The sequence below is a fragment of the Crassostrea angulata genome, chromosome 1 (assembly GCF_025612915.1).
Source record: "Crassostrea angulata isolate pt1a10 chromosome 1, ASM2561291v2, whole genome shotgun sequence".
Classification (NCBI taxonomy): domain Eukaryota; kingdom Metazoa; phylum Mollusca; class Bivalvia; order Ostreida; family Ostreidae; genus Magallana; species Magallana angulata.
Window position 1 is genome coordinate 51,563,646 of NC_069111.1, and position 144,179 is coordinate 51,707,824.

The 144,179-nt window shown below is 36.4% G+C and overlaps 5 protein-coding genes and 2 long non-coding RNA genes across 17 annotated transcripts in view; 2 read left to right on the forward strand and 5 right to left on the reverse strand.

Moving 5' to 3' along the window:
• Positions 1-7,648: 7,648 nt before the first annotated feature.
• LOC128155664 (uncharacterized) lies at positions 7,649-15,512 on the forward strand. The gene is made up of 2 exons (XM_052817484.1): positions 7,649-8,074; positions 13,543-15,512. The coding sequence occupies exon 2, from the start codon at positions 13,567-13,569 to the stop codon at positions 15,475-15,477; it is 1,911 nt and encodes a 636-aa protein (XP_052673444.1). The 5' UTR covers positions 7,649-8,074; positions 13,543-13,566; the 3' UTR covers positions 15,478-15,512.
• A 9,696-nt stretch (positions 15,513-25,208) lies between these two features.
• Positions 25,209-44,564, reverse strand: LOC128175771 (multiple epidermal growth factor-like domains protein 10). The gene is made up of 13 exons (XM_052841613.1): positions 44,362-44,564; positions 43,143-43,244; positions 42,952-43,058; positions 42,730-42,864; positions 31,611-31,742; positions 31,072-31,200; positions 30,738-30,866; positions 30,478-30,573; positions 30,146-30,268; positions 29,949-30,047; positions 29,626-29,733; positions 26,298-26,436; positions 25,209-25,984 (listed from the first exon to the last, which is right to left on the reverse strand). The coding sequence occupies exons 1-13, from the start codon at positions 44,469-44,471 to the stop codon at positions 25,591-25,593; spliced, it is 1,803 nt and encodes a 600-aa protein (XP_052697573.1). The 5' UTR covers positions 44,472-44,564; the 3' UTR covers positions 25,209-25,590.
• On the forward strand, positions 42,297-43,694 carry LOC128175780 (uncharacterized). The gene is made up of 3 exons (XR_008242719.1): positions 42,297-42,388; positions 43,152-43,270; positions 43,559-43,694. It is a non-coding gene; the product is annotated as an uncharacterized LOC128175780 (long non-coding RNA).
• LOC128175757 (uncharacterized) lies at positions 43,601-64,689 on the reverse strand. Of its 2 annotated transcripts, XM_052841602.1 has the most exons (12): positions 64,587-64,689; positions 64,227-64,416; positions 61,784-63,273; positions 60,075-61,682; positions 58,235-59,842; positions 53,731-55,350; positions 53,461-53,610; positions 49,187-49,291; positions 48,871-48,977; positions 48,644-48,778; positions 46,984-47,093; positions 43,601-43,702 (listed from the first exon to the last, which is right to left on the reverse strand). In XM_052841602.1, exons 3-12 carry the CDS (start codon positions 63,262-63,264, stop codon positions 43,616-43,618), a joined length of 7,011 nt encoding a protein of 2,336 aa, XP_052697562.1. In that variant the 5' UTR covers positions 63,265-63,273; positions 64,227-64,416; positions 64,587-64,689; the 3' UTR covers positions 43,601-43,615. The 2 variants fall into 2 exon arrangements, with proteins under 2 accessions (XP_052697562.1, XP_052697559.1); XM_052841599.1 differs by lacking the exons at positions 43,601-43,702; positions 46,984-47,093; positions 48,644-48,778; ... (1 more) ...; positions 49,187-49,291; positions 64,227-64,416 and having other exon boundaries at positions 52,050-53,610; positions 64,587-64,624.
• A 642-nt stretch (positions 64,690-65,331) lies between these two features.
• On the reverse strand, positions 65,332-70,200 carry LOC128159369 (uncharacterized). The gene is made up of 2 exons (XR_008240137.1): positions 70,080-70,200; positions 65,332-68,372 (listed from the first exon to the last, which is right to left on the reverse strand). It is a non-coding gene; the product is annotated as an uncharacterized LOC128159369 (long non-coding RNA).
• A 1,842-nt stretch (positions 70,201-72,042) lies between these two features.
• Positions 72,043-92,829, reverse strand: LOC128181884 (phosphatidate phosphatase LPIN2-like). Of its 5 annotated transcripts, none has more exons than XM_052850465.1 (18): positions 92,642-92,829; positions 88,579-88,940; positions 88,234-88,335; positions 87,760-88,068; positions 87,253-87,488; positions 86,639-86,826; positions 85,781-85,928; positions 82,601-82,918; positions 82,402-82,471; positions 79,924-80,079; positions 79,354-79,439; positions 78,335-78,509; positions 78,049-78,197; positions 77,673-77,912; positions 77,161-77,272; positions 76,916-77,019; positions 73,574-75,199; positions 72,043-73,485 (listed from the first exon to the last, which is right to left on the reverse strand). In XM_052850465.1, exons 2-17 carry the CDS (start codon positions 88,765-88,767, stop codon positions 75,034-75,036), a joined length of 2,748 nt encoding a protein of 915 aa, XP_052706425.1. In that variant the 5' UTR covers positions 88,768-88,940; positions 92,642-92,829; the 3' UTR covers positions 72,043-73,485; positions 73,574-75,033. The 5 variants fall into 5 exon arrangements, with proteins under 5 accessions (XP_052706425.1, XP_052706419.1, XP_052706411.1 ...); XM_052850459.1 differs by lacking the exon at positions 92,642-92,829 and adding an exon at positions 91,130-91,271; XM_052850451.1 differs by lacking the exon at positions 92,642-92,829 and adding an exon at positions 91,109-91,263.
• Positions 92,830-96,063: 3,234 nt separating this feature from the next.
• LOC128155130 (nuclear receptor coactivator 2-like) overlaps positions 96,064-144,179 on the reverse strand; it is a 56,401-nt gene continuing 8,285 nt past the window's right edge. For 2 of the 6 annotated variants that reach the window (XM_052837430.1, XM_052844124.1), the window contains exons 4-24: positions 122,010-122,179; positions 118,758-118,852; positions 117,301-117,390; positions 114,452-114,539; positions 113,252-113,332; positions 110,782-110,898; positions 110,333-110,462; positions 108,651-108,757; positions 107,173-108,021; positions 106,049-106,623; positions 105,745-105,876; positions 104,171-105,581; positions 103,746-103,954; positions 103,513-103,599; positions 102,752-102,964; positions 102,003-102,192; positions 101,519-101,750; positions 100,991-101,223; positions 100,728-100,871; positions 100,352-100,503; positions 96,064-99,303 (exon numbers count right to left, since the gene is read on the reverse strand). In XM_052837430.1, coding sequence (XP_052693390.1) covers positions 99,232-99,303; positions 100,352-100,503; positions 100,728-100,871; positions 100,991-101,223; positions 101,519-101,750; positions 102,003-102,192; positions 102,752-102,964; positions 103,513-103,599; positions 103,746-103,954; positions 104,171-105,581; positions 105,745-105,876; positions 106,049-106,623; positions 107,173-108,021; positions 108,651-108,757; positions 110,333-110,462; positions 110,782-110,898; positions 113,252-113,332; positions 114,452-114,539; positions 117,301-117,390; positions 118,758-118,852; positions 122,010-122,179 — 5,377 coding nt within the window. In that variant the 3' untranslated portion in view covers positions 96,064-99,231. Of the gene's footprint in view, positions 99,304-100,351; positions 100,504-100,727; positions 100,872-100,990; positions 101,224-101,518; positions 101,751-102,002; positions 102,193-102,751; positions 102,965-103,512; positions 103,600-103,745; positions 103,955-104,170; positions 105,582-105,744; positions 105,877-106,048; positions 106,624-107,172; positions 108,022-108,650; positions 108,758-110,332; positions 110,463-110,781; positions 110,899-113,251; positions 113,333-114,451; positions 114,540-117,300; positions 117,391-118,757; positions 118,853-122,009; positions 122,180-126,762; positions 126,962-128,776; positions 129,229-138,327; positions 138,739-144,179 lie in introns of those variants that run through there. The other 4 variants (XM_052824002.1, XM_052816693.1, XM_052851566.1 and 1 more) reach the window with 4 other exon arrangements.

Here is a 144,179-nt window from a genome sequence, read left to right on the forward strand (position 1 = left end):
TAATGGAATTCAATTTATTTTGTAATCAGAGATCCACGAGGAGTATAATAAAACACAGATAGGATTTTAGACAAAACAAAGACATCAGTTACATTGAAAAATGCAATGTATAGTAGTAACGATGACCAAGTGCGGTGATAAAGGTAATGAATGATTTATATCACTGACACAGAAACCTACTCAAGGCATTACAATTCAAATTGATAAGTAAAAATAAATTATTTTTATGTTGGTATGTTTATCTACGGAAGGAGTCAATGGATGGTGCACTAGGATTTGTTTGTCTCAGCAGGTGCAAACAGTCGGGACAGCTTTCCTCCTGGCATCAAATGTAGATCAAATGTAGATCAGCAACTCAATAATGATAATATAAAAATTGTAGACTTTTTGGTTTCCAGTCAACGGGAGACATCTAGGGACAGTGCTCTAGAAAATGCTCATCTTTATTTTAAGAACACTTGTGATTTGCTTAGAGGGCAGCTTTTTTGTTCCACTAAATATCCAAATATTTCTACTTAAGTCATATCGCGCCTTCAAGACTTACAAAAACTCCTTACTTATAAAAATGTGAATTGATTTTTTGATATGTCAAGTTTTCGCTGCTGTAAGAATGTGGTCGTTCTCTAGTAATACTTAGTATTATGTTTGATCTCAATTTTTTTGAATTTCTGATGGATATTGACCATATCACATTTCCATATTCTGTCCCTGGAAGGTATTAATGCAGTACATTTTCTTAAATTAATCGATATTTATAATGCCTCATGGTTCAAACGTTGTTCATTCGAAATTATAAAAATCACAAGATTTCTCCTTTAAAGCTTGCCAGGATTTAATACGATTATGGCTAAAAATAGAAAGCGTAACAGGGATTCGCATTTCAACACGAAAAGTACCCGGATGATAACGTTAAACAATTGTGCGAGGTATTCCGAGTAACTTCCCAATGGAGAAAATATGTTGATATTTCACATTATAAATCTCCGTAAAAATCTGTTTTTGATCTTACGAATTTGTCTGGATGAAAAATTATAATGTGTTAATGATGATGTATTGGCCATTTTCAATTTCATCTAATTCAACTGCCTGCTTTCACGGGCGTGTGTATTTTTATTAACATCCGCCCAAATATGCTGCATAAATATTTTCGGACAGACAATAGGGATATGTAAGAAAGATATTGTTACTACATGTACTGTATCGCGGTCACCTGGAGATCGATCACATTATAAACCATACAAAGCACAAAATAAAGTTAGCTCCAATTGAGTTTTGACTCTTTATTAGTCCCCTACCGGTTTCACCGGAGGGGACTATAGCTTTCCTCTGCGTCCGTCAGTCCGTCCGTCCGTCCGTCCGTCTGTCTGTCCGTCCGTCCGTCCGTCCGTCTGTCTGTCCCACTTCAGTTTTCCACGCTTTTTTTCTTTATGCAATTAAGGAATAATATGAAACTTGCTGAACAGTTTCAAAATGTCAAACTACAGATTAAGTTTACACTTTTGTAGCGTCTGATTGACATATTTTCGAGAAAATTATTTTTTTATATTCCAATTTTTTAATGTTCGGGTTCGTTATCGGGTTCGGTGTGTATTGAATAAACGAGGCCAGTATGTAGTCAGTAATAATATCGTGCGTTACTTGTACCATTCCTTTTCCTGTACCATTTCTTTTTTCATTTCTAACAAACAAATAAATTCTGTAAAATAGTGTCAAGCATTGTGTTGTAAATTTAATCGGCATGGATTTTGGTAGTAAAGTTACAATCGGGTTCGTTGTCGGGTTGGGCTGTTTAACTGTTTGGTTTGATTCGGGGTACAGAAGACGGTAAGAAATGATATTGTGCATAACAGTGCATTGTTTTCACAAATTTTTACCAGCGAATACAGAATAGACTTGGCGAAATTACAGCAGATGAAATAAAGAGTATTATTTTACCTATTTTGTATTTAATTTCTATATCAACTTTATAGTTTTAATATCCTCTGTTCTTTTATCTCTGATTAAAGCATGACATCTCGTTTACAATAGCTCTGAAATAGTTGTGTGCTTGGGAGCTTTCATAGAATAATACAAACCGGTAGGGGACGTGTATTGCTTATGCAATACTCTCAGAATGCTTGTTTGGTGAGTGTTACAATAGGACATATTGTTAATTCTGATCTTGCACCTACTTAGTATGTTAAAACTTTGATCATCTAAATCTTGTATATACACTCGACCAGTAAATTAACATATGACGATATGATAATCTCCATAGAAGTTTTGTTAAAGAAAAATAACCCAGCAGTTACTTGTATCTTTTTGTTTAAAAATTAATTTCCTAACACTTGTAATTTTATTATTTCCCAAATTAATGTTCATGCATATACTCTTTCCTGAAAGTTACTGTATGAAGTATAGATATCGGTATTTTCTTACGCGTAGACTCAATTCATGTGTTCTACGCGTGCCTTCCAACAGACGGGGTCACGTAAAAATTTAATTTGAACATATTTTATTTTGTAAATATATTACATAAATGGATCAGACAACAGGCAATGTCTATGTAAACCTTCACCATAAGGTACCACAAGGTACAAATAATCTAATTCAATGCAGCTTTTAATTTGGTGCTTATCTAATAAACAGATGTAAGATGGCATAATAATGCTCAATATGATCGTAAAGTAGATGAAAATATGAATAATGGGTAGCGGATAAAATAAGCAAACAAACAAAACAATGGTAAATAGGTCAGAAGAGAAAGAATAAACAAGCAAAACCCATATACAGATACATCATTGGACTTACTGATTATTTTTTAATCTTTTAGTTTTTGCAATATATTCATATACAAAATTAAGGCAGTGTTTTCAGCATAAGAAATATCATTGTCTCCAGACAGCAATTAATAAGTCTCGAGTTATAGGTTTTACGATGCCCATATTTGATATGCAATAAAATAGACTTTTTCTTTCTATAACATTTTTAGGACATTGAACGAAAAAAATGCATTTTCAATATGAAACCCACAATTATTGGAAAAAAAATATCTAATATAAAATCTTTATAAAGGTCAGCATTTAAACTTCTAGCACTGTTCTCTAATTGACAATGGATGATATTTCACTTTTTCGCTTATTTGACATATGTACAGTTTATTTATCATTATATTTTTCATAATCAGATAGTTAACTGTTAATTTGAATGACTTTTTTCAGGTGTGTTATTCCACGTGCACCTTAAGGGATAAGTAGTTTCAGGAAGAAGGTTGGGCTTTAAGGGACCTATTAGATATTCATTGTAGGTGCCAGTCCATACACTATCTTGTGAAATAATGTTAATTTATGTACTTTTGGACATAGAGACATCAATTCTTATACTGTTCTAGTACACTTGAAAACAAATAACCTATATTCTTTAAACTGCAAAAAAAAAATCTGACAGTAAAAACTAATAATTAGCCTGTACTTGGTGACCTTAAACTTCTTTCTCGCGAGGAAAATCAATTCTAGGTAAAAATAAAAATGCTTGCCCGAGTCGCCCGTCCCATCCAGATGGAAAAGGGTCATCTTCTGAGTTTTATTTACATAGTACAATGAATAGATATCAAATTTTCAGTTCTATACTTAATGACTGCAATAAGACAAATCAACCTTTAAAAAAAATCAACCATGTCCATATACAATGTATGTAACGGACAATAATCAATACAAATACAAATACAATTACAATAATCACAGTTTTAAAACTGAAGCTTTCAATTATAAACATTACATTCAAGTTGACTGAAGTTGGAGTCAATTTTCAACAGGGTCAATTTTCAACCTGTCGAGGTATTCAGAATTTAGAATATTCTTTTTTAAACTCTTGAAAAATGACCCCGGGTATAAATTTCACGACTTTTGGTCTCAATTTTTAACGTTAAAAAATGACCCCCGGGTTATTATTCAACGTTGAAAAAAGATTCCCGGGTCAATTTTCTTCGTTACGCCGGCATGGACTATACATGTACACGGTCCAGTTTCACAATGAATATCAATTTTAACAACAACATGTATAGACTTAAATGCAAGTTAAATGACTAAGTGCCACGAGTTAACAGGGTAACTTGAGTATAAATAATTAATTCAATTATAGGTGACATCATTTTGTGAAGTTTGGGGATTTGGTAATATAGCACTGGTTTTAAAGTTACATCTGAAATTTTGTAAACATATCTTAAACCTAAAGTTTTCAAAACCAAATTATATGGTTTATGGGGAACTTGGACGATACCCACTAATAATTAATGTTAAAGTCCGCATAATAGCATTTGGGAGAAAACTTGTCTTTTCACAAAAAAATAAAGTTTCGTCAAAACTAAAATATGCAATGGGTAAAATGAACAGACCCTGGTTTAAATTCATTGTTAAAATATTGAATGATTGTGGTCTATCTTTTATTTTGTACCAACAAAATGTGAATATCCAGTGGCTTAAGAAAACTGTTTTTCATATACTTCTAAACCAATTCAAGCAGTCATGGAATAGTGAAATGTATAATTTATCAAAAGGTATTAACTATAAAAATTTTTAAACCACATTATCCTTGGAAAAATACTTATTAGATCTACCTTCCAAATATCAGAAATCTTTTTGGACTTTTAGAAGAAGTAATGCTAAATTGCCTATAGAACGAGATAGATGGTATGATATACCTCGTGAAAACCGTATATATTGAGATATAGGAGATGATTTCATTATTTATTTCTTGTACAGATACTAGTAAAACAATTAAAGATAAGAGAGTTTTATACATACTTCATACTTCTACATACAACCAAATGTTTACAAATTTCAACAACTCTTTAATACTTATAATAAAAAATTGTTGATTAATCTGCGTAAATTCATTAAAGTTATATTTGAGAGAGTTAGCTCTCTAGGTTAATTCCTAATCAAACTTTTTTCCTTTTTTTCACTTTGTATTGTCACTCTCCAATGCATGCAATGTATGTATTAAAATGTATTATCGGTCTCGAAATGTTGTTTGAAATATAAAAGCCTCGGCTAACGCCTCGGCTTTTATATTTCAAAACGACATTTCTCGACCTCGGAGGTTATTCTGCAACATTAAAAAAAACCCGTACTTTATTTCTTAAACAATTCCTGGATATTTGCATGGATAAACATTAGGCTGCAAATCCTTATCGGATTTTAATGGGAGTCGCCCGGGATTGGAGAGTATAATGGACCTACGTATGTGAAAAAAGCGAATATGGGACAATTCTTAAAAAACTTTTGAGATCAACCATGGCTATTTAAATAATTTTTTATGTAAGTTGTACAGTTTTTACTCCGCAATGTCTGAAATGAGTCCTGATCATGTCTCCCCTAAATGTAAACCAGTTGAAACAAATTTAAAAAATCCACTGAAAAAAAAACCCCAGAAATACAACCAGTATCTGCTTCACCTTTCCTCCACAGATAGAAACAATTTAATTTCAATTTTTTAAATTTATTGTGAATAAATATCTAGCATTTCAGCAAAGAGTGAAGAAATAAATAATTAGACATAACTATGAAAAAAATGAATTTCAAATTACAAAGCGACGTGTAAAATATGGTGTATATTACTAATTTTCGATTCATTATTAATCACTATAACTGTCATAAAAACAAAAGACAGGGCTGTCCCGGGGCCCCATCCTCACCAAATATGAAGGCCCAAATATGGGATACATGGTGTTCGCCAGCCCCTTGAGAGAAATCCCATTATAACTGTTTTATACGAAATGTCCCGTTTTCGCCAGGCTAGCTAAGCCTCTTACTTGTCGTGTAAACCTAATTCCTTTTGAGGGTCGACCGGGCTGTCCCGGGGTCCCATCCTCACCAAATATGAAGGCCCAAATATGGGATACAGGGTGTTAGCCAGCCCTTGGAAGAAATCCCATTATAACTGTATTATATGAAATGTCCCGTTTTCGCCAGGCTAGCTAAGCCTCTTACTGGTCGTGTAAATTATGTCAATCTTCAGGTCAGGTCAGCAAGTAATTATTTGTACTATATAACTTGGGGTTTTTTTTTCAATGAAAAAGGGAAGTTTATATGGAAATTTGAATTAACATTTATTAGTGTGTTTACTGCAATTTTGAATAGCGAACCGACCACAGAATTCTGTTCGCTATTCGAATAGTGAATAGCGAAAAACTTCTGAATGCCAAGTATTTTACATGTCTTTATGCAATTCGTATTTTCTACAAAGCTACTAAAATGCCAAGATACATTATTATATAATATATAAGTTTAGTGGGTTTTTTTTAAAGAAGAAGATGCGCAAAAGTAATATTATATGCTATCACTTTTCTAATATGAAAAAAATATCAATGAAACCATTTCTTACTCTTAGAAGGGTGTTCAAAGATGAAAATTTTTTGCTAGCTACTCTCGTCGCCTTTTCATCGATGAATACGATTTCTTAAAACGCCTGCATGGGCAGATTTATGTTCATTATTCATTTTTTGATTACATAATATCCTTTCACACACGAGTGATCCGAGTCAATGACACAGGTAAACTAACGAAGCCACTGCTCCAGACACACGTGTATCTGGGGTATGTATACACATGGTACACGAGTCTGGTGAACAAAGAAACATACATTTTAGATTATTAAACCATTTTAAATTAGTAAATCAAGAAAGATAATTCGAAACACGTCAGGAACGTATACTTTTACTATACAAAATATTAGTCTAAAATGTTGGTCCTAGAGGGCACAACTGTAGAAACAATTGCAGTAGTACAACCCCCCCCCCCCCCCTTTTTGGCAAGTAATTTTCCACCAATATTTAAATATATTTATGGTTTTCCTCTCCGTTTGAAAAATATGAGTAATATGTTTGTACTGAGGTCACCGAACCATACTTGTACATTTTAATTCAAATACATGTCAACTTTCTTTATCATTGATGTGTCCAAAACTATACAATACACTTTTTTTTCAATGGGTGGCACTGTAGCTCCCAGGTCGTCCATCCGAATTTTTTCAGACCGGGAAGTACAGACCTGCAGCCAACGCGCTCCCCCCTCCCAGCTGCAGGTCGACAGGTCGTCCATCCGAATTTTTTTTAGACCGGGAGCTACAGACCTACAGCTACCCAACCCCCGACCCCCCAAACCTGTTTAATTTGCGCGGGAAAAACAGGTACGTAGCATCAGGGGGGCCTGCCCCCCCCCCCCACTTTTACTCGCAGCAACAAATTTGTTTTAATGTACATATAAAAAATTGAATTATCATGAAGTTGCCCCCCCCCCACACTTTTTTGTGAGTATGTAAAAAATTGATATGGAAATGAGGAGTGAAATTGAAGTTATATACTGCTGCCCCCACCCCCCCCCCCCTCCTGTTTAGGAATTTGAAGATTTAGGGAACCTTTAAATTTTCCTTTTCTTTTTTTTTTGCTTGTCAAGATTTTTTTTTTTGGATGAGTCTGCCCCCCCCCCCCCCCCCCCACTTTCAAAAACGATGCTACGTGCCTGAAAAAGATGCTACATGTAAAGAAATTCAGGTATATTTAATTACAAATATAATACTTGGATACCAAGGAAGCGGGGTTGCCAATCCCAGCAAAACTAAGGAGTAGATTAAGCACACACGTGTTTTCAAAGTACACATTTCTGTGAGAAATCGGTGTCAGGAACGAGTCATATCGCTGTCGTCTTCAACTGGAACTGGGAAAGACAGACAAGTCTCGCAGAATCTCGTTGACCTGAGTTGTTTGGCGAGACGGTCAGGTGATCAAGGTAATCTAAAGCGATAATCCATCATTGTTGTGGTTGTCCATTCTATAAATAGTGCGCGGGGTTCACACCGCCTAACTACATGTGTAAGTCATTGTGTGTCGATCTACACGACGTAACATTCTTTATCTATTGATTCCGTGCATGCGAAGACCGGGAGCTGAATTTTGAAATCCTTTCTATAGTGCGTGTAGGCCGAAACCCAACACCACGGCCATGCCAGCACAGGGATATTTCGTGGATCCGGAAAGACGTAAGGACAGTAACTACTGAAAGGAGACCACTATTAAGAAGACAAGAGCGGGTTATAGGTAAGGGCACGGGGGATCACAACGATTACATAACAATTGCTGCATTTTACGCTTGAATCAATATCATGTAAATTTGAAGACTGGAAGGAAGGAATTCATTGATTTTTAAGAATTGCTACATTTTACTGTTGCTAAGAGTAAATGTCTTGAAAGTTTGAATGACTGGAAGGAATTCATTGATAAACGAGTTTATTCGTTACACAACACCGTCGGTTCTCACGGATCTCGAGGTCCATTGTTTACCTTATTAACCGACCGTTTACACATGTGACGACACGCCTCACCCAGATTGATGTCTTCACACTTAGCCTAAATTTTAAAATACAGGTATATATCTGTGTTGGCTATGTGGGAATGGGGTGCAGAAAAATTTAATTACGGTACAATGAAGCGTATTGAAGTGGTAAAATTGTTCGTTCGAATGGAATGTTCTAAACTTTGTATCGAACGTCATTTGTTACATAAGACTCGTCCATTTCATTTGAAACGAGGAAAACAGTATTCGTCACAATGCTTTCTTCTAAACACTGTAGCTCCCGGTCGGAAAAAAATCGGATGGACGACCTGGGAGCTACAGTGCCTACCATAGGAAAAATCTGCAATTTACGGCGCACAAAAATGCGCTAGTTTTGGACTTATTAACCTTATTTTCACACAAATTCTGCAAAAAGAATTTATTTGTACCATTTAATTCTTCAGCCAATTTACTACTGATATTGTCACTTTACTTGCCTCAGACTTTCTCTTACAAATGATAACCGACCTCGGAAAATGAAGTATGTTAATTTACGTCGAGATCGAGAGTCGCCATTTTAAAATGTAAACAAACTTGCACCACTTTAATTTACAGGGCTGCTGATGGTGTTTAAAAGAATATCAGAGGCAAGTGAAGTGGCGATATCTGTAGTAAAATGTCCGAGGAATTTGGGATCAGAATATTTGTACAGAATAAGATCGTGAATGAGATTAATCGGTCCAAAACTAGCGCATTTTTTGTTCGCAGTATGGGAGGCACTGTAGCTCCCAGGTCGTCCATCCGAATTTTTTCAGACCGGGAGCTACTGTCCTGCAGCTACTAAACAGCTCAAGCAGGAATTTCACACACGTGCATTATACACAGAAACACACTTTTTTATGAGTCAAGAATATTTTTAGTAACAAATTTATTTGTGTTTTGAATTGCCTGTTACATGTACTGTATTTTAAATAAAGAAAAGGTTTTTTTCACAACATATATGCACATGTTTCAGTTTTTCGTTTTAGAGGGGTAAGCTACGTTCTTCGTCTTCTTCTGCAATTTTTGCTGTGCTTGCAGCATGGTGATGGGACTGAGGATAAGCACGGGGCACGGATAACATATATATATCGGGATTCAGCTTCTGTCCACATATTCAGGGTCCGCAGCCCTGCCTGTGTTGTTTAGAAGATGAGCGGTTCCGAAAGCATTATTACGAATACTGTTTTCCTCGTTATAAAAGAAATGGGCGTGTCTTATGTAACAATTGACGTTTGATACAAAGTGTAGGACATTCCATTCAAACGAAAACTTTTACCACTTCAATGCGCTTCATTGTATAGTCTGTTTTCAGATAAAAGAGTGAGTAATAAGATATTGGTTTGCCCAAACAGGCACGTAGCATCAAGGGGGGGGGGGGGGGGGGGGGGCAGAGAGGGCTGCAAAGATATTTTTTAAATTTAAGCACAAAAATTGAATTAACATGGAGTTGCCCCTCCCACACTTTTAAGGGACCATTTAAAAAAATTGAATTGAAAATAAGTAAACGAACAGTGAAATTGAAGTGAAAGGTATACCTTGCGCCCATGTAAATGTAAAAATCCTCTTTAATTATAGATATGAATCATATGGGTCCACAGTTGTCAATTCTTTTCTTCATTAATTTTCTATTGGTTTCTTTAGTTACGTCAAACATTTCTAATCTACAGAATATGAAATAAACAAAACACAAACAAGCTTGAATAAAGTACTTATAATCTTTAAGCTGCATTCTTCACATTTAATGAGATCGATTATATATATTATATATATGATGATGAAGAATGGTGGAGAAAACTTACTTAAGAGAAAACGTACCCAATTCCTAGGATGCTTTTTCTTCAAGGAACGTTTTCTCCAAGAGAAAATGTACCCTAGGAAAATCATAATTATTTTTTTTTTATTTAATAGTTTTAATTATTATTCTGGGATGCAACAAAAAAATTATACAACAAACATTTGTATTATTTGTTGCTGGTTTTTTTAAAATACATAATCACGTACATTAATTAATTCGACAATAAGTCCACATGCAGAAACATCCCCTGAACATCACCTGGGTAGTTTAATTTGTCTGCAATAAATCCATCAGATAGGAAATCGTAAGAAAGAATAGTTTTGATTGCAATTTAATTTGGAGTATTTAAAGATGAGAATCTCAAGAGAAGTCCATAGCGCGGTTTTTTGGTACAAGAGATTAATGCATTAAAGTATGCATTAAAGTAGTACAATGTATTTAAAACTATTTAATATGTTCAAATACTTTAAATATTGACCCGACTCATATAAAAAATGCTGTTATTAAATTAATATAAATATGTAAAAATTTATATACACCTCTATATTTATGCTGTAAAATAGTATTTAAAACTATTTGACATTTTTTTAATGATTTTCTTTGGGTACGTTTTCTCCAAGAGAGAACGTACCAAGGAGAAAACGTTCCTAGGTACTTACGTTCTTGGGAACTTGCGTTCCTGGGTACTTTCGTTCTTGGAGAAAACGTACCCTGGGAATTGGGTACGTTTTCTTCTGATACCATGATGAATACATAATTAGAATAGACGACACAACATAAACACTGTTTGCAAATATTTACAACCTATCAATCATTTTCACTCGGAGTGAACTTAATGCGTTATGGTTTATCGTTTTTAAAAATGCTATTGTTAATTTGTTTTCATCAAACTTTTCTCAGGTAAATGATAACAAATACATTTACATGTGAAAACAGACTATAGCTTCATGATCACTCGGGAGTGAAAATCAAAATGTTGGGCAGGTGGGAATTGTAATGGTGAGTTGTAAAGCTCAAGGACAATGTATTGAATAAAATTGAATTGAGAATTTAAGTATGTTCGCTTAGTGGGTTAAAACAATTGCAAAACGATATCGGTAGCTTACCTACTTAGATCGGTTCTGTGAAGGGTAAATTATAGACCGAATCTATGGCGACCTACATGTATTTAGACAGTTCGTTTTGCTCGGTGGAGCTTTTCTGATGAAGTCATTCGCATTTCCTTATATTTTTTCTCGATATAAAACGGCAATTCTTATAAAAAACTTATGAATATTAAATGGTCTTGTTAGAACATTTATTTACTACACATACCAGATATTATAACAACACCAAACAACCATCGATTATATAAGGTCCAGATTTTGTAAATAAAAAGAGTGCACAATTTTATGACACTTGATATGCATCAATTCCTCTATTGATACCTAACAGTCTTTTTTTTTATTTATCAAATATCAATGTTTAAGTTACAAATTAAAAACCTATAACTTTAAATTTGTTGTTATTTGGAGATGATGACATATCATATGATGAAAATATTTTACTATTTAAATTAGTTCATAACTGCATTGTAAAATCTAAGAGATTTAGCTAAAATTATCATAACTAGTGTATAGCTAAATATATCTTATACATGTATGTACACAAAAGTAGTATACTTCTGCTTTATTTGTACTCTTTAAATTTTTGATATTTTTTTTCTCTTTCTTTTATCCACAAACAGGTTTTTGCCAACCTTGTTTTTTGCCCGTCTGAATATATTTTTTTATGCTTCGTCATACTATTGTACATGTATAAATAAGAGAATTATTTAATTTGTCATTTATATTGCACTTAATATGTACATGTATTAACTTGCACCTTATGGAGAAGGCTTACAAAGGCATTGCATGCTTCCTAATCCATTTATGTAAATATATATTAGCATAATAAAATATGTTCAAATCAAATCAAATTAATGATAACTAATATCAGTTGCTAGGCCAAATAAGGCGTATTTTTGACCTGGTATTTTAAGTATTAAAATCGATGAAAATTGGTGTTTTAAATTATAAATTGTCATATTCAATGAAATATGGGGGATATCAGTAACTTATCTCAAAGTTAATTCGTTGTCTGACGAATAAAACAAACCCAGAACTCTTGAGATAACAATTTTTGTAAACATGGTATGTTATATGTTCTTTACATCTTCTTTAAAAATGATAATTTAAAAAGAAAAAAAAAAGTTCAAATTACTTTTCACATCACCAGCCCTTTTAATTGTCTACATAATTTCCATGTAACAGAAAAATGCGGGAAAATAGTTAAAATCAAATTAATTATAGGCCATTTTATCTAAATGCCCACGACTGATGATGCTACAAATGCATAGCCAGAGTGTGACATATATACAGAGTCACTGTACGGTTCAGTGCGTCACTCGCCAAAATTTAGACAGGAAGGATAGCTCAATCACCAGACATTGAGTATTCTCTCCCATCCTTCTCTCCATCCTATCTTTTTCCGGTCTGATTTGTTCGTACATTGGATAAACATGAGGCAATTATATATAGTTGATCAGAGATCAAGGGCTGGAGAGTGGGTCTAGAATCTTTGTTGTTGATGCATGGTACAAGCATCCGGGTTGTAAGTCGCATCTTAAACATGTCCTCTAATTATTTGATTAATACCAATAAAATGTGCGTATACGAAGAGGTGAGTTAAAGTGTTACGGATTTATAAATTGTGTGAAAACTTTAGGCATGCATATTCTGAGTTATTCGAGGAATAATTTAATATTATATGATAACTAAGAGGATGATTATAATTTTTCATTGGCTTTATTGTTTTGTGAGAGGGGAGAACAACGACGCATTATGTAAGTTTTAGAGGACGACCGAACAAAAAAGGGACGTACAATGTTGAATGGAAGATGAATTTAATGCAACACTATATTATGTCATGTACTCGATCTTGTATTATTTACACACCGTTCATGGTTGGTGACTGAAAACACAGACTGAACTGTGTATTTTATAAAACGTCAAGTTCTAAGAACACGTTTTTTCCAATTTGGTTTATTTACACGAGTTTGCTTTATATAAAACGTACACAACCCCAAAAACATTCAAAGTCTTTAATGCGAGATTATTGGAAATAAAACAATACGAAGCGATTACAATGTACAATTACTATTAAGAGGCATACATACATACGATTACCTCGTCCTGCAGGTCTGTAACTCCCTGTCTGGAAAATTTCGAATGGACAACCTGGGTCGTACAACCGCATTTTTTTTTTTCAGACCGGTAGCTACAGATTTGAAGCTAACTTCTTTCTACATCAATCAAATCTAAATCCTAGATGACACAGCCTCGGTAATAATGACCTTCCTTGTATTCTGTTTTGTAGGGTGGTGATCAGAAAGTAGCAGGAATGGTCCAGCGACGGCGACTGAAGAGATACTTACGGAACTTGCTGCTGTTTGTGGTAGTTGCATCAGCGGTCGTCTATTTCAACATTCAGTACAACTGGCCCGTGTTTCACGTTTTCCGGAACAAAAACATCCTTGCACCCTGTATTATACCTAAATATGACCTGGAGGATCCACAACTCGACCGGTTCTTCTGGAGTCAGGTTCCATTAAAATGTGACACATGGGAAAACCTTGTGTTCATCGATTCCGCGGGAATCCTTCACATCAACGAAACCGCCATAAGACGCGGTGGACACGATCATGTGACCTGTAAGTACGGGAAAATTCAGCTGCACGGTGATTACAAAGTAACCATTGCAGATCTGACCGAATTCAAACAGCCTGAATACATAGACACAGACTTCGTGAATGTGCAGTGTTTCAGTGATGACCAGAAACAAATATACAATAACCTTCATATGCATGTTGATATCAAAAGTATAAAGAAACAGAGAGAAATTGCAACAGAGAGCAAAGATCAACTAAGCGTGTACTTGTTTGGAATTGACTCCATGTCGAGGTTAATTACCGAAAGGAAACTAAAAAAGACTATGAGGTATCTCCGCGAAGAACTGGATGCGTACGTTCTGAAAGGATACACAAAAGTCGCAGACAATTCTTTCCCTAATCTACTTCCGGTGTTCACAGGTTTAAAGGCATACACTAAGGAAGTTCCTCCCGGAATCGATAACATTCCATTTATTTGGAAGAACTTTTCCCGGAAAGGCTACATCGATCATTTGTCGGAAGACCACCCTGGGCTCGCCTCATTCCAAGGGTTCAACTCTCCTCCCGTCACGCATTATTTACGTCCCTTCTTCATGGCTATGGAGAAAATCGTCAGTCCGCGAAGTGTCCTGAACAACGCCTATATGTTCGTTCAGCACCGAAACTTCCTACAAAACAACGTCTCACCCATGTGTTTTGGAAATCAGTTGAAACATAAGTACGTTATGGACTTCACGCGCCGTTTCGTGGAGACTTACGGCTCGCACTTAAAGTTCTCTTTCACTTGGATCAATGAAATCACTCATGACTTCATCAATATTGTAGAACTTGCAGATGAAGAAATTCTAAATTATTTCAAGTGGTTGAAAGATAGCAAGAGACTGGACAATGCTGTGTTGATATTCTTCAGTGACCACGGCCCTCGATACAGTGAAATACAGAACACTGCGGTCGGAAGGATCTCAAACCTTCTTCCCCTTTTTACCATGGTGCTACCTGATCATATAAAATCTCGTTTCCCTCATATACATCGGAACCTTAAGAAAAACATCGAGAGACTATCAACTCATTATGACTTCTTTGAAACAATGAAAGACATTTTGAACTCAGATTTCGCGGAAAAACCCCCCATTGATAGCACTGCCATTCCAAGAGGAATAAGTTTATTTCAAGAAATCCCATCCTCTCGGAGTTGTAAAACAGCTGACATTTCGGAGCATTATTGTCCCTGTTACTCATCTAAGCAGCTCTCTCCGAATGACGAAAGAGTTCGCGCCATTTCACTCTTTATAGTTGACAGAATTAATGCCATTCTGGGGGAGATTCCCGGCAGGTGCGCAAAGCTTTCACTAGACTCCGTGGAACAGGCCTCTTTTGTGTATGCTGATATGGAGAGAGACCAAAATGCGGAGAGTTACTTCTCGTTTAGAAGTTATCTGTGGAAAATCGAGGAGAAGACCCGACTCCTTGTGAGCCTTAAGACTTCCCCCGGGGGTGCTCAGTTTGAGACAACTGTTGAATACCGTGGTAAAAGAAACATCAAACTTCTTGGTGATATAAATAGAACGAACAAGTATGGAGATCAGGCCAAATGTATCAAATTTGAAGAAAAGTTTTATAGATTATACTGTCTATGTCTCTAGCTCTTTGTGTATTAGGATTAAAAAATGTAAATCTTTATATGTTTGTGCTACTATTGAAATTGATTTCTTAGACATGTACATAAATTTTTGAAATATTTTAAAGTTAATATTCAAAATAGATACCACAAGAAAATATGTCCAACCAAAGATTGTGTTGCCAAAGGTAACAATGGTTGTCACAATCAGTGTTTCTAAGCACATGTACTTTTCAGTCATTACTTTACCATTGGTTACATGTACATTTTAATCGGCCATTAAATTACCTTTATTAACCCTTTCGCTGCCACGTCAAAAAAGACGTTATTACGCTTCAGTGCCAAGCATGACGTTATCAAATTCATGTTTTGACGTAACAATCTGACACAACGCGCCATACCATTTTTTTAGCGTTGCGGGATGCATTTTGTGTTTAATTGATAATTTCTAATGTTATTATCGAAAACAATGGCTTTTTATCTTTTTCTCTGTCTTTTCAAATAAGACGTTACGGCATTCTTTTTTTTTTCTTTTTTTAGCGTCGCCAAATGAAAAAGAAATGTAAAGAAAACCACGTCTTTCAAAAATATGAATTACTTCATTAATGATGCATGTTCCCAAGCTTTAACAAATACGTGCAGTTTTTAAAATAATCACTTTCTTATCCTGTCATTCCTTTATTATAATCCACGCATACATGTGACTTTTTTATCATTGAAATTGTAATTAATTCTATAAGATCTTACGCATATATCTCTTATTTCTTTGTTTGCATATATATGAGACATAAATTTCACGATAAAAAAAATCTTTCTTATTAGAGAGAGAGAGAGAGAGAGAGAGAGAGAGAGAGAGAGAGAGAGAGAGAGAGAGAGAGTAATTAAGTAGGTTTACATAAAAAAAAATTCATATATTATCGGATTTCTATTTTGCTAACCTTATGACATGCAATGCAAACTTAATCATGTTTTTCACACCAGAGTTTCCCTCAAATTGTGAAAAAAAGGAACTAAAAACCTTCAGTTGATGGGGCGGGATTATTAAATAGTTATCACGAAAGTATATGGTCTAAATAGCAATAACTAAGTTTTCCCCCGAATTTTTTAAAACATCTTCATTCGGTCTCGCACCGTATGGGATCTACTGACCATGTACAAACCATATTAGATCAACAGTAAACTATATGTGTAATTAAGCAAAACACCAAATGTTTTAAAGCGATTTTATATAACCAACTTACATTGTTTTAGAGCCTGTATGCATCATTAATATTTTTGTAACAATCATTGTCATTAATTGCGGATAATTTTCAAAAACTAATTAAGTAGTATAACGCAAATATGTTAGTGGTCAAGAAGCGGGTATTGCTGGCTGCAGCTGTAAACTTAAGATTTATTATGATGCAGTTTAAGAAATTCGCAAAAGGAATTGATTTTTAATGTGTGTTAGATACGCAGACAGACAGACAGACAAAGAATGACTGTGCTAGATTTGTAAGCAATTCCTTGTTCGTTTTAATAATCATTTCTATGAGATCGCGCAAGCATAAACGCCCATCCAAGTTTATGCTCGTACAGTCATTTGGGGTATTTCGGATCACCCCGCGTTCCGTGTTTTAGAAAGTTTGATGTATCGCTCTGCAATGTACAAAACATGAACAAATGAAACTCTCCAACAGTCACCACCTGCTATGTTATTAACATAGGCGTCGGTTGGAACCGGGAGGGGGGGGGGGAGGAAGTGGGGCTAAGCCCCACTTTTTTTGCAAAGTTAGACCAAACCATTAGGCACATAGCATCATATAGGGTTCAGCCCCCCCCCCCCCCCCCCCCACTTTTTCTCGCAGGAAACACAATTGTTCCTAAATTTACCTTGAAATGATTAAAACATTGAGAAGTTGGAGTCATATGCATACTAGTCCCCCCCCCCCCCCCCCCCCCCCCCCCCCCGATTAGGAATTTCATGATGTGGGGAAAAAATTCTATTTGGTAGGTAAGAATATTATGGAAGTATAGGTATACTACTACACCCCCCCCCCCCAGATTAGGAATATCATGATTGAATTTGGAAGGTAAGAATTGATTCTTTTTTTTTTGTTGGAAGTGTACATATCCACCCCTCCCCACATGGATTAGGATTTTCCTGATTTTGGGAATTAGTTTTTTCTTTTTCTTTTGCTTGTCAATATTTCGGAGGATTAGTTTAAAGAACAAATGACATACATTAATAAATTATTTTGTGATTAAAATCTTCTCGCTAACATCAGTAATGGGAATTTGTGTGATGAAAACGCTGTTCAACATTCATTTCCCATTACATTGTATGTTATTGCTTTATTAAGCGAAAAAATTGATACAGTGTATGTTTGTTACTGCATGCGCGCATCCAGAAAACATTTCCAGGGGTTGTCCGAGGGATAATTTTGTTTTCCAAGGTTGGATAGGGGGTTTTAGGCCTATTTCGGGAATTTTGCTATGTAATCTTATTAATTTGAATTTTCCAAGAGGTGGAAGGAATAGTCTATGCACCCCCTTCTAGGTCCGCACATAAACGAGTATGATCTTTCTGTTGGACCAAAACAACGAACGTTTATACACATATTTTACAATCAAGTTGAACAAAAAGTGTTATTCAATATACCCCCAAATGACTGTATTAATGATTTCGTAAATAGAATAATATATAGGCTTATCGTGAAATTTTAAAAGCTGCTATGCCCGATTTCATTTTAAATTTTGTGTTCGCTTTTATACGATGGCTATGCTATGTATGTGTATCTTAATAGACATTGCAGTAGTTTTCCAGGTCAATTAGGCCATATTTTAATGAAAAAGTGATGTACACAATTTATTTACAAAAACAAATGACATAAATTGTATTGATTTCTTTCGTCTCGTAATAAAATTCGCTGCTGGGGTCAAGACGGGTATGGTTGTATTACGACTTTGAAAAAAATTCAAATAAAAAATAACCGTCGGTACATTTTATTCACTAATATTTGGAGAAGTGCATGTTTTGTATACAATCGATACATCACATGCGGGTTGAATAAACCCAATCATTCGGGAACGAAACCAAACGGTTTCCGTTTCTAAACATTCCCAAGATGGAGTTGGTTTGTTTGTTTTGTTTTTTTGTGTTCTCATGCAGAAATTTTTTATGTACTTTAAAAAATTCAAACTTTGAAAGGAGACGGATTTTGCTTGTGTAAATAGTCATATTTCTAACAGATTTGGTCTGTATGGAAAAATATTTGATACTCTCATAGCCAAAAAAATCGGACTATGTAGCTTTAAATTATTTGAATGTTTTAGAATCTTCCTTTTCTCGGACAGGTGAACACTATCTTAATTTTTACATTTTATTCCATACAAAGTAAAAACTTTTACCACATCATACGTGTAATATTGACAATAACGATCGTCATTTTTAAACGTTTGACCTCTCGGAAAAAGATGTATAATTTTGTTCTTAATGTTCTCTAATATCTTATCTTATTTATTGATACAACTACGATTGTGATTTATATTATAGTTCTAATATTCAAAGAATCAAAAAAACAATATAGACCTAAGAAAGTTAACGATTACACATAGTTCATCATCATACGATGAAATATAACTGTTTACGATTCTAGATCTATATCTCGATTCGAGCTAAGGAGGGTTTTTTTTTACCAACTTGTGGTCTTACAGTTTGTTTTAGTGATTAAATCCGCTTGACCAACTGAGTTGTCTAAAATATGATAATGATAAAATTTTGTGATTAAAACATTGATATATTTTATATACTAAAATTATACATAAACTGAAAGAATAAAAAAGTATTTTCATAAAGTATATTACACTCCTAGAAATCTTTCCTTCGTTTACCACTATATTTGCGCCTGTACACACAGTAGATGCTCTTTGTGAACTTAAAACAGGTAATGACTTGAAAGTCCGTGCAGTCAGAACCATCCATATGAAAATTAAATGTCTATGATGTGTGGTGTCCAATTTTAGAGACACGGTTGAAAGTTAGTTTCAAGAAAGAATGTCTCTGACAGAAGATACGAAAAAGGTATCAATAGGACTTGAAGCGCGCACGCGGGAGGTGGGGGTGTGCACTGAAGTCTTGATCTCGAACACGGTCGAAGAAGCATCACCATTATCTCCAAATATGTTATTACATGCATTTCTTGTTTTTCTGTCCAAAGATTCAGTTTTGTTCTTTCACATGCATGAAAACTACAGTAAAATGTCACCAGATGGAATTTAATGTTGATCATCTGGCTAAAATTTTGTTCTAGGATCATATCAAAGTAATTTGTTCAGTGCCCCATTACTCCTTATTTGGCATATCGCAGTTTATATTGCCGTTCATTAATTAACTCTGAATGAAAAAAAATATATATAAAGTACATGCTTCCTTTGGTGCTCTGTCAATATTTCAATTCTAAGTAAAAAAAAAGACACACTGTCTCCTTGATGCGATTCATATTCTCTCGATTTCTTGCATATTATACAATACCAGAGATCGATGCTGTATGTAGTAGCTTTTTATCCGATTTATGTTTTAAATTAAAAAAAAACCGCATGGTTATTACCGATGTGTTTTATTTGATTTTATTAATCAGCACTAACGGCAGCATGAAAATAGAAAAAGTCGCGCATACTCGAATTATATTTGTCCTTCGGTGGTGGACTAAAGTATTAGTTTCGCCATGTTAAAGTTGGACTTAAGACCTGCATTTTGACAGTTTGTAAGATTATCCTATGATATGACAATTTTATGAGCTATGATGTGATCTTACAAAAAATGTTTGGTCCTAAGATAGATTTTGGTTAAAAGTCAGTTTTGTTAAACGAGCCCCAGGTTCATATGGCAGAGTAGGAAAAAGTAAGATTGGTCTTGCTCTTGTGGGGGAGGGGGCATTTCCTTTGGTCCAGGTTGTGCACTAGGACAGATATTATTTTCCGATTATGACGGAAAAGTCCTGGGGATCTATTCACAAAAACCATACGCCAGCCATGGTAAAACGCAGACAACGTGTTGGCGCTGTTTGACGTAGTGACGTTATTATTATGATGTCATTTTTTACGTTGTAAAGTTATCAGCAGTATTTCACTAAACACATAGATCAAACGATGTATATTGATACAAATTTAAAAAATCAATAATGAAAAACAGAACCTGAATATATTTAATTTTTTTTTATTTTAATGTATATTTTTTCAAATTGCCATAGGCCCAAATAGGCCCTGTGGCACTTAACGTAGATATTCAAATAGGCCCAAATAGGCCCTGTGGCACAGAAATGGTTAATATTCTGTTCATGAAAACTATGCATAGCATAATGGCACCTTTTGAAATGACAGAATGCTCCACTGAAAAAAAACCAATCAGGAGGAAACATTTTGTGTGTATTAATACTGTTAATTAGACACTGTAGCTACCCGGTCCGATTTTAAAGCAAATTTAAGGTCTATTTTTGAACGATGGATTTGCCTAGTAAGTGTATAGTAATAAGCATTGCAGTAGTTTTCCCAGTCAATCAAACGATATTTCCTTGGACAATTGATATACAAAAGGGGTATAGCGCACGTAATACACGATTTGGCCTCTAATATAGCCTTTTGCAAAAATCGGACATTTTCAATATTATACAATATTTAGTTTCAATATAACCAAAGAAACGCAAATTACACAATTACCATGCTCTAAGAGTATAAGGTAATGATCCATACGTCACAAAACAACGTCTGACGTAATTCACGCGTTATTACGTCTTTTCCGTGCCCGATCTAATCGAGACCTAACGCTAAAAGGTGTACATGTGTTTCAAAACAAAAATATCAAGCTGACCTAGAAATTAATTCAAAACAAATCTATTAAAAATCCTGAAAACTGCAATCAATTATAGCCTATTACTCAGCGAAATGAAAAATTGACTGGGTTGTGTCGATTGAGTACTCGTTTTGAAAATACAGACCGCTTACTTTTGTCCTGCATAAACATCAATTCATAACAAGGTTGAACTTAATCCAATTCTTTGAACGTTAATCCCTGAAAGTGCATAAACATCCTGACCGAGATCTATATTCCAGTGCATAAGGGAGATAAAGACACAAGGGGAAATAATTTGACTTATTTCATCTATATCCTATATTCGCTTAGCAACGAGCATAGATATATTTTCCACAAAAAATGTTTTTAGAATTAAAATCATGCGCTTAAGAAAAGTTATTTCATTTTAAGAACAGTCTTTAAAACCAGTAAAAAAAGGTTGAATAGAGGTTTTGTCTTACAGGCATATATCAGGTAGTTAGCATTATCCACGCGTGGGACTGCAATTTCTAAATACCGATCTCGATCCATAATACTTACCGATATCCAAAGATACAATCTTTTGCGGATTAGATAATACAAATTGATCAACAGTTTGTTTAAATCATCTTTTCTATTTAACAATAATCTAAACATATTTTTTAGAGTGATGAAATAATAAACCTATGCACAATTCAATTTTTACGGATCTTTTTTCAAAATATATATTTTAATGATTTTTACCCAAAATACGCCCATTGTGATCCTGAAAAGGCCGGTCCTTTGGGTAATTTTATTTCCAATTGATTAAGGGCGTTAATGTGTAAATAATATCAAAATTTTAGAGAATTCTGTACGTAAATAAAATTATAAGAGCTTAAATTCTCTTTGAAAATTTATTTCATTTTATCTCATTTGTATGCAGATTTATCTATTTTTGATAAATAAGCAAGTGTAACATAAAAAATTTTGTTTTGAAATAATAATTCCTTTTTTTTACATAGGATATAAGTCAAAAAATTATTTTGTGAAATTCTAATTTCAGGCTTATGCTTATATTCTTTATGTATGAAAAAGCGCCATTTTCCGCAATCGGTTCTATTTTTAGCAATGACCCTAGCTTTTATAATACCGATGGACCACCCAACAGGGTAAAATTAGATGAGAACATATCCTCAGATACATGTTTAAAAAATATGAAAAAATTCTGTACGCATTTTATTTATCTAGTGGGGTATGGACCATTACCTTAATTATCTTACACGACATCATTAAAATATTCAGGTTTAGTTAGTAATGTATAGAAAAGTAGTTAGTATAAGGTAAAAAATTGGATATTTGACTATTTGAACCACTCTAAATCAAAGACATCGGATTAGAATTATGTTCTACAGGTATTGTAGTAAACGTTTACATTGAATTAATTTTGATTGAACGTGGTCTTCGTTCTGAAAATTAGCAAATTTTTCAATTAGTGTCTTTTCTAATACAACCATGTATATAGCCATGTATATAAAAATGCATTTGCTGAAAGTGTTAGATGCGTGTCCTAGTGTTAATGCGGAGGTCTTTTTGTTTTTGTGGTCGCTGGATCGAATCCCCTACGTACTGCAGTAGTATTTTTTTCACTTAAATTGAAACATTAACAGAATAAAGAGGTTAAGTAACATGTATCTATTCTTCTGGGTTTTTTTAAAATTATGTTGTTTAATTCAAACTGAGTATGAGCACACACAATACTAATATATAGATCTCTTTATTAACACTATATATGTACTATATTACTACTTATTAGGTTAGTTACTGACTCACTACGGAAATATATTGGATTGATCAATTTCATAGATGGCGAGGCGAAGCCGAGCATTCTATGAGATTGATCAACCCAATGTATTTCCGTAGTGAGTCAGTAACTAACCTAATAAGTGTTTTGTTTTCTCGAGGACTATCAAGCGACATATTTGTTCACAAATAGCGATGATCTACGCAAAGCTATGTACAAGATGCCTAACATCTCGTCCAATTTAACTCATTTAAACTCTTTAAAATATTCAATCTCACCTTTCAAATACTCTTTCAAAATCTTTGCTTCACCAATGTTTACTTACAATGTTTTATTGCTATTCAATTTTAAATGTTTTCTGATTCTCCCTTTCCTCTGCAGAGATTTGAGCTTTCGACGCTGCCATTTTGTTCTGCTCCAGACAAAACAATGTGACGACAATATTCTAATGGCAACTACTCCAATTTTAAAGAATTTCAAACGGCGACTTCTCCAAATACTTTAAGAACTTACGGCATGCAATTAATGTATAAAATACTATGAAATGTCAAAACGACCAATGACGGCCATATTGTCTGATATTATTTCTCACTAAACAAATATAGAGATATATGAGGCTATCACGTTGTGTTATGTTTAAACCAATGAAAATGTGACATTTAAGTCCAAGGGAAAACTATTACACTTGGATCCATTGCATTTTGCTTGAACTTATCAGGATGAGAATATCAACTACTGTTATACACAGAGTTTCCCGAATTTATGACAAATCAGTTGTTACAGACACCATTATAACACCAGTACAGTATATCCAGGTTTCGAAAATCAAATTGCGACAGTTACATGTAGGTACCTGAAGCTATTTTTAGTAACAGGTACTTTCCGTCCAAACACAGGTGTAGGCGAAATAATGGGAAAAGGCTCTATACCTCTTTGTTTGAAAAAGACCCCAAACTTTACATACAAGGGTACTGCGTTATTTCACCCCCTATGAAGATCCTCCCCTACCTCCAGACAAGTAGGATCGTTTTACGACTGTAACAGTCGCTATAATCAAAGGAAATAAGATTTCAAATATGTTTAGGCAAATAAAAAATTAACATGAATATTTTTCCACTAATATTATTGAAGTTTGTTTTGTTTACAATCGATGCATAATATTCGGGTTGAGTTAACCCAATTAATCTGGAGACGAAACCAAAGTTTGGTGAAACGGCTCCCTTGTCTAAATAATTTGTGTTCCCATACTGAAATTATTTGTATTTACTTTGAATATACATGTGTGGGCAGATTTAAAATTTACAATATCTAATTATTAATCAAGTTACGCTTGTTCTTGTGCGCAGGTGGATTGAGTTGGTGAACTCTTTCTTTACTTTTTTATTGACCGTTGTTCCCATTGGCTAGTATTATCGAATCAGATCATTTCTATTATTATAAAACCCGGTCACTTTTGATTTTGTTTCACTGTGGGTCCGGCGATTTTGTACACCAACACCTCGCACAAGGTATTTATTGTATTAATTTATATAACATAACTTTTCTTAGTGTCTACATAAAGTAAACTAAGATTATAATAAAGTTTAAAGGTTTATTTAAACCGTAACGAATTACTGTGTATAAATTGTATAAATATTTATATGTGTTTATATTTATTTACAGAATCACCTTTTTGTACATATAAAACATCCTGAACACAGAACCTTGTCTTTATTATTTATTCGGTCACACATGTATGTGTCTTTGAAAGGGGATCGATTTTGCTGAAATTAATAGGTGAAAGGCTATACCTTTATAGGATAATTGGTTTGCGTGGAAAATAAGTTGATCCTTTGATGACCAAAAAATTCGGTCCAATCGCAAAATAATTTTAATGATGAGTTTCGAGCAAATGTTCCATCTGATGTGACAGTTTTAAAATAAATCCAAGATGGCGGCTATGTGTATCTTATGTATTATTTGGTAGAGGGTAAATATTTTGTATTAACAGACAAAAATATAACGTCAGGTGCCTGTGTATCTCAGTAATCAATTGTTAAGAGAATGTAATCTATCCACCATGACATGTACACGATCAAGAAAACAAAAAGTGGGCACCACGACCAGAATACAGTGCAAAGGCCTGGATGCTGTCATACTGGTATTGCATAGATCATGTGCTATGGCCAAAACACATTCATAATTTATTTGGTGCCATGACCAGGATGCATTAGAAACAAAAAATATATATAGTACCTTGTTCGTACATAGTCATGACATAGTTTCTGGTGCCATGACCAGGATACAGACATAATGACATAGCTATGGTGTCAAGATTAAAACACAATTATGATGTCAAATATTTGGTGCCACGATCAGAATTCCATAATAATGACATAGATTTAATACCACATCTAGTACACATTCATCATGACTTTGCATTTGCATTTGTTGCATTAATCCGTATGTGTTCATTTAGAAATATTGCATACGAAATGATCAAGTTTGTGTATATTAAGAATTTATCACACAGGCGTAAGATCACAGAGATATAGTAACAAACTGCATTAGAAAATCACAGAACTATTGTCACCGCTGTACACATTCTCGTCCACTTGCACCTTAGTTCTTTGTAAAGTATCATAAATACTGTTTGTTGCTTGTTCATTTCCTTTGATATGACTGTACTCATCTTCCGATGTAACTATACTGGAACCACGCGGGAGAGCTGTGGTACCGTATTCATCCCCAGTCTCACTTGTTCTGTTGTAGGTCGGGTCAAAGTCTATCTGGAGCTCGGATTTGGCCTGACCTGGTCTGGACAAGTGGTCGTAGTCGCTGTCAGAGGTTACCCAGCTCAAATCCTCTTGTAGCTCTGTGTATCTTCTAGTAATTGATGCTCTCTTGTTATGAGGTTTGAAACACTCACAGCATGACATGTCTTTACAAGGCGAGTGGTTTCTGAAATGCAAGATTTTGTAGAAAAAATTCTTTATATCCTTTATGTATGCTTTATATTGTTTGTACTGATATATGGATGGTAAATGCGTGGTGATATATTGCGATGTTCAGATTAACCAAAGGGGTTTTTTAATTGACTTCACGTAAACAGTTAAAGTCAGTGGCTAGTTATTATTTTAAGTTTGAGTTAACGTTTGTGCTGTCTCCTACACGTAATACAGCGGACACTACAAAATAGCAAATGTTTACTTCAAACGAACTATTCACGTTTACTGAATTAAAAATCAGGCGAAATTGAGATGTCGTGTCTGACCTGGTGACTTTCGGGATGGGGCGGAGTCTCCTCAAATAAATGGCAAGTCCTGTTGTCAAGGCAACGAGTAGAACAAAAATAATCCCGCAAAAAATCCAGAAAATGTATCCTTTCCTCGGGTAGGCTGATATCTGAGCTTCTGTAAGAAGTGTAATTTCATTGGTTGATCAGGTCATAAATCTGTTGCTGTTGCTCTAAGGAAAAATTCGGGTTGACATAAAGTACATACAAGTTGCTGTCCTTTAAAAAAGGACTACTATACGTGGACCATTTGCATGTGATTCCAACGAAAACGTGAAAGCCTTGAGATTATCAGAGATTCCGCCGGCTCTAGCCCCCACTAAATTTGTACGTTGTATTAAGTATACATGTATGTATAGCCCTGACTTTTTATCTCAGAATTGAAAGAGTTCATACTTCTAAAATAATTATGATCTATCTATGAATGAAAATTGCATGTATAGTATCAGGCATTCGGCGAATTCTACTATTTGCGCACACATTACGATTCGCACTACTTTGTTAACTATGCAGTGACAGCTTTGTGTAAATTAAACATTTCATATTTTGATGCATTTTTCTTGAGATTTTACTTTTTACACAGTGACATAATTATTCAATCATACTTAAATGCTTAAAAAATTTTAATCGGGAAGTACTCTAGCCTCGCCTACTATAAAAGTAAAGTTAAGTTACATGTGTATTCGGAAAACAACAAAACATTGCAAATTATGCTATTTGATGCATGTTGTAGTTTCGGCATAACATTAACTTATTTCATAATACTGATAGTTCATATCACATGCCAATCATTTCTGTACTGTTTACCGACAACATTACAATTACAGCGCCTTTGAACTTATGCACATATATGGCAAGGAATCCTGATCCCGATTCAGATAAACGTATGCTAACCTGGTTCCCTGAGCTACCCATTACGCACAGGAACCAGGCTAGCTCATGCGCAGGCTGAATTTTCCCCATAGCATCCGGTTTAACCTCGCTTATATATTTTCTGCGTGGACCTCAGGGTCCACGCAACAAAAATCATGTCAACCGGAATTTTCCCGTATAGTACAGACCTATGGCTTTTCTTTTTAACAATTTTGGATTTTTTAGGCTAATAAACTTATGATGCAGAAAGCAGAGAAGCATGTAATATATAATAGTAGTATATTTTAAATATTTACACGAAGAATCATTGTTTTGCCTCGGACTGGAATGTCTCGACGTCATTGGATGAATAGCGTCACGTGATTGCCTTATAAATTTCTTTACACGGCGAGCGTCAAAATTTATACGGCAACATGGCGGACGTAACGTTATTTAAGCTGATTTTTTACACAAATGTTCAACCATACCTTTGATTTTAAGCCCCAAAATATTTAGAGTAAAACCCTTTGCTCGTGACGTAATATTATGATCCTACAATATGGCATCCAGGTTTGCACAGACGACTGACGAGAAAGGTAAAAAAATATAGAATTAAGCTATGAATTTTGATATTATGTATTATCTTCTGTTTGTTTACATATCAAACTTTAGGTCATCGACAAAACAAAACACTTATTAGGTTTGTTACCGACTGTGTAAAGAAATTTTTGGGATCGGTAAAGTCCATAGAAGGCTCGGCTCCGCCTCGCCTTCTATGGACTTTACCGACGGTACTGTCGGTACACTTAATATTTACAAGATAAGAAGAAGCAAAAAAAAAAAAGAACAAAAAAAACTCCCTTTTTTCAAATAAACCAGTGTTCGGATAGGCCAGTGTATATTTTTCCTTTGCTGTACTCAAAACCCTGAATTTGATGGGGGTAAAATGCTAAAATGGCACTTAGGCGTTATCGTTTCCCAGTATTTTAAACTATGCATAAAGCCAGTTAAAGTTATTTTTTTTTATAAGCCAATATATGTCACAATATGTCTATCTATATGAGAAAAAATTAACTTCGATATTATCCCTGGACCAAACCATAAGGTAAACATTTGTCACCATTTTGTGACTTTTTACAATAGTTTTCATACCTTTAAAAGAAATTCCTAGGGTAGAAATTCAAAACATATGGGGAAAACTTTAAAAGTTGCACTTTTTCCACAAATTCGCATAGAGTCCTATACTCAAACGTTTACACTTTCGAGACGACCCCGTAGGAAATTCGGGTGGTATATAAATTTGATCTTACAATAATGGAAATACAAATTAATAAAGATGTAAGAAATTCCCTCAAAATATCTAAGGTAGAAATAATTAGACTCAGCCACATTTTTGGAAAGGTAAAAATTATTTTTAAAAAATCGAGTGGAATTCGAACTCAGTCAGGTTTGCAGATTCGAAGTCAACGCTCTAATCAATTGCGCTACGTTGTTAGCTAACAATATTTGGTAGTTATACTTGATTTTTAACCGGGTTTTACAACGAAAAAATCCGATTATTGAAATGGTGAAAATGGCGGGCAGACGGGCAGGCGGGGGCGGATGGAGGGGGGGGGGGGGGGCTGCTACGAGAGTACCCTCATTGTACGGATAACTCCTCCTACAGTTTTCATGATAGGAAATTGTTGTTTTGCATTATTACGTTTACATATATTAGAGGTGTGCATTTTGCTAGGATTTCGATTTCTGATAGTTAATGAAAAAACCCCAGCTTTTGAACTTAGTCATTTTTTGGCCAAAATATTGCATATAAGGTATTCTTATTGCACAGATAACTCATCCTACAGTTTTCAAGATCGGAAGTTGTTAATTTGCAGATCAATTGTACATATATTAGAGATGTGCATATTGCTAGGAATTGATTTCTGATAATCTATGAAAAAAATACCAGCTTTTGAACTTAGTTATCTTTGGCTAAATATTGCATATAGGGTACCCTCATTGTACGGATAACTCCTCCTACAGTTTTCAAGATAGGAAATTTTTCTTTTGCAGATCAATTGTACATAAATCAGAGGTGTCCACATTGCTAGAATTTTGATTTCTGATAACTAATGAATTAATGAAAAATACCAGCTTTAAAACTTAAGTCATTTTTTGGCAAAATATTGCATATAGGGTACTTCATTTCACTGATACGGTAGGTAGTATTTATCAATTCAGGGTTGACATGGGTAATTGATAAAGTTCACATAAAGGAAAACCCGGTTTGCTGTCACATTGACAGCTTTTCACTTGTATCATTTATTTCGGTAGGGAATATGTGACAACATGGAGATGTCCTATACCACCTTAAATACCCGAATAACCAAAAGTTATCATATATCCTAAAGAAGTAAGTGTAATTTGTATCTAACCATGCGTGTGTTTGTGCGTGTGTGCGTAAAATAAATACCTGCCGTATCAAGAGAAATACAATTTCCGCTCACGTGGTGACACAGTTCGTCTGCTGAACAATTGCAGATGCCATAACATTTTCTCCCAAAAGTTCCTTGTGGACATGCTAATAAACAAACAAAATAAAAAAGAATCTACTGAATTGGTTAGTGATTTATCAAAATAAAATTGTTTCGGGGGAACCACTGTTAAGAGAAAATGTAAAAGAAAAATGAGACTGACAGAATTGTGTAGGTAGTAACACGTGACACTCCTCTATGACGTTTGTATCCTGTATTTTTTTACCGAATACACTTTGACCTCAAGATCAAGGACATTTACCTGTGGAGCACTTCCGGCCGGTCCAGCCATCCTTACATTGGCACATGGACGAGTTCGAAACACAACAAGTATCAGTTGGGGAAGAACATTCACATACATCTGCAGGGTTCAAAGACATTTAAAAATATCAAAACTTGATCAATGAGGCTTCATATGTACTTGCTACAATAGCTCAAATCACAAGATGTTATATTTACCTCTGCATCTTTCTTTAAGAAATACATTTTCATCATGACAAGTGTGGTTGTGATAAGGCAAACATCTGCAGGAATCATACAGGGAGTTGCAGTTAGCTGTACCCTCTTCATGGCACACACAACCTTGAAGCCGAGAAATAATATACTAACAATAAGGAAAGAACTTTTCTTCGATTTTGTATCTATATTATTCCAGACGTGGGCAAAATCAACTTTCTAACCCCCCCCCCCTTTTTGCTTGTTTATTTTTTTTTTAATTGAAGTTTAAGGAACACTTTCTTCCTTCATCTCCCAATGGAACAACCCAGCCTTGGATCAATAATTGTACTCACGTGAGATGCACTCGCCCGTGTCGGGTTCGCAGACCTCGGCCCCCGTACAGTTACAGGTCTGGTTACATCTCGCGCCGTATGTACCAGAACTACAGACTGAAAGTCATCAAACTACCGTCAAGTCTCAGAATGTCCTTATATATATACAACCGTCTCATAAGAAGAAATATGACTATCTCAAACATTAATTTTATTTAAATTCGAGGGAACATGTACGGCAGATAAACAACAGAATAGTATCTAATGTACTGAGATAATACCTTCATTGCATTGCTCTCCTGTGTATCCAACATCACAGATACACTTTCCCGTTACTGCGTCACATCCAGTTGAATGTGCACATGAACAGGAATTGGTGCAGTTTGGTCCAAATCTGTATGCAGGACAATCTGCAATAACATTCTACCAAAATTAATATTCCATGTCATCATACATATAATTTTACTCACTTGAAAATATTAAAAAACGTTTCCACAATGAAGATAATTATGGAAAATCACTGTAGTTATCTCACAAATATTTTAGATGATATCGATTCCGAACAAGATGGGTGTTGCTGAGATAGTTCACTGCACATGTCATTTATGTACTTACCCTCAGAGCAGTTCACTCCTGTTTTGCCCGCAATGCACGCGCAGAGACCATCAAACCGACTACACGTTTCATTGACACCACACGTGCAATTTTCTTGGCAGTTTCTACCAAAACGTGTTGAGTTGCATTCTAAAATAAAATATATCAATTAATTTGAAATTTGAAAGAGACAAAGCGATAATGAGAGAAAGAGACAGACGGACAGATCGACAGACAGACAGAGAGATCGGCATACGGACAAACAGACTGACAGACAGACAGCTAGAGACTCACGTGTCATTACTTCTGCACTAACTGTATATGGTTGTTAAACGTTTTTACTTACACGCCTAGGGGACACTTTCACAAAGTCCTTAATGTTAAGATAAATCAATAAACCTTTTTATCTCGTAATAACGACTTTAGCTCGTTTTAACGTCTATTTATCTAGTATTTATAACATTTTTTGAATTTCGATTTGGCCTCAGTAGGCTTTCGAACTTTCACATTGTCGCTAGAAACGTTTTGAATTAATTTTAAATCAATAACTCTGTGCACACCTTCCTGACAGAACTGGCCAGTCCACCCTGGGGTAGTACAGTTACATGCGCCACCTATCGGGCTGCAGGTGGCGTTATTTTTACACAGGCATTCGCTGCTGCAGTTTGAACCAAACCATCCCTTGGGACAGACTGAAAAATATAGACACGGTTCCATCAAGTCTGCCAAATTACTGCATGAAACATTCTGATAATATTTTACAGCTGTAACAGCAGCTTTTCTTCTAACGGACACACTTCACGCTTTTGTATCAAACAAAAAAGAAAAATTGCCGGGCATTAGCAAGGGATCAAACCTCTGTAAAATATTAGTTCAAATGCTACATGTACATACCTGTTGGGTAACTATTTTACATATAAACTACATGTAGATTCATTTAGCTGCAAAATGTAGCCCTCTCCGATTTTTTTTTATATCTGACGTTTACTGAAGAGGGCTACAATTCCATAAGATCTCCGTATTAATGGTACAAAACTAAATTTTTTCATGCGGCTGACTTCGGTCTGAAAAGATATTTTTTATATTTGACTACCTTTAGATAAAATGATTTTTTAATTCAGGTTGAACAAACTAACCGTATATAAATCAAAACCAGATAAAACACATCAGCATGTAATACCAGTCGTCTTTTTCAACAGACATGACAGTTCTCGCGTGATTTTATGGGATTTACGCTTGAAGTTTTGATGGGCTTGATAACTTGAATGTCAGTGTAAATAAATTATTTTACCTTGTTCAAACACTAAAACATCATTTTAGGAAATGGTATATAATGGAAAATTCATATTTACCGCGTTAATATGAAAGGGGAATTCCTATAATCAGTTCAAGATCCGCTCCTGAATTCTCATTGGTTATCCCAAAATAAATCCGACCAAGGTCAGTAAACATGGCGGACAAATTCAACCTGCGTTGTGAGGTATAGAATAGGGCACTTTTTATATCCTATAACCAGGCACTATAACCAGGATGTGCGCATGCGTGAACCAACTTTCCATCGGGATAGGTAAACGATTGGGAGGAAATTCGAAAGCTATTTGGAGGAACTTCGAACTGATATATGTGCAATTTAAAAATGCGATTTTTATATGAAAAATATGATCAGAAGTGATAAAAATGTTATGTACATTAGATTTTACACCAAAAAATTAAATAAACAATTGAGAGAACAATCAAAATCAATGTTACAGGAAAACAACAGGCACTTAGCATCGGAGGGGGGTTGGGGGTTGGAATGGGGGCAGGGACAGGGGGACGGGACTGCCCCCCTCCAGCACACGTTTTCTCGCAGCAAATATTCTTTTTGAATTAACTTATAAAAAAGTAAATTAACATACAGTTGCACCCCCCCCCCCCCCCCCCCCGAATATTTTTGGGACCATATAAAATTTGAAATGAAAGAGAGGAAATAAACTGTGAAATTGAAGTTAAAGGTACACTTAGCCCCCTACTCCCACGGATTAGGATTTTCAATTATTTAAAAAGTATTTTTGAGTTGGGGTTTTTTTCAAGGCAAGATTGGATGAGTCTGCCCTCAACCCACTTTGCTACGATGCTAGGTGCCTGAACAAAATATCATGGTTTCATTACATACATGTATGCTAGTATAAAGACTTTATGTAAACCAATATTATCTCGTGCATTGTTCCTTTCACCAGGTTCTACAAACACCTTAGTCCAAAATAAATAAAAAAATCCAAGACTAGGAGGGGAAAAAAGGAGAAATCTATTTTCCTTTTTTTTTTTTACTCAGGACCTATTTTGCTGGGGGGGGGGATTTGGGGTGAACAGGTCACTGACCCCTTGTAGATCTACCCATGACCTATCACCAGGGTCTGTATACACATAACCAGGGTCAGTATACCCATCACCATGGTCTCCAGGGTCAGAGTACGTATCACCAGAGTCTGTGTGCCCATCACCAGAGTCTGTACACCCATAACCAGGGTCAGTATACCCATCACCAGGGTCTCCATACCTATCACCAGGGTCAGAGTACGTATCACCAGAGTCTGTGTGCCCATCACCAGAGTCTGTACACCCATAACCAGGGTCAGTATACCCATCACCAGGGTCTCCATACCTATCACCAGGGTCAGAGTACGTATCACCAGAGTCTGTGTGCCCATCACCAGAGTCTGAACACCCATAACCAGGGCCAGTATACCCATCACCAGGGTCTCCATACCTATCACCAGGGTCAGAGTACGTATCACCAGAGTTTGTGTGCCCATCACCATTGTCTGTTTACCCATAACCAGGGCCAGTATACCCATCACCAGGGTCTCCATACCTATCACCAGGGTCAGAGAACGTATCACCAGAATCTGTGTGCCCATCACCAGAGTCTGTACACCCATAACCAGGGCCAGTATACCCTTCACCAGGGTCTCTATACCTATCACCAGGGTCAGAGTACGTCTCACCAGAATCTATGTACCCATCACCAGAGTCTGTACACCAATAACCAGGGTCAGTATACCCATCACCAGGGTTACTATACCTATCACCAGGGTCAGAGTACGTATCACCAGAGTTTGTGTGCCCATCACCAGGGTCTGTATACTCATCACCAGGGTCTCCATACCTATCACCAGGGTCAGAGTACGTCTCACCAAAATCTGTGTACCCATCACCAGAGTCTGTACACCAATAACCAGGGTCAGTATACCCATCACCAGGGTCTCCATACCTATCACCAGCGTCAGAGTACGTATCACCAGAGTCTGTGTGCCCATCACCAGAGTCTGTACACCCATAACCAGGGTCAGTATACCCATCACCAGGGTCTCCATACCTATCACCAGGGTCGGAGTACGTATCACCAGAGTTTGTGTGCCCATCACCAGGGTCTGTATACTCATAATCAGGGCCAGTACACTCATCACCAGGGTCTCCATACCTATCACCAGGACCAGAGTACGTATCACCAGAGTCTGTGTGCCCATCACAGGGGCTGTACACCCGTAATCAGGGCCAGTATACCCATCATCAGGGTCTCCATACCTATCACCAGGGTCAGAGTACGTATCACCAGAGTTTGTGAGCCCATAACCAGGGTCTGTATACTCATAATCAGGGCCAGTATGCCCATCACCTGGGTCTCCATACCTATCACCAGGGTCAGAGTACGTATCACCAGAATCAGCGTGCCCATCACCAGGGTCTGTACACCCATAACCAGGGCCAGTATACCCATCACCAGGGTCTTCATTGCTATCACCAGGGTCAGAGTACGTATCACCAGAGTCTGTGTGCCTATCACCAGAGTCTGTACACCCATAACCAGGGTCTGTATACTCATAATCAGGGCCAGTATGCCCATCACCAGGGTCTTCATACCTATCACCAGGGTCAGAGTACGTCTCAACAGAATCTGTGTGCCTATCACCAGGGTCTGTACACCCATGACCAGGGTCAGTATACCCATCACCAGGGTCTCGAGGGTCAATGTACGTATCACCAGAGTCCGTGTGTCAGTCACCAGAGTCTGTACACTCATGACCAGGGTTAGTATACCCATCATCAGGGTCTCCATAGCTATCACCAGGGTCAGAGTGCGTATCACCAGAGTCTGTGTGCCCATCACCAGGGTCCGTACTCCAATAAGCAGGGTCAGTATACCCATCACGAGGGTCTCCATACCTATCACCAGGGTCAGAGTACGTATCACCAGAGTCTGTGTGCCCATCACCAGGGTCTGTACTCCAATAACCAGGGTCAGTATACCTATCACCAGGGTCTCCATACCTATCACCAGGGTCAGAGTACGTATCACCAGAGTCTGTGTGCCTATCACCAGGGTCTGTACACCCATAACCAGGGCCAGTATACCCATCACCAGGGTCTCCATACCTATCAGCAGGGTCATTATATCCATCACTAGAGTTTTTGTGCCCAACAACGGGGTCTGTACACCCATCACCAGGTTCAGTATACCAATCACTCGGGTCTGTACACCCATAACCAGAGTCAGTATACCCATCACCAGGGTCTTCATATCTATCACCAGGATCAGAGTGCGTATCACCAGAGTCTGTACACTCATAACCAGGGTCAGTATACCAATCACCAGGGTCTGTACGCCCATAACCAGGGTCAGTATACCCATCACCAGGGTCTCCATACCTATCACCAGGGTCAGCGTGCGTATCACCAGAGTCTGTGTGCCCATCACCAGGGTCTGTACACCCATAACCAGGGTCAATATACCCACCACCAGGGTCTCCATACCTTTCACCAGGGTCAGAGTGCGTATCACCAGAGTCTGTGTGCCCATCACCAGGGTCTGTACGCCCATAACCAGGGTCAGTATACCCATCACCAGGGTCTCCATACCTATCACCAGGGTCAGCGTGCGTATCACCAGAGTCTGTGTGCCCATCACCAGGGTCTGTACACCCATAACCAGGGTTAGTATACCCATCACGAGGGTCTCCATACCTATCACCAGGGTCAGAGTGCGTATCACCAGAATCAGCGTGCCCATCACCAGGGTCTGTACGCCAATAACCAGGGTCAGTATACCCATCACGAGGGTCTCCATACCTATCACCAGGGTCAGTATACCCATCACCAGGGTCTTCATATCTATCACCAGGATCAGAGTGCGTATCACCAGAGTCTGTACACCCATAACCAGGGTCAGTATACCCATCACCAGGGTATGTACACCCGTAACCAGGGTCAGCATACCCATCACCAGGGTCTCAATATCTATCACCAGGGTCAGAGTACGTATCACCAGAGTCTGTGTGCTCATGACCAGGGTCTGTACATCCGTAGCCAAAGTCAGTATACCCATCACCAGGGTCTCAATACCTATCACCAGGGTCATAATGCCTATCACCAGAGTCAGAGTACGTATCACCAGAACTGTAAACATATCACCTGGGTCATTATTCCTTTTAGTAGGGTCAGTGTTCGTAGTACTAGGGTCTGTGTGCCCATCATCATGGTCTGTATATTCATAACAAAGGTCAGTTTACCCTTCACCAGGGTCTTAATACTTTTCACCAGGATAGTGTACGCATCAATAGGGTCTGTGTGCCCATCACCAGGGTCAGTATACCTAACACAACAGTCAGTGCACTTATTAGGGTTTGTATATCCATTACCTGAGTCAGGTAATACTGACCCTGTTGATAAGTTGAGTGACCCTGGTGATAGGTATACTGATCCTGGTGAAGATTACACATACCTTGGTGATACGGACACTCATGACCCTTGTGATAGGTATACTGCCTCAGGTGATGGTTATACTTACCCTGGTTATAGATTTTGAGATTCTGGTGTTACGTATGCTGACCCTTAGAATATCTACACGTTTTTGTATACCGACTCTGGTGATGGATACATACTGACCCCTGTGATTGGCTACAGACCCTTGTGATACGTACACTGACTCTGTCGATAGGTATACTGACCCTGGTGATAGAGAATGTGATAGATATACTGGTGATAAATGTACTGACTCTTGTGATAGGTATACTGACCTTGGAGATGGGCCCTCAGACCCACGGATGCGTACACTGACACGGCCGTTAGGTAAACTAACTCTGGTGATAGGTAATAGGTACAGTTATCCTGGTGAAAGTCTACTGATCAAAGTAATGGATGTACAAACCCTGATGATAAGTGCACTGACTGTTGTGATAGATATACTGACCCTAATGATGGGCACACAGACCCTATTGATTCGTAAACTATTCCTGGTGATAAGTATTTAGACCCTGGTGATGGGCATACTGGCCCTGGTTATGGGTGTACTGACTCTGGTGATGGGCACACAGACTCTGGTGATACGTACTCTGACCCTGGTGATTGGTATGATGACCCTGGTGATGGGTATACTGGCCCTGGTTATAGGTGTACAGACTCTGGTGAAGGGCACACAGACTCTGGTGATACGTACTCTGACCCTGGTGATAGGTATGGAGACCCTGGTGATGGGTATACTGACCCTGGTTATGGGTGTACAGACTCTGGTGACAGACACACAGACTCTGGTGATACGTACTCTGACCCTGGAGACCCTGGTGATGTGTAACTGACCCTGGTAATGTGTATACAGACCCTGGTGATAGGTCATGGATAGATCTATTATGGGTCAGTGACATGTTCACCCATTATACCCCCCCCCCCAAACAAAATAGCTCCTGAGTAAAAGAAAAAAATATAGATTTCACCCTCTCCCCCTCCTTGTCTTGGATTTTTTATTGTTGGTTATGTGTATACTGACACTTGTGATGGGCACACAGACTCTGGTGATACGTACACTGAACCTGGTGATAGCTATGGAGACCCTGATGATGGGTATTCTAACCCTGGTCATGAGTGTACAGACTCTGGTGACTGACACACAGACTCTGGTGATACGTACTCTGACATTGGAGACCCTGGTGATGGGTATACTGACCCTGGTCATGGGTGTACAGACCCTGGTGATAGGCACACAGACTCTGGTGATACGTACTCCGACCCTGGTGATAGGTATGGAGACCCTGGTGATGGGTATACTGAACCTGGTTATTGGTGTACAGACTCTGGTGATGGGCAACACAGACTCTGGTGATACGTACTCTGACCCTGGTGATAGGTATGGAGACCCTGGTGATGGGTATACTGGCCCTGGTTATGGGTATCCAGACCCTGGTGATGGGCACACAAACTCTGGTGACACGTACTCTGACCCTTGTGATAGGTATGAAGACCCTGGTGATGGGTATACTGGCCCTGGTTATGGGTGTACAGACTCTGGTGAAGGGCACACAGACTCTGGTGATACGTACTCTGACCCTGGTGATAGGTATGGAGACCCTGGTGATGGGTATACTGACCCTGGTTATGGGTATCCAGACCCTGGTGATGGGCACACAAACTCTGGTGACACGTACTCTGACCCTGGTGATAGGTATGGAGACCCTGGTGATGGGTATACTGGCCCTGGTTATGGGTGTACAGACTATGGTGATGGGCACACAGACTCTGGTGATACGTACTCTGACCCTGGTGATAGGTATGGAGACCCTGGTGATGGGTATACTGGCCCTGTTATGGGTATACAGACCCTGGTGATGGGCACACAGACTCTGGTGATACGTACTCTGACCCTGGTGATAGGTATGAAGACCCTGGTAATGTGTATACAGACCCTGGTGATAGGTCATGGATAGATCTATTATGGGTCAGTGACATGTTCACCCATTATACCCCCCCCCCCCCAAACAAAATAGCTCCTGAGTAAAAGAAAAAAATATAGATTTCACCCTCTCCCCCTCCTTGTCTTGGATTTTTTATTGTTGGTTATGTGTATACTGACACTTGTGATGGGCACACAGACTCTGGTGATACGTACACTGAACCTGGTGATAGCTATGGAGACCCTGATGATGGGTATTCTAACCCTGGTCATGAGTGTACAGACTCTGGTGACTGACACACAGACTCTGGTGATACGTACTCTGACATTGGAGACCCTGGTGATGGGTATACTGACCCTGGTCATGGGTGTACAGACCCTGGTGATAGGCACACAGACTCTGGTGATACGTACTCCGACCCTGGTGATAGGTATGGAGACCCTGGTGATGGGTATACTGAACCTGGTTATTGGTGTACAGACTCTGGTGATGGGCAACACAGACTCTGGTGATACGTACTCTGACCCTGGTGATAGGTATGGAGACCCTGGTGATGGGTATACTGGCCCTGGTTATGGGTATCCAGACCCTGGTGATGGGCACACAAACTCTGGTGACACGTACTCTGACCCTTGTGATAGGTATGAAGACCCTGGTGATGGGTATACTGGCCCTGGTTATGGGTGTACAGACTCTGGTGAAGGGCACACAGACTCTGGTGATACGTACTCTGACCCTGGTGATAGGTATTGAGACCCTGGTGATGGGTATACTGACCCTGGTTATGGGTATCCAGACCCTGGTGATGGGCACACAAACTCTGGTGACACGTACTCTGACCCTGGTGATAGGTATGGAGACCCTGGTGATGGGTATACTGGCCCTGGTTATGGGTGTACAGACTATGGTGATGGGCACACAGACTCTGGTGATACGTACTCTGACCCTGGTGATAGGTATGGAGACCCTGGTGATGGGTATACTGGCCCTGTTATGGGTATACAGACCCTGGTGATGGGCACACAGACTCTGGTGATACGTACTCTGACCCTGGTGATAGGTATGAAGACCCTGGTGATGGGTATACTGGCCCTGGTTATGGGTGTACAGACTCTAGTGAAGGGCACACAGACTCTGGTGATACGTACTCTGACCCTGGTGATAGGTATGGAGACCCTGTGATGGGTATACTGACCCTGGTTATGGGTATCCAGACCCTGGTGATGGGCACACAAACTCTGGTGACACGTACTCTGACCCTGGTGATAGGTATGGAGACCCTGGTGATGGGTATACTGGCCCTGGTTATGGGTGTACAGACTCTGGTGATACGTACTCTGACCCTGGTGATAGGTATGGAGACCCTGGTGATGGGTATACTGGCCCTGTTATGGGTATACAGACCCTGGTGATGGGCACACAGACTCTGGTGACACGTACTCTGACCCTGGTGATAGGTATGGAGACCCTGGTGATGGGTATACTGGCCCTGGTTATGGGTGTACAGACTCTGGTGATGGGCACACAGACTCTGGTGATACGTACTCTGGTCCTGGTGATAGGTATGGAGACCCTGGTGATGAGTATACTGGCCCTGATTATGAGTACACAGACCCTGGTGATGGGCACACAAACTCTGGTGATACGTACTCCGACCCTGGTGATAGGTATGGAGACCCTGGTGATGGGTATACTGACCCTGGTTATGGGTGTACAGACTCTGGTGATGGGCACACAGACTCTGGTGATACGTACTCTGACGCTGGTGATAGGTATGGAGACCCTGGTGATGGGTATACTGACCCTGGTTATGGGTGTACAGACTCTGGTGATGGGTACACAGATTCTGGTGAGACGTACTCTGACCCTGGTGATAGGTATGGAGACCCTGGTGATGAGTATACAGACCCTGGTGATGGGTACACAAACTCTGGTGATACGTACTCTGACCCTGGTGATAGGTATGGTAACCCTGGTGATGGGTATACTGACCCTGGTTATTGGTGTACAGACTCTGGTGATGGGTACACAGATTCTGGTGAGACGTACTCTGACCCTGGTGATAGGTATAGAGACCCTGGTGAAGGGTATACTGGCCCTGGTTATGGGTGTACAGACTCTGGTGATGGGCACACAGATTCTGGTGATACGTTCTCTGACCCTGGTGATAGGTATGGAGACCCTGGTGATGGGTATACTGGCTGTGGTTATGGGTAAACAGACAATGGTGATGGGCACACAAACTCTGGTGATACGTACTCTGACCCTGGTGATAGGTATGGAGACCCTGGTGATGGGTATACTGGCCCTGGTTATGGGTGTACAGACTCTGGTGATGGGCACACAGACTCTGGTGATACGTACTCTGACCCTGGTGATAGGTATGGAGACCCTGGTGATGGGTATACTGACCCTGGTTATGGGTGTACAGACTCTGGTGATGGGCACACAGACTCTGGTGATACGTACTCTGACCCTGGTGATAGGTATGGAGACCCTGGTGATGGGTATACTGACCCTGGTTATGGGTGTACAGACTCTGGTGATGGGCACACAGACTCTGGTGATACGTACTCTGACCCTGGAGACCATGGTGATGGGTATACTGACCCTGGTTATGTGTATACAGACCCTGGTGATAGGTCATGGGTAGATCTACAAGGGGTCAGTGACCTGTTCACCCCAAATCCCCCCACCCCCCCCCCCCCCCCCCCCAGCAAAATAGGTCCTGAGTAAAAAAAAAAGGAAAATAGATTTCTCCTTTTTTCCCCTCCTAGTCTTGGATTTTTTTATATTTATTTTGGACTAAGGTGTTTGTAGAACCTGGTGAAAGGAACAATGCACGAGATAATATTGGTTTACATAAAGTCTTTATACTAGCATACATGTATGTAATGAAACCATGATATTTTGTTCAGGCACCTAGCATCGTAGCAAAGTGGGTTGAGGGCAGACTCATCCAATCTTGCCTTGAAAAAACCCCCAACTCAAAAATACTTTTTAAATAATTGAAAATCCTAATCCGTGGGAGTAGGGGGCTAAGTGTACCTTTAACTTCAATTTCACAGTTTATTTCCTCTCTTTCATTTCAAATCTTATATGGTCCCAAAAATATTGGGGGGGGGTGCAACTGTATGTTAATTTACTTTTTTATAAGTTAATTCAAAAAGAATATTTGCTGCGAGAAAACGTGTGCTGGAGGGGGGCAGTCCCGTCCCCCTGTCCCTGCCCCCATTCCAACCCCCAACCCCCCTCCGATGCTAAGTGCCTGTTGTTTTCCTGTAACATTGATTTTGATTGTTCTCTCAATTGTTTATTTAATTTTTTGGTGTAAAATCTAATGTACATAACATTTTTATCACTTCTGATCATATTTTTCATATAAAAATCGCATTTTTAAATTGCACATATATCAGTTCGAAGTTCCTCCAAATAGCTTTCGAATTTCCTCCCAATCGTTTACCTATCCCGATGGAAAGTTGGTTCACGCATGCGCACATCCTGGTTATAGTGCCTGGTTATAGGATATAAAAAGTACCCTATACCTCCGTTGTTGACATACACGAAAAAACCCTATATATGGACTATACTCCATATTTTTGGATTATTTAAACAACTACAATGTTTGAGTTCAGGTAAGAAATGCAAATGTTATTGTCATTTATATACGATTTGAGACGAAATCATTGCGGGATTGAATCACTCCCGCACTTGCACCATTACGGAGATCCTATAGCCCCCCCCCCCCCCCAAAAAAAAAATAGAGAAGGGGCTACATTATTGCAGCTAGATTCATTGTCATAGAGATGACCTAGCTGTTCGCATAGGAGCATGCTGCTATCAAGTTGTCAAAGTTGAATCTTCAATCTCTTGTTTGATAATACAAGTGCATACAAAAGGAAACAATCGTTTGTTTTGTCCATTATATAGGCTGTGTTTTTGGATCACCTGAAAAGTAATGTAGGTATTTATGTACCTTTATTACAATCACTTCCTGTCCAGCCTGGAAAACACGTGCAGTTTCCGGTGTCTATGTCACACCCAGGGTAGGCGTGGCCTTGACAATTACAATCTCTTTCACACTCAGTCCCGTATTTACCCTCCGCGCAGCCTAGGAAAGAAAAATTTATAATCATATCAACAAAGTTCCTCTATTTCTGTGATTCTGAGTAGGAGGATTTACAAAAAATTCACATACCTCTTAGGCAAGTTCCGTTGTTCAGTTCTATGTAACCAGGGCAACAGACATCAAAATATTGGTAAGCGAAATCCACCCGCGACATTTTCTTGACACACCGATAATATCTTAGCAAAAAAAGAGATTAATAACCTGTTAGGTAGGGAAAGCAAAAGACGAATAATGATTGCATGTAAATGATATTGTCTTACTTTGTATAGGTGGTGCATCTTCTCCCCAAGAACCACCCATTGCAGACTTGCTCATTGTAAGGGCAGGCTGCATAACTGTCATACTGAAAGATGTACGAATACCTGTCGAAGACAGAATACATCAAAAGGTAGGGTAAACCATATGGCTTCAATTATAAATGAAACGGTCAAAACATAATTTACACCCAACCCTTTTCCTTGTATGTCTCAAGAGATCTCTTTTGTAATCCGTACGCAAATTGACAAGACTGAGATCTTCGCAATCCAGTAAATCGATGTGTAACCATGAACAAAGGTATTCCTGGAATCCTAGTCTTATCAAACGCTCGCAAATGCATTGCTGAGCTAATTAAATATCAACTTAAATTCAAATAGCTATAATTGATAATTTATACAACGTCCTTTTTTGTTTACAGACTTAAATTGCACGCTATCTAAGGTACTTTCTTTGTACGACATCAGACTTGAAATAGTCAGAGCGGATCAAAGATTTCATTTTCAAAGTAGATGTTGTTGTAAACAGGGTAACCTTTACATAGATGGATTACTTTTCCTTTTGTCTACATAATAAAATTACGTCTTTAATTATCTTTTAAGTATCATTGATTGAATGATTCAGAGATTGGTGTGAATATATAGACAGTAAAATGCTTTCTTTAGTGTTTCATTTGGGTCGCGGAGGAAGCGATAATTTCAAACTACATACACGGGTTATGTATTTTTTTCTACAATGCGAGCTACATTCATAGCAGCATGAATCACAAAAGCAAGCATCTTATTGTTTAACTGAATCTTTCTTGCGTCTTTTATATATAGAGTAGATGATTCCTCATAAAATGTCGTAGAATCGAGAAGCATGATCTATTGGTGGAAAAACTATTTATTACAAATTTGACTTTTGACACTTAATACAATTTAATATTGTTTTTACTTGATTTTGATAAGTTTTAATCGGATATATCTGTTAAATAAAAAGTTAATTATGCTTTATTATGCTTTAATATCTTTCAGCAATAACTAAACTGGTGTTCAACAATTTTTTACAGAATGACATATTTTTACAGTACATTAATTTATTAATAAAATGTGTGTGTGTTGCAACTAATTCGGTAGACATTTATTTGTCAAAAGGGGTACTTCTTTTGGGAGTACTCTGATATAACAGCAACTTGATAGTTCGTATTGTAAACTTATGAGTATATTAAATTAATATACTCACTTATAAGACGATTGACAGTTCTTAGAAGCCAATTCACTCCAAGCGAAACAGATCAAATTTATCCCGTAAATTCCACAGACAAACGAACCAACCAACCGGCGGAAACCCATCTATGAATATCAGCATGTAAGAGAGCGAGAGACTTACTTACATCAGTCTGTTGTCTATTTTAAATCAAATCAAAACCGTCCTTATGACTGAGTGTTTCCTGTTTCCTGATGACCAGATTGTTATTGGTTTAAGTATTTACAAACAATCCTTTATTCTAGTGACTTTCCTTAAGGGTCAGTTAAGTAAACTCAGCTTGCTGTCACCGGAAGCCTGTACTAGCTGAATGAAGTACGACACTTACTTATTACATGTACATATATTGAACTGTGACCGCTCCAATGTGTTCACTGCTTCTCTTCGGCTGATGATGATAAAAATGACGCGGTTTTAAGAAAATATGCAACGATTGCGTGGTTTAAGCTCAAAAGCCAGACAAATCTTCTTGATTTCAAAGTGCAAAAATTTTGCTGAGTGGCTAGCAATGAAATAGACAGGCCTACGTCACATTACTGTTTGACACAACTACCCAAAGTCTAAGCTCTTGCTAAAATGGTTCTTATACTTTGGACCCTGAACGGTTAACACAGATTGGACAATATTAACAACAGAATAAAAGTTTAGGCAATATCTGTAAGAATAAGAGTTTAGGCAATATCTGTAAACTTTGTTAATATTTTCTTATCTACAGAAGATTTTACCCATTCTTTGTTTTAAATAAATGGAAAATAAAGAGAATGTTACTATGCTATTTATTCAAGCGTTTTCTAAAATAATGTTTATCATGGGCAACTTAAAGGGACTTGGACACGATTTGAGAAAAAAAAATTCATTTTTATTTGTTATGTATAAAATGATTTACTAGTGCATTTTAAATGATGGACCAAAATATTAAATGTTTAAGTCAAGTTACAAGCGAGATACAGAGGTAGGAATTGATTGTTATGTAAACAAAGCTCGAGTCTTATAGTTGTTTACAAAAAATGTAATGTAGAGAATTACCATTTCTTTGACAAAATGATTTGTAAAAACAATTTAAACTAATTCAGTATCTTCATAAATACTATTATCAATAAAAGAAAGATACATTTGATTGAAACTTGCACCGATATAACACATATGTAAAAATGACAACATTCGGGCTTTGTTTACAAAACAAAGAATTATGAACTCTGTATCTTGCTTATGACTTAATATTTGACTTTCAAATTTTGACAAAGCATTATAAACTTCTATATTTATCAGTATAAATATTGAAAATGGAAAAAAAAATTCTTAAAATTTTAAGTCAAATCGTGTCCGAGTCCCTTTAAAATGTATTAAGTGTATCTTTGTATCAAACTTTGCTAAGCGAGTTGGAAGACTATACCCATTTTCTTCACTCCTCATGCACTGCTGTTAAAACGCGACCACAGGACCAAACTGTTTGATGTTTACCAGGGTAAAAAATGAAGACAATAATTTTAGTTTTGGCCATTGAAGAAAACGTAACCAACGGAATCGTTCTAAATATGACAACTAGTAAGATGTCTGTATCCAAATTTGAATTTTCAATGTTGATATAAATTTCAATACAAATATATAAGTCGTTATATTGCGATGTTTGTTAACCTCCTATCCTTAGATACTTTTCACAGAAATCAAACCTGGAATTTCAACTGCGATTTTTTTATTCGCCTGAGTCAAAAATAAGTATTCGTCTTCTGTCTATTCACTGTTTATTTGCATCTCAAAAATACATGTACCCAATACTTAAAGAAAAGTCCAAATATTTTAGCTTTAAATTCTATCATTTTTCTATATCTTTATACACACCTCTTCTTCGTTAGGAGATCAAAATACTCTAAAATTGGCCACAACCATCGAGCCTTCTTAATATTCAAAAACTAAACCTCATCAATTCATTTGATTTTTTTATATGAAAAAGGCAATTTTGTTGAATGATATGGGTCTCTTATAACTATGAAATTTTTTTTTACAATACTCTAAAGATAATTTTTGCCGTAAACACACGGTCAAGAGTAGGTACTTAACTGATGGGATTTGACGACAAACTTGTGTGTTAGAAACATGTTTTTCGGTTTTTTTTTATTTAAGTAGATTAATAAAAATGGCCCTTTATCTTTATAATTATTTCTAATTAATTCGTTAATTAACAAGTTTAATACTTCGTTCAGCCAGACACTTATAATATCAGTTGCGACTGCGCAAATAACCCCACACACCTTAATTCAGAGAATAACACAAAAATTAGGTCATCGTACAGTAACTATTTATTTAAATTAAACCAAAATCAGAACAATTTCAAGAAAACATTTTAACTTTTTGATAAAAAAGATATTTTGAAAAATCCAGTAACTGTATCCATTTTCTTAGACTTCTCGTTATAGATATTTTCCTAGAATATTGATGAAAGTTTCTTTAGTTCTGTTAGGACGTAACTTCTCTTCTGTTGGTGCTACATCTTGATCTACTACAAAGTAGATAAAGTAATTTAAATATGTATTTAAGAACATACATGACGTTAATTCGTATAAAAACATTCCAACAGTTGACAGTACACGAGTATATTACCTTCAACGGCACAACAGAGACACAATTTCCGTCAGCAGAATCGCACGACTCATTATCTGCGCATGAGCAAGTGTTTTTACAGTCCTGTCCAAAAGTACCAGATGGACACACTTAGGAAAAGAGAAGAAAACCATACCGCAATAAAATACCGGATAATAATATATTACAAAAAGATCTACACAAAATGACGATTTTAAAATACAGCTTCAATATTATTATCCCACTAAGTTTATTACCAGTTTAAGAAGAAAATTTTAGCTATAAACTTATTGAAAAGTGAAAACACACAAATAATTGGATTTGAAAAATACAGTTTACCCTGCAATAATTAATATTCCTGAATCAGTGATTTACACATTATGAATCCTTATTCTCAAATTTATATACTTCATTGAATAGTGAAAAGCCTTAAAATAATTTGAATGTATATCAGACCATCTAAATAGTGAATTGTTATTTGCTAATTTTCTTCAAATGTGAATAGTTTTAGAAGAATTAAACTCAGTTTTCAACATTTTTTGTCAAAATGACCTTTTTGCACTTAAAATCATGTTGGTTTTTGATGAGTGATCAATATTGCTTTCATCATAAAGCATTCCCTTTTATAAAGATATTAGTATGTTCATTTATTAAAATATAGTCAATACTTGTGAACTTTGTCACTCTCTGTCCTTATACATCTTATACGTGGAAAAACTTGATTTTCAATGTAAAAAATGGGTAATTTTGTGCAACTGCTTCTACGAGACCGATGCTGTTCCCACTGAATTTATTTTTATTTCTCAAAATTTAATTTCTCAGGGTTGTAAAGAGGCCTCATTTTGTTCTTTCAGGAAAATGTATTGGATTTTATTGAAATTTCAAATTTACATTAGAATACCAGAATTTTTTTTTCAAAAATATGCACCAACTTTGATAAGGCATATATTTTTGTTTGAAATATATTTATACTTTAAAAGCAGTCTAAATGAAAGTATTAAGTGTGTTTAAACTATGTATTGTAATTTTTAAAAAGTTTTATAGAATTAAGAAGTTTTACAGCTTATCAATCTTCACAACATTTTTACAACTTCTGAGGCCTTTTTGCACTAAACATGTTCCAAATTCAAAAATAGACATTTTTCTGCCTAGTAAGGCATACAATGAACTTTCTCTTTCACATATATTACAATCATGTTAAAATGAAGTGACACACAAAAATTTATTGAAATCCAAGACAGCGTGTGCAAAGTCCTGCCTCAATTTTGCTTGAACAGCCTCTTAAAATCCGAGATTGCTAGTTCTTAGTCTACCAGCCTTAGATCTTGATGGTGCACGCTCTAGCTTATCACGTTGGCTCATCAACAGACGTTATCATTGGACTATCTCGAACTTATATCCATGCCATAATGGCATTGATATTTAAGAAATGAAACAATTTAAGTATCGGCTAGACAACTTGTATGTCTCTTCTGTGGTATATTTTAGGGTATATCGTTGAATTTAATTACTTTTAACTCATGATATCTCAATAGATTGTCACGTTAAAATGTTGAAGTTATCAAGTTTTATAAAAAAAAAAAAAAAAAAAGGGGGGGTTGTCATGGACGCCTATGTAATATATTCGAGGTTATTTTCTGAGCCTGCCGTAAAGGCCTAAGAGGTTGAGATTGAATCATACCTATATTGCAGTCACTGCCTTGCCAGCCAGGATAACACGTGCAACTTCCGTCTGTGACGTCACACGACGGATTCGCATTTGTAGGACAAGCGCAGCTCTTCTGGCACTGGAAACCATATTTGTCGTCGTGACAGTCTGAAAAAGTGTCAACCAACAACTTAAGATGATTCTAAAATCAAATGTATTTATTTCTCAACATCAAGAGGCCAATAAGAGTGTCGGTTTACCTTGGGCACATCTACCGTCGGCTGTTTCCGTGTAACCAGTGCAACAGGCTGGGACATCTTTGTTTTTGAAAACGGTTCTAGTTAATATTTTCGAACAAAGTCCAATCCTATAATTCACATATTAATCATTTTAATAATTCGATGAATGTAGTTTAATAATTTACTGTTCAAACTTGATTGATTTCTCAACCGCAGTATAGAAAACTTGCATAGACATGTATGTGCTTGTAAATGATATCCTAAAAGTGTTACATATTAAAAGTACATGTATGTTAATAAATATGGGCTTGTAAGCAGTATTGTATAAAAGTCTGACCTTCGTTCTGTGGTACAGACCCGCTGGCCCATCCAGTTCGTCCTACATCTCCTCACGTAGTAAGGACACTCCACCAGAGTCCTGTAGGTCTCAAGAGCACTGTACCTGTGGAAATTTACAGTACCCCAATCTCCGTAAACGTCAAAAGTTGTCCATTAAGATTAATTCGCTGGGTTAACTAATCTTCGTTAACCCCAACAGTTTCTCCGTTTGTATAGGAAGTAGATTTGTTAATATTAGATAAATGATTTACCTGACGCTCTCTAGACACTTTTTGGTTGTGTAGTGAGTCCTTGACTCGCACAACACGAACACAGAAACCAAACATACAGACGCCCAAACCAATGGTCTACACTCCATCTGTAACAAAAAATAACAGGTACACATAGCAGAGAGAGAGAGAGAGAGAGAGAGAAAGAGAGAGAGAGAGAGAGATGGGTGACCATAGCATACACTTACTATTTCAGTATGGTAATAGCAAATCAGTATATCGTGTAAATAGTTTTACAGGAACAGCCATTGTAGATTTCTCGCATGTTAAGAACAGTTTTAAATACGTATCCACGTACATATTTATATCTCTGTAAAAATAGATGAAGTAAAGGATGTCGCAGCACGGACACTGTACTAGTCTCAAGGAACTGTAGTACATGTAGTGGCCATTTTTAGTTATTATGATATGTACATGTAAAACCATGTATTCATTAACATTTTGATTGCGAGTATCTTCATTTTTGTGTATCTAAATTTGAAAGAAATTTCAATTTAATGTTTCTTTTTAACTATGTTGATTAGAAAATGAGACTTTTCTTAAATTTTTCTTATACTCAGTAAAACACGCCTATGTCGAAGTGACAGAGAAGGTTGATTTTGCTTCGTTATAATCGTAATTCGTTTTATCAGTCAAGTTTACCATGTTTACAACCTGTTATTAGGTGACGTGGAATGGAAATCATCGCGATGTAAGCGTCGATTTATTATACGCGTGTTCGCTATAACCGTGTTTTACTGTCCTGATAAATAGACAAAAATTTCAATTACATCCTTTCTCAAAACGTAATGACATTATCTAAGCTGAGGTGCCAAAATAAAGGAAAAGCATTGTTGTCACATTCCTTAAAACAACATACAAATTTTAAAACACAGGGATTTTAAGCTGAGCTGAATTTCAAAATAAATCAACTCTAACCAGCTGTGGTGAACATGCAGTTCTCGTTGGAGTGTTTTGTAACGAAGTATTGCAAACATGTACTTTTTTTCTTTCATTCACAATGAGCAGCGATTTTTATCAGTTATTTATGAAAAAGTCAATTAAAAGAGGAAAACTATTTCATATACTAGTACTAGATAAAATTCGAATAAAAAAATTATCCCGGTAAATAAAAATAAGACCTTTAACGGAGGCCAGAATTGTATTAGCTCGGAAAGAGAAAACAAAAACTACTTTTAAGAGATTTGTTTGTTATTTTTAAATAAGATCGAAAAATGAAAATTAAAAGGATAAAAAAAATTCCATTTCTTGAAGAGAGTTTAAAACACAAACTATATATAATGAACGGAAACCATACAATCAAAGCCAATGCTAAATAACGACTGTATACACCTACCTTGGTTATTTGTCCTGGCTGTTTGAACGTCCAATCCGAATCTGTTTGGTATTGAATCTTTCTTTTTTTTTCTTCTTTTTTTTTTTTTTATAAAACATACGTTTACAAATGTACAGCGAAGCATTAATTTAACCCTAACGATCGGTCAGCTACAACGGCCGTAGGCTGCCGGAACCAAGTACCTTCTTCCTCTCTATTGGACACAGGACATTAAACTATGGGTATTCCTTTGGGGGTAAAAACAATATTATTCTGAGATGAGTTTTTTGACACATCATGAAAAATATTCCTTTATCTGATTTATCATTAATCAGCCTCCACCTACTTAGAAATAATAGATACAAAACATATTTCAACACCTAGGGTATGTATTGTACGGAATAGTATGATTGCCAAAATTAAGGTCACGATTGGAGAGACTGTAGGCATTCTAGATATATCTTATTAGTCAAAAATGAACAAAACTCCGAGATTTGTTACTTTTATCCTTCATATTTCATAGAAAATGGTTGTTTAAAACATGACTTTTCATTGTGTTTATCAAACATTAAATCCCTGGTACATCTTATCAAACAAATGCATTGTTATGAAGCATCATTGAAAGAATTATTTTGAATTTCATAAACCTGTAGGCACCTCTTGACCTTAATATTTTATTTTACTTTGTATTTGGTACATGTTGCTTACTCGTATACGAGATTATATGCCGTATGTACGAGATAATTAGTTATAATAAAGAGAAAGTAGGTATTAAGATGACATCATCTAAATCGTACGTGTGCGGCCTACCGGTATGTCGTTCTAACGGGATAAAAAAAATCGAGAAACTAATTCGCAATTACGAGATACCAAGTCGTACGATCAAGAAACTAAGTACGGAAACGTATAACCGCCTGTAAGAGATAATAAGTCGTACGGATGAAAAATACTTAGATTTATAAGTCGAAATGAGGAGGTAGTCGTACATGTGGGATAGTAAATCATAATATTAAATACATAAACCAAGTATTAGTGTGTTTGGGGTGATATAACGTCCATACGATTTATTATTTCGTTATAACGACTTATCATCTCGTATATGTATACGATACATTTTCTTGTATGTACGTCTTAATCATGTCGGTTGTACGACTTAGGTCGTTATAACGACTTTTCATCTCGTACATACGACCTGTAATCTCATACCTGCGGCATATTATCTCATGATGAGACGACTTAAAATCTTGTTCATACGACTTTGTAAAAATAATATTGATTGGCAAAATTACACTTCCGTAATTCAGTCTTCTATAGTATTTGTGTTATAGCGTTTTGATAAAGTCTCCTATAGCATTTGTGTTAAAACGTTTTGATGAAGTCTCCTTCGAAACTGTTATATCAGCCATGTTCACAGTCTTACTCCTTTTTTTCCCTTCCATTTAAAAGGGGACGTGTAATGACAACAAATTACATACTTAATATTGTATTTTCTTCGTAGAGATATAAACTATAATTCATACCAATTCATGAGTGACAAAATCTTTAACAGAAAATTGAAGACTTTTTTTCATTTCAAAAACAACGTTAATATATTACATGTATCACACGATATATTAAAATAGATATATATCAGCCTTGCATGCATCTCTTCCTAATAATAAACACAATTAAAAAAATCTATTATATTCCAAAACGTAAACTTCAGCTATGCAAATCAATAAAATATGATTTTTAAAAAGGCTCGTTTCTAATACAAACAACAAATGGCTATTTCAATGGACAAGAACAAGACTTACTCTATCATTCAAAATGTTAATAAAATCAACATTCATTTTCGTTTCATTTCATTTCTTCTTTGACTATTCAATCGACTTGATATTCGTAATATTCTCATTCATGTTTTATTGTGAACTACAATCTCCTCAGGAGAAATATCATTAAGTTATAACGTTTTGTCTGATGTTCCTATCCTTTCATATAATTATTTGTATGCAACAAGTATACCCATGCACGAAATAAATTGATTACAAACCTTAAAAATTATAGTTACTCAAATAGCATTGTTGATTGTCGTTCGATTTTTTGTAGTTGGGGGGAACTCATTAATTTTTAAAGTCAACCATTGCATCCTAATGGAGATTTTGACATTACTCCTATTATTACTGGCTAGATCTAAATTCCGATAAAACTGTTAGTATACATCCTTATGTCTATCTACGTACATGGCGATGCTGATAAACTGGTAGTTAAATAGTTACATGTACTTATGGCGAGAACCTAGTAAGTTGACAGAACTTGAGTTCTATACAATAACAGATCTTCAAACCAAAACATATATGCATGGTCTAATGATACTTAATTTATGTTAATTATTAAAAGTAAAAAAAACCCCATTAAAGACATCAATTCATGTAATAGGGAATGAAAAGTCAAGTCTCAATCGAGACTCTCAAATTAAAGCTCTAATCACTGAGGCCTGATATATTGACTGACAGTCACACACTTCTCAACGCGATGTATCTATATGAATGTAGATTTTGAAAACCAATTTCTTTTACTGATTTTTAAATCGTTAACACTATCAAACATTGAAGAAAAACATATAGACCAAAATATATAGATCTGTGACCTAGCATTGCCGCTCCATCTTTAACATAAGGGTTTATGGGCGTTGTTGTCGGTTTGTACGCAAGTTTGTCGGGAAGCTCCTCCAACCAGAACCTCACCCTAGAGTCTGCGTACTTCATATCAGATTTGGTGCCGCTGTCCAGGATTATGTAGCCTCTAGTTTGATTGTTGTATACAGGCCATCTTTCCAGGGAGTTGTCATTTGGGTCGCTGTAAAATACAAAATGGACATTAACTAATTTATTACACTTGGATTTACAAGACATCACTTAAGAAGAAATGAGGATTTGCTTCTAGTAAGTTATTCACAATCTCGTGGAAAGTTCTCACCCCTTCTTTGCGAAGTTGCTCCAGAAAGCAATCATCTTATCAGATACAGCTAGATAATTCTTTATATTGTCTGTGGGAGGAATAAAAAACTGAAAGATAAAACCAACGTCGTCTGCGTGACTAGGACCTTCATACCAGCCTGGTAATGTATAGTACGAGTATGGGTATTCCTCCGTCACTAGGTACTGGAACGTCCTCGCGTGTACATTGTTTGTGCTGTGAACATCCAGAACCTTTACCAATGGAATTGTAAAAATTAAGTCAGCCGCGAAATCAAAAGCATATGTCGCCTGTTTTGCCTCTGACCTGGTGTCTCGGTACTTGTCGCAGGCAGATGACTTTATCAGTTGCTGATTTCCAGGAATATGGATGTAGTCGAGGAAGGCGGGGATGAAATAGTTGCAGACAAACACAGTTGGAATTCCGGCTGCTAGGTCAAAATTGTACTTTTTCTGGATTTCAGCATTAAGAATTTCAAAAAGAACCGATCCCTCTTGTCTCATAACTCCTGACATTAGATCGAGCGAGGCGAAGAACTGGAACTCTTTAGATGACATGTTTCTGATGATTTCGGTGGGCGTTTGATTGAACAGCTCGTTGTCAACATTTGGCATAAAGTCAACTACTGGAGCCAAGCGTTTCGTATTTCTGCTTACAAATGCTAAGTAATTGTTTGATATTTCTTCCACGGTCTTATTACGCATGCACTCAATGAAATTATCGCTAGCATTGTAATTACACTGCAATAAATTGGCAATTTCTATTGTAGCTGGACGCGAATCACCAAACGCCAACGGACTTAGAGCTGTCCCACTCTGTGCTATAACTCGGTGAAAGAGTCCCTGGTTTTGTGGAATTAGAGAAAGAAGTGAAACGCTGAAACCTCCAGCAGATTCTCCAAAAATCGTAATGGAGTCGGGGTTTCCACCGAAAGACATGATGTTATTTTTTACCCATTTTAAAGCAAGGATCTGATCCCATATCCCATAGTTTCCGCGTGATGCGTCATTATTGAGACTAAAGAAACCAAACACACCAAGACGATAGTTTACCGTCACTACAATGACGTCACCTTTGGTCGCCAAAATTGATCCGTCAGTTTGAATGGCTGAACCAAGAGCATATCCACCCCCATGAATCCAAACCATTACTGATTTTTTGTTCGAGGTTGATATGTTGTTTGGAACATATACATTTAGCTGTAAACAGTCCTCACTGTAATGTTTTATATCAGGAAAGACTGGAGGTTGTAAACATGCGCTTCCCATCTTTGTGGCATCGAAGGTGTCATTGAATTTTCCATACGGTTGCGGTTTGGCGAATCTCAATTCCCCGACCGGCGGTTTAGCAAATGGAATCCCGTAGAAGACATAGACTTTTTCGCTGGGAGACGTATGAGGAACGGCTCTCTTCACCCCACGGATGTTGCCCAAAGGAGTTTGAACCTCCACGTCAGAGAAGCCTGCATCCATCATGGCCCGCGGGATGTCGTCCACCCACGTTTTTACTCTGTCTTTCTCGTACTTCATTCCTGCAGTAATATTGTCGCCAAACGTTAGATGGGCTTGTTTTGATGCATCGTAAGTAGGCCAGAACGGCAGCGAGGGGTCATTTGGGTCCCTAAAGCGGAGAAAGAAACAAGAACAATTCATAAAAAAATTGTGAATGTGTCGCGTTGTAAAGAAGATGGGTGAATAAGGCGTGTAAAATGCCCATATGGGGAATGATTAGATACTACAAAATTAAAATATCATTAAATCTAATAATTTTTTTAAAAATAATTAAAACGATGTATATTTAAAGTTGCATCGGTTTGTAACCCTGAAATATTTTAAATACTTTTAATAGGTTGATTTAAACTGGCGTATGCGTGTCAAAACATCCAAATAGTGTCATTTTTATAACTTAATTTCCTTTTTGGGAGTTGATTTTAATCAACTCTCCTATGCAGTCACTCAGACAAACCGAAAGTGAAACAGTGTTTGGACCTAAGCCCAATCAACACCGCTGACAACATTTAGTTCTAATCAATAATTTCGATGTAATGAGTTCTTAAGCATTGTTCTTCAAGGAAACTTATTTATAGATACCTTGTAAATAGTCAGATTTTAAATGGTACAAACAATTTAGATATTTTTTGAAGACGTACATTTTATGTATTCCTACTCCAGAGTTTAATACAGTCTCGTTCAACCAGACGCTTGGCAGTCTCCGTAAATCTCCGACAAGCTTAGAGTCCCTCTTGCTTGTCGGAGATTAACGGATACAGCTGGGAGTCTGGTTGAACGAGAGTAGAGTTCAATTTTGCTTGGATCCATACAATTTCTCATAACTATTTCGATTACTAATACGTAGTTTGATGGAATAATTCTTTGAATATTACACAACATGATTGATATTAGCTGCAGAACTGTAGCTCTCCGGGAAAAAATATTGACAGACCGGAGAGCTACAGGACCACCCATTGAAAAAATTGTATATTTATTGCGCAGAAAAACGTGCGCTAGTTTTCGACTGATTTACCTTATTTATACGCAAATTCTGTGAAAACAATTAGTACCATTAAATTCTTCATGCAATTTACTACTGATATCGCCTCTTTATTTGCCTCAGACTTTCTCCGAAACACGCTACCGACCTCGAAAAATCAATTATGTTGAATTTACATCGAGATCGAGAGTCGCCATTTTTACATGTAAACAAAGTGCACCACATGAATTTACGGGACTGGTGAGGGTGTTTAATAGACTATCTGAGGCAAGTGAAGAGACTTTAAAAGAATTTAATGGTACTAATTGGGATTTTTTTTAAGAATTTGCATATAAATAAGGTAAATCAGTCGAAACTAGCGCACATTTTTCTGCGCAATAAATATACAATTTTTTCAATGGGTGGCCCTGTAGCTCTCCGGTCTGTCAATATTTTTTTCCCGGAGAGCTACAGTTCTGCAGCTAGATTGATATTGGATTTTCACGAAATTCCTGTAGGATTCATATTATAAAAATGTGCGTAATTTAAATACTTATAGGAATTTACTTGCCATGCAAAATGACATATCGTTGATTTTAAAATAAATAACAATCGATAAAATCAACTCCCGTCAGTTCTTCAGTACTTTGATTTTATAGAGTGGGTCCGAGCTCCATATTTTTGTTATAGTCTAAATGCGGTTTTATGGAATTTAAACCGATTTCAATCAACAAAAATATGGAGAGATGACCCACTACACTTTCAAAATGTCATTTTGTAGCCCAACAACTGAACGTTAAAGAAAAATAATACAAGTCCGTAAATTCGTGGCCAACGTCTCATAAAGCATTTAAACAACACACTTTGTTGTGAATGGGATGGCTCAGTAGTTAGAACACCAGTAATAAGGTATCCTTATAGAATTTAGATCTTTTAAAAGTTCGATACCACCAAAACTTAAGTATTTGTAATTTTTTTCCCATCTTTTTTTTTTAACATTTCCAACTGAATATAGTTAGAAATTACCCTCTTGTAAACTTGTATTACTGTATATCATATCAAATATATTTATTTGAAAAAATAATAAATTTGAAATTGTATTTTACGACTAAACCAAATGGGCAGTTGCGCCATCTTATTCCCCCATCTTCTTTAATGAAAATCTCAATTTCCAATATAGTTCTTTTTTTCTCTAATTTTAAATATTTGTTTATTGAAAACATTTACTTCAGATCCCCCCAGGGCCAGGGACAAAGTAAAGAGAACATGTATATGTGTTGTTTGTTTTCCTTAAGATTAGTGTCATTCCTCCCATCAAAGTGAGAGCATTATAATTCCTTAATTGTGTTCATTGAATGTTTGACTGAAAGGTGCGCGTTGTGTGAAAAAGTCATGGAGATTCCCAGACGTGATTTAGATGTACTTGACTTTCTGTCATCAAAGAAATAATTCAGTCTATTAACTCTGGACAGTTCCGAGTAACAAAACTAGTGCTTATTGTAAAAAGAGGGGAAATATTCACTACCTCTGTTTTTAATTAGGCCATTCAACGAAATTAAACACTTTTTATGTTCGATTTAATATTGCGCTAAAGTCATGTTCCGACCATATGGTCCAGAAAAAATGCTTCAGGTTCAAAACTAATATTATCCTAGATTATCAAATATATATTACTCGGAAAGTAAAAACAATAATTTTACAAAATGATATTATATTAATCCAATCTAAAACTACAAACTTTTTTTTAACAAATTGGTTTAAAGCTCTTGTGCATTTCACTGATTTATCATTATCAAAACCTGCTATTCAGTCATTTTTAGTGAATATTTGGAGAACAAAAAATGTTTCTTTAAAACAAATTACTGAGAATATTCTTGTTTCATTATTGTGTAGCAAGGTAAGAACTATTTGAGACATAGACCGCATTTACTGTGGGAGATTGGTCCTATCAAAGAAGCAGTTTTTTTCATTTCAGTACTTCTTCCGCAGAAAAAACAATTATAATAAGTTACCCCTTTAAAAAAATTAAAATTACCCGTATTTTGCAAAGTTTGCCCAGTATGACATCATGACTTTAGAATATTGGAGGTCTACAGGGGACGTAAGTCCGAAGGATTGGGGAAACAGGTAATACAAGTCTTCGGTGTGTCCCGGTGGGCGGTACCAAGGTGGGTAGTAACTCAGTGTCCAGTCAAAGGTCACCCTCTGTCTTTCAAGGACATACTGGAAAGATTTGGACCGCACGTTTTGAAGACTGTGTGACTGAAGCTGAATGAAAGATGGCGCCACAAAAAGGAAGTCTGTAAATATGTCCAGCATTCTTCGTCCTTGTTCAGTCATGTTGTTCTGTACGGTGTATTTTTCACAGATGAGCTCCTTAACTCGATTGTTTCCATCGAAAAAGTCTGACACGAGTGTTTTCGTAAAGTTATCACACATAAACTCAGTTGATATGCCCGCGGTTATATTGATGTTGAATTTCTCTTGGACAGCTGGCTGGCTGATAATGCCTGCTAGCTCGGAACCTTCCGTTGTAACAGTCCCACTGATGAGGTCAAGGGACATCAGAAACTCGTGCTCCGGTAAGGAGGAATTCGACAGAATTTTTAAAGGCGTATGATGAAACAATTCATCATCAATATAAGGAGTGAATTCAAGTAATTGGCGAATAGTAGAGGGATCTCGCTGGAGATAAGCGAAAGTATAGTCATTTAAGGTACTAGCGTTTACCTTGCGTAAACAATCTATATAAAGCTGAGAACTTAATTGCCTGGAACATCCTAACATGTCTCCAACAGACCTAGTGGCTGGTTCCGAGCTTCCAAAGGCCCATCGTGAGGCTGCCACGCCACTCTGTGATATTACACGGTGAAACAGGCCCCGGTTTGAGGGAATCAGGGAGAGAAGGGAAACACTGAACCCCCCGGCAGATTCTCCAAAAATAGAAACAGAGGACGGGTCTCCCCCGAACGCAGCAATGTTTCGTTGGACCCACTGGAGGGCAAGGATTTGGTCCCAAAGTCCGTAATTTCCTTTTCCAACGGGATCGTTTAATGACAAAAATCCGAAAATGCCAAGTCGGTAGTTTATTGTCACAACGATGACGTCACCTTGGTGGGCAATGTCACTGCCATCATAGATTAATGATGAGCCGACAAGGAAGCCACCACCATGAATCCAAACCATCACGGTCTTCTTAGAGGATGGGGATGGAACACCTGGTACAAATACGTTCAGCTGGAGGCAGTCTTCACTTTTTGGAAAGGTGGACACCTCAGCCTGCATACACTCGGGGCCGTATTGCGTGGCATCGCGTGTACCTGACCAGTTACCGAAAGGTTTTGGTTTGCTGAATCGCAGTTCTCCGATAGGTGGTGCTGCATACGGAATATTGTAGAACGCACTAACTGAGCCTTTATTTGGTTCTTCTCCCATTTGTTTGTTTATGCCTTTTATTGGCCCAGATTGTGTATTAACAATAGGATATGACTGCTCCGAAATTTGTGGAATTTCTTCATCCCAAATTATTATTGAATTCATTTTATACTTCATGCCCGGTTCGATAACTTCCCCAAAATTCAAGTATGCCTGATCCGCGTGGTTGTAGGATGGCCAGTGTGGCAGTGAGGGGTGATTAGGATTACTGAAACGATAGAAGATAATGTTATGGAAAATGACGTTAAAAGATCATTAAACTCGTTCCTTTGTTTAAATTGATTGAAAAAAAAACCACGAACTGAGAGATACTACAGAAAATGTTTTAATTTAACCGAGATTTGGCAATGTTCTCTAATATTCATTGTGGAGGCAAACACGTTTTTCTGCAAATACGTCAGAGGTATGTACCGTATTTTAAGTGTGCAAATTATATTTACCCGTATTTTGCGAAGTTTGCCCAGTATGACATCATGACTTTAGAATACTGGAGGTCTACAGGGGACGTCAAACCGAGAGATTGAGGGAACAGGTAATACAAATCATCGGCGTGTCCCGGTGGGTCGTACCAGGGTGGGTAGTAACTCAGCGTCCCGTCGAGTGTCACCTTCTTTCTTTCAAGGACATACTGGAAAGATTTGGACCGCACGTTTTGGAGACTGTGTGACTGAAGCTGAATGAAAGATGGCGCCACAAAAAGGAAGTCTGTAAATATGTCCAGCATTCTTCGTCCTTGTTCAGTCATGTTGTTCTGTACGGTGTATTTTTCACAGATGAGCTCCTTAACTCGATTGTTTCCATCGAAAAAGTCCGACACGAGTGTTTTCGTAAAGTTATCACACATAAACTCAGTTGATATGCCCGCAGTCGCATTAATGTTGAATTTCTCTTGGACAGCTGGCTGGTTAATAACGCCTGCTAATAGGGAACCTTCCGTTGTAACAGTCCCACTGATGAGGTCAAGGGACATCAGAAACTCGTGCTCCGGTAAGGAGGAATTTGACAGAATTTTTAAAGGCGTATGGTGAAACAATTCATCATCAATATAAGGAGTGAATTCAAGTAATTGGCGAATAGTAGAGGGATCTCGCTGAAGATAAGCGAAAGTATAGTCATTTAAGGTACTAGCGTTTACCTTGCGTAAACAATCTATATAAAGCTGAGAACTTAATTGCCTGGAACATCCTAACATGTCTCCAACAGACCTAGTGGCTGGTTCCGAGCTTCCAAAGGCCCATCGTGAGGCTGCCACGCCACTCTGTGATATTACACGGTGAAACAGGCCCCGGTTTGAGGGAATCAGGGAGAGAAGGGAAACACTGAACCCCCCGGCAGATTCTCCAAAAATAGTAACAGAGGACGAGTCTCCCCCGAACGCAGCAATGTTTCGTTGGACCCACTGGAGGGCAAGGATTTGGTCCCATAGTCCGTAATTTCCTTTTCCAATGGGATCGTTAAGTGACAAAAATCCGAAAATGCCAAGTCGGTAGTTTATTGTCACAACGATGACGTCACCTTGGTGGGCAATGTCACTGCCATCATAGATTAATGATGAGCCGGCAAGGTAACCACCGCCATGAATCCAAACCATCACGGACTTCTTAGAGGATGGGGATGGAACACCTGGTACAAATACGTTCAGCTGGAGGCAGTCTTCACTTTTTGGAAAAGGTGTCAGCTCAGCCTGCATACACTCGGGGCCGTATTGCGTGGCATCGCGTGTACCTGACCAGTTACCGAAAGGTTTCGGTTTGCTGAATCGCAGTTCTCCGATAGGTGGTGCTGCATACGGAATGTTGTAGAACGCACTAACTGAGCCTTTATTTGGTTCTTCTCCCATTTGTTTGTTTATGCCTTTTATTGGCCCAGATTGTGTATTAACGATAGGATATGACTGCTCCAAAATTTGTGGAATTTCTTCATCCCAGAGCTTCATTCGTTTCGTTTTATACTTCATGCCAGGTTCGATAACTTTCCCAAAACTTAAGTAGCTTTGATCTGCATGGTTGTAGGATGGCCAGTGTGGCAGTGCAGGGTGATTCGGGTTCCTGAAACGATAGGTATGTTCATGTTAAATGATGTCATGTTCATATATATTATGTAATTAAAAATTGCATTAAGAGTTTGATATAAGTTGTTATCATTTTACCCAGATTTGGCGAAGTTGGTCCAGTACTTTATTATTGAAGCAGAGACGTTTTTCTGAACGTCCGTCAAATTGATATTAGGAAACAAGTAAAACATTTCGTCGCCGTGCCCTGGGCCGATGTACCACACAGGGGGACGCTGTAACAAGAGAGACCACGCTGCTTCTAATTCAAACACGTACTGGTAAGTGTTCGAAACGAGGTTCTGGCTACTGTGAGCACGAAGACCCCCAAAAGCTGGATAAGCGAAGAAGTAATCTGTGACGAACTGTAGCATCTGGCGACTCTGCTCCGAGACGTTGTTTTGTACCCGGTATTCTTCACAAAGTCTTTTGAATACCAAAGTGTTGTTTTTATAGGGGACGTTTAAAATCGCAGGAACAAGAGTGTTACAGAACTCCTCAGTTGATACCCCTGCTGTTAAATTGATGCCTAATGCATTTTGTATAGATTCTGAAAATGTTAACAAGAATATATTTCCGTCCGTTTTTATTGTTCCTGTCATGAAGTCAAGAGAAGAAAAAAATTTGTATTCCTCAGATGAAAAGTCATTCAAAAGACTTTCAGGTGTCTTTTTCAACAGTTCACCATCAACATTGGGAGCAAACAGCAAACCCGATGTGCTTGAACCAGTAAACGTATACGTTGAAGAAGTGGTGAGAATGGTATTCGGGTCCTTATTTCGCAAGCAACCAACAAATGCAGATGCTCCGATATTGTTTGAGCAACCCAACAGTTCTCCAATGTCGTATGAAGCTTGTGTCGAGTTGCTAACTAACAAATTTCCACTCTGGACAATTACTCGATGAAACACATTTTTATTTTCTGGAATTAGAGAGAGAAATAACGAGCTGATCCCGCCAGCAGATTGACCGAATACAGTCACAGCGCCCGCATTTCCTCCGAAAGAGCCGATATTTTGGTTGACCCATTTCAGCGCCAGCATCTGATCCCAAAGACCATAATTACCGGACGCCTCTTCATTCCCTAGCGAAAAAAATCCAAATATACCAAGTCTATATTGTATTGTGACGATGATGACGCCTCCTTGTCGCGACAGCTCGCTGGAATCGTACAGGTCTGCGCCCCCGCCCGTAAATCCCCCGCCATGGATGAAAACCATCACAGGTGTCTGCACCGTAGACGATATATTAACTGAGTTCGGTACATATATATTGAGTTGTAGGCAGTCTTCTGACATTTCAAAGCTCTCGAGATAGGCAACCTGCATACAGCGCTTTCCAGGTGTTGTTGCATTCAGGGTGCCGGTCCAGTTTCCATATGGCACGGGCTTGGCAAATCGTAGACTCCCTAAGGGAGGTTTGGCAAAAGGGATGTTGTAGAAAACTGAAACCATTGCGTCGTTCTTTTTGATGCCGACCATCGGGCCGAGTCTAGTCTCAATATGGACGTCCTCGCCATTACAGAGAATCAGTGGAGCGAATAGAGTCCCAGCAGCGATGAACACGGTCAGCAGGCTCATCTTTGGTAGCTGAAAACATTATATGTTTCATATTGGTTGCAATGAATTATCAGACATTTTTAAGTGAAAGAACATTTTAACAACGGCAAGAATGGTAGCCCATATACAGTAACATTCTCTTCTTGGTCCTTACACATTGTATATTTCCATTTATTTACTATCTTTTCAAAAAACTTCTTTAAGATTTCTGCAAATTCTAGTGTTTTTCTTGATGAAAACGATCTGTTTAATAATTTAGCTGCAAATAATATTTTTTAAATTTTGCTAAACGAAATGACGACGGGCGTGTAACAATTGTAACTGATACTAAACGGAATTATTTTTTTCTTTAAGAAGTCAATTGCGAAATTGCCAGTGTTGACAAAAAAGGAAAGGAGAAGGCGAACAACGCACCAAGGAAATTTAAATAGCCTATGTACATCTTACGTAAAGAAATCTTATATTTGAAGGTGTGCATCAGTACATGTATGATATAGGACTGTATTTTCTGACTATTAACAAACAAACAACATACATTTACAAATGTATACTTCATACTTTTCCCCTTAGTTTCATTTCTCTGATTATTTTATATTATACTCCTCCACGGATTTGGATTTACAGGATTTTGGAAAGTAACCTTTTCCCCCCATTTTTTTTTTTTTTGCTTGTCAAGATTTTTTGGATGAGTCCCCCCCCCCCCCCCTCCACTTTCAAAAACGATGCTAGGTGCATGTTTGGGGTCAAAAACTCTTGTGCACGTGTTTATACAGAATAAAAGCGCGTTATTGACATGCGTTGCGAAATTCATAGAATAAACAATGTATACAAGCCAAAAAATAAATATTTTGGAAACATTTGAAACAAGTTTTATTTTATTGCCTTATTTCTAAAGTTTAAATTTAGCCAATTACACAACACCCCGAAAATACAGCACTAAAAATGCCAAATTGCATACTTTAAATAATACCGCAAAATCTTACCGTATTGTTATGAATCAATGGAGGGTCAAAATTACATAATGAACCAAGTTGTCAGGACGTACGCGTTAATTTTCACCGAACTGGTGATCGACTGTCGATGGAGAAAGTGAGATTTGAACGCAAAGTTAGTGCTTACAATACCACTTGTCGCTTTTCTGTTGTTTCTATATCTTGTCTTCTAACAACAACACTAAATAATAGAACATGATTAAGTAGATTTTAACGGACCTGTAAGCCTAGTTTTTTGTTCGTACTAGATTTATGTTATGTCAACTTCAGAATTATGTTACCGTCAACTTCAGAGAGAGAGAGAGAGAGAGAGAGAGAGAGAGAGAGAGAGAGAGAGAGATGCATACATACCACCCATATGACTCTCTAACTCGACTTGCAAAATCTCCTTTAACTGGGTGAAAATCTAGTACTATAAGAAATATTTAAATCGCCGCTTTCTCGTGTGTTTAACGTTATTCATGTCCCTGGCGGAACGGACGGCGGAACGAAACAAAAAACGGAAAATTATAAACAAGAAATTCAACCAATATACTTGTAAAATCAAATATTTTTTATTTTGTGACAGGAAATTTTACTAATTCTTAAGTCTCAATAGCCGACTTTGAAGTGGTTAAAACAGTAATACGTTTTATTTGGTGGTTCCTGCAGGTATGAAGGTAGTGGGTATAATTGCCGAATCGAAAATGTATATTATCCACGACAGTCATAAATTTGTGAACAGATACTTTTGCTTTTGCTTTTGCTTACTTATCCCTATGATCCATCAGGAAAAGTTCACCTTTTTAAACCTCTCTTCAAACCTAATACTTATATATATACACAAAGTGAGTCAAATACTTAATAGGCCGGAGTCTGACACAATTCCTTGTTTATAATGTGACAAAAGCTATTCGTATCGATCTTGCGAGACAACAGAAGAATCTACTTAAAAACTGTACGTCTATTATTTGTTGTAAGCAGACTATTAGATTCTCAATTTTTTAAGGGGGGAACTCGGTGTATGTAAAGTTGTCTACAATCCCCTTCAAATACTGTTAATTTTAATGCGACCATTTTATAACCACTTCTTTCTTCTCTAAAAACAAGTGACATCTTTACTTTAAAGTACTTTATTGCAATAACAGTGTTATAAAAACAAGAAATTCAAGGTCCTATTTTTCAAACAATAACAGTGAGACAATCCAAAGTGTTATATATACCTTCATAGGTATTAACATACAGAACAATGTATGACCAGTTTATATCAGTAATAATTTCTATAAACATATCTGTGCCTCCCATGAAGAGCTCAGGAGATTTATTTGTCCAAATGGTAATTAATTGTAATTGTTTTCAAAACGCAAGAAAAATAATTTAACAATACAACCAATTCTTCATATGCTACAAATAGAACAGAAGAGAAGAGCTAATCAAATGAGGTAGAACAATAAATGAATCTGCATTCCATTTATTGTCTGAATCAAACAAGAGTCCTGATCAGTAACATAATTTCTTTCTACAACATCCATTATTACTCTTATGTAGCACACAGTCGCCTAGCAAAAGACAGGTGCCTGTTTACAAAAGTCAGGCCCCACTCCAAAATACTGTTAACAGCTATAATACCTGTACAAATATGTCAATGCTTATACAAATGGTTAAACAATAGAGACACACACATCTGTTTATCAACATTTCAAAACTTGTATGCAAAGGGCACAAGTGTACGGTTTAAATACCATATACATGTACTTACACTGACACATGCTACAACAAAATTGTTTCAACACAATATGTGCAAATATTTGAATGAAATCATGATTTCATCGATTTGTAAATGTATACACCCATGTGCAAATGTCTTTTTATTACAGATATACAGCATGCACAATTTATCAAACAGTGAAAAGAAATTGTTCATTCACAAGTGTCTATAAAATGGGGGGGGGGGGCATAAAGGATTAGGTCAACCTCAGTGAACAAAGACTGACCATTTATAAAATGCCACAATTTTCCACATACTTGGTTACACACAGACAACCTGTTGTAATAACATGTGTATCAATGTAACTCACACTCCATTCGATAGTCTTATACTCATTCCCTCCTACCTACACACAGCTAATACTGCTGACCCCATCTACCTGGATCAATCCACTAACAAATGACTATTTCACTTGTATACAGAATTCATGGACATATAATGAAACTACACACATACCACTTTTATCGAATTGTAATATTCAGATGTCACATTAGTATTAATATCGACATTCTCTTTTGACGGTATCCCTGATATCTTATATCTTGTGTATATTGTAATATAAGTAATAAACCAGTGGCCCTGACTCTAAGGAACTGGTGAGGCTTGGCTGTACCTGCATCATCACAGAATGACCATCACTTTGTTTCTGGATCCAGATTTAATGTATCACAGAATCTAGCTATCATAATCTATCATATCACCTGTAGCAGCTGACGGACTAGTGGAAGAACTCCGTAACCTTCTACAACTCCCTAAACCAGCTGGCTTATCAATATAGAGGTGCTATGCATCACAGTGTAAATCAACTGGCTCCATAACCTAGATAAAACATTTAATCATACTACCCATCTGAAGTGCTTCACTCATCTCTACTGTATATCTAAATTACTAATACATCCTATTCCATACTTTCATTTCAGAAAGTTTGACACAGCCCTCCACTAAAGTTTACATCAAGCCATCATCACAAATTACACCCAGCTTTCAGCCATAACTAGGGTAAATACAAATATCTTATTCTCTTTTTACACATTTGTCTAATTATCACAGTGTTCACAAGACTCTTACTTAATTATAAAACACTAAATTCTGAACTCCTATGACAGTTAAATGACCATTAGCAAACAAGAGGAGATGTAGGGAGTGGATATTTACCTCCTTACAGAATTTGTAAATGTAAACTATGAAAGGAATTACAAATCAATTCCATTTCAAAGAACACTAAATAGCAAGTCAAAGTTTTCAATTATCCATGTTCGAAAAAAAAATTAATGTTTAAAACGGTACTAAAACAAAAATAATCATATACTTGAACAAATTACAGTTTTAAACTCGGACAATAAGGAAGAAAAATATGGTCATCTGAAATGAATTCTACACAACAAAAATATATATTGGTACTCATGACTGACTGTATTATGCTTAAATTTCTGACAGATTTCAAAACAATACAGTCTTTGATACACACACAATGAATCACATGTAATAGTATCAACACAGAGTAATCACATTTTGCTGCCTTTATTTAAATTATTTCACAATCTTTCTTCTAGCAGCAAATTTCTCAAAACTGAACATTCTGCTGATTGATGAAAACAAATATAAATGTAAAAACTGTAACAAATATATAAGTATATAAACATGATTTTGTTCCCGTGCTTCCTTACTTTAAACAACAGAACACAGTAATTCAGCATAGTACCACAGACAAACAGGGTTTCCTCGGGGGAATGGGAAAATACAACTAAAGGGGGTAATTTGAACACTGAAGGGGAAATTTACGTAAATTGTAACAAAAAGAGATCAACTCAAACTAACAAAAGTTTGGTAAAAAATCCTAACTATCAGCCATACTCAATTATTCTGCACCAAACTGCCAACAAATTTATCCATCAGAGTTTTGAAAAAAATTCTAATTTTTATTTTTAAAAAAAACTGAAAACTATTAAAACCTTAAAATAAAATTTTGAAAATTTGACAATTTTGGAAGTCTTTTGTTTTCTTACATGTAGAAACTGAAAGGCATTAGCCAGTACTTCCCAGTTTTCTGAAATTCCTGTCTCGGCTCCAAGGCCTGCGTTAGCCTAATGTCTTCTTCTGTCTCACTCTCTGAAAACGTTTCCAGGAGGTCGTAGCTATTATCACTCTGGAGAATGCTGTCGGAGCGCGACAATGTCGGATCTACTGGAACAGAGACGGACTGCTTGTCTGCGGACGGTGGTTGTCATTTAGCGGCCGGGTCGTCTTTGTCTATCTCCAGTATCTCAGTCTCTGTCACCGGGGGTAGGGGGTCTTTCCAGTACTTGACAGTGCTGAAGTGATTGTCGTACACCCCTAAGCGTTCCCGCGGAGGAAAGAAATGGTCAGCAATCTCTGACAGACTGTAGTACCTGCAGTATAAACATGTAATTGTGCTATCAACCACACAGGAAAAACAAATTGTATATCCATATTTCATAATAAATATTCAAACTTGGCTTAATAAATCACAGACAAACATTAATGTGACATAACACTTATGTTGACTTGAATCAGGGGCATACAAAGGCTTTATTTAAAGTCTGATTATTTCATGCATGTGTTTTACATTGAACGACGAAAGAAGTCACTTCCAGTGATTGCATTATTAACAAGACATCCTCATCAAGGAAAAGGAAGTTTTGTTATTCCACACATTGCTTTAATGATGACAGAATACGTTTTTTAAATGGGAAGGAAAGTCAAAAACATATTTATATAAATAAAGTGATTTAAATTATTACATCTGGTCATGATGTTATGAAAATAAACTACATAATTAAGCTTTAATGCACAATTGAATTTAAAGAAATAGTATTTACTGGAGGCTGACAGGATGTATAACTCTTTTGTATCAAAAACAAAAAAAACTAATTATTTTGGTGTCACACCTTTTATTTCGGTTTGGTTTACATATACAACGTACACAGTGCTCTGAATAAAACACTGGTTTATGCCTCTATGTTAGTCAAGTAATCGACTGAGCAAAATTGACAATGTTTAAGTTCACAAGTCAACCTAAATAATAAATACCGGTACACTTTTACATAAATATGTGCATTTGTATTCAATAAATGACAATTAACCTTTTTTTTTTTTTTTTTTTTTTTTACATGTGTTTATACATGTATTACTAAGTCTTTTTTATCATACAAATATTGACTGGCGTTGAGGGCAACATTGATAATATTAGCCCTTGAGGGACGAAATATTGCCAGACGCGAAGCGGAGGGCAATATTTTCGTCCCAAGGGGGCTAATATAATCAATGTTGCCCGAAAACACAGTCAACATTTGTTTTGTTATATGAAGAAAAAAACCAAAATTAAGAAAGTAATTGAAAACAGATCGCCATAATTTTCTTGGTTCAACAAAGAATTCACGAATTCAATTCTGTGCAAAGTTCATTTCCAAAATATCCTCAGCATCAAACCGCTGATATTCCACCGACCGAAAGAATTAATATACAGATGTTTTACCTGATTTTACTTCACAGTAATTCGCAAATCCTTATATTCGTTATGATAGCAAACCGTGGCATTGCGCGTCCATTGTTTACTTGCCTTGACTGACTGTCTATTATGACATCACCTTGTTTTGGAGTCGCGAAGAGTTATTTACGTCATCGTTTACGAACCAACTAATCAGAGGCGATTATTTGAAATAGAGGGAATGTTCTCTAGATATTATTCCTAGCTGGTCAATATCAAAAAAATATTAACCGATCATTATTTTTCGGACGAGCTAATATTACAATTATTGACTATTCGTCTATATAGAATTATATAGTGAGAATATACTACTGAATATAACAATTTAGATTATTAGACTTAATTACTAATCAGAGACCCAATCTACATATATAGTATAAAAATACAATCTTTAAAATATATATGCAAAAAAGACCGTGCACAAATACTACCTATTTTTCACCACTGGAGGTTAACATGTATGGAAATGTAAATAGATCTATATACAGACGGATGGATGCCAAACAATGATCAGCAAAAGATTACCTAGCTTATAGCTCTGGTAAGCTAATAACCTTAACAGATATTAATTTTAGACATCTATACTTACGAGGACTGAAATGTGTAGGAAGATTCCTGTTTCAGCTCTCCACGATGATTTATTGTAAAAATCCGTACATCAGGAATATCAATGGCTTTGTATGACCAGACATCCTGAAATATAAGAAATCATAAATTCAAATGTGCTGTTTTTAAAATTCTCTATAAAGTGAAAACACCTGCATTCAGACAACAAAATTAACTTTTTAATTTGAGATAGATATGTAATAGATATGATTCTGTCAACTTCAGATTTATGTTACCGTCAACTTCAGAGAGAGAGAGAGAGAGAGAGAGAGAGAGAGAGAGAAATGCATGCATACATACCACCCATATGACTCTCTAACTCGACTTGCAAAACCTCCTTTAACTAGGTGAAAATCTAGTACTATAAGAAATATTTAAATCGCCGCTTTCTTTGTGTTTAACGTTATTCATGTCCCTGGTGGAACAGATGGCGGAACGAAACAGAAAACGGAATTTATAAACAAGAAAGTTCAACCAATATACTTGTAAAATCAAATATTCTTTATTTTGTGAGCGGAAATTTTACTAATTGTTAAGTCTCAATAGCCGCCTTTGAAGTGGTTAAAACAGTAATATGTTTTATTTGGTGGTTCCTACAGGTATGAAGGTAGTGGGTATAGTTGCCGAATCGAAAATGTATTTTTTGTTTTTTGTAATTTATTCACAAACTATGCATGTACAATCGTAACATAAAAAGATGAATGAAATTAGAAACTCAAGCAACTAATACTTTTGAGATGATCCGCCAACTATCCTTGACCCCATTTTCTTTTCGTATGTTCAATGAATGGGAAGAGTTGATGTCAACATATCAAAAACATTTAATGTATTCGAACAGTGATTTTGTAGAGGGTAAAATATACTTACATCTGTTAATATAAATAAACCTTTTTGCTAACAATATCAATAGATTAAGTGATATATACAATACAGGGATGGCGCGCATGTTTACATCCAAAAATTACTGTTTGTTAATTAAAACACACATCAATATTGCACAAGTTCTTTAATTTTTCCTGTATTGTAATCCAAATGTTTCGTGCATGCAGACAACCATAAAAAAGATGACTTATTGACTCCTTAGTTTCATGGCAATATGAACACATTTCAGTATCTAATATTTTGAATATAAATAAACAAGAGTTAGTGCACAGAATTCTATGTAAAATTTGGAATTGGAAACTTATCAATTTTGTGTTCATTGTGACATTATGAGGAATCATAAAATATTGCTCCCATTCGTTTTCTACAATATCTATAGACATTCTCTCTTGCCATTTGTCAATCTCTACCCAGAGTTATCGTTCCTGCTTCGCTCCACTTACACTGTTGTAGCCCAGCGTAACACGCCCTCTGGTGAGAGATTGCCCATTTGTGTTTTACATTTACAGGGGTTTCGGCGACAGATGATAAAAATATAGGGTAAAAAGGTGTTGATACCTTTTGCGCCTTTCTTTATTTTTCATTATTGCCATCAGATATTTCTTCTCTCGGGACATTCTTTATCAATTCTTTCCAATGTTCTGGGATGGCTGATGAATCGAAAATGTATATTATCCACAACAACAATAATTTTGTGAACAGATACTTTTGCTTACTTATCCATATGATTCATCATCATTAGTGTGTGTGTGTGTGCAAAAGACAACAGAAGAATCTACTTTTTTAAGGGGGAACTCAGTGTATGTAAATTTGTCTACAATCCCCTTCAAATACTGTTAATTTTAATGCGACCATTTAATAACCGTAACATATGACATAAATTCAACAAGTGTCTTTCTTTGCTTTGTATTGATATTTGCCTAACATGGACATTTAATGTGTACATAGTTTTTCATTTTTTACTTGTACATAATTTTTTTTATTTATCTACACTATACTTCAGTATACTATGAATTATATAAAACTTATAAAGACTTCTTTCTTCTCTAAAAACAAGAGACATCTTTACTTTAAAGTACTTTATTGCAATAACAGTGTTATAAAAACAAGAAATTCAAGGTCCTATTTTTCAAACAATAACAGTGAGACAATCCAAAGTGTTATATATACCTTCATAGGTATTTACATACAGAACAATGTATGACCAGTTTATATCAGTAATAATTTCTAAAAAAAAAAATAGCTGTGCCTCCCACGAAGAGCTCAGGAGATTTATTTGTCCAAATGGTAATTAATTGTAATTGTTTTCAAAACGCAAGAAAAATAATTTAACAATACAACAAATTCTTCATATGCTACAAATAGAACAGAAGAGAAGAGCTAATTAAATGAGGTAGAACAATAAATGAATCTGCATTCCATTTATTGTCTGAATCAAACAAGATTCCCGATCAGTAACATAATTTCTTTCTACAACATCCATTTATTACTCTTATGTAGCGCACAGTCGCCTATAGCAAAAGACAGGTGCCTGTTTACAGAAAGTCAGGCCCCACTCCAAAATACTGTTAACAACAGCTATAATACCTGTACAAATATGTCAATGCTTATACAAATGGTTAAACAATAGAGACACACACATCTGTTTATCAACATTTAAAAACTTGTATGCAAAGGGCACACATGTACGGTTAACATACTGCATACATGTACTTACACTGACACATGCTACAACAAAATTGTTTCAACACAATATGTGCAAATATTTTGATAAAATCATGTTTTCATCGATTTGTAAATGTATACACCCTTGTGCAAATGTCTTTTAATTATAGACATACAGCATGTACAATTTATCAAACAGTGAAAAGAAATTGTTCATTCACAAGTGTTTATAAAATGGAGGGGGGGGGGGGGGGGGGGGGAGGGAATAAAGGCTTAGTCAACCTCTGGGAACAAAGACTGATCATTGCATACGAATTTATAAAATGCCACAATTTTCCACATATTTGGTTACACACAGACAACCTGTTGTTATAACACGTGTATTAATGTAACTCACACTCCATTCAATAGTCTTATACTCATTCCCTCCTTCTTACACACAGCTAATACTGCTGACCCCATTTAACTGAATCAATCCACTAATGAATGACTATTTCACTTGTATACAGAATTCATGGACATATAATGAAACTACACACATACCACTTTCATCAAATTGTAATATTAATTAAGATGTCACATCAGTATTGATATCGACATTCTCTTTTGACTGTATCCCTGATATCTTATATCTTGTGTTATATCTTGTGTATATTGTAATATAAGTAATAAACCAGTGGCCCTGACTCTAAGGAACTGGTGAAGCTTAGCTGTACCTGCATCATCACAGAATGACCATCACTTTGTTTCTGGATCCAGATCTAATGTATCACAGAATCTAGCTATCATAATCTATCATATCACCTGTAGCAGCTGACGAACTAGTGGAAGAACTCCGTAACCTTCTACAACTCCCTAAACCAGCTAGCTTATCTAGCAAACATATCACCTGTAGAAGGGGGGGGGAAACTAGTGGAAGAACTCAGTAACCTTCTACAACTCCCTAAACCAGCTGGCTTATCAATATAGAAGTATGTAAATCAACTGGCTCCATAACCTAGATAAAACATTTAATCATACTACCCATCTGAAGTGCTTCACTCATCTCTACTGTATATCTTAATCACTAGTACTTTCATTTCAGAAAGTTTGACACAGCCCTCCACTACAGATTACATCAAGCCATCATCACAAGTTACACCCAGCTTTCAGCCATAACTAGGGTAAATACAAATATCTTATTCACTTTATACACATTTGTCTAATTATCACAGTGTTCACAAGACTCTTACTTAATTATAAAACACTAAATTCTGAACTCCTATGACAGTTAAATGACCATTAGCAAACAAGAGGAGATGTAGGGAGTGGATAGTTACCTCCTTACAGAATTTGTAAATGTAAACTAAGAAAGGAATTACAAATCAATTCCATTTCAAAGAACACTAAATAGCAAGTCAAAGTTTTCAATTATCCATGTTCGAAAAAAAAATTAATGTTTAAAACGGTACTAAAACAAAAATAATCATATACTTGAACAAATAACAGTTTTAAACTCAGACAATAAGGAAGAAAAATATGGTCATCTGAAATGAATTCTACACAACAAAAATATATATTGGTACTCATGACTGACTGTATTATGCACCAATTTCTGACAGATTTCAAAACAATACAGTCTTTGATACGCACACACAATGAATCACATGTAATAGTATCAACACAGAGTAATCACATTTTGCTGCCTTTATTTAAATTATTTCACAATCTTTCTTCTAGCAGCAAATTTCTCAAAACTGAACATTCTGCTGATTGATGAAAACAAATATAAATGTAAAAACTGTAACAAATATATAAGTATATAAACATGATTTTGTTCCCGTGCTTCCTTACTTTAAACAACAGAACACAGTAATTCAGCATAGTACCACAGACAAACAGGGTTTCCTCGGGGGAATGGGAAGATACAACTAAAGGGGGTAATTTGAACACTGAAGGGGAAATTTACGTAAATTGTAACAAAAAGAGACCAACTCAAACTAACAAAAGTTTGGTAAAAAATCCTAACTATCAGCCATACTCAATTATTCTGCACCAAACTGCCAACAAATTTATCCATCAGAGTTTTGAAAAAAATTCTAATTTTTATTTTTAAAAAAAACTGAAAACTATTAAAACCTTAAAATAAAATTTTGAAAATTTGACAATTTTGGAAGTCTTTTGTTTTCTTACATGTAGAAACTGAAAGGCATTAGCCAGTACTTCCCAGTTTTCTGAAATTCCTGTCTCGGCTCCAAGGCCTGCGTTAGCCTAATGTCTTCTTCTGTCTCACTCTCTGAAAACGTATCCAGGAGGTCGTAGCTATTATCACTCTGGAGAATGCTGTCGGAGCGCGACAATGTCGGATCTACTGGAACAGAGATGGACTGCTTGTCTGCGGACGGTGGTTGTCATTTAGCAGCCGGGTCGTCTTTGTCTATCTCCAGTATCTCAGTCTCTGTCACCGGGGGTAGGGGGTCTTTCCAGTACTTGACAGTGCTGAAGTGATTGTCGTACACCCCTAAGCGTTCCCGCGGAGGAAAGAAATGGTCAGCAATCTCTGACAGACTGTAGTACCTGCAGTATAAACATGTAATTGTGCTATCAACCACACAGGAAAAACAAATTGTATATCCATATTTCATAATAAATATTCAAACTTGGCTTAATAAATCACAGACAAACATTAATGTGACATAACACTTATGTTGACTTGAATCAGGGGCATACAAAGGCTTTATTTAAAGTCTGATTATTTCATGCATGTGTTTTACATTGAACGACGAAAGAAGTCACTTCCAGTGATTGCATTATTAACAAGACATCCTCATCAAGGAAAAGGAAGTTTTGTTATTCCACACATTGCTTTAATGATGACAGAATACGTTTTTTAAATGGGAAGGAAAGTCAAAAACATATTTATATAAATAAAGTGATTTAAATTATTACATCTGGTCATGATGTTATGAAAATAAACTACATAATTAAGCTTTAATGCACAATTGAATTTAAAGAAATAGTATTTACTGGAGGCTGACAGGATGTATAACTCTTTTGTATCAAAAACAAAAAAAACTAATTATTTTGGTGTCACACCATTTATTTCGATTTGGTTTACATTTACAACGTACACAGTGCTCTGAATTAAACACTGGTTTATGCCTCTATGTTACTCAAGTAATCGACTGAGCAAAATTGACAATGTTTAAGTTCACAAGTCAACCTAAATAATAAATACCGGTTATCTTTTACATAAATATGTGCATTTGTATTCAATAAATGACAATTAACCTTTTTTTTTTTTTTTTTTTTTTTTTTTTTTTTTACATGTGTTTATACATGTATTACTAAGTCTTTTTTATCATACAAATATTGACTGGCGTTGAGGGCAACATTGATAATATTAGCCCTCGAGGGACGAAATATTGCCAGACGCGAAGCGGAGGGCAATATTTTCGTCCCAAGGGGGCTAATATAATCAATGTTGCCCGAAAACACAGTCAACATTTGTTTTGTTATATGAAGAAAAAAACCAAAATTAAGAAAGTAATTGAAAACAGATCGCCATAATTTTCTTGGCTCAACAAAGAATTCACGAATTCAATTCTGTGCAAAGTTCATTTCCAAAATATCCTCAGCATCAAACCGCTGATATTCCACCGACCGAAAGAATTAATATACAGATGTTTTACCTGATTTTACTTCACAGTAATTCGCAAATCCTTATATTCGTTATGATAGCAAACCGTGGCATTGCGCGTCCATTGTTTACTTGCCTTGACTGACTGTCTATTATGACATCACCTTGTTTTGGAGTCGCGAAGAGTTATTTACGTCATCGTTTACGAACCAACTAATCAGAGGCGATTATTTGAAATAGAGGGAATGTTCTCTAGATATTATTCCTAGCTGGTCAATATCAAAAAAATATTAACCGATCATTATTTTTCGGACGAGCTAATATTACAATTATTGACTATTCGTCTATATAGAATTATATAGTGAGAATATACCACTGAATATAACAATTTAGATTATTAGACTTAATTACTAATCAGAGACCCAATCTACATATATAGTATAAAAATACAATCTTTAAAATATATATACAAAAAAGACCGTGCACAAATACTACCTATTTTTCACCACTGGAGGTTAACATGTATGGAAATGTAAATAGATCTATATACAGACGGATGGATGCCAAACAATGATCAGCAAAAGATTACTTAGCTTATAGCTCTGGTAAGCTAATAACCTTAACAGATATTAATTTTAGACATCTATACTTACGAGGACTGAAATGTGTAGGAAGATTCCTGTTTCAGCTCTCCACGATGATTTATTGTAAAAATCCGTACATCAGGAATATCAATGGCTTTGTATGACCAGACATCCTGAAATATAAGAAATCATAAATTCAAATGTGCTGTTTTTAAAATTCTCTATAAAGTGAAAACACCTGCATTCAGACAACAAAATTAACTTTTTAATTTGAGATAGATATGTAATAGATATGATTCTTTCAAACAGCCTACATTGATTTTGTTCCCAAATCCTGCATAAAATGGCTTATGCCCCGGAAACAGTTCCCCAATGTCACGCAGGCAGGCAATCTTAAACTCCTGAGGCTTTCTCTCTATCACCTCCCTACAACAAAATCCAAAACATACATCCCTTCCTGTTTTAGCAACCTGTTGTGAAGACTTCTGAAAATTCAGAAAATCTTCTGCATCATATATTGATACATATGCAAAGATGAAAGCAAAAATGAAGAATATTTCATTGGCTTTTATATCCTTAAGGATCATGGAATATTGATGAGATTTGTATCCAGAATATTCATTACTGACCAATGCAAATTTGGAGCCTTTCACAATATTACTAAATGTTTACACTTTACAAATTCTCTTTCATTTTCATCTAAACTTTGGCCCACAAAAGTAAGTATTGCACAATATATATATGCATCTAAAGCAAAAAAAAAACTCTTTTAAAAATCTTACCAGATGCAAGTACCGGGTATTAAACTTTGAGAATGTATTTTTACCTGTGGAAGGCACTAACGAGGGAGGTTGGGGACAGGAGCAGTGGTCCGTCAGGTAAGACATGGAACTCCTGCTTAATGCTACGCAGCAGGTCCTTTGTCACTTTAGACTGACCAATGGCTCGGGCCGACAGATACAGGAACTTGTATCCGTTGTTGTTGATGTGGGTGAAGAGTTGAGCCACACCCGACTGTGACCAATCTCGACCAATGATGGGAAGGATTTGTCCCAAAACGTCAGATCTATGTAAAAACGAAAATGTTCTCAATACCTAATGATAAAATTGAAATTTTAGTCAGACCTAGATAAAAACGCAAATGTTCTAAATACCTGATGATAAAATTGAAATCGTTCGATCTATTCAGGTGAACAACTTACTTTGTGATTGTTCCATCAATGTCAGAGACCACAATTTTATCGTCATAGTTCCACAGGTATATGTGTGACATACATCTGGTCGTCCCCTGATACTGCGTCGTAACAGAGAAAGATACATCATTCTGGCCTTCATGCAAGTTCAGATTTTTCTGTAAAATACAATTACAAGAATTGTGTAACCTCATGGAATTATTATTCATGAAATTGATAACCTACTGTAAGACATTTAACAGAGTTATAAATTCACACGATTTTTCAAATTAAAGCAAAATAATGTAATTTTTACAATTTGTTCTGATGAAAGACGGAGAGACTTCTTGAACTTCTCCTTAGAGGGGGTGACATCGATCGGCTTACTGCTTGACCGACTCTTGGGGGTAAGGTTTGCTGGCTGACCACTTGGGTCAGAGTCCTCTGTGTCAAGGTCATCACAAGAAGTGTCATTCCCCTCACTCTTCAGGCTGAAAAAAAAACACTGGAGTGAGGTAAGTCACAAAACAAAAACAACCACATTTTTATTGGTGCAAAGAAAACAATATCTAATGCTAAGGAAAATACAAGGACTCTGAAAAATATGGGAAATGTTTATTCATATCATGGATATTGTTTTCATATTGGAATACGTGCGGTAATGAAGTGATGTTTATAGTACACATTGTTATCATCACAAACTCAGTAGTATCACAGGAAACACTACTTTGTGTCAGAACAATGTGGATGTGACCATCAAAACACTCCCCATAAAGATTGTTATACTTGTTCAAATGTAAACTTTTCATTTATTTTCCATCACAAATCAACTAAGAAATGATGCTATAACTTTGAAAAACACCTGGTCATCATACTAATTCAATGCTTTAAGCTGAACACCGCTCGTAAATAGGCATTGTCCGCCATATTTCTCTTTCAGCGCCGCTTTACCTACAACCACTTTATAAGCCACAGACCTCTTAACATTTTAAAGTATTTCACTCTAGAGGTCTCACCTGTGTGGAAGTACATCTTGCCTCGCCGTGTTACTCTATCGCAATGAAATTTTCAAGTTTTAGTTTCAAGAATTACATGCATAAAAATCCAAAGACAACGAAAGGAACACTACACGTTGGCCATGAGTTTCAGGTGTGCAATCGGATGTAACGAAATCTAAGGGTTTATATACCAGGTACCTGTGTGACAGTGCCTATTTATAAGCGGTGTTCAACTTTAAAGTCACACTTAAATTGTAAGCAGTAGAGGCATAAAGTACAGCCGTTTTCCCTTTTTCAGCTGTTTCAGAACTGTACAGTCCATATAGAGACATTTTACCTTTCGTCCGTAATTCTTCGCTGAGATTTGCGGGGACTGCCCGGCTGACTGATGGGGGGAGACATGGATGTCGTTGAGCTCTCCGTCTGTTAAAAAAAAAAAAATTAATGCAAATCGATACATAAATCATCATGTTGGATATATACTCTCCAGTAAGTGTTTTGCCATTTTTCAGCTTCATTTCAAAGGTTATGTAGCTGATTGAAAGTCGGTACCAAATTTTACAGTGTATTATTGCCATTCAAAATTCAAGTTTTTAGTTATAATACATGTACGGTAATTTGTTTTTGCAAAGAATATTATAGTCACACATAATTTGATGTATATTATACATTTTAAGAATGCTGAAAGTGTTTCCCCCCTAACTTTATTATTTTCTACAAGCTAAATGACTTTTCATTTTAACTGTATTTCGCAAAACCATTGTTTTATGAGAGCTCATTGCAACTTGGTAAAAACTAATTTTATGATAAATAGAGAGGCAAAAGAAGTGAATATTCATGAAAAAAAATCCAAGATTGCAATCCCTTCAGCATCATAGTCCCACTATAGACAACCCTTGCCACTCACCGATTTAGTGACCGCTACATCCACCTCCCCCGGGCTGCTTCCTACAGCAGGGTTGGCCGTGTCTGTTGTTCGTCGCCATGAGAACCATGAGGACATGCCCCCTTTCTTGGGTTTCTTTTTTGGCATATGTTCTTTTACAACATCATTCATGGTTTTCTGTGAAGCAATTAATAAAATTTTTCTAAATAGTACAGTATGAAAAAAAATGCAATGATATAAGCTACTTTTGTTCAAATTTCGCAGCAATGAATGTTGATATAGGGAGGTTTTTGGCCCCACTTGCTCTCATTGTAAGTGGGGTGAAATTGAAATGGGATTCATATAAATGACAATTTACAATGAAATTCAAAATAAGAAAATCTATTAGGGTGATTTCACCATGCATCGGACGCGTTTGGATTATTCCCTTTGTTCATGCATCAAATATCGTCCAAATATAAATAAAACTTGTTTTAAAAGTTACAGGTTTTCCCCTTCCTTAATTAGGGCTAATAAAAAAAATAGTTTGTTTCCGCTTTCATGCTGAAAAAAAGTAGGGTCGGTCGGTCGGAATTTTTTTTTTTTTTCAAATATTTTTTTTCCCCTTTAATATTGCAGTATCCATACATGCCGGTTAGATACTGACACTGCTGAATGGTATAAAATGAGAAATACTTTAAATATCATTCCTGACTATTAAGCTGGTCTTAAGAAAACACAGAAATGATATTATATATCAGATACTTCCTCTGCCAACGATGAGAGCATTATTAAAATCTACAACACATGGAAACATACAGCCATTTTGAAACAAAACGTTTGAATTACACTGATTTGAGAAGAGTAACTGCTTCAAGCGTTTTTGTGACCAAAATTGAGTAATTTTTTTTCCAAATCGGATAAAAATGAAAATAAACGATTTTCCATCAAAAATCCTTAAAAAAAGTTTTGAGTCGGGGGGTAAAAGCTAGGGTCGGTCGGGAAAGCGGAAACAAACACTTTTTTTTTCTTAGGCCTTATTGGAGAAAAACTTGTGAAATTGTTAAAAATGTAGATAATAAAGCAAATTAATGAAGTGTTCACCATGGATCGGAAAATATTTACCAAGCATTGGACAGCTATAGCAGTACAGTAGAGATTAAAAATAACAACATTTTCTGGTTTTAATGCAAAAATACAAAGGTTCGGAAAAATAAATTTATTCGATTGCTATTCAGATTTCTTTTGATGTAAATCCTCAAATCTACATACATATGAATTTAGACAAGTGCTTCTGTTTAAAGGAATATATATCATGAGGGGTTCTTTATCGTGCCAGCTACTACAGGAACTTTGGACTAAAAAGGCTTTGTACGTAAAACTCGATTTTTAGTGGTCTGAGGAAAATGTTTGTATCAATTATTTTTTAAATTTTCATTTTACTTCACATTTAAAGTATTTCACAAGGAATGGGCACTTAATCTCCATATTATTAGAAGAAATCATGCAGCGAAAAATGTCCGATGCATGCTTAATTTGTGTCCAATCCATGGTGAAATGAACATATGGTGCAAAAATGACCTTGTCAATGACATTAATTGTTCAAATTTCTTGGGCTTCTTTTAATAAACTTTTGTTTCAAAACTTACTTCTTTCTAATTATTTTATGCAGAGAGTGCATTTTCACTAATTCACAATCAAATGCACAACATTCAAATATTGCTTTAGTGTAAAATCTTTGTAAATAAATTTTCAATGATGGCGTATTTGACGTCATTTTATGACGCCTATTTTGCTATTTCTTTAATAATAAGACTGCCAAATTCTTAATAATGATAAAGTTCATTAGTTCTAATTCAGGAATGTACGAAACAACACATGAGCTCATGCACATTTATTTCTATATTTATAACCAAAGTTGTCCGATCCAAGGTATGGGTCCGATGCATGGTTAACTCACCCTAATGAGAGTCATGGACAAAAATGAAACAATGTATCAATAACCCTGTTTAAAGTCAATGCATGTGCTCTATAGAATCATTCAATCCCCCCCCCCCCCCCCTCAATCTGATCTCTAGAACCAGTCTACAACACCTGTGATCTTATTGACAGTCTGTGAACCAACTCTCTGGAATTCTTCATGTCCTCATGAATACAGGTAATTCATACCCTATTGAATTTTAAGCTCTTTTACATTAAGATAATTAACAATCTCTGCATCATGCCTCCAAAACTAGAGTTTCAGGCTCTCAAGTTGAAAATAACTTTTCTACCTAGTTCTGAACGCAAAAATTATAGAACAAACTGAAGATTGCATAGGTGTAGTATTACATGTACTTCTATGGATGAATAAAGGTCAGGAGAGGTGTAAATATGCTTGCATACAAACTCATTACACAGCATCCTTACACAGCATTTGTGTGATGGTAGAGCCAATGATTGATTATTTCAACAGTCATCTCCCAATAATTATCCAAATACTTGGTACATACTGCCGGGTGACCTTTAAAGTATACTCACCTCTGGAAGATCTTTTTCAAAGCAGACATGACTCAGGATAATGGGGGCTGCAGTCTGCCAGTTGTAGTAGCTAATATCAAAACATATACAAATATCACCATTAAACCAACGAAACAGAAATGTTTAAAAGCTTATAACACTCATATTCCTATTGTCTACCTTATTGAGTTAGTCTGACTAGAAGATATAGAGATCTTACTTTTCTCCAATTCGGACCACCAAGTCTGGATTAGTGACCATGTTGAAGTTCTCACACAGATCCTCGTACGTCACTATGTGGGTCATGAACTTCTCCAAGGTCATGCCATCAGGGTCACTGAGGCCCCCACAGAGGGAGAGGGAGAAATTCCTAAGATGTTGGACCTCAGACTTTAGGAAGCTGACCCCCGGGGGGCCCCCGATGGCGCCTTCTACTGAGTGAGGCGAGACAGGAAGTGAGGCCCCTCGCCCTGACTCTGCGTCTTCATCAGTAGGCTCAATCCGTTCCTTGATGGACACAAACTTTGAGTCGTGGAATCTAAAACAGACAGAGGTTCCCTGCTCTGTTATAAACTCTAGAATAAACACTGCAACATAAGTCCTAAATTTTCCAGGAATGAACCTTTTTTTTTTAGTTTGCTTTATACCTATCTATAGACTTTTGTGGGTAAATATAGTAAATAAATTTTTTCCAATTTTAATTTGTGCTCTTTTGTTTTAATGGATGATAAAAAAACACATTTTTGTGATTTAATTTTTTTTGGAAACAAAATTTAGTTAGCAAAGTAATAATGACAAATCTAATTACATGGCAATAACAGTAGGTAGGATTGGACAAGAAAAGGAGTATGATGGATGCTGAATTCCACACCCCTATTGCTCTACACTGTATATGCTCAATCTGACCCTTAGCAATCAGTTAGTACATGTATATATATGAAAACACTCTGTGTATGTGTTCACTCAGTGACTGGCTTTATAAATTCAGTGAGTAAAAGAGGACACTAAGTACAATCTACATGTACAATAAATGTCTACATGCAGTCAACTTATACAAATTCTGCACTAACTCTACACACACCTTGTCAACTTTATAGCACACTGACCTAGGTCAAGATTCATTAACTGTTTTTTTGACAGTGTGTTAATATAAGGATCTTGTGTGCAAGCAGCATTCCTTTCCCTAATCCCATACCCCTCATACATTACACAGATATGGAGGAAGAAATGTCACATGCAAGGTGAAAAGAATCTAGGACAAAGAGAACACAGCAAGACAACACTCTGAGACAGGTACAAGGTAATGGTTGTATAGGCCAAAGACTACTACACAGTATGTATGTACTTACTGATAGGAAAGCCTGCAATACAAGATACATAAGGACCGTGCTGCTCAGTAGTTCACAAAAGCTGACATCTCATGCATCAGAGATAAACATATACATCAAGAATTTTCGTACAGCTGATTACTTATAAAATACAATACAGTAAATTGTACAGGTGCAAACTTAAGCATTGATGCGTTGAAATAGAACAAGCAGAGCATGCCAGCTAGAGGACACCTATATACATGTAAACAAAAACACAAAAGAGGGCATTCTAATTTTTAAGAAGTTGTAAAAAATCCTTTTTTTTATAAACATCTTGTTCAAACCACATCCATGAAGCAATGACATCTATGAAGCAATGCACTCCACTTTCTTTCCAATCTCTACTGAGATTTTACAATTACAAGTTACAGTACCCGCAACGTTACTTTTTACAAGATAAACGATAGGATAGGATTCACGCACGATAGAACAATATACATGCATGATAGGATAGGATTGATACACGATAGGAAAGGATAAACGATGTTCATGATAAACGTATAATCGCTTTAAACGATCTTCACGAATAAACTGATAATGGAAGAAGTTAAGAAAGAACATTTACGAATACAGATTTACATGGAATTTCTTTTTAGTAACAATTGCCGAGTTGTTAATCATCACTGCGCCATTTATAGAATGTACAAGAATGACCAGTTCATTTTTTTAACTTAAATTATGAGCTAAAATGATCAATAAATTTTCTGTATTGTTAACATTGTTTTCATTACCGAACACCCAAGCCAATCGTCGCGAATATTTCAGCCCGAGATCAAATCACTCAGAATATAGCGGATTCAATTATAAAAATCCAACTCTTGTTTAAAGTAAATATAAAATCTATCATAAAAACATTTCTTTCTGTATAAGAAAATGATGTATTAAAAAAGGAATTATATTAGGCCTAACAAAAAAAAATGGTTTGTTTCCGCTTTCATGCTGAAAAAAAGTAGGGTGACTAGGGTCGGTCAGAATTTTTTTTAATTTTTTCAAATATTTTTGTTTCCCTTTAATATTGCAGTATCTAAACATGCCGGTTAGATAGTGACACTGCTGAATGGTATAAAATGAGAAATACTTTTAATATAATTCCTAACTATTAAGCTGGTCTTAAGAAAACACAGAAATGATATTATATATCAGATACTTCCTCTGCCAACGATGAGAGCATTATTAAAATCTACAACACATGGAAACATACAGCCATTTTGAAACAAAACGTTTGAGTTACACTGATGTGAGAAGAGTAACTGCATCAAGCGAGTATTTTTTTTCCAAATCGGATAAATAAACATTTTTCCATCAAAAATCCTTTAAAAAAGTTTTGAGTCAGGGGGTAAAAGCTGGGGTCGGTCGGGAGAGCGGAAACAAACACTTTTTTTTCTTAGGCCTTACATACAAGTTAAATAAATATTTATGCAGATTCACATTCCGCGTACGATTTGTTAAAATTGTAACAGTTTTCATTACCACACACCCTTGCCAAGAACATTTCAGCCCGAAATCAAAAGTCACACAGAAAATAACGGGAGAATACACTCCGCGTATGAATTAATATATTCGATAAACAGGTAAATATGTTACCTTGTTCCTAAGAACTTCAATAGTTTACATTAATTTTTCATTTTCAATGCTTACAGATATAATTTACATGTAATATTGGTTAATTTTGATCTAAAAAATTAAGAAATTAAGAAATAAGTATCATGATAGAATGCTGGATAGGATTTTATAATTCTTTTTTTCGATACGTGTACGGCGCTCTGAACGACTTGCAAATTTTAAATAAATTTACTTGCTTATGAAAAGGCACGAAACGATTAACACGATAGGTTAAACGGAAAAACTGTTAAAATTGAACAATAAACCTGATTGGATTAACGCACGGTATGATAGGATTAACGCAGGATAGAGCAGTATACACGCACGATACGATAGGATTGATACATGATTTGATTGGATAGGATTGTAAAAAAAACCGCTGCGGGTACTGTATATCCGAAAACAGTCAATTCTCTGTGGTGTGTTACCTTTTAGGGAAGTATAATTTAGCCACCTCTGGATCCATTTCCTTCAGATTGAGGTCGTCCAGGTATATGCCTTCCCCCTCAGGCTTGTGCCTCACAGTTTTTGTTTTCTTCATGAACTGGAACAGGCCCTTGCTCTCCTGGGATTCTCCTAGAAACAACACCACATCATAAACAGGCAATAAAGTTGTATGGGACACCTCCATATTGTGACGAACTTACAATGAAAATATACAATAAAATCAAGCATAATTTTATAAACATTTTCTTTCCTAAAATTGTTACCAAACAGTGTAGTGCATTGAGTTAGAGGGTCTACTACCAATCTGTAAGTCATAATTTTGAATCCTGCTGGGGCTTTTATAATTTTTACCTTTCCAAAATATTTATTAAAATATATTTTATATGGTGAATTTGAAAATTTTTAAACCGTGAGAGAGTTTTAATTTTAATGTACATTTAACCATGTTAATATTGACAGGTGTCTCATACCACCTTAAATTAAAATGAATATGGACACACTTTAAAAAATTACTTATTTGTAACATATAAGGAATGATAAACTCTGTATTTATTTATTTTCTCAACAACTTGGGACAACTTTCACCACGCTACTATAAATCTACAAAACTACAAGTATACATTGAAGATAAGACTGTCCTGCAAAAGTTTTGCATTCAAGTTGGTTTCAAAAATATACAACCCTGAAATCTCCCCAAGTTTCTTGACAACAAAATAACCTGATTTTCAATACAAACCAGTCACCATATTACAATATCACACCACTTCACAAATAGCACTGGACATACACCAAATATACATGTATATGATATATAAACTAGACACACAATGGACACCCACCTCCTTTGTCCAGGGCCTCCTTACTGGGTTCAGTGGGGGGTTCCCCTTCCTCTGGGCGGCGGGGGAGGTCCCCCCACTCCCACATAGTGCTGTCCTCCTCCGACAGGATGGACCGGTCCACCTGGCCCTGTCTCTGGCGGTCCACCTCAGTGTCACTCTTGGGGGAGGGAGGGCGGGTGTTGGTGGGGCTGAAACAAGAGTTCCACTGATGTAGGCTAGTTTTTATCATGGTATAAACAATGCAGGTATTAAGGTAAATAGTTTTCTAATGTGTGTTTACTAAAGAACTGAGGACAAAGTCAAAAAATTTTTCTGTCGCCTGGATTTATCTTTTAAAAGCAGAATACCAGTAAACATTTAAACCATTCATTCACATCTATTTTAAGATGAAACTTTTTAGGCACCAAATTGATACACTGATTAGTTTAATATTAATGAACATTCATTTTTAATTGCAAGTTGTAAGTCTTTTGGTAAACGATACCCAGGTTAGTTTAAATAGATAAGGTGCTTTAGTACATGTATATTCACAATTCATCAGTGAGATAAAAAGGCAAAATTTTAGATGTTTGACTAGACAACTTTCATGGTCATGAGGGCACACTCTTTCTAACCTTGCCACGGGTGACATATCTGTGTCACTGAATGGGTGCCCAAAGGAGAACTGGGACTGGGCCCATTGACTGGTTCTCTCTAGACGACTTTCCTGGCTCTCGTCCATCACTGGAAGGCTAACAGACTTCCCCATCCTGGGGGTCATGTCTGGTAATATGGTGGGAAGATTGGCCAGTTCATCATCAGTGGAAACATCATCCATGTTGAATATCTCATCTGATTTATCTGCTCCTTTCTACAACACAATACCGGTAATCACAAAACAGTCAGCAGTCACGTAACTAACCAAAATAAAACTCAGAAATGGCAAGCTTACTAAGCACATGTACATAAACTGTATGATAAAAAAAAGTCTTAGGAAATTTGTTTTAAAATCTAGAATTCTACATGCTGAAATTTTCTGATGTCCATATGGGATATGCAAGATCCCACAACATTTCATAGTACAAAGAAAATAAATCTTGCACAGACATACCTTTTGATTACATAATAAAAAAAATATTTACCTTAGCTCCTTCTTCATTAGAGGGCGTCCTCCTCACTGGTCGCTTCTTCCTGCGGACTTTTTTCTTCCTCCCCTCCTCGTCCTCTATGGTTATGCTGACATTGCTGTCAGGGTCAGGGGACTTTGGAGGGATCACCTCAATGGTATTGCCGGCAGTGTTCACATACTCATGTTTTCCTGCATTTTCTTCCTCCTCCTCCTCCTCCTTCCCTGCCGTGTGGAGGTAGTCCTGCTTCATCTCCTTGACCCCCTCCCTCATCAGGTCGGAGGAAGAGGGCAGTGGAGAAGTAGCCAGGTAGGCCGGAAAATCCTACACAGAATCAATGCAGTGTCAATCATGATCCTCAATCAAATCTCATTTAAAACTTAATATTTCATTACAAAACACTTGATTCAACTTTGCTAGCAGATTGTGGACCCTTGCCTAGCAAAGGTGCACTTAACTACAATAGAATCCTCACAGAATAGAGCTTACTTCACTGTCTTCCTCTGGAAGTTCCTCCACAAAGAAGGCTTCTCCTGACTCTCCAAGCTTCATGTGAATGTCCACTGGCTCACCATTGATTTCTATGTCAACCTTTCAAAAGGACAGGAAAATTGCACAGCATGCCATATATGATTGGTAAGGAAACATTTAACATGCATGTTTTTAATGAATTGATATAATAAACTGGTAGATAATATCAATAAAAGATCTAAAAAAGACAAATTTTTCAAATTTCCCATATCAGAGAAGATCATTTGTTAGCAAATCTTAAAACAAGTTCATTCAGACTTAGATATAGGTAAAATACATTTATACTGACATGAAAATGTTTACCAATTTCTCCCTAGCTCTAAGGACACCCAGCTTTCCAAATCTGACATGGAACGGGGAGGAGAGGTACGACCCGTCCTCTTGCTGCACGATGACCGCATCGATAGCACCAGTCAGGGTCGCCGCATTAATCTCATTGTAGAAACCTTTAACATTGGAGAAAATCCTACCCACATAGCTGAAGTAACTCATACTCTGCTGCTCTCAGGAACCCTGGGATACAGTTCTCTGTGGAACGCTGGGATACAGTTCTCTGTTGAACCCTGGGATACAGTTTTCTGTTGAACCCTGGGATACTATTCTCTGTAGAACCCTGGGACGGGATTCTCAATCAGAGAGCCCTAACCATCATCACAGGCAGCACTCTACAAAACAACAATCATAAAGATGTAATATACACTTAGTTTATCTATTCCGTATGTCACACTGCATCACTTTCAATAGGTCTGTATTGAGAGCATTACTCATGTAGATTGACACATTTCCTTAGTAATCACTAATCAGAGAATGATCAATATTTCATCATATAACTCTTCCTATTTCATCTTAAGAATTCATGTTAACATATTGTAAATATTCTACATATATCAATACAAAGTAAAAGCGATTGAATAAAATACATAATGTTTACATTGTTTGGGTTATCAATGTATGCTTTGACAGTTTCCTTTCCTTTAACATCTATACACTACTTTCAATTCATTCATCAAAGCTCCATTTTATTTTAATTTATCTTGATACATAAATTAAAAAACAAATGATTAATATGTATTAGTTAAAACACCTGTAGTGAAATTTGATTTAACATTCTAATGCGTTTCACCATCGATATTTAATCTTTTTTGGATTTGATCATGTGACCAACCTTGTTCATATCCTATTAAACTTTTTAACATTGCCCCCCCCCCCCAACACCTGTGCGAAAAAATGAACGGAAAGTGCAAATAATTAGAATTTTTTTCAAAGTCCAATGGGCATAACTCTGTCAAAACTAGCTCGATGGTATCCAAAATTTCAGTACATGCAGCCAGTCTTCCAAGAAAATGAACAGAAACTTGGTGGACCGACAGACAGACAGACAGGCGACAAACAGCAGCAAAGCAATATACCCTCCCTTCTTTGTAGGGGGGTATACATGTAATTATTAACATTACTGTGTTTTTATGTTTATAAAAATGCAACCATCAAAGAGACGTCATTAATAAGTTCTCACAGAAAAGAAGTTTTCACTATTCTATAGATTCATATAATGCATTCAGAACAGTGCAAATGCAAATTACACTTTCAAAATCTTAAAAGAAAGCAGTTATATGAGAATAATTTAATTCTGGTTGTAAGGTGCTTTCTGATAGGCTAAAAAATTATTTTACATCGTATAAAGAATGTTACCTACGTCATAATAAGACTAACGTCAAAAACGCATCAATACGCTTGACATTGCGTTTGAATTTTGTACAATTTTACGTCATTTTAAAGGACAAATGACCGTTTTTATCTACAACGAAGAGTTAAAAAATTAAATTTTAAGCAATGAATTCAATATTTATTAATTTAATACGAAATAAAATGGTTTGAAACAGTTAACGCTTCTTAAAAATCGCTTCGCAGTTTATAAAGCGAAAACTGCCCCAAACCATTTTATATCGTATAAAACAAATAAATATTGAATTCATTCCTAAAATATCATTATTGTGGGCCAATTAATCTCTAAAATTTGTATTTAAATGAATAACACAAGTACACTACAAATCCATTTTTCCTCTATGAAATAATTAACAGTAATTTAACACACCTTTAGGCTAAAACAATCCACACGTTCACATTTTTCCAAGCAAGTGTTGAAGAAACTAAGCCCGCTTGCTGTTCTCATACATTTACATTTAAAAAATCAATCACCACTGGTTTAGGCCGAGTTAAATTGCATGCTATAGATGCAATACACCTTATTTTAATTCTCTTTTAACACATGTACATTCACACGTCAAACTAAAATTGTTTACTCATTCTGGCTATTACCAAAACTATGGGAAGAATTTTAACTTACTCAATGCTTAGTTATGAACACACTGTGGTCATATACGGACATTAATGGTTCAGTATACCATCTCAGTTTTGCTGATCCACTAAAAACTACCTGCTTAGATCAGGGCTATATCTATGACGATTTATAATCGTCCGTATTACACAATTTTCTTTCAGTATCGTCCGATCATATTGTGTGATACACTGTGGCGGCCCAATCGACAGATGCTATGGCCCGAGGGTTTCCCCAATCACAACAGTCAATTTACAGCTCAGCTGACGGTGACGCAATTATCAAAGGTTTATTCCCTCTTTCAAAGTTTTTGGTCATTTAAGCTTTTTAATTAAAACAACTTTCCATAGCTTTGTAACATTTATAAGCATTTATTGCATTGGAATCAATAGGGCCTACATGTACCTCACGCATATCCGAACGTTTGCCGGTAAAAGTCCGTGCATGTTTATTTTCTTTTTATTCAATAAATTATCATTACTTACAGTAACGTTATACCTTTGGAAAAATAAATTTCACCTTATTCCGTGCGTCTCTAAATAAGAACTGTACACACTTAAACAAAAACGCAGTTTGAAAACCAGATAATATTATGATCGTATCCAGTCTGCATTCAGTCCACCATTTTGCATCACCCGATCACATGACGCATGAAGCGAAAGGTCAATGAATACATTGGCGGATCCCGTATGAGGTTTTTTTTTACCATGATATAACGACTGAATCAAAAGTACTCTGGCCAGTGGCTCCAGCACGTAAGACAAGCAGTTAGTCCTATTCGTTGTTATTTTCTTATTACATCTTTGTTTTGTTCTTTTTTTTGGTTTGTTTATGGACTAATTCTTTTTATTTCATATTTTCGTTTCATTCATTGAATTTAATGAACACCCCCTTCATGTATAGTCCACTTAATTGTGCAATATAAGTCTTTAGTACTGCGCTTTTACAACAAAAGTAAACACATTTTTAGACAACGTACATATTGGCATATTTATTGTAATCTGTATATAAATCAAAGAAGGCTCATGCGCTCATTCAAACGTTTATACTATATTTGTATATTATAAGATTTCAAAGTGACATATAGGTCCAATGGGCCGGGTGTAATTCGATGATGTATAATATTGTATTGTACTATACTTATGACATACACATGTCACTATAATAAAATATTTACTTACTTACTTACTTGTTAAAAAAAGAGAATGCTCTAAATAATGTTTACATTAAAATATCACGTATATATGGTAACCAGTAAATATAGATCTCCCACGTGCTATTTAAATAAGTCGTCGAGCCGGAACGACAAGAATCAAATTAATTTTAAAATACATGTTATGATACCTGTTGCACGTTTTGTCGCTAATTTAAAAGCGAAAATCTAAAAATAAGACCATATTCTTAATCGTACGTACTATGTTAGGAATGTGGCACAAATAAACTCAAACTCTCTCTCTCTCTCTCTCTCTCTCTCTCTCTCTCTCTCTCTCTCCAGGATATGTTTCCAGGGGATATGAAGCATGATTGTAGCATCGAATTTTAAAGTGTGGTAAGGGGTGGAAGACACATCCGAAAAATATGATTTAATACTATATATAGAGATTGAAAATTCGGCGGTGAGGAGATAGAGGGATCAATTAATCTAAACAGCTAAATAAAGACCTATTTATCAATCATCTGAAAGAAAATTTTATTTGAAATTCTAAAATTTGCAGTAGCACATTGAAGTTATTATTTGTATTACGTGCCCCTGCAAGAAGACAAAACAAAACAAACCAACAACATATATATATATATATATATATATATATATATATATATATATATATATATATATATATATATATATATATATATATATATATATATATATATATATATATATATATATATATATATATCGACCTACTTGCGGGCATGCAAAGATTGTATATATAAGGCTTGACATAGCCATATAGACAATACATGACTACATTATAATAAATCATATAATATAGTTACAATGTTATTAAGGATATAAATGATACTTACAATTTGGTGAGCAATTGCAACTGCGTGTATACATGTACGCTGTGCAGATATTTTATCATTCACAATAACAGGTCTTGTTTACGCTAGTATGCATTCTGTACCGAGAAGTGCGTGACACGGTTACCTAATTCCAGAATAAGATAACGGCCAACATTCTCTATCGTTTTCGTTAAACATACAAGGGAAACGTACGAGGATGTCTCACGTGTATTTTCATGTGGTCAGGGGGGCACGTCCTGATTAACCAATCACGAGGTTGCTAACAGAGGCGTTGACTAGGATCCGACCTAGTTTTGACGACATGTAAATAAACGAGACCTAAATATTGCCACATACCGGTATATTAAGATAAGAGAGAGAGAGAGAGAGAGAGAGAGAGAGAGAGAGAGAGAGAGAGAGAGAGAGAGAGAGAGAGAGAGAGAGAGAGAGATGCGGCATGTACACGGGGGTATTTATCAGTAAATACACAACCTGCCACCGTCACCTACTTGTCCTTCCAGCAGGTGTAGGTATTGATATTGGAGTTATATATACATATAGTTGTAAGGCGATTGGCCGCATGCGGTGGGCAATGCCAGTAACATGTGCACATGTACACTAATGCAGAAACGAGGGTGTGTGTACACGTATGATACACATTATTTTTGATAAAATAATTTTGGAAGTTCAGCCCCCAATCATGTAATTAAGGATGTTGGGATAAAACACCGGCATATAAATAAGAGCACGTTTCATGTACCATTTTTGGAGACGGATGCATCTTGTGTAAACCTGAGATCAGGTGATTTATCGAACTTGATATAATATTTTTATCTGTTATGTATTGATCGAACCCTTCTTGTATCTACGAAAGCCAATTGAACTGATTTTCGTAGGTATAAAAAATAGCTATATTATACCTACGAAAATGAGTAAATTTATCGCGAATAAACGCTAAACTTTCGCGATTAGATAAACGCGTAACTTTCCATGCGCGGATCAAGAGGGGGTCGGGTGGAAGGGTCGGGGAAAAGTCAAGTTTCTTAAAACATTGTAAAATTACCAAAAATATGACTCGGAACACCCCCCCCCCCCCGCCAATTTCAAATATCCCTCTGACCCTTTGACCCTTCACTCTGGAAAACGGTGTTTTGGAAAAGCGATTTATTTCAAACAAGAACCATTAAAAAGAACAATGAGAGAAAACGAATTAATTTTAGTTTTGAATAAATTAGATGAAATATTTTTTGTTTCACGTTGATTTATGTAACAAATTCAAGCATGGGAAATCTTAAAACCCTTGATAGTGGTTTCCAAACGAACGACAAACAGTGTACACTACATGTACTTATATGTGTGATAAACTTAGGGGACGAAATTACGTTCTATATAGAACAATTGCTAGAAAAATTGAAACATTTTTTTTTAATTGTAATTTTGTAATTTTTAATTTGGTACATCATTTTCTATCATACAGCCCCCATGTTAAGCTCGATGCGTTAGGCGAATTTACTATACTTTCTATATGCTTTAAATCTATATATCTTTAGAAAGACAAAGAATATACTTCATTCGTAAATTTTATGTGTTTAATGTAACTTTACCGTATGAATCAGAGCTTTCGCAATTTAACGCGAAAGTTTCGCGTTATATCGCGAAAGTTAGCACTTATTCGTAAGAGTTTTGCGTTTAATCGAGCAAGTTACGGGTTTACTAGCGAAAGTTACGTTTTCATTTCCGAACGGTTTGTGTTTATTCGCAAACATTTCGCGTAATATCGTTAAAGTTTTGTGTGATATTTTTTTTTACCTACAGATACAAGCTCAATGGGCTGTCGCACTTAGATCTTGCCCGCCGTATTTGTCGGATTGCACAGATAACGACTAGACACAACGGTTATTGAATTGGAGGTTATATCGGTTACCTTGACCTTGGACATCACATAGTGTTTTAAGGATGTGATCAAGTAATCATTGTATCCTAAACAGAAGTTAACACATTACTAATGTCCAATAGGTTCTACCCGATTCCTGGGGACCTCCACACACTTAGGAAAAGTTCTGCATATACTGAACTTTTAAACTACTTAAAGACATAGATTTCTGGCTTCTGTTTGACTTCAAGAGGATAGAAAAAAATCAGTTTTTTGGGGAAAATCATTTTTGAAATTGTACTACTATTCATGAAAATAAAAGTCCATGCGGTATTCGAACTCAGGACCTGCAGATTGGTAGATTGAAGCTACACCCATCATGACCCATAGTGCCACAGAGATAGACAACCAAATTTGGCGATATATTAATAAACTGCTTCACAATGCATTCGACACGCCATGTTGTGACGTACTGTCATAAAAAGTAGAAGTGACGGGGTGACGAGGATCCTTAAAGTTGCCTTCCACTTCCGTGCCTTTTGGCCTAGCTGGCTTTGTTTTCTCCCGCTTAGTATTCCCTCTACAGTACCATTCTACAGAGAGTAACAATTCTGTGAATAAAAAGCTCAATTGAAAACAGTGTCCTTGACTTCAAAACACAGCTAATGAGGAAAATATTGGGACAATGTAATTGCTGCAACCTTAAACTATTAAATCTGGCACTGATCATAGGTCATGCTTCTGTACAAGATATGTAGCCAGTTGAAAGGTTTACACTGTTTCATTCGTTTTATAAATCATCCTCATCTAAAGAGAATTAAGGTAGCTCACTACATCAAGGCTTATATTTTTTATATGACACTACGTCACAAGATGGCAATTTAAATGTTGTTCGGCATTATTGTATGGATTGATGTGCTTGAATATCATCAAAGCGTAGTGGTTAAGTTACTAGGCTTGTGAACCACATATCCCGAGTTCAAATCCACCTGAGGCTTTTGTTCATATTTACCGAATTAAATTTCTGAAAATCATGTTTTTTTTTAAAACTACTTATTTTTCGCCTATTTGACTTGCATACTTATTATGCATCATACCATCTTATATAATCAAGTTGTTTTTTGCTGATTTGAGAAACTATTTCAAGGTATAGTGAGGCACCTTATATCCTTCTCCTAGCCCGGAGGCGCATGGGGCCGGTGCTTATCTACAGTGTTCATGGTGCTTAGCCGATGTGAGTCATTTAGATACTTGTCCAATGCATCTTTACACCCAGCGTAGGTCAGTACCCCACTACGGCTAGGTGGTCTGATAGAATGTAGATATAGTGTCTTGTCCAACAACACAACAAGAGTTGAAAACAACAAGATAGCCATCAACACTGATTAATATCAATTGGAGAACCTTTAGTTCTGTAATGTACTACCCATCACAGTCATCAAATATCAATCTCATCATTATTCTGTTGTCTTCACAATGCTCACCGAGAGAAATTCCATGAACAAGAAATATTAAACTTTTGTTCTGTCAATTCTCTATTTCAAAAAGTTTTGCAGTAAGAACCAAGACGTTTTCTGTATTTGATGTTTAATGTCATATTCCTGATTTTTCCAGTCATCTAAGATGGGATACACTAATTCATGATAAACAGACAAGTAACACTGAAACAACTAAAGATGGTAAAGAGCCCTCCCCCGGGAGAGGGTCCCTCATAATCACAAAACCAGAGAAACAAATTAACAATCAACACCTGTACAATGCTCTATAAGGCATGCCTTCCAACTGTATTGAGGTAAACAGAAGGGCTGAAGGTATATATATATAACACATACAGTGTCAAAATGTATAGAATAGAATATTTAAAAATAATACAATAGCACTTATTACCTCTCTTCTTAAAAACCGAGTTGAATGCATTTTCATCATATTAATGGTGACTAGTTGCAGAGAAATTTCAAATAAAACTGTTTCACATAATATCAAAATTTCACTTATTAACATTATTGTAATCAAAATGATTTGAATATGCAGTACATAAACAATTATCATTGAGGAAATTAGAACTGAAAAGAATTTGAAATTTCTCTGCACTAGATTAATAAATGTCAAAAATATCACAAGGACTAAAATGAAAAGAGTTCCAAATTTTCAATTATACAAAAATACTTTCTTATCAAATATATGAATAATTCAATTAAACATTTTCTGAAAAACTGTTTAAGATAAGAGAACTTGGAATGGAGGCATGGTCAACCATTATATGGAAAACAGCATTTAAGAAAATATTGACAGAAATGAAATAAGTTTTGTAAAACCATAATAACATTGTGCTCAGTAAACAGACCACAGTTCATTGTAACCATATCTGCTTCGTTTTTCACAGACACCTAAAATATTTCACAAATTCCAGGAGAAATACACCTTTGGAAAGTTCACACCCTCTACACATCGGTTCATGAATGTAGAAATGTAATCACATGCTTTGTTTTTTTTTTTAAAGTGGATAAAATAAAAGACATTATTAAATAGAAAGAAGAGAAGAAAGGGAGAGAAATCCAGTCAGTTTTTGATTGCATCATGTCTATATCTAGAAGTGATGGGATGATAATGAGGCCTAACATTGTTTTAATTTAAAAAATGCACTGGAATAATTGAGAAGTCTCTATCACCGGGCCCTGAGAGGAAGTCCATCGAGCTATCCTCCCAGTTCTTGATAATCCATACAAAAGGACTGGATTTGATTGATAAAATCACCAATGTTTCAAGGAAGGGGCAAACCCTACTGCATAAAGTCACCTAAAGTTTTTCTGTGTGCATAAAAAGAAATATTGAGGAAAGGCCATATTTAAAAGTGTCCCTATCAAATATATGATATTGGCAATGCAATATTTACCTATAAAGAGTCAAAATATCTCCAGAAAACAAGGACAACCCATGTTTTCATTGCTAGATGGACTCTAAAAATTGAGCAAATCTGTAAACCCGTTTTATGATGAAAAAAAAATATTAAAAGTGTCTGGCTCACTAGATTTCCTACTTTAAATATTTTTGATTTAAATTTCACACAACTTTAGCAGAAATAAATACTGGTACTGTGAATTTAACAAAATAAACTTCAATATCATTACTTTTAAAGTTACTCATATGAAGAATGACAATTAATTTCCAATACGCCTGGCTGTGGATCAGTAAGTAACAGACAGCAATCAACAGCTTACTTATCCAGACAATTGGCAGCTGGTACAAATTCACATTTCAAAACGATAAAAAACCATCTGAGTCTAACCACATTGCACTTGAATATGTCTTGTTCAGTTTCGAGTAAATGTTCTTCACTCCAAAGCTAAGACAGACAGAACTGGACCTTCACTAAATAATCACTGGTGTGGAACAACTTATCAAGTTAAGCCTCTTCATTCAGAAAAATTCTAATTCATACAACCACTTGTCTCTCTTCCAACATGAAATATGCCTCGTATTAAAAATATTGTACAAGTATAGTTTCTACATGTAAAATGATATAACAACATCAAAATAGAGTGCTCTCCCCTGGCATTAATAAGTCTATCATTATATATATGGGCGATGCAGTTTGACACATTTAAAAATGAATTGTATATGTACAAATACAAAAAAAAAATAGTATGCATTTACACCACCAGGGTTCAACAGGTTAAAGGTCAAAGGTGATCCTTAACCAGACACCAATTATAAGGAATACAATGTTTATAAGTCTCCTCCAGCATTTCCTCTGTCCTAGATCCCAACAAAACAGGATGTCTGTCGATTCTCTAAGCTTCATGCCTTGAATTCAGTACATGCAGCTATTTACACATTGTATAATTCAATGATTAACAATTGACATTATGCACAAAATTCACAACAACTCTATCTCATCTCTCTACATAATCATATATTTCTATATACAGTGTAATAAAATTTTGTGTTGGCTAGTACTGTGACAAGTCAAAAACGATGAAATGAAGCTTATATATATCTGAAACATTATGCATGTATACAATATACAATGATACACCAGTCATAACAGTGAACAAAACAACATTAAAATCTGTGTCTCTTTAACAAAAAAAAGGTCCACTAGTCCCATCTACAACATTATGGGACTATAATCTTAGTTATTTTACCCGTCAAATAAAAACCCACTCCACTGCAGTGTGGATAAAAATAAATCCTTTCCTCTGAGAGAGTACGTGTGTGATCATTTTTCTGGTGGAAAAACAATTATGTTGTCATATCTGGAGTTCATTAAATGTGTTTACAAAAATAAAATTCCCGACTCCAAGTCTTCCAGATATAAACCGACATAGATTAAATCTATCCCAACAAGGCCATGTGACGGTCCATTGTAAAACACTCTCCTCATGAAACAAGCTCACTTGAGGTCTAATGAAGTCACATGTGAGAAATTCCCTGGATATTTAATATGGCAGGCACTTTGTGCTTAGATAAAGTCTTTCTCCAGAAAAAAAATCACATTTCTTCACAAGTAACTGCACAAAACAAACAGAAAAATATCTGCGATTCCGGGTGTAGCTGTCCAACAAAGAAAATTGAGATCAAAGTTTTCTCATCACAGCCTTGTTACCATGGCGACGCTCCATGGAGGTCCGGCACTTAACACTGGCCATTTTTATCGTGCCACAGGCACGGAGGTTTAAACTCCCTGAAGTCTGTTATACATATTTGGTGAGGTTTTTTCCTATACAGGAGCCCTATGTCATTCTGAGAGCAACTGCTGCAGAAGGCTATTTTTACTGTGGTCTGCAGGCTTGATGTCTTCAATGTTCCCCTGAAAAATTCACATTCACACTTCTTAAGAGTCAATGAGTTGCAAATGAAGAAACATTTATAAGTCAATAAAAATGAAATATTGATAACTAGTAGACTAATTGTTCCTGAACAATTAAAGGGGCATGGTCACGATTTTGGTAAAAAATCATTTTTCCGATTTTAATATTTACAATGCTTCAGAAAGGCAATTCTAATGGGCAACCGAAATTTGAGTTTCATTTGTTGAGTTATAAGCGAGTTACAGAGCTTGAAATTCTTCACTATGTAAACAAAGCGTTTGTTTACATTTTGAACGTTGAAGTAAAAATTTCGGTTTTGAACCTAAAACCAATGTGTTAAACCTTAGGAACTGTTTATCTATCCTTAAAATAAATAAAAAGATAGACAAATAACCTGGAAAATGATTTTTTACTGGTATATTGAACCTATGTAAACAAAAACAGGGCACAAGCCTTGTTTACATGACAAAGAATTGTGAGCCCTGCATCTTGCTTATAACTCTACGAATGACTCTCAAATTTAATTTGATCATTAGAAATGCATTTCTAAATCATTGTAAATAATAAAAACATAAAAATAAAATTTGACCAAAATCGTGACCATGCCCCTTTAAAGGTCTTTCCACCCTATTAAGTTTTATGCTAAAATCATTTTTTTATACGATCGCTGAAAAAGATTTCTCTGCGTTAAAAAAGAATATTAAAAGACTATGAATTTTTAGTTGACGTTGACCTTTGACTTTGATGTCATTTTGATCGGCCAAGGTACACTTTTTATTTTTTAGTGATTTGATGTCTCCATAATGTATGGTTCAAAAGTTGCGAGTGTTTTAACAAATTAGGAAACTTTCAGGGGCAATAACTGCTAAAAAGAGGCATCGGATCCTTTTGATATGAATAAATTGAAAAATCCTTCAAGTCAACTTAAGACATTGGTAAAAGTTTTATATCTTCATCTCTTGATTAATTACTGAGATATGAAGATTGAACTTTGTGCAAAATCCTCAGTGACAATGCAATTCTCATGAGTTCAGATCATGTCCCTACCCTTGGTTCCTTGGCAACCACTTGAACTTGATCTGGCTTTAGTCGTGCCAGATCATCCGGCAGTGGTAGATGGGGACCATTGGCATTGTGGGGGGTCATCAGCTGACTGCGGAACACTGCTGAGGCCTTGATTTCAGGGTTCTCTGGCACCACTGAAACAACAGAATGACAATGTCCAATAAAAATTACAGTACCGGTAGATCCAAGGCTTGACAATTCACAGGAAGAGAACCAATTGTCTATCTCCAATAAAAGGAAGGATAATGAATACCTAGATCTACAGGAAAATATCTGATATGCAATAGAGTGAGTACCGGGTAATTGGATTAAAATCCATTTGTAGATTTCTCCTGTTGGCACACGCATTTTATCTTACCCGGCTCTGTTTTCTCAGAGAGTTGTCGGAACTGCTGGTAGATTTCCCTGGCCTCTTTCCTTTTGAGAGCTAAAACATCTGCTTCCTTGAAATCATCAAAATTAAAATCTGTCTTAGCTTGCTGCTCCTGCTGCATCTCGCTTACTGAAACAATATAATGAAACAATTTGGATTTCTTTAATTAACGTACATTTAAGTTATTCCAAAAGTTGTCCTTATACACATAAAAGGAACATCTTTGAAAGTTTGAGTACAGAACTTACTCTGCTCTATGATGTAGTTGGGGAGCTCACTGTACTCCACTGATGTGGGTGGCTGGGGGGTGGAGGGTGTTGTCTGGGAGACCGGGGGTGGGGGAAGCCCCTGGGACATCCCCTGCTGCTGCTGTTGTTGTTGCTGCTGGAGGTGCTTCTCTGACCGGGCATTACAAATGTTCCTCAGCTCCTCCTTCACGTACTGAGAGGTCGACTTCTGCTGCATCGGCATACTCTTACTGCTGATATATAGAAACAAATAAATGTATATATCAGAAACAAATAAATGTATATATCAGAAACAAATAAATGTATATATCAGAAACAAATAAATGTATGTATCAGTACGTGTATGTGATAGATAATTGGGTAAGTACTTGGGGTCTCCTTATTAAAACACCATTTATTCTTTAAAATGTACTCATTTCTGTTTTCATTTGCTAAATTTAAACACCCATTAAAGATATAACAATCTAACTTTTGTAAACAGAAAAATGAGTTAATTCTGGCATTGCCATAATAGTGCATGTAAGTTACCTGTCTAGTAGATCAAAATCTGTATAGTTCTGACTGATCATGTTGGGGTGACTGTTTGCCATTGACGACGGTGGCATGACTGAGCTGGCCAATGAAGACGTGTGATTGAAGGGCGGGCTGACCTGACTGGTTTGGGGGTTCTGGCGAGGGGATATCGAAGAATGAGGGGACATCAACAGTGGGTCTGGACTGTTCCCAAAGGGACTAGCAGGTGCCCTTGGGGAAGCATGACCTAAAAAAAAGAAAAAATCACTTGATTACCACTTTTCAAAGAAGAAAATTTCATTCATTTCTTGTCTTTAAGAAATTCAGACTATATTATTAAAAAAAAATAATTTTTTGTTGATGAGAACTTCTATCTATAACAATGCTGATATCATTAACCTCTTAAAGAACTTCAAACCATATCACTGAAAATATGATTGGCTTATTGTTGTTGAGTCCCCCCCCCCCTCTCCTGCCCACTTTTACCCAGCACACTGACCTGGGGGTAGACTCATCTGTCTCATCATCCTGTTCTGGGCCATCATCGTCTGCTGCTGCTGTTGTTGGAGCAGACCCATCTGCCCAGAGTTCCCCATCTGGTCAGGGAACTGGAAGTGACCCCCTTGGTTATTTGTGGTCATTGTCCCTCCAGAAAACGAGCGGTGACGATTCATCAAGATCGGGTTTGACTGTAAGAAATAGTGACATGATTATATTTTTTCTTCAAAAAAAAAAATGGATGAAAACTGAAAATGTATTATTCTCTTAATGTACATGTTTATCTTTATATCTGTGTTGGCTTTCAAGAATATAAGCTCTAATAGGATAATTACAATGACCAATTATCAATAAAGGTAGATTCTTTTCACCTGATTCAATGTAGTTCTTTTTATATGACATCACATTGCATAGGAATATTATGTCTAACATAAAATGTCAATGTGAATAGGGTCAATTTTGCTTATCATCTTTTGGCCAATTACTGTACATTTGTTAAATATTTTGCCCCATTTAGTTTTGTCGAAACTTGGTTGTATCTAAAGTAATACATGCATCAATTATCATTTCAAATTTGATCTGTTTTTAACTTACCACCTACAATTTTTAGTTTAAATAACTTGATTTTACTTAAACCATCTTGACCTTTAAAAGTAAGTAGCTTTATGTGTCTTGTATGGCCATCTCATTTCCCTAAACTGTGTTGCTTGAGTAAGCTAATGTTTTCATGTTGCTGTCTGTTACTCTCACCTTGGGCACACTGTTGCTGATGGGGCTCTGCATGGCTGGTTGCTGAGCCTGCTGTTGCCTCATGTTCCATTGATTCTGTTGCTGATTGAAGTGAGGTGACATCTGAGAGTTGGGGGTGGAGGGGCCGGGTCGTATAAGCTGACTCAGGCTCGGGTGCTGCTGATGCTGCATCCCAGAAAACCTGGGTGACATGGGGCCAGGGATCTGGTTTCTCTGTGTTATAAAAGAGTAAACAGTAAACATCTGATTTCAGTGTGTTATAAAACAATAAACAGTAAACATCTGGTTTCTCTGTTTTATAAAACTGTAAACAGTAAACATCTGATTTCAGTGTGTTATAAAACTGTAAACAGTAAACATCTGATTTCAGTGTGTTATAAAACTGTAAACAGTGAACATCTGATATCAGTGTGTTATAAAACTGTAAACAGTAAACATCTGGTTTCTCTGTGTTATAACACAGTAAACAGTAAACATATGATTTCTCTGTGTTATAAAACAGAAAACATTATTTAGCTGATCAGGTGAGGATACTGATTTTCATGAAATACTGCCAAACACTGACTTCTTTAGATGAATAAAAATATATATTGGTTAAATTTTGCCATATATTTCTTTAACTGGTGCTAAATCCAAGGCCGGTATTTTAAATTAACATTGCCAGGTGTTTGAATTAATAACAATTTAGCTTTTTAAGAGAATGACATTAACAGTTCAACAGATCGTTTCGTTGCTGACCTTCCTCTACCCTAGAGTCCTACCTGTAGGGTCACATTAGGGACCGTCCCACTGTTCATAAGCTCACTCAAATTCTCAGTGTAAGGCTGCATGGGGCTGTTATCTATGCTCTAAAATTCAGAAAATAAATCAATTTAAACAGTGATGTAAATAAATGGTGTCATATACAACCTCACTGTTCTCTGAATCTTTTCATAAGGCCAATAAACCATCAACACCAATTATCAGTCTATAAGCTGCTGCCACAGCAACATACCGGAGAAAATCTCTGGTTGAACTGCTGGCTGAGTTGCCGATGCATCATCTGGCGTTGCTGTTGCTGAGCAGCCTGGCGCTCTCTGAGCTGCTTCAGCTTCTGTTGCTGTAGGAGCGACTGTCGTACTTGACTTGCCATAGACTGGTATCCCATGGGCCTCTGCTGCTGCTGGGAACCTCCGCTCTGTAAGGCACTGTTTAAGGACCCGCCTTGAAAATGACGAAAAAAAAACATCATTCAAAGATTAATTACTATCCATAGCATTATGAAAATTAACAATTTAAAAAAAAAAACCCAATTGTCATCATAATATAAAAAAAAATTGTCAATTTATTCTCTAAGTGAAATGTTGTTAATTACATGTAGCTAGTTAATCTTGTATGAGTAATCACAGTGAATTTCAACCAAAATAAGTCTTCACACACCTTGTGGGTTGGAGTGGCGAGGACCCTGGGGCAGGAACTTTTGCGCCCCCTGGGGGAAGCGAGGTCCAGCCTGAGTGGGCAAGGGGGACTGCTGACTGGCCATATGCTGGTACTGCATGTCCATGCCCCCACCCCCTATCGGACTGGACATTGGGTGCTGTGGGTTGCTGCTCATCCCATAGTTGTTCTGCTGTGGGATAGAAGCCTGGGAGGAGAGGTTTTGTCCCAAGTTGTTCATTTGTCCCATGGATGAAACAGCTGGGAAGGGGTCCTCACTCATCAGCTGGTTTTGAATTCTCCTGATGGCTGCCCGGTCATCAGACTGCTGGGGTTCCTGCTCAAGTCCGGGGAGAGATCCGATGTTAAAGTTCGGGTCCTGTATCACCTGCTCTAGCTGTGATAACAGCTGCAGGTCCTCGGACGATGCCACATGATTCAAGTCGCCTCCACTGGCCCCCGTCAAACAATTCATGTCCTGGCTAATATTTGGCATACTGCTACTTGTATGCAGGATGTGCTCCTGTTCCAAGTCTGCTGCTTGCTTCAGAATCTCTGCCAGTAGCGGGTCGGGGGTCCCTGAGGAATCTATATCCATCCCTGATACTGGGTTACTCATTGAATCACAAGTCACATTGTTGGACCCAAATCCCAGAATCTTCTGGAGTTCATCATATTCACTAGACACAGAAGTTACATTAGTGCCAGAACTTGGTATACTAATTCCATTGAATGAACTAGTGTTCACAGTGCTCATCATGCTGGATGCACAGCTGCTTCCCACACTAGTTTTAACTGAATTGTCCAAACTCCCATACTGGCTAGAATTAGAAAATCCCTGAAAACTATCTTTCAGGTTTTCCTTTTCTTTTTCCGTTGACAAACGTTTTGAATCAATAAGTCTTAAGTTCATTTGTTTCTCTGGAACAGTGAAGCGACTTTGCGGCAACTCACAGGGATCACTACTCACCAATAGACGGCCAGTGTTCACCACCGCTTCACTGGGTGTCCGCTTTGACAACAACTGAGCAAGTAACACATTCTTGTTTCTAAAGTTATTACCCATCTTCCCCTGCTGTTGACTGGACATGCCCAATTCCATGTCCGTACTATCAACACTTCCGTCCGTGCCTGAAGCCTTTCTCTTTCTGCTGGGCTTCGGGAGGGGGTCATTGTCCCCTTTTTCCCAAAGACAGTTCAGTAGAGAGTTCAGTGCCTTGTCACCAATGGCGTCCGATTTTTTGCCGGCTTCACTCGGCGCTGCACTGACGGGTGTGGCTGGATGGTGCTCCTGGGAGTAGGGAGGCAGACAGGGTTGTGGGAGGGAGGTAGATGGCGTGGTAGACTGGGGCTCCTGGGGCCCAGATTGGTGTCTCTGGCGCAAGAAGAGATCATTCTCATGACTAGTGCTCTCCTGCAAAACAACAATGCTATCTAAGGTGCTATTCAAATTCAAAAGTTTGTCAATCCACACAAGCTAAACTGAAATGAGCAACTGAATCATTTGTCAGTTACATCAAGTTACCAGAGATAAAACATATGTAACAATGGAGAAGGTAATTATTTTCCCCACTTACAGCTGTGGCGATGACTGGAGAGGAACCACTTTCTTCTTCATTCAGAAGGATCTGCAGAAGATCTCCTGAGGTCTGTCTTGAGCGGTCTCGAGATTTTCCATCTTTTTTCTCTCCATCATCACTTAGTAATTTCTGTATATATAAAAAGCAACAATATGCTGTATTTAAAAAATCTATGAAATGTTGTGTATGAAAAACAATGAAATGCTGTATATAAAAATCCAAAGAAATGCTGTACATAAAAACCAAAAATATTATTTTAATCTACCAAATGACTTCTTAATGGTTTACACATTGGATCTACCTTTAGCAGAGCGTTTGAGGGTTTCTTTGGTTCGGCCTCATTTTTCTCCATGTCGGCCTTGCCGTCTGACCCCTTTGTGTCCTCCGTGGGAGCCGCCTCATTACATTCCTCCTCGTCATCGTCCGTGCTCAGCAGCTGCTTCAAGATCACATTCCTGTGGGCCTCTTTATCAGAGTCATCCGTGTTCGTAGTGCTCTGTGGTTTCTCCGGGGGACTCTGGCCTGGCCCAGGCTGCGGTGACTGATGCATGCTGTCCGCCGGGGATTTTGTCACTACGCCCTCACCGCTTGGGCGGTCCTTGGTTGAGGACTGGACAGACTCTGTAGAGTTCCCTTTGAACAGGTCCGAGCTAAGATTACTCCCAGACAAGAGTTGACTCAGTTTTCCCGGCCGTGCTGACGACGGAAATGTGAACTCTCCAGACCTCCTTGGGGAGGGGCTAATTCCACCCCCCAAGTTCTGCAAGGCCTGATGGTGACCGTCATTGGGAGGAGACATCATGCTACTAGTTGGTGTCTGTGGGGCCGAGAACTGTCCCCCACTGTGATGAACACGCCCCCAGGAGTTCTGACTCACTACAAGAGATTTCATTCATAAATTCATCTAAATCTTCTATCCTTTATGTATAAAATAAATGTGCAATCAAAATTTGACACATTCACTTGACATAATTTACTCAAACTATTCTCCTTAAATTTGTTTAAATAGAGAATCCATTTTAAACATTTTACTATGATTTTAAGAATACCCAGAAATTATAAAATATCTTTTGTCAAAGGCAAAGGAAGAAGAATGGTTTGTTTCTGCTTTCCTGATCGACCCTAGCTTAAGAAATTTTTAAAGGACAGAAAAACAGACACACAAGGGTAAAACAGTTTACCCCCCTCGCCTTCAAAGCAGGGGGATAAAAATATTTAAAAAATTTAAAAAGAATTTCTGACCTACCAACCTTATTTTTTTCACATAAAAGTGAAAATAAGCCATTTTTTTTTTTAGGCCTTATCATTCAAACAAATTTCTTTTTATGAAAGTAAATAAAAAATAACATAACTTCAAGCACTTAAAACTGAATATTAAATAAAAACTCATAAACATTATAATGAGAAGAGAAAACAAGTATCTACCTGAAGAAATGGGCGGGGTACGCTGCATGGGGTAGTTCATTACCCCAGCGGCTGGAGACATGCGAGGGTTCTGACCCATGCTGCTCCCAGGGCTTCTCTGACTATTCATGCCCATTGCACCATGCATGCCCCTTTGACTTGATGGAGGATACTGATTACCTCTAGGACTGGAAGCAAAACTAGGGCTTTTCTGACCTCCTCCCTCATAAGAGTTACTTCTGGGAAAGTTTAACGACAGTTGCCTCTGTTTGTCAGAGTTAGGCTGTGGCTGCATGTTTAACACATTTCGCACCAGATGCTGCTGTTGTTGGGAGTTTCCCATCTTCATTTGTGGCTGCATGTTATTCCAACTATTAAGATTGGCTGAATTTCCTGAGGAGAATCCATTGTTATTGTTATGAGAAACAGGAATAGCGCCACCGAGTCCAGAATTTCCAGGGAACGGAGGATCTAAAAAGTCCCAACTGTTGGAAGAGGGGTCGAATTGATCCCCAACATCCTCTATAGCCTGGCTCAGAGAGTTCTGAAAAGGTTGATTTATAGCACTTAACACCGCCATTGGAGATATATTGTTTGGTAATCCACGCACAGAGTTCTGTTCTCTTTGGTTATTGGGCACCGAAGTATTCGACTGTCCAATGATGGATTTCATTAAACTTGTGGACGCAGAGCCTTTAAGCTCAACGTCGGAGTCACATTCTCGTATGATGGAGTGGGTTGACATGATAAAGCTATGGTCTCCATTGTTGCCGTTTTCGTAAAGCTGACTACGTGTTTGCACAAATACGTATCGATTGTCTTGTAGTTTAAAACGGTACACACTACTTGTATTACTTTTTGTCTTCAGCACTGTAAAAACATAATATTTGTCAAATGATTTTCCTTTTTTGCAGTCATTTAAGTCATTAAACCCTTATACAATCAAATAAAGAGATAAAGTATGATACAATCTGATTCCAGACAAAAAAATATAACACCACTGTTATTGTAAACCAACTTCCTTCAAAGCCATCTTTATATATTGGTCCACCAATATCAAAGTGCTTTGTGATGAAACAATTTCCACTGAGGAATCATTATACAATAACATTAAAGTGCAGATTTCTGCAAAGACATTCACATTTAACAAGTACTTACGAACACGTCACAGCTATTTTCAAGACAAAAATTAAAATTGGTTTACAGTTAACTTTTGTAATGTGAGGTCACCATAAATTCATTCAATATACAAACTCTACAGACCTAGTTTATAAAACTAGCACGCGATAAAGACTACATGTACCAGTATATCTACAGCACAGATAGTTAGGTGCTAATTAACTGTTACTTGACTTTGCAATAAATTATATTATCAAAACCTTTTACAATTCTAAATTTAACAAGTTAGATTCTCATACCCTGGTTTATGAAACAGATCTCAAGTTCATCATGAGATTCCACATAAAATTTTCCCCATCATATGTAACCATTTTACCCACCTTCTTGGAAATGTTTTGACAATGTTTGAACATCATTAAGGTGACAGAAATCTTGAATATTTTGTCCAGTAAAGTCTGGGCATGAATAATGACCTCGAACAATTCCACTGAAAATAAGAAAAAAACAAATGAGTAAAATAATCCACCTAGTCATTAATTGAATTACCTTAACCACGAAGCACATAACAAGATATAATATTAAGTGCTACATCTTAACATGTAATGTATAATGAGGAAATAGTCTAAAATTGATTCTTTTCTTGGCATTGAAAATTTCCATTAGAGGAAAAACACCAATGCCCAGGACAGGGTTCATCGTCCATCGTAGCCCAGATATAGTGCTTGTTTAACTCAATAAGCTGCCTCCACAAATAGAGATATTTCTTCTTTAATTAAAATTGTGATAATGGTGTTAATGAATGATGGGTCACTTCTCTCTGTTTCCATAAATATCAACCACTAGATCAGTGGCTGAGTTGAACAGGATTTATAATATTATAAACACCTGTTTGTGACCATCGATGTAATTTTAATACACCTTGTTGACACCTACAGGTACCTGATGGTGCGTTTTGACAAGCTTATCTCACCTGAAGCAATATGCCTATGTATGTTTATGTACTAAATAGGCATATACCTAAAAAGGTGGTTATTGATACTGGGGCTACCTATGTAACAACAATTATTAATAAAGTTTCAGTTACCAGGTAACATACAATGAAATAAAATGTGTTGAAAGATTTGATGTACCTAAGACAGTTTTTTTTTATAGCAACCCTCATCTAGTTCATCTATTTACAAATATATCTAAAGCTTACACTTGAAGACAATTTTATACTTATACATTTATATCCTACATTCAATACTGTACATAAACAATATCTTCTAAAATGGAATTGAATTATGTCAGCACATAAGAATGCACAGATCAAAGCTTTCTAGCTATATACATGTTAATCCTAGAATTGAGACAGTTACATGTGGGATATATATAATGTACACAATACCAGTCAACCATACCTCTAAATTCTCGTCTAAAAAAACTCTCCTTACATTTTACTGAATGTGGTAAAACAGTTGGGAAAGCTGATTATGAATTCCTACAGAGAAGTGAAGTCCTGTCTTATCATCCCTGTTTACAGTCAATTTATGCAATATAGGAAAACCTTGGCTATACCGCATAGGTAAGACCTTGTAATACTCCATGTCTCAGGGCTAACCAACAAACATGTCAAAATACATCTACTCAAACCACCAGAAAGTCACCAGAAGTCCTCATTTCATATTTGATCTCCATTTCCTGTGTTATCGCAGTATATGGGGTACATAAATACTCTAATACAAAGAGCCCTCCCCCCATCCCCACCCTACCACCCACTCCTCAATACAATATCTAATGCTATTAGGAATCCTAATCATAAACATGATGTTCTGCAAAACATCCGCTGATCAGAGATATTTTCTAATCAAAATACTTAAATGAGACAACTTTAAAATGGACAAAACTTCTGATACTGATCACACTTGTTATATAAAGATAAAACAACATCCTGTCACAGCTATTAAATATAAATCTTGGACAGAATCAGCAGCCCTCGCTGGTAAAGAGAAGCTTGCTGAATCAAGGCATCTGACTTCTCTCGGTGTTATCTATTACACGGCCTATAGGATGTTAATGTTACCTGGTATCGTGAGAGATTATTTTTCCATTGATATCCTGTTTTGTTGTAAACTGTTCAATCCCCAGCATTGTATTTGTCTTTTCGTTGAAAGAAAGGCGACGTGCAATACACACTAAGCATGATAGCCCTTCTACAAGAAAACAAAACCAGGACTATTTTACATACTGTACAGCATTTTCCAGTCATTAAAAAAAAAAAATCAGAACATGAGAATATTTTTCCTCATAGTTTTCTTTATTTTCAAGGAACAGCGGAAAATTTTACTGTTGTAAAAAAAAAAAAAAAAAACAAAAAAAAAAAAAAACTATATATTTTTTTTCAAGAACAGAGGAAAATTTGACTTAAAGCACCATTATAAGATCTTAAACATTTTTTTGCATTACAACACCTTGTAGAGTGCAGATTCTGATTTTTGATAATACACAAGAGTTATCTTTCTTTGCGATTACCTGAGTGTTCAGCACCATCTGAGAATTTTTCCCCGGGTTGTGAGATGGCTGAGATCTGAAGATTTTCATACTGTGACACGTAAGTCTGTTTAGTTTCTACATCATCATTCTCATCATCTAAAACAAAGATGCAGTCATTAAAATTATGTAATTTTGTTGGGTTGGACATCAAGACCTATTCCTTATTATATCACCAGCCATAGAAGACAGTGCCCGTAGAGCTGAGGAAGCAGCAAGGACTGGAAATATCCAAGAACTCTATAAAATTACAAAAATGATGTCTGGAAAATTTACCAACAATTCAAGTGTTGTGAAAGACCATCATGGCAACATTCTTTCCAAGGACAGCGACATCATGAAAAGGTGGGCAGAACATTTTAGATCAGTTTTGAACAGAGGAGACCCATGCCAACCACCAGACATTGACAACGAAAATGTAACAGAACTTGACATTAGTGTGGAGGAAATAAGCCTAATGGAAATACAGAAAGCAATCAGGAAAATGAAAGACAACAAGGCTGCAGGAGTAGATGACATCCCAGCAGAATTACTAAAAGCAGACATTGAAGCAACATCTATTGTTATGCACAACCTTTTCCAAGATATTTGGAGAACCACCAAGATACCATCAGATTGGAAAAGTGGAATTATTATAAAACTTCCAAAAAAAGGAGATAAAACAGAATGCAACAACTGGAGGGGAATCACACTTTTACCAACAATAAGTAAAGTTTTTACCAGAGTTCTCTTGGACAGAGTAAAACACCAAGTTGATGCACAACTTAGAAAGGAGCAAGCAGGATTCAGACCAGGTAGATCATGCTGTGACCAAATCTTTGTATTACGAAACATCATAGAACAGTCAATAGAGTGGCAGTCCTCTTTATACCTCAACTTTGTTGACTTCGAGAAGGCCTTCGACAGTGTACATCGGGAAAGTTTATGGAAACTCCTAAGACTGTACGGACTACCACTGAAGATCATTAACATCATTAGAATACTACATGAAGGATTTCAGTGTAGTGTGATGGTTGACAAAGGCCAAACCGAGTGGTTCCCAGTAACATCAGGGCTGAAACAAGGCTGTATGCTATCACCTCTACTCTTTTTAGTGGCCATAGACTGGGTCATGAGAGAATCCACCAGAGACCAGAATAACGGCATTAGATGGAATATGGGAAACAAACTGGATGACCTAGATTATGCTGATGACCTATGCCTTATCTCTTCCACTCATCAGCATATTCAGGAAAAAACAACCAAACTGCACACAACATCTACAAGCCTAGGACTTAACATCAATTTAAAGAAGACCAAAATAATGAGAATAAATGCACGGAACAAGAACTCCGTACAAGTAAACGGAGAGCCTTTGGAAGATGTAGACACCTTTACATACCTGGGCAGCATTATAACAACATCAGGAGGTACGGACGAGGATATTACATCAAGAATTAATAAAGCCCGTCATGTGTTTGCCATCTTAAAACCAGTATGGACATCCTCCTATATGACCACAAGAACAAAACTCAGGATTTTCAACAGCAATGTAAAATCAGTATTGCTATATGGCTCAGAATGCTGGTAGCTCCGGAAAGACCTCACAAAGAAACTGAGAGTATTCGTAAACCGATGCTTACGGTCCATATTCAAGATCAGATGGCCAAAAGTAATATCTAATAACGAACTCAGAGATATGGCAGGTCAAGAAGACATATCCGTGGAAATCGCTAGAAGGAAGTGGAGATGGATCGGCCATGTGCTCAGAAAAGACCAGCACGACATTACCAGAGAAAGCATCTTCTGGACAGCTGATGGGAAAAGGAAAAGGGGTAGGCCTAAAACAACATGGCGAAGAACAGCAGAGAGTGAGCTGAAAAAGATAGAGTTAACATGGAAAACAGTGGTGGCAAAAGCAAAGAATCGGACTGGGTGGAGAGACTGTGTGGCTGCCTTATGTGCCGCCTGGCATGAAGAGGCCTAAGGAAGGAAGGAGCCATGGAGTAATTAATTAATGATAGACATTTGGAGCTGAATTATGGTATGAACAGAAAATGCAAACAGAAACAACACTAAACACAAAATCCAGTTGTTTTATATGTTTAAACATTTGAAAATTTCTTCCAAATTGACAATGAACTCCCCCCGTTATTAGGCTGGAGAAAATACGAAAACTGAAAACGTTAATGCAAAGAAGTTTCTTTTTTGATAAACCCTATGTAAATGTATTTTGAATTCAATAACTTGTAAACAAAAAACATAAAACGATGCAAAAGCGTTTGTCCTGTAATTTTCCCCTTGAGCAATTTGCTTTGTTTAGATCTTTCCCAATCTTTACAAATTACCATCATCGTAAAGGGTACGAGAACAGAAACAAACCATAATCTAAGTGTTGTATGATTAAAAGCCGTCATCCAAATCCTGGATAATGACTTTTTTTTCTATGTGCTTATTTGTTTTAATAACTCACATGGGGGTTTAACGAGCATGCGACAATTAAATGTTCTTCCCTTTGCTACTGTGGAGTCACTGGGCCATGGTATCAAACTCCCTGCAAAAGATGAAACAAAAAATACCTGTCAAATCAATACGCTATCAGAAAGGTGAAATTCACACAAACACATATATTGTCTCTACGTTCCATGAAAAACAAAGTTAAACTGTCAGATAAAATCTCAATGGATCCAAATATATCTATGGATTCTGTTTGTTATCTGAAAATAATTTTATAGGTAGGCTAGAATGGTTTTTATTTTTTTTCTTCTCAGTATCATGCTAGTGTTCGCTGTACTTCTGTTTCAACATCAAAGGGAAGTAATAATCAATGATGGTCCTATGTGCTGAATTATCTATGATATGAACCAATTTTTGTGCCTTAATTTGGGAGATAATGTATAAGTACATGTTACGTTAAAACACATCTGTGACAAGCATGGTCTCTATCAGACCTCTGATGAGCTACATGCTCGCTCATTTATCTGTATTGCTACATCAGCGAAATGAGCTCAATTTTTGTCTCCTCCCATTTCATCAGCGAAACAAGCTTATCAAATTATTCAGCAGCAGGTCCAATTTTTACTGATGACCATGCTTGATTCTACTGTTCTGAGAGACTGTTAACCTGTGTCACTCTTATAGCTAGCTGACTTGGACTGCACTCTTACACTGTAGTGTCTAATTATACTGATTCCATCAGTCGATTCAGCTTTCCCTCTTATAACAACACTTAGAGCTGGATGATTTAATACTACACAGGACGCTGACTCTAACATGTTCAAAAGAATAGGTATGCTCTTAACATGTCTCAACCTACCGCTAGCGTCCATGAAAAATATTACAACTGAATCAGACACTCTAGATGAGTGAAAGAATTAAAATAATTGAACTAATTCAACTAAACAAATGTCAAACTCTGGTAAAAAAAATGTTTAAGATGATGACAGAATTTAGCTAAGGCAATGTACATGTACTAAGCACAGTTCAGTAAAACAGAGTAAAGAGAACATGATTATAACAAATTCAGGCTTAAGGGAAGTCAGTTTCATTCCTCTAAATTCCATAAAAATGTATTATAAATCTATTAAATATCAACAGTTCTTGTTTCTGGTTGTCACTATGACTGCATTATTGTAAATAGTCTGACAGTGAATTAAAACAGCAAAGTACCCACCCAATGACATGGGAAGATAGCTGTAGTTGAATTGATCATGGTCACCGATATGTATAATGTTGTAAACACTTTTTCCAATCAGATCATCCTGAAAAAAAAATCATATACTACAGAGACAGGCCAGACAGAGGATGATTACAAAAATTACACATGTTTAATTCACAAAAACATTTGCATCATAACAATTTACACATATATTACGTGTAATTCATACAACGTCATACACAAGCTACCACATACTAGACTGATATTTAATGATGAACATGGTATTTATAAAAGAATAACTGCATTCTCTACTCCATAGCAAATGAACAGATAGGTACACATAAGTACAAGAGAGTAAAAATTATATATTGAGAAATTGGATTAGAAATTCATGCCTTTAAATAATGTTTAAAGAGCATTTTGTATATAAATTAATTCTATTACTAAAGATCATAATTTTTTTATGCATACAAATTCATCAAGGATTAAAGACTTTAATTATTCAAATAAGTGGTCCTTAAATATTCTCTTGAAAGTTCCATCGATCAATAATGGAGAACTGGTGAACCTCTATGGAGGAGAGCTGACAAGTAATAAAAGGCTATCCTTAGAGGTGGATACAGGGGTATCCTTTGTGAAGGATATAGGGGTATCCTTAGTTGATGATACAGGGCTATCCTTAGTTGAAGATGTATGGCTATCTTTAGTTGAAGATGTATGGCTATCCTTTGTTGAAGATGTATGGCTATCCTTAGTTGAAGATGTATGGCTATCCCTATAAAGGGATACTGAGTTGTCTCAAGTGAAGGATACATGGCTGTCCTTATTGAAGGATACAGGGTTATCCATAATGGAGGATACATAAGAATACAGGGCTATCCTTAGTGGCAAATACAGAATTATCCTTAGTGGAGGTTACACACCCAGATATCTTTTGTTGACATGAAATACAGAGCTATATCCTTTGTCTGTATCCTGGCATTTGAAAATACAGGGCTATCATAGTAGAGGTAATGCTGACAAGTAACACTGGAGTATCCATAGTGGAGGATACAGAGCTATCCTTCTTGAAGGAAAAGTTGACATACAAAGCTACCCTTAGTGGAGGATACATAGCCAACCTTAGTAGTGGAATATCTGACAATACAGGGATATCTTATGGAAGATACAGGGCTATTTTTGTTGACAAAAAGCTTACAAGTAACAATGAAGTATTCTTAGTAGAGGATACATGGCTATCCTCATTTTTCTCAGATTACTAAAATTGTTTGGTATAATCATTTTCCAAAAAAAATTCATTTTCATCCACAGATATGAATATCTATTTTGGAGGCTAAGATATGGCCAAAAATCCCCAAAACAATGCACGTTATTGTATTTGAAAGTATACCTCTAACACATGATGTGATCCCTGACATAGGGGAAGGATGGGTGAGTGTCTAGAGAGACCAACAAACAAAACACATTGATCAAATTCATGAGAGAGAGAAAGAATGAGAAGCTTGATGTCATTAAGTTTTGATAGAATCTTTAATGCACGGTTCATTAACTATCTTTTCTAGTGGTGGTTAATTTTCAGTTCGCCTGAGAACTCTATGGCAATAAATGTATTCAGTGTGTTACATACCTTCCAAATCTCTGTAGCCACCATTATAAATCCTCACTACATCTACACCCATGTGTAAACAATAAACATCTCAGAATTATCAACTACATCCTGCAAACCCAGCTCAGTGGGTTTGTGTAAAGAAAGAGAGAGTTAAAGAATTATCACACTGAAAGTCAGTGAGAAAGGAAGTATCTGCGGAGAAAACGAGAGTACACGGTGGTATATACACATATAGCCGTATTGATTGTACAGCGCTGCTGAATCACAGAGCATTATCCTTCACAGCTCACATCCAGATGTATATATATATATATCTACAATTTGTTTTTGTGGGTGATAGAGACAAAACATGTCCTAATAGAAACTGGTATATTTATCAGTTGCCTTCTGCTGGTTGGGGGAGTCTGTGAGCTGGTTCCCCCAGTGGTGGCAGAAGGCAGTACAGATTACAGCATGGAATTAGCTGCACAGACTGACCCACAAATCTAGGTCAGTGGGCCACTGGGTAATTTACAACTTGCAATGAATTTAGCACCTATCTGACAAGCATGGCAAGACCAGACCTTGTTCTGTGTACTGTTACGTTGGTACACGTGTGTTAGCAATACACAGACAATGATGATACAGAAAGGCTGAAAGAAGGTGTCCAGGTGGAAACCTTCACACCTGGTCATTGTTTGCTTTCATGCAATTAATCTAGGTAACATATTTTGTCAGGTAAAATATTGCATGTGACACAACTATTGCCCAATTGACCACCATACTGTTTTAATAGTCATTAATTTTTTTTATCACGTCTAACCGTCGCTGGCAACATCTTTGAAGTCCGATATGACAAACAGCAAAACGTGTCATCAAAATATATCTCGATACACCACAATTTCACTGCTTTCTGAGATAAATTGCATATATACCTGTCTGCAGTGAGGCACATTCAAATTTATGATCTACAACGATTTACTACACCAACCCTCTGACAAATGTCTGTTGTGGTCAGATAATCTGAACTGTTTCTCAAGGAAAAATGTGGCCATAGTCCTATATCTACATCTGTTTTTCACTGTTTTTCGATGAAAATATTTATTTCGGCAGGAGTGGAAAATTCATACAACATGCAAGTCTATTCAATGAAGATGACTTTGGAAAAAGGGTTGGCAGTTTTTAGAAAAAAATCTCTTTCTGCTAGTTGAATATGTTACAGGTGGGTATTAGCAGGGTGAATCAAAACAAGAAGGAAACATAGGAAAAAGCTTACCTGGGAATACTGTAAATATTCTGTAACGTTGTCGGAAACAAATTCAATCTTTCCCTGGCTGTTGACAACAAAAAGAAAGCCGTCCAGAGCCTGAAATCAAAGAGCTTGGTCATAACAATAGATTATTACATACCCCAATGAAATCAAAGAACTTGGTCATTACAATAGATTTTTACGTATCCCAATGAAATCAAAGAGCTTGGTCATTACAATGAATCATTACATACCCCAATAATCAAAGAGCTTGGTCATTACAATAAATTATTACATACCCTAATGAAATCAATGAGCTTGGTTATTACAATAGATTTTTACAAATCCCAATGAAATCAAAGAGCTTGGTCATTACAATAAATTATTACATAACCCAATGAAATCAAAGAGCTTGGTCATTACAATGAATTATTACATACCCCAATAATCAAAGAGCTTGGTAATTACAATAAATTATTACATACCCCAATGAAATCAAAGAGCTTGGTCATTACGATAAATTATTACATTCCCAATGAAATCAAAGAGCTTGGTCGTTACAATAAATTATTACATACCCCAATGAAATCAAAGAGATTGGTCGTTACAATAAATTATTACATACCCCAATAATCAAAGGGCTTGGTCATTACGATAAATTATTACATTCCCCAATGAAATCAAAGGGATTGGTCGTTACAATAAATTATTACATACCCCAATGAAATCAAAGAGCTTGGTCATTACAATAAATTATTGCATACCCCAATAATCAAAGGGCTTGGTCATTACAATAAATTATTACATTCCCCAGTAAAATCAAAGAGATTGGTTGTTACAATAAATTATTGCATACCCCAATGAAATCAAAGAACTTGGTCATTACAATAAATTATTGCATACCCCAATAATCAAAGGGCTTGGTCATTACGATAAATTATTACATTCCCCAATGAAATCAAAGAGATTGGTCGTTACAATAAATTATTACATTCCCCAATGTCTGATAATCAGTTTAACGTGCATTCACTCATTACAAACTATCCAACAATATTGTACTTAATCATTGAAATACCGAGGTGGAGTTTACATTAACCTATGCAATGTAATATCATTCTTAAGAAACTAATGGATTCAACATTCAAAGAATAGATTCAACATTCAAAGAAATAATACACGGAAGTCAAAGTTAATGTTAATGCAAACACTGGGACAGGCGATTGTTTGGAAATATGGAAGCATTATGTTCACATAACGGGTCCAGGATTCATATTTTACAGTTTACAAGAAAATTCTAGTGTGGTTTCTTCTTACAAAGGTCTGGCATTATAACTTTTGAATAACCTCAACCAATAGAGGATTGGATCTCTGTTGCAGGAACTTGTTTATGAAGTCTAAGAGCCAGTGATTTTACTGTCAGGGTCGACATACACAAGACAGCAAGAAAAGTGACCTGATGCAATGGATGTCGTTTTTTAACCTACCTCCAGAAGAAGTGGTCCGAGGACTTCAGTCGGGAGGACAGAGGGCTTGCTCGAGGACACTTGACTCTGCTGAACGGCGTCTGAGGACGCTTTTTCTGCAAATGTAAGTAAATAATTTGTAGCAATAAGCATGTTGATGAACTAGTGATTGCAAGCAAAGGTTTGTTCTCCCCAAATCTCATATTTAGATTACCATATATTACTATATTTTTCCCAAAATAGGTACACAACCACAAAAGAAGAACTTTGATGTAATAAACAATTTGTTTACCAAATAAGTTCAAAATGAGTCTCAATAATTCATTGGGAAATCAAAACTTTCAACCTTCATCATGGTCAATCAGAGCTAATGAGCTGAAAGCAACCATTAAATCATCTGTCCTTTTAGTCTTCATCTACAAACGCTTTACTTGATTTTAATTCAACTCAATGCTTGGTAACTCTTTCAGAATGTTTTGATGTAAAAAAACAAACAAACAAAAAAACAAACAAGCAAACCACAATAGGACTTTTTTTCTTGTATAGACAAGTCATTACTAAAACTACATGTTAAAAGTTGTTATAGTTTCTAAGACACAGCATTTAATTTCTCAATATTGGAGTCCTTTCTTTCGCAAAATTTACAGTAAATTATCTTTGTTACATTCTATACATCTAAAACATCAGCCTGGCCTAGTCACGGTCATGGATTAGTGGATGAACTGATCACAGTAACAAGTTAGTTGCTGGAATGGCAAGTTGTACTTTGGAAAATGTCTTTTCTGTTAAAACCATGTAACATGTCAATTCTCAGGGGAATAAAAAAGTGTAGTCAATCCACCCTACATGGAGTCTGCATTATCTTTAGGCAGTCAAATCCCTTCCCTGCCCAGCTATCGTTTTTTGTGTACAAAACAGGCCATTATTTAATCAATATGCAAGCTTTTACACTTTGGATTTGTAGTTATCATCATTTCAATCAGCTTCAATCAATATATGACTTGGTGCAGACCTGCAATCCTTCATCTGTTTATCAACAAAAACACAAGTATTCATTGAAGTGTGTAAACTTATGTGAGGGGAAGGCAGGCCATTAGCGATTCTTGGCTTTTATCACAGCTAAGCCCAGACTGAGATATTGGCTATACCTGATCTTTAAAAAACTGCTTTTTAGCTACCACCCTCTGCACCGGCTACCAATGCTGCTGAACTTATTTAATATGATCTTATTCCTCTCTCTACCTATCGCCTCAAACAGTACTCACTCAAATAGTACCATGTGACTATATACAACAATTATAATCACTCAGAATAAAAATTATACGATACAGTAGCTGCTATTATTCTCATCAGTTGTAGAAAACCTGTGCAAAATAGTGTAGCTTTCTGTCTTATTTCTTATTCTCCATCTCATATTTTCTTTAGGTAATGAAAGACAAAAAGCTGTTATAAAATCTTAGTACTGTAACATAATGCTAACTGGCACAAACTTGGGGATTTCTTCAGTTTAAAGTACATATTACACAAAAATCAGTTATACTTTGTAATTTGATGAAAGAGTTTCCTTTTTCGAACACCGATTTTATTTTCTCATTCTATACATATATTTTTAAAATCTTGATTACATACTTTCATAAGAAAACAATGGACAAAATGAGAACTTCATTTTTGATTTTGATAAGTTTAATAGGAAAAATTTATAATCCCTGTTATTGGGACAGTTCTGTTCCTTCCATTTGCCTTTGTACTCGCTATTAGAACCCTGAACAAGTTTTACTACAAACAACCATTTAAAAGTGAACATTGGGGTTTTGTATCCAAAATAAGGTGGCCTTGAATAGTAAATAAACCTTCAGTATTTCAGGTAAAAATAAGTGCAAAACCAATACAATATATCTCTGCATGACTCAGTTTCCAATGCAATATCCAAGTTGAACACAAAAACACAAATCTGAGGGAACTATACCTTCCCTTCCCCAACACATAACAAGTCTGTTTGCACTCTACAAGACAGAGATCCACTAAAAACTGAAGGATTGAAACCAATTTTTGCTTGCTTTTTCTGAAGTAGCAACTGCTTAGCGGGGTGATGGAATCTGGTGTTATCAGCTGTACAACACAGTTGTCCTTGTTCTGGTTTTGTGAACCTTGCGTTACACCACAAGATCTGCCTTGTACCACTGACAAGAAACACTAAAAGTGTATTACCAACAGAGGCACCAGACCCACACTTTAATGGGACAACATTTACAACACCAGGCCCAAATATTTATTTCATCTATAGCTTGATAGTGTGTTTGCTTTAAAATACAGCACGTGTTTATGTAACAAAACTCTGTCATAAAATCAATGTCAGGTTTTTTCTTGTACGATACCAGTCCTCGTAGCCTCGAGGCATTGTCTAAACCTCTAAAAACCAAGGACAATAACTCCGAATCATTAGGGATTGACAAAATGCCCATTTCAGATGACAAAGCAATATAAAAAAGACTGGGTGCTATCATAGGTAATTACATCAAATTATCTTCAAAGAGTTCTGGGTCATTGAGTCAGCATATTAATCTAACAAGGACAGGTCATTTGGCTTGCCCCCTTTCCAAAGAATGAGAAAATCCAAGGTATATATCTAATGATTGAGCTTATTCCACCATCCCACCCTCCCCAACCCAAAAATGTCACAACAAAATGAAAATGTTTCATCTGAGCTCAAACAACCCACTGAGGTATAACGATAACTTGAAAAGGACATCTATGTTCCGACTATGATTCTTTCCAGTTATACTGGCAGATAATTGGACTACACTACCTCTAATACTTTCATATAAGTAACCTAGCACTGACTTTTATGATATGAAATACTGTCAGAGGATACTTTAATTGGACTACCTCTTATCCCTTTACTACGAGTCTGGAGTGTTCGATGATAACTTTTATGTCATGAGATACGAACTGTCATGGCTGCTGGCTGTGTGATTAAGCTTGGATACCATGAAATTGCATTCCTCATTTACATTTTTATTTCTCAATCTGCTCACAAATCCATGAAACCCAAGAGAGGAACATCCTCACCCCCTATCTAAATAATTCCTAAGAAATACATCAATCAACTTGACTAAAGAGACAAAGGAAGGAATAAAATCTAAAATCCCAATGAATAATGCAGGTACTGGTTGTATGCAGTCCCCTGCATGTCAAGGTTTGACTGTAAGTAAACATTGGGACAGGGGATTCCCCAGGTATTATATAGCCCGATAAAGGAGTAGGATTACACACCTTGTTTAAGTTGTTTGATTTTGTTTAAGCTTTCCTGTAAAATGGCACTCTTCTCCGGCTTGACTGAGAGGGCGCTCATATCCGTCACACTGGCCGAGATCAGCTCCGCCAACTCCTCGAAATAGGCGTTCTCCTGATCACGCCTCCGACGCTCATGTAGGCACTTGCTTCTGTCAAAAAACAAAAAATTTTGTGTTAAATACTATAGAAATCAACAACAGTCAACCTGCATATATTTAATGCGCAAAAAACGCAAATTATTAATAAATCTTTAATCAAACTGGGATCCCCTTACATCTTGGGGATAAGATGAAAATTATTATTTCAAGAAGTGTCTTGCATGAGGTATCTGAATGAATACTTATAATGGCAATCTTTTTCTAAAATGATGTTTGCCTCCACTGACTGCTCTTGAATTTTTGCTATCTTAGTTTGGCTGATATTTCATAAACTTGACATCAATATGTCTTCATAAATATAAGAAATAAATGTGTCATAGGAAGACTGATTTCAAATTCTCAGCTTCAAATAAACACCTCTGACTACAGGTTTTTTCCGCAGATACAAGGAAGAAATGTCAGAGATTACTGCATTACACCATTACCCAACTTATATAAAATTCACGATGAGATAAATATTTCAAATATGATCCCCCCCTCACATTCATCAAAATATATGATAAGCTCACTCTACTCTGGTTTCAACCCATAGTTTATTTACATGTATGTATGAAACACCTTTTTTCTGAATGCGATAATACAAGTCTATCTCTCTATTAATCAAGACGACATTCCTTGTATTTATAAACTATATGACTGTAAAGATACCATAAAGTACATTGGGCCAACAAATGAGAAATGCTATGCATAAATCAATTTGAAAAAAAAATGTGACTGAGAGCTCTGTGAGTGTTTAACAGAGGTAGAAGCTGATTGTAAGAGTTTTGAGTTCAGACTTTGGCTGTCACCTTTGTGCTGCATGACTGGTGATGTCATTGTAAGATACCCATACTCACATCCACTTACTGACCGTGTGCCAACTCATCAAGTTTTTCTCCATCTCATGTACAACTCATACCCTATCCTGATTGGTTCCCTCACACTTTCTTGAAGAAATTTTCACTAATTATGTTAATACATCACATTTTCATGACCTGATTCTCATATTCAATTGCCTAAAAAAAACTGATGAGTTTTGCTTTCTCATTACATGTAGTGGTAAGATTTACTAATCAAACAAGAAAAAATAAATGAGTTGGCACTTCCATAGTCAGTAAGCATATATACGTAATATTGTTGTTGGTTTCAGATGAATATATACCAGTGTATGTCTATGATTAGAGAATTTTCAGATCATAACCAAGTTATGTATAGACCTGTATACCTAATAAAACCAATTGTTTTGTACAACTCCTCTATTCAGAAGAATATGATACCTTAGTACTCGTAAATTACATTGTGTTCTGCAGATATTTTGTATATCTGGTTTTGTTAAGAATGCAAATCAATTGTTGCATCATCACAAATCAGATTCTCGTATCATTCCATGGTAAGAGGATTATTCTATTTTGAATGATTTTGTATTACACAATATCCAGTCAGCCATACATTTAACTGTTAATGTATTACAGTTGAATGTGTATTCTATTTGTACATTTTGCAGAGCACAGCTTACACTAAACAATAAGATAATTAACATCAAATATGTACTTGATCATATAAAAAATGATTTTTTTTTTCAAATTCACTTTTTACTTGCTAAAAAATTAACTTCAACCAAACATTGCATGCAACATATATTAAACATGCAAGACTCTGAAACATTGTCTTCATTAAGTGATGAAATGCTGAGGCATAAGAACAATTTTTTTTTAGAAACAATCTCTTTAAAAATTTTAATTTCTTGAGTTATAAAATAGTTTAAGCAATATCTAGTGTTTTTGATGGAATTTTTCGGAGACACATATCTGATACGACTCTTAAAATCCAACCTGATTAAAACTGCATGGAAAACAATCCCAGGAAAGATATTCTTTCTCACTGGAGACTATATGTCACTTTCCTGCTAAAACCAAAATCATCTCAAAACACTTCAGTGAAAAAAACACCCCTGTATTCAAGTGGCTGCCACAATCACTGAAAAACAATAGAGCCCAGAGATACCCATTCTAAGATAATTGACCTTAATTAGGCATTAAATTCATCCATAATAACAAGGTCTAATATCTCAGCCATTTTCTCTTCTACTCTTTAGACCCTTGGGGACAAAAATTATGCATGTATACATTTTTACATTGCTTGCTTTGCAATTTGAGAAGCAAAAAATGTGCATTGATTAAAGATCCAAAAGTTAATAAATGTCAAATTTTCCCTCCTAATTCTATGATGGTGGAAACCCAGAGGAAAATGAGAGATTGTTTTTACGGTATGGTTGAAATTGTTCAAACTACCGGATTATTGTAACACAGGCTAGCTTAATGCGAAATCCACTATAGGTTGATGCATATTTTTTTCCCTATTAAGCACAATACCATGAGGCCAAGTTATGTAATTCTAAACAGCCAAGTCCTTCAAAAGAGATCTTATTACTGAATGCCTTGGTGTTATAATCAAGCCCAACTTCAAACACCTGTTCTTAATACATTGCCTACTTACCAATACATACACAAACTTTAGGAAACATACACAAAACATTTCAGAACAAACACATCGCTTGCACACACAGCTTCATCTCAGCCAGGAATTCCTCCGACTCTCAGCTGGCAGTTGATGAAGGTCTGCATAATCTAAGGGTACAGGGATACAGTATACCGTCTCTTACTGTGAGAGGATACATTCTAGACATTGCTGCTCTACAGAGTACAAGTGGGCCTTCTTAAAACAACATTGAAAGAATTAGTAAATCTTTCTCTTTCTCATAAGGTTGTGAGATTTTCTTAGTGATTTGACAATTTTTTTCTGTAGATATTTATTGACCCCCCCCCCCCTCCCCCTCCCCAAAGCTATACTTCATAATACTAGACCATTTACTTTCCAGGGAGTAGTGAAAACAATGTTTTACAACCCGATTTGTTGTTGTTTGTTTTGATCCATCAGATATGTCAAGTGTCAGACTACATCAAAAGAACACGGGCAAATCAACCACATAAAAACTCTATATAGCTAGACCTTATACATAATACTCTTTCTTTAACAAAAAAGGTCCACCACAGGAGGAGTTCACGGACAACCTCTGAGGTCTCCAAATAATGCAGTCTGTATTTGCAGTATTACGTAAAATGACTAACACACACCGAGGAATCACATCAATTCATGGAGACCGTTCATATTTTAAAGGTTCCTGTGGACATAACTGTTATATATTTTGATGAGGATTTTAATTCTTGGGCAAGGGGTAACCACAAATTCAACAGGAACTAAGCCACTACAAATTCTAATGATGCTGCAGTAACGGTTGCCCAGGTAACTACATTGACAATACTAGTATCCTCTGTAGGACCAGTAGCTTGTTATAAATACCACAACCAAAAAATAAAAACTATATACACAACAATGAATCAATCATGTTATACAGTTACCTGATCTGTATATCAGCAGTAATGAATAAAACCTAATAAACATTCACCCGCAACTTCCAATCTTAAAGTGCTAGCAATAATCATTTAAACAAAACCGCAGTGTTTATTCCTATCAACTTTAATATTCCATTTTTTAAGCTGTGTTTTACCCCATTAAGAATACGCTGTTATGAAATCTTCATGAATTTCTACATACCATCTACATATGTAAATGTTAAAGGCATAATTACTCGCTAATGGTGTGGAAATTGAATAGTTACCAATTCTAATGTAAAGAAAAAGATGAGTAAAGGTGCAAATATATTGAATTAAAACTCAGTCACTATATCTAATTAATGCCAAAATTATACGCACATAATGTAGCACAGTCTTTTAAATTTTTAATTGTCTGTAAGTGAAGCCAGCGAAGCATTCACATGGACAGAAAACAAAATTGAAGGTACTCTACATATATCTCAAAATACACACTATACACAGACCATTCATAGGAGCACTGCAAAGTGCACTGCAAAATGTTATTTGATGTTCTGGTTTGTGACAGCTTGTAATGCAAGGATTATTGTTACACTAATCTGATGGAAACAATTAGCAATAATGTAACAGGGGGGAAATAAAACTAAACCTTCACCATGGATGTGATTTTTAGCTAGAGGGCTATTGGGAAAACAGATTAAGAATGCTGAAAATCAAACCATGTTTTGCTTGCAGTGTTAGATCGATTTAAAAATCCAGAATCAAAGTGTTGGATTTAAAAAACATGTAAAATGGCTACAATAAAACTTAGCTAGGGCCAGTGTCTTCACTGATGTCATGTGCAGTCATGTCTGCCTACAAGTCAATGCATATCATATCTCATCAGCTGTCTCCAAAACATGCTTATCCCATTCCCAGTAAATCAACAATTATATAGGAATGAAATACTTAACAAGGCATATATCTTCCTATTACAAGAATTCTGTAAACACTCAAAGTTAAAACATTCTACCAAAATACACATTTTACTATATCCTTCACTTAAGGGATTACAAAAAAAACCCTTAACAAACTTCAGATCCTAAAACTAGTTGTTATCAATAATACACTTAAGACTTTCCTTAATATTCCAGGCTATCCCACAACTTATACATCCATATGCTTTGACCATTCTGTAAAATGAACAACTTGAATACAGCCTACCTGTTAAAGGCATGATCAGTTATATTCCTGGGTAATTCCTGGCAGACAGTCTGCCTTAGCATAGATGGTCTCTAAATTTCCTACAGCTTCAGAAAGACAGAGGAGAAAAATTCATTGCATCTGAATCCAAGACAGAAAAGATCTAAGCATCATCAATAATGCAGACTTGTCTGTTGTAGCCCCACTGGGATGCCAGCCATTTATTGGACTGTCACAGCTGTCCGGGGTAGGTACCAGTTGTCTTCATGTGACAGCAACCGAAGCACAGCTCCACATCACTGCACCCCTAGAGCACACACAGGGACCGTGATTCTGGTGGAACACGGAGTGAAGAAATATGGATTCTCAATGTGTAGAAAGGCACTTACTAGAAGCAATGAATGCAGAGCAAGTTGTTTACTGTACATACTGAACAAAAAGAAACACAGCGAGAAATCAATACTGCATTGATTTGTGTGTGCAGTTATCGTAACACATAGAATATTCAAGGCCATTTTCTGGTAATGAAAAAATAACTGCAGCCCGTAAGCAGGCTGTTCAATAAAGCTGTTTACACAAACAGGCAGGTTTATCCACATACCACTAGTGGTAAATAAACCACAAAACCTCCTTCCACACAGCCAAGCTCCCTGCTGAGAAACCAACACACTATTTCACAGCAGCAGTGCAACTTTTAAAAGACAAAACCGAACATACATCAATTTCTTTCATCTTAAAATCTTCTACCAACACACCCTCTAATTCCCAAACACTTGTTTAATGATCACAATTTGCTGTGGGTTTATCTTTTTGTTATGGAACATTATAGTTCCTAGCATCAAAGTGAGGTGAACTTTGTATGGAACTGAACACCTTTGAAACCAAAGCTTAACTTGTCCTGAAAGTCAACATAGTTCTTTTGAAAAGCTGTCAGGTAAATCATTACTCACAAATAGCTTCATCTTCACCAAATTGCAAGAAAGAAGCTTAATAGATATACATGTATATGGGAAGGTTACCAAACACAAACTGGAGAAAAAGCATACATATAAAATGTTCACTGACAACAATTCAGTAAAAAAAAGAAGTTATATCATCCAAGGCGCATGTTACAATCCAAGATACCTGTTGCAATCCACCATCCGTGTTATCAATTTCACTGAGGTTTGATGCGAATGCTTACAGATATGTACAAATGACAAGATGTACAAGATGAAAGCCTAACTCAATCTGCATTTCCTCTTGATGGCAATCAGGTTTGTTAACAAATGTCATAAAGTTACTGATGTGAAAACTTAGCATTCTGACATGACAAAGAAGATCGGATATTGTCTTTGGCTTAATTTTCAGTCAACCTGTAAAAAAACACACCTGTCTGCTGGTTAAACATTCCTATCAAGACACAGAATCATACTTCAGACCTTAATTAGCTGGAAATGCATGTAATTAGAACATCAGTAACTGAAGTACTTGAACCATTGGGGCCACTTCAGGCAATGTCTCATGGACGGCTTCTTTAGAAGTATTCCATGTCAGCCATTACCAGTGAAAACATTACAGTAATACATGTGCTAGTTGTACTCTAAAAAGAATACAAGAAAAATATGTCAGGTTAAATTGAGTTTAGAAACTGAGAATTAGAACACATCAGTATTTACCCCACCACTATATATTTTGTGTTCTTTCATTTAACCTACGACTAACACCATGAATAAATCCCATATTAACAAATGCCATAAACCTATAAGACATTCCTTCAACTTTATGATGACATCACTATTGATTTGATAAGAACCTACCAGATCAAATAACAATCAAACGTGGTACTTACAATAGCCTTAATAAAAGAAAATATAGCAAGCATATTATATTGGTATTTGTAACTATTGTACATTGGTGCTATTTCTACATCAATAAAAATCCTTTTTTTTCACATATATTTCAAATCCCCTAGCTTGATCTTCTGACACCTTAGTTTACCAAGCCCAGCTTTACTAGCAGCACTGACTAGATGTGACATTATAGAAAGCCTCACCCAGATTTCTCAGAAGTCAGGAGATGTTTCAGCATTCTAAGCTCCACTACATTCCCTCTTGATGCTGGCAAAAAGAAAAAAAAATCCCAAATCTCACTAATGCAGTTGAGCCATCAGATCTGGAGGATTATCAATGTTTCTGGAGGATTATCAATGTTTCTGGCAGGAGAGAGAGAGCTAAAATTCCCTGGAACCAACAACAGAAACTGTCACATAGGGCTGGGAATACTCCTACACGGGTGATCCATTTATGTTGACCGTCATGATGCAGTGAATGTCAGTTGACGCTTTCACCTGTAAATCCTGCTGCACTTGAGCAACATGGCATGTGTATTAGCATGTACAAACACACAGCCAGCAAAACAAGTCAGCTGATCTGGGCTATAAACAAAATGGCCAGATCACTGGGAATAGATTCACCCACTAGGTGTGAAATGGCTCATCAAATTGCAGCCAGCAATACACTATTCTCCTGTTCAATAATTACTATTCAGAAGACCTTTCAGTATATCTTGTGCAAAAAAAAAGTCAATCACAAGATTGTAGGCTTTTTTCAAGGGTTTTAAAATCAATAGTTCTGTGTTTCTTCAATACATAGGCTTGTGAAACAAAACACGGCAGCCTAACAACTTAGCATTACGTGCATTGCGACTGATGGCAGGCATCTAAAACCTGGACACGTAATGACAACTAGGGCTGTGTGTTTATCTGCTCACTTCAGTTTTATATGATATTCTGTCAGTGGTGACATGCACACAAGGACAGACGACATTGTGTTGCTATGTTTTGGTCTGCAAGTTTACAACTGTATCAACCCTCCTGGCTTTGGTTCTATAAAGCTTGCAGGAAAAACAGATCAATACTCCCATGTATTTCTCAGTCTCTGAAACGAATTTCCTATAAACCCCATAGATCCAGACAGACAGTCTGTTCCACACTCAGCCATTAGTCTCTTCTCGGGTCTTCATCTCCTTAACAACATTTCTCTATTTCTGACTCTCTTTGCAATATTAAATAACATCCACACAATTGCATAAAAACTGAGATAATCCAATTACGTTGGTATAATATTCTTTGTAGAGAAGATCCTGAAGGTTTTTATTCTGTTCCTTTGATATCTCTGGAACAGGAAACGGCGGCACTGATGGTAGAGATCTTGTCCCAAAGGTTTCCTTTCCGAGCTTACCACACCACCTGCTCACAAGAACAGCGCACCTTGCTTCCTCAACAAAGATGAATTAAATTGTCATTGAATCTGAATGACAAAAGGTCCCTGAATGAGACTGCATATCTTGGGAGGGGGGAGCTTTTCTGACCATTGTCCATGCAGACCCAGAATTGCAGGTGACCCAGCAATTTCAACATCCAGTTAATCTATTCATCATAAAATCTTTCAACAATTGCTTTTCATTTTAATCCAGATCCTGAATACCACCATGAAAAATTTTGTCAACCGCCTCTTGAGACCAATACCCAGTAGTAACCAGTATATGTTTGTATGCATCTTCCCTCTATGTTCATTAGGACTGAGAACAGTAATATTATTCACAGTAGTTCATTTAGTCTACATAAACTTCTTTCCCCCAAAAATGTAATTATCTCATTTATCAAGTTCTTATCAAACATTTTAAAACCTCATAAAATTGTAAATTGAATGCAGATATTTCCATGATATTTATGACTATTTTTTTTGTATCTTTGATTGATCATGTGCCATGATTAAATCTTACCTACACCTCCTTTTTAAACAATCTATAGAGAACTTCTTTTCTACATGACAGGGTCTGCTTAAATGTTATTCCATTAATTCGTGCAATAATGATGAAAATACTTCCCATCAAAGTGGCTTGGATCAATTTAAAGCAGCTTTAGTTACTGCTGTCTAATACTCCACACTAATTGACTAAAAGAACATTTAAAATCTTCTCAATTTTGGTTAAGGTGTTTCACAGCTGATATGAACAGCAGTAAAAAGGAAAAAAATGTCTCAGCATTTGATGAAAATGACTTTGTACCCATCAACCTTGTTTATAACTATGAAATATGTTTATACCAAAGAGTACCATACATTTGGCAATTATGTTTGTGTACAAAATGTTTACAGTGTACATTTTTATGTAAATTACAAAGGCTTCAGGCAAAGCAAGGAATTCACCCTGACACACTATAATATGTTTTTGGTCAAAATGTAAACAGAATTGAGTTGAATATTATCATGAGGCTGTTATAATTTGAGAAATGAGACTTCTGTAGCTTGATAAAGCAGACCGATCCGGTTCTAATCCATAATCTCCTCTAGAATGACCAACTCTCGCATTGATTCAATGGTTGAGTGTTCACACTGAAAAATCTTGTAAAACCTTAACACCTTAATACATTAAGACATATTGATGACAAAGTAACATTTAAATGGATCTTAGAAAACACACAGAGGATATGGCTCTGTTTATTTACTAACTGAGGCACATAGTATATACACTCAGAAGGTTGTTTTTTGGTCACAATGAAAATATCACAAGCACCTGCTCTTATATTTACAAAATAAGTACTATCTATCATCAAAATCTTAATAAAATTCACAATCCTAAATAAGACCACATATTCATAATCAAAAACTCTGCCATATTGGATTAAACCAAAATGACACAGTCAGCTGTCGTCAGCTTACATGCAATTGACCTTATGAGTGAATGATAAAAAAAGATCAGAAGTTACGATCAAACTCACCCCAATTACTCTTGAGCATGATTAAATCCAGTGTTAATTAGAGGTAATACACACACAGTGTCCATAATCCACACCAGCGAGAGGAATGTTGGCTATTACACATACAAATATGTGGACACGTAACTAGCTGCCCGGACAGACTTGAAGTCACTGGCCATAAACCATTGAATGCAAACACCAGAGTTGACTGACCTCTACCTGGCTAGAGATCATCGATACACCTGTATTGTAGAATCACACACACACAAACACACAGTGAACTCTCTCTCTCTAACCCACAGACCATCAATACACTATCTCACAAACTGCACAGATTACGGAATATTATCAACAGACTCTCTATAAGGTGTTAGCAATTTTCTGGTCTCGTCCAGCCATCCAGGTGTGAAGACCAGTCACATGACCCTGGGGGTTATGTAATCACCTGTCTGTTATCATGTCCTGGGGACAGAATCTCTCAGGTAAAAATCAACAATTGAGTTACTGTCCATTCAGCCTGTCCCTGCATGGCAAATCTTCATACATAGTGTCACGCTCCACAACACAGAAATTTCAATCTGTTTATATATAGGTTTGACTTAAAAAAATAACAAAGACAAAGCGATACCATCTATATTTTTTCAGTAGTACAGCCAGCTCTATGAGGTCCTAATATCTAATGTTATCTTTCACAAAGGCCACCTCTAGACCAGCGATAATGGACAATTCTGTCTCATGGTACCTACATTGTGAGGTGCTCTGTGGGCTGTTGTAGTAGGAGATGTGTGAATGGTTTCCGAATACCAAGAGCAGATCAAGTCAATCTCTATTACCATTACAATGGAGGGAGCCCTTGCTATTTCATAAGACACCAGCATTCCCATCAGTCTCCTGGGAAAATTCTATGATGGAGAGACATTTTCATGCAAACTGCATTATCAAGGAAAAAGCATTACCCTCCATAGAAAAAGAACTTGTAACCGCAGACTCCAATCTAACCTATCAATTACTGGGGACAAATTCAATAGACGCTGTTACTACTGACAAATCTTGAGTGCTATCTGATTCCGCCAAAATCTAACAACAAATTAGAAAGTATTGTAAAAGGAATTTGATGTTTAAACATGTCATTCAGGGCAATGTTTCACAAACACACGATATTAAAAGTGTCACCTATAGTACACACAACCACAAACATTTACATGTACAGACATTTATTACATACTTAATAATAAATACAGCGTTTTTGCATATGCGATTCAGCAAACTTTATAGTAATCCATATCAGCCCTTGAGGTTGATATGGATTATGCAGGGCTGATATCGATCTACGGGGCTGATACGGATCCGTACATCACACCCCTCTCGGAACTCCTATGATTTTTTCCAATTCAGAATTAGGTAGAAATTTAAGGCAATGATCCATACGCAACAAAACAACATCTGACATAATTCACACGTTTTTACGTCTTCATTGAATTTAGGCATAGAAAATGTCTTGGATATGTTATTACTAAGTGTGTAATAAATATAATATTACATATCATTTTCCATATTACACCCTGTATCAGCCCTCGACCAATATCAGCCCTCGGTCCCTCAGTCCTCTAGCCGATATTGCAGTCTAGGGGTGATACAGGGTGTAATATGGAAAAAGGTATGTATTATTCTCTATATCAAATACACCAGCTTACATTACATACAGTCACAATCATTCAACACATAACCCAAAATCCTCAGCATGATTGAATGCATAAAAAAATGACATGCTATTTAAACAATTAAGTCTCTGTATATTACACCAATAGTAAAAAATCATCAGCGTAATTTTATGATATTTTATAATTCTATGAATGATGATTGAAATTTAGAATTGTGTCTAAAAATGTTTCATGATCCTATGGTCGGAATTAGATACATTTTGGACATATCTTCCTCCTTATCATAAAGACCCTGTCCACTGACTGATGTAGCAACACTGAAGTCCTCTTACATAATGTTCTGCTCACTGCATGCGTAAATAAAACAGACAAATCATATATATTGTTTGAACTTTTAAAATTGCTGCACACATCTTATATTGCATAAAAGTCAAAGGCCTCTCAAGCAACTGAAAAATTCTCTTTAGACAAGGAAAACTAGGGACATTATAATAAATCATTAATGTAGCACAATTGCAACCTGCCTTTGCATGTATGAGACAGTGAGGACTGCATTAGTCTGCTTTTTGCAACTCTCCAATTTACTCAATTAACTGTCATTATACTGTGATGTCTATATATTGTTATCATTTGATGACTCTTGATTAGAAGAAAAACGCCAGTGTCAAAGCCAATCATGACTTCCACAAACACTAATAAAAAGCAGAACAGCATTCAAACCAAATTTACATTGATTATATACAGGAAATAGGCATCAAAAGAGGTGCTACTGTATTAATTATATACTAATGACAAATCGAGATCCTCAAAGACTGATATGATATGCATACATAATGATGACAGTGCATCTAATTTTAGTTACGTGCTGAAATATTAATTTCTAGTTCCAGCTAATTATAATCAGAATTCTGATCAATTTGTTAATTTATTCAATGATTCTATTGATAATGTATTCAACAGCCCTACATTTCATTAAAAGACCATTTTCCCGAAAAGTCAACGTCTGAGAGCATGTTATTATAGTCTTCTGAAGTTTTCTAAACAATCTCCATTGAGAGTCATTGTGAATTTGAGTTAACAATCGGTATTCATTCATACTGAGATTTCATCCTGATCATTTCCTGTCCACTTTTTGTCAGTATATTCTACTGGAAATGTTATTGAAAAAGACCATTGTCACCCCAACAAAGGCTCCCTCACTTCATAGTATACAATATATGTAAACATTAATTCAGGATTCATTTTTACCACGAGAAACCTTTAAAAGAACATGGATTAGACCAAAGTCAAAAAATCTTTGATACTGGATCACATATACATGCATTAACAAGTTGGACTTTATTTCTTTTTTCGCAATTTCTAACTGATTGGAATTTGATATTTTTGTCATTTGAATTCTCATTTCTTGGGGATGCTGACTTGCTAGTACCCAAAATGAAATCAATTGAGATGAGATCACATCAATTATAGCTTCATCAATCCCTAGTTGACATGAAGTTTATTTCAAATATTTTCATTTCCATCCTGAATAATTAGACACTAAGAGTGCAAGAATAGAGAAATTACGAGTCTGCGGAGCGTAATTCTGTCAATGACAGCCCTCATCATCACAATCCATCGGCAATGGTGTGGTAATCTCATTTTCTTTATTTTCCGTCCAAATTTTCATTACATTTTTCTTTGAGCTGCTGTGCTCAGCAAGCGATGAAAATACAAGTAGGTCACTCGGAAAAAATGTAAAGAAATTGGATTTTGTGTCGTCCTGCTCACCAAGTGAATGACCTGCCGACATTCAGTTAGTCATCAGCCAGTAATGAAATTGAGAAATATCCCTTATTGATTTTCTCACATTGAAAATACATAATACAACCTTATATTCACATTCCACATATTTTTTGCTTGTAAAGTGTGTTGAAAGCTACGGCAGTTAAAACTCTGTAATGCACACAGGTACTCAAAGGTTAAAATGACGAGTTTTATTATGACGTCACAAACGTTGAACTTTGTTAACTGCAACGTCACAAGCGAAAATCAAATTTCACGCTTGCGGCTGTTACTGTGGCTCTTCCATTTATATGAACTCACCCTTAGGATAAGATAGGAATTTTAAGGTATAAATCACATTTTCAGACAAGGCATGAAGTTAAAATAATGTAAATATAAGCATTAAATCATGAATTTTTGAAGTATACAGTCTCATAACTGCAGCGATGCTTGCATACAAATTTTCATAACGTGCATTACTCACACACCACTGCAGTTATGAGACTGTATACTTCAAAAAATCATGATTCAATGCTATAATATATAAATCTATAGGTTCATCACAAAAAACATGAAGAAAAGATTATAGTTCAGTGGTTTTAGTGCATTATGTGGTGTTGATTGGTTTGAGAACTGTATATTTTACATAGTGAAACTTCCTCTGAACTTCAAGTTTCTAGCTTAGTCCAGTCCTAAGGCAGTGATTGAGTTTGACCGAGTTTGACAATGAAAGCAAACTACGTCTCAGCAACTGAAATTGTCAACCACTTACAGAATTACAGAGGCTGGAGGATATGAACAGACCTAACTACATAATCACTCCAAGAGCAGTCTCCTAGTGCATGCAAAACACATGTATGTAAAATAGTTCTGATTTCCGGTCTGCGTAATTATGTTTTATAATGTAATCCCCCATCTGATAGTTACAGAAGTCCTAGCAGTGTCACGGTACAGAGTCTCTGTACTCTAGATACAATTCACTCCTAACAGAGAAATATGTTAATGAACTACTTCCCTTTCAAAGATATACAAGTAATGGTACTGTTTAGAGCAACCTTGTCTCTAAATCAAGGAAGGATGTTTTCGGGGCCTCAAAAGTAGAAAAACGAGAGAAAATTTGGCAATTTATAGGAAGAACAAATATAAAACTGTGGATATATCACAGTTGTTTTTCCAAGGCCCTTAAATCTGTGAATCTGCAAGTCTTAATTTAAAGAACTGGTCAAAGAGAGTCTTGTAAAGCTTAAATTCTTTACCCTATAACAAAACAAAGGAACTTGCCACTTCAGCCAACCATTTTCAATATACATTACTTTGGCAGTTACTTATGCGGTTATCAATCAATAAATACATATTTGCCAGTTTAAAGAAGTTTGAAGTGTTTATTTATATCATTCATCCCAAGATTCAGTACAATCACTCTAATGAATAAATGAATCCCTTGCTATAAAACCAGCGCCAGGCTGGATCATTGCACGTTCTGGTTTATGGACACCCAATACTTAGAGGAGAACAGACTTTGACTGATAAACTACAAAACAAGAACTGTAATTACACATATAGTTATTACATTACAGAGAAAAAATTACAGAATCCATGGCATGCACAGAACCTGGTAAAAACTGTAAGACTGGCTATTAAAATAATATCCATGACGACATACTGTAAATTAACTTTTATTCACAATGACATTTTTCGTAGGAAACAGTTTTTTGTGGGTTAAGCCTATGTTTATAAACTAAAAAAAAGGACAACCTCACAAGGGTGTCAGGTGTGAACTATTTGTGACAGTAATGCTTTTGTGAACCTTGCCTTATTTTCTTGCATTCAAATAAAAGATGGTTTACAATATTTTAATAGGTACTCTCTCAGAAATTTATTACACCAATATTTACTATGCCAGCTAAGAATATATATACTCTGCCAGAAATGGGTACAGACCAAGAATTACTTTGCTTGTACTCGTTCAGGAATAAGTTATAGCAAGATTAACTCTGTGAGGAATGAAAATATACAAAGATTTATTTTGCTAGAAATTGTATGCAAAGAACTACTCTGCCAGAAATAGGATATCTCCAATGAAAAGATATCGAAAACTGCACTTTGTAAGCACATAATGTTTAATGTTATCTATCGTTATCTTAAAACTGACTGTAAAGTAAAGCCCACAGTGAATCAAAGGTAACAATAGTTTATGTGTGGAACACAACCCAAGTACCGATTCATACACAATACAACATATTCCTGAAGCATCCCTGCTGTTGCATCAATTGACCAAACCCCACCTGTTACCAAATTCAGCGTTCTAGCTATTGTAATGGAGAGCTTTTCTGGTTAAATAATGTACATAAAAAAGCAGAACATGAATCTTTATCATGTAAATATTGATAAAAATCAATACTACCTGCTACAATTAAGTCAGAGAGGAGCCATTAAATGGTTGAGCAAATGAATGAAGCCAAATTGCATTGGGATCTTGTCACTGAACAAATTTTGCACAGCCATTGTCATACACGACCCATTCAGTTTTAATACTTGTGCTTTTCAAAGGTGGCTAGAATATGGGGTGTGCAGGCGGTATAGTCTTTTTAAAATATATAATTCATGAGGAAAAACAAAATCTTAGTGTACGAGGGCTTTGTCTACAATTGCATGACCATGGCTTTTAAATTTGCCTGTGATTCATAATGCGACTTGCACTTACAACTTACACAAGTTTGATTGACATAAAAAACACCTGTAACTAGAGACTCATCTTCCCTCTCAGCCTAGATATGCCGTGTCTTTTCTTTTTATTGAAGAGCTCACATTTATTTGAATAGGACTATACTGACAGCAAAAACAAGACAGATCAAAATGCCTAAACACGTGTATGTTGCTGGGTTTATGAAAATTGCCCCATGTAAACAGAAAGCCTTCTGTGCCATGGGCTTTTCACATGTCAAAATGTTTAAATGCTTCATATACGGTTGAAATGTTTTCAAAATACAACTTGGATAAACAGACAATCGCATGAAGTACTCTTGTGTTAGAACGCTTCTAAATTTGAATAGAGCATGCACACGAAAAGGAAATATTGTGGTGAAATATTCATACCACATTTCCTACCATATTAGCAGAATGTGAAGTCACTTTGCATGCTCACGGAATTCAAATCTACTATAACAAACACCTTAAGTAAAGCATCCGTCACAACAACTTCCCTGAATATTGTCAAAATTAGTTTGATTTGTTCAAGAAAATCTACCATTTTTTCCTTAATATTTCACCAGTACAGGAGAAGAGAGGTCACAGCCCTTAGACATACTTATAGTAATGCGACACTGAAAACTGTGACAGCACTCTCCCCCAAAGTGTTGGCAGGCCTCATTGCATTGTCATATAAAATTAAGTTCAAATAAAAACTACAAACATACTTACTTGTTACATGACTATGGATATGTTTGTAAAATTCCGAAAATTAGTCAGAGCACACACCACACACACACACACACAGTTTTATCAGTCTCGGTGTGTGTTATACAGCCTAGATTACCATGCTTAGTTTCCCAGAGGTTGAGAAACCAGAAAATTCCTGCCACTAGTAAAGTCCTCACAAAATTAGGGGAACAGTTATACAGAGAAATAAGTATTGATTACTGTTCCAATTAATTCCACCGTGCCAGTACACCAAACAGAACTGAGATCCAATCCCTCCCTGGAAATCAGTCTGCTAAAACTTAAAACAGCTGAGCCATACTTCAGTGTCTTCTTGTTTATGTCAGTGCGCACAGCACACCGCGAGAGAGATACACATTTTCAAGGTCTCCGCTACGTCACAGTATACACACCAACACAGGCTTGTGTAAAACCTATCTCTCCGCTGCATAATAAGTTACCGTATGGCTGACTGATTACTGGAATGAAGACAACTATTCAAGGCTTTTTAAAGACTACAAGTTTTGTGTGTAGAATGGCTCGCCACATAGCTAGACTTAACTCTGTCCATTATTTATAAGAGGATTAGCAGTTGTTAAAATACTTCTGCCTTGACAATGTGCATAAAATTACCACAGCATGGTAAAAAAAAAATAAAGCTAGCTGCTTTTAAACAGAAAAGAAAGAAAAGAGATCCAAATTCTGCATAGTAGAAAATCAAATAAATAAAACTGCCCGAGTTTTTTTGCCTGCTTGATAAAACATGCAATGAGCCATTTACAAGGGACTTGCCATCTGATTATAAGTACATGTGAATTACTGGTAAATTGAACCATTTACTTGAAATGTAATAGCCATTATTTCGAGTCAGTGTTGTAGACGGGAGCATTTAAAACTCAACAGGCTGAAAGAGTTCTTTAATACTCCTTCCACAACCTTCCATGCAGATAGAACAGAAAAGTGTTTTCAGTAAAAATACATCCATTATGTTGAATGTCTGTATACATTTATAAAATAAATTATTCATTTATAGCTAGGCTGGGCTGGTGATTGAAGAACTACCGAGACTCACGTTAATTATACAAATATTAAAGACATGGGCCATAAAAAGCTGTGAAGTTTTCAGTAAACATCAAGTGTTGGTTGAATTACAGTGGGTGATTGTCTGAATACCTTATAATTATATATTAATATTTATTCACCATATGACATAAGTTCTAAAAGACAGAAGCTGAAGTCATCAATTCTCTTTTGTCAGGCTGTCAGTTGTTATATATGACGAAGTGTGAGTCCATGTGCATTCATCATTGACATTACCTGCACCTCTCTCTCTCTCTCTCTCTCTCTCTCTCTCTCTCCATCCATCTGTGAGACTGGAGTGCTGGCTTTTAACCACTGACATTAATATAAGTTTTCATTTCATTCATTATTAAATTCTTTTTTCCTCTTTTTAATGTAAAAAAAAAAAAGTTTCATCATGCAACATGAAACCTTAATACATAAAAGCATTTTATGAATGCTCAGAGACAAACAATGGTTATACAATTACAAAATACTAGTTTCCATGTTTTAATGAGTACAAATAAGGTAGTAACAGACAATCAACCTTTTTTCAACAGAACAACTTTCTGTAAATTCGCCCTTTGTTACAAATCTTTAAGTTCAATCATCATTCCAAATCTTTTGAACAGTTCAATTATTGAAACTGTAGCAGTAAGTTAACTTAAGTCTGACATATTGCGACTCGCTCTGTAAATCACAAGACTATTCACTAATCAGCGACGACATCCAAGTATTTTATGAGTGGTCCCTATAAACTCCGTATAATTACATGGTATCGTCACTGTAATTACACAGTATAGTCAACGACAGACAGTCTCTCAAGACAAAAACAATACTTATGTAAGACCTGACTTTTAACCTTGAGAAGACTCGTTAAATGCAGTGTACTGAAGGCAGATACAATGTATCATGAAAGTCCAAGCAGTGATGGGTGTGAATAATGCTTCTTCTTTGCAAAATTTGAGCATAATTTCAAGATATGTTTTAGAAGTAAAAATTTGTAGACATCTGTTTACCGGTTTAGATTGGATTTAATTTGACATCAGCAATATTCAGTTTGCAAATTATTTGCCATAATTGAAAGAATATGCCCCTCTGTTAAAAAAACTTTCACAAATTTACATACAGGGTTTACCGGGTATATGTTATCATAGAAACAAAGTCTTCTGAAAATAGAATAGGCGCTTTTGGGTAGTGACAGTAAAATCAGCTTCTACTTTTGTTGTATTGTTTGCCAATGGGTTTTTTTCTATTATTTATCCATTACGAAATTAGCCTAAAGGCATAGTTGTGAGAAAGTCCACACATTGGGGTCTGTGAGTGAGGCACTATGCATATTTCCTCTGATTAGAAGCTGGATAGACTTTGGTTCTATATGTCCCTGATACAATGAACACTTTATTCACTGAATATGCAAAAAACCACCATATCTTACACAAACAGGCCCCCTCTTCACAGGTACTATGCCAACCGAGAGAAAGCTTTACCACGGCTGCTGTAATTATTCAAAATGTATCTTTTTATTCCTTCTTGGAGCATTGCCATCTTTTTCCTTTCTCAGATGCCGTGGAGTACATATGTATATCATCTTCAGGGGGATGATCACTTCTATTCTCCATTACTAGGAATAGGAAAAACTCACGATTCCTTTTGATCAGGATGACTATTGGTTCTCTTCCACCGGCCGAGGTCACATGACCTTTGGTGACATAAGCTCTAAATACAATCTCGTGCAGATAAAGGTAATAGTCCCCTTTCACCCTTTAGGTGATCGACCCCATGTAAAGATTATATATGTGTGTCAGGTACATCTCCTGAAAAACCAGTCAATGATTCAATCAATCTTTATTGCAGACCCTTTTTTCCATAATCTCCCATCTTCTTTCTTCCTTCTCAATCAATAACAACAAGAAACTCTACCATCAGCCATCAGCAACGACTAGCTAGGCTTGCCTAGTTTTCTCCCTCTCACGAGGTATTTAATAAGCCTATCTTAAAAATCTTGACATAGATCATATTCTCATGAATTTACATACTGGAAAAATGTGTGATTCCAGTAGAAATATTTGATGTTTTGCCCTTGGATAATTTCACACTGCTTTAAGTTCTGAGTCATTTTTCCAATTTCAGATGGCCCCAGAAATTCTGGTGAGAGAGCTTGATAAGACGGTGCTGTAACATGCATTTAGCACTTAAAACAAGTTCAAGAGATGAATAAATTGTACCGTTTACATACAAAATGGCCTCAAAGGAAGGCTCGAGTGAGTAGAGAAAAGAAGGATTTAGTATTCTTGATTGATCCTTTTCAATGTTGGTTTAATCAGCATCAACTTGTTTCTTCATCCTCCATTCAAAATTACAAGCCCCATTCTGTCCTGAAGAGTAACAAGTTAGTTTATAGTTGTATACATTTCTTAGCTCCTAGGCAAAACCCAGGGATGAATGCATTCAGACACCTGTTTCAGTGTCTAACAACTTCTCCCTGTAATGCAAATATTGCTTGCATTAATTACATCTTTGAGGTGGATCCTTGCCCTTGAACAAGGATGACATTATCTTTGAATTTATTCCATTTAATGAATAGCATTTATTGCTTAAAATATCAAATTGTTTGCTGTTATAAAACACTTATGTCTCTGCTACACCTCCAAATATATCTGCTGCACTATTAGCACAGAATGTGTACTTCTTATGATTTTGAAATCCTGTTTCTACTTTATCTTAATGCTTACTCAGACAATAGGCAGGTTTTACTGAACAGCATGCAGCTGACTTTTATCTTAATTATCTAAACCAGCTTCATTATACTCCCAAAGCGAAAGAGAAATACATGTACTACCTTAAGTCCTCAACATTTCCAGAATTTCAGTGGAAAAAACCCTTGCTGCTGCTTCGTACAGACAACTACCGTTTCAACTGTTTCCCATGACAAGACTTGCGATTATTAATGAGGTGTCTCAACTACCTACGAAATCATTAGTAAAACGCAACTTTCTCTACAGATCTCATTTACATTACATTAATATCAAGTTTTGATTGGGGATATTTTAATACTTTAATTAATTCAATTATTTTCCACAGTTATAGAGCTCCAGATTTTTCTGTGGAATCCAAGGCCAGTCCCGTTAGAAGTTGTTTTACACAACAGTGTGTGATTTCTAATGAACACTTCCACCAAGACTAAAGGTCACATAAATATGTGCCAACATGGCAGCTACAACATGAATGAACCAGTTTCTATTCTACCTTTAAGATGAGTGTCTGCTCTGCATTAAAAAAAAATCATCCCTTAGGTTCCATTACCTCAATGTATGTACAATTTTGATAATAAGTGGAGTTTGTTGTTGACAATTGCACAAGAGGCAGACCATGGTCATCCTTTGGTCATTGCACTCATATTTCTCATCAGACTAAAACTGTACTCTTATAACAACTCCAACACAGCAGCCTTCCAATCCAGAGGACAGACCAATCATTTTACTGATGGACTATTAAAAAACGTATCTGTCTTCTTTTTCATCAGTAGCTGTCAAATGGGCACTGTGGATTTAGGTAAATTTGTGTGAGCCAATTTTCTTAAAAGTTTTTATTGGTTTGAATTAAAAATGTTCCTTTTGATGAAATTTCATTGTTATGCCCAAAGTTTAATGAATAAAGATCATGTTTTATAATCTGTAGATGAAGATTATTTGCAAGTTTGGATTTAACTACGAAATCCACAAAAAAAAAAAAAAGAGTCCCCCCCCCCCCCCCCCCCCCCCCCAAAAAATATAAATTATCCCACTGCAATGTCTTGACATGGATGCAAGTTGCTAACAAGAAGAAGAAAGCGGCTTGCTTGTTCTAGACTATGGATCAATACATGACGTCTCTCGATCTTCTTCTCTTTCTCAAAACATATCAAGTATCATATGCAACAAGTTCCAGAGAAACATAACCTTGAAGAAATCCTAATGCCCAAGTAAAACATATTAACAATAAATCAAACTCCACTTCCTTCAGCCTTCTCTCCATTTTTGTCACACTGGAACCAATTTCCGATCAACGGCCATTTGACAGGTTTAGATGGCAGCAGGGTTTGTGACATTCTGAGTTTCGTAGAGATTGGAGGCAATATATCTACACGTCAAAACAATATGTAATTTCTCCTCCTCAAAATGTGTGTCAAGCAATAAGCAATTACCCTATCACATAAATGTTGGATATTCATACCAAATCTGCAGTATATGTCTTGAAAAATGTGACACCATCTCCTATGAAAACACAAAAACTACTATGGATTCTGGTTTTAAACTATTACTGGTAATTTTATTCAGGTAACAGAATAAGCTAATCTTAAAACACAGATTGCATACTAGCTGGCCAAACACCGGTCTTGATTAGCTTCTACTCAGGATTGTTGCTGGTAGAAGAAATAAATCCTGATGCCATCTTATAATTCCGTTTGACTTCTTAACAAAGGCCACTCTAGTGCACAATGATAAACTCTGCATCGGACAATGACTGTCTTTGTGTATGCTGGAAAAAGATATTTCATTAATACTACAGCATTCATCAGCGCATGCAATTATATGGTCAACTTCAAACAGTTGAACGAGATGGGGGTAGCAGACAAAAAAAAACCCAAACTTATAATGAATGCCACAACTGACCAGTTGCATTGAAGCATGACCTTTTTGCTTCAGGTCAGGTTGCCTTGTCTAAGATGATGGGAAAAAAAAAGAAAAGTGGTGATAAAGGGAATAAATTGTCCCTGAGCACAAGTTACAGCTGCATGGGACATGGAGAAGTAA

What these genes read in the sequence shown, in the direction of transcription:
- LOC128175771 (XM_052841613.1), bottom strand. Translation starts at nt 44,471, where the DNA reads ATGGGTTTCCGCCGGTTGGTTGGTTCGTTTGTCTGTGGAATTTACGGG. An exon ending in AGGAAGTGATTGTAATAAAG is followed by an intron (nt 31,743 to 42,729) that starts GTACATAAATAC and finishes TATATTTTTCAG; the next exon opens with TCTGTCCCAAGGGATGGTTT. An exon ending in TCTTAAAGAAAGATGCAGAG is followed by an intron (nt 30,048 to 30,145) that starts GTAAATATAACA and finishes TGAACCCTGCAG; the next exon opens with ATGTATGTGAATGTTCTTCC.
- LOC128175757 (XM_052841602.1), bottom strand. Translation starts at nt 63,264, where the DNA reads ATGAGCCTGCTGACCGTGTTCATCGCTGCTGGGACTCTATTCGCTCCA. An exon ending in GCAAACTTCGCAAAATACGG is followed by an intron (nt 59,843 to 60,074) that starts GTAAATATAATT and finishes CTATCGTTTCAG; the next exon opens with TAATCCTAATCACCCCTCAC. An exon ending in AGCAACTTCGCAAAGAAGGG is followed by an intron (nt 53,611 to 53,730) that starts GTGAGAACTTTC and finishes TGTATTTTACAG; the next exon opens with CGACCCAAATGACAACTCCC.
- LOC128181884 (XM_052850465.1), bottom strand. Translation starts at nt 88,767, where the DNA reads ATGAGTTACTTCAGCTATGTGGGTAGGATTTTCTCCAATGTTAAAGGT. An exon ending in TTGAAAAAGATCTTCCAGAG is followed by an intron (nt 80,080 to 82,401) that starts GTGAGTATACTT and finishes ATTGCTTCACAG; the next exon opens with AAAACCATGAATGATGTTGT. An exon ending in GATTTGGGAACAAAATCAAT is followed by an intron (nt 77,020 to 77,160) that starts GTAGGCTGTTTG and finishes CTTATATTTCAG; the next exon opens with GATGTCTGGTCATACAAAGC.
- LOC128155664 (XM_052817484.1), top strand. Translation starts at nt 13,567, where the DNA reads ATGGTCCAGCGACGGCGACTGAAGAGATACTTACGGAACTTGCTGCTG.